The sequence below is a fragment of the Alosa sapidissima genome, chromosome 1 (genome assembly GCF_018492685.1).
Source record: "Alosa sapidissima isolate fAloSap1 chromosome 1, fAloSap1.pri, whole genome shotgun sequence".
NCBI classification, from domain to species: Eukaryota; Metazoa; Chordata; class Actinopteri; order Clupeiformes; family Clupeidae; genus Alosa; species Alosa sapidissima.
The window spans coordinates 8,085,757-8,229,031 of NC_055957.1; the positions used below are offsets into that span (position 1 = coordinate 8,085,757).

General features: G+C 42.0%; 8 protein-coding genes across 17 annotated transcripts in view; 6 read left to right on the forward strand and 2 right to left on the reverse strand.

Annotated features, from left to right (window-relative positions):
* Positions 1-3,543: 3,543 nt before the first annotated feature.
* Positions 3,544-6,849, reverse strand: LOC121720774 (beta-1,4-galactosyltransferase 1-like). Its single transcript, XM_042107192.1, is given in 7 exon segments — positions 3,544-3,819; positions 3,917-4,021; positions 4,156-4,278; positions 5,491-5,678; positions 6,141-6,271; positions 6,274-6,372; positions 6,768-6,849. Coding segments are annotated over 7 exon segments (858 nt in total). The 3' UTR covers positions 3,544-3,689.
* A 3,656-nt stretch (positions 6,850-10,505) lies between these two features.
* stra6l (STRA6-like) lies at positions 10,506-29,162 on the forward strand. 2 transcript variants are annotated; one of them, XM_042081539.1, is made up of 18 exons: positions 10,506-10,687; positions 11,054-11,117; positions 23,254-23,354; positions 23,627-23,757; positions 23,851-23,971; positions 24,182-24,227; positions 24,525-24,653; positions 24,740-24,810; positions 26,305-26,428; positions 26,624-26,780; positions 26,988-27,063; positions 27,226-27,307; positions 27,467-27,515; positions 27,698-27,815; positions 27,989-28,108; positions 28,219-28,382; positions 28,462-28,608; positions 28,726-29,162. In XM_042081539.1, coding segments are annotated over exons 1-18 (1,932 nt in total). In that variant the 5' UTR covers positions 10,506-10,685; the 3' UTR covers positions 28,956-29,162. The 2 variants fall into 2 exon arrangements, with proteins under 2 accessions (XP_041937473.1, XP_041937554.1); XM_042081620.1 differs by having other exon boundaries at positions 26,317-26,428.
* A 4,979-nt stretch (positions 29,163-34,141) lies between these two features.
* On the forward strand, positions 34,142-59,078 carry LOC121698244 (tudor domain-containing protein 7B-like). Its single transcript, XM_042080215.1, has 18 exons — positions 34,142-34,252; positions 35,141-35,345; positions 35,615-35,759; positions 36,990-37,143; positions 37,502-37,572; positions 37,962-38,170; positions 38,399-38,692; positions 39,384-39,664; positions 40,096-40,282; positions 40,787-40,898; positions 41,281-41,483; positions 41,595-41,729; positions 43,491-43,574; positions 43,762-43,896; positions 45,298-45,408; positions 47,387-47,802; positions 57,957-58,117; positions 58,391-59,078. The coding sequence occupies exons 2-18, from the start codon at positions 35,142-35,144 to the stop codon at positions 58,609-58,611; spliced, it is 3,123 nt and encodes a 1,040-aa protein (XP_041936149.1). The 5' UTR covers positions 34,142-34,252; position 35,141; the 3' UTR covers positions 58,612-59,078.
* A 96-nt stretch (positions 59,079-59,174) lies between these two features.
* tmod1 (tropomodulin 1) lies at positions 59,175-75,629 on the forward strand. 5 transcript variants are annotated; one of them, XM_042083364.1, is made up of 11 exons: positions 59,175-59,567; positions 60,422-60,707; positions 61,878-62,034; positions 62,988-63,107; positions 66,243-66,332; positions 66,943-67,073; positions 71,988-72,095; positions 72,440-72,583; positions 72,684-72,828; positions 73,141-73,240; positions 74,022-75,629. In XM_042083364.1, the coding sequence occupies exons 2-11, from the start codon at positions 60,588-60,590 to the stop codon at positions 74,038-74,040; spliced, it is 1,134 nt and encodes a 377-aa protein (XP_041939298.1). In that variant the 5' UTR covers positions 59,175-59,567; positions 60,422-60,587; the 3' UTR covers positions 74,041-75,629. The 5 variants fall into 5 exon arrangements, with proteins under 5 accessions (XP_041939298.1, XP_041939087.1, XP_041939226.1 ...); XM_042083153.1 differs by having other exon boundaries at positions 73,141-73,236; XM_042083292.1 differs by having other exon boundaries at positions 73,141-73,215.
* Positions 75,630-76,109: 480 nt separating this feature from the next.
* On the reverse strand, positions 76,110-85,245 carry LOC121701682 (complexin-1-like). Its single transcript, XM_042084148.1, has 4 exons — positions 81,386-85,245; positions 80,500-80,612; positions 78,284-78,465; positions 76,110-77,717 (listed from the first exon to the last, which is right to left on the reverse strand). Exons 2-4 carry the CDS (start codon positions 80,528-80,530, stop codon positions 77,523-77,525), a joined length of 408 nt encoding a protein of 135 aa, XP_041940082.1. The 5' UTR covers positions 80,531-80,612; positions 81,386-85,245; the 3' UTR covers positions 76,110-77,522.
* Positions 85,246-85,320: 75 nt separating this feature from the next.
* Positions 85,321-87,605, forward strand: tmem144a (transmembrane protein 144a). Of its 2 annotated transcripts, none has more exons than XM_042084131.1 (4): positions 85,321-85,635; positions 86,220-86,276; positions 86,411-86,575; positions 86,671-87,099. In XM_042084131.1, exons 1-4 carry the CDS (start codon positions 85,527-85,529, stop codon positions 86,841-86,843), a joined length of 504 nt encoding a protein of 167 aa, XP_041940065.1. In that variant the 5' UTR covers positions 85,321-85,526; the 3' UTR covers positions 86,844-87,099. The 2 variants fall into 2 exon arrangements, 1 of the variants encoding a protein (XP_041940065.1); XR_006028067.1 differs by lacking the exon at positions 85,321-85,635 and adding an exon at positions 87,106-87,605 and having other exon boundaries at positions 86,073-86,276; positions 86,671-86,845.
* Positions 87,606-90,618: 3,013 nt separating this feature from the next.
* Positions 90,619-112,392, forward strand: fnip2 (folliculin interacting protein 2). Of its 4 annotated transcripts, none has more exons than XM_042080704.1 (17): positions 90,619-90,852; positions 94,603-94,726; positions 95,729-95,818; positions 95,941-96,041; positions 101,539-101,613; positions 101,711-101,769; positions 102,399-102,470; positions 102,859-102,988; positions 103,189-103,390; positions 103,659-103,747; positions 103,999-104,145; positions 104,406-104,572; positions 105,720-106,488; positions 109,831-109,987; positions 110,298-110,498; positions 110,633-110,748; positions 111,267-112,392. In XM_042080704.1, the coding sequence occupies exons 1-17, from the start codon at positions 90,767-90,769 to the stop codon at positions 111,343-111,345; spliced, it is 2,664 nt and encodes an 887-aa protein (XP_041936638.1). In that variant the 5' UTR covers positions 90,619-90,766; the 3' UTR covers positions 111,346-112,392. The 4 variants fall into 4 exon arrangements, with proteins under 4 accessions (XP_041936638.1, XP_041936559.1, XP_041936716.1 ...); XM_042080625.1 differs by lacking the exon at positions 90,619-90,852 and adding an exon at positions 91,028-91,300; XM_042080782.1 differs by lacking the exon at positions 90,619-90,852 and adding an exon at positions 92,302-92,445.
* A 10,579-nt stretch (positions 112,393-122,971) lies between these two features.
* Positions 122,972-143,275, forward strand: part of rapgef2a (Rap guanine nucleotide exchange factor 2a) — a 37,021-nt gene continuing 16,717 nt past the window's right edge. Inside the window, exons 1-16 of the mRNA XM_042080090.1 lie at positions 122,972-123,658; positions 132,989-133,059; positions 133,234-133,290; positions 134,074-134,157; positions 134,272-134,347; positions 134,580-134,759; positions 134,964-134,981; positions 137,382-137,507; positions 138,179-138,365; positions 138,980-139,116; positions 139,521-139,679; positions 139,803-139,955; positions 140,276-140,440; positions 140,592-140,699; positions 140,915-141,118; positions 141,531-141,639. Coding sequence (XP_041936024.1) covers positions 123,590-123,658; positions 132,989-133,059; positions 133,234-133,290; positions 134,074-134,157; positions 134,272-134,347; positions 134,580-134,759; positions 134,964-134,981; positions 137,382-137,507; positions 138,179-138,365; positions 138,980-139,116; positions 139,521-139,679; positions 139,803-139,955; positions 140,276-140,440; positions 140,592-140,699; positions 140,915-141,118; positions 141,531-141,639 — 1,903 coding nt within the window. The 5' untranslated portion in view covers positions 122,972-123,589. The remainder of the gene's footprint in view (positions 123,659-132,988; positions 133,060-133,233; positions 133,291-134,073; positions 134,158-134,271; positions 134,348-134,579; positions 134,760-134,963; positions 134,982-137,381; positions 137,508-138,178; positions 138,366-138,979; positions 139,117-139,520; positions 139,680-139,802; positions 139,956-140,275; positions 140,441-140,591; positions 140,700-140,914; positions 141,119-141,530; positions 141,640-143,275) is intronic.

Consider the following 143,275-nt stretch of genomic DNA (forward strand, 5'->3'; position numbering starts at 1 on the left):
GTGAATGTGTGCAAAGTCAGTATAGTGTGAGTTCATAGTTCGGATGGCCTGGGGATAAAAACTTCTCCTGAGTCTCTCAGTTCTGGCTTTGTGACTACATAGGCGTCTTCTTGATTTCAGCGGTAGGAATAATCCATTGTTAGGATGAGAAGAGTCCTTCAGAATCTTTTGGGCTCTTAGGAGTACTCTTCTGGAATAGATATCTTGTAGAGCAGGGAGTTGAGTTCTTATAGTACGTTCAGCTGAGTGCACTACTCTCTGCAGAGTACTACAATCTCTAACTGTGGAGTTCCCATAACAGGTGATGATGCTACCAGTTAGAACACTCTCAACCGCTGAAGTGTAGAAGGCCTTTATGATGGATGTAGAAACTTTGAATTTCCTTAGCTGACGAAGGAAGTAGAGTCGTTGTCTGGACTTTTTCAGAACATATTGAGTGTTAACAGTCCATGTTAAGTCTTCAGTAATGTGGACACCAAGGTATTTAAAACTTGTGACTCTCTCTACAGGTTGCCCGCTGATCATTAGTGGGGTGTAACTGTAGTTCTGCTGCTGCCTTCTGTAATCCACTACCATTTCCTTGGTTTTATTGATATTCAGTGTCAAGCTGTTAGATTGACACCACTGTGCCACCTCATCAACCTGATCCAAGTACAGCTGTTCATTGTTGTTACTAATCAGGCCCAAGATCACTGTGTCATCTGCAAACTTGATGATGGAGGTATGACTACTGTTGGCTTTGCAGTCATGTGTGTATATGTTGTACAGCAGTGGACTCAAAACACAGCCTTGGGGAGCACCAGTGCTGATGGTTAATGAGTCAGATGTCAGACCCCCCACTCTAACCACTTGTGAACGGTTGGTGAGGAAGTCAAATATCCAGTGACACAGGGTGGTGTTCAGTCCTAAGGCCTTCATCTTTGTGACCAAGGTGAGAGGTACTATCGTGCTGAACTAAAGTCAATGAACAGCATCCTCACATAATTCCCATTCCCCTCCTCCAGGTGAGTTAAGGTGGTGTGCATAAGGTTTGAGATGGCATCCTCTGTAGACCTGTTGGCTCTGTAAGCAAATTGGAGGGGGTCGAAGGAGGCAGGGAGGGATGAGCAGATAATGTTTTTCACAAGCTTCTCAAAACACTTCATCACTGAAGACGTCAGGGCTACTGGGCGGTAGTCATTCAGACATGATGGACTTTTGTTTTTCGGTACTGGAACAATAACAGACTGCTTGAGGCAAGTAGGAACTGTCTCTTGAGCCAATGATGTGTTAAAGATATAAGTGAACACAAGAGCTAACTGAGCAGCGCAGGATTTCAAAACCCTGTTAGAAATTCCATGCGGTCCAGTAGCTTTTCTACAATTAACCCTCCTAAAGGCAGTAGTCAATCTGTATCTGTATCTGTACAATCAAAAACAGTAGTCAATCTGTCATATTGTCATATTCAGCTGATTAGGCTATCAAATGCATTTTGATACTACCTCTATTATGTCAATTGCTAGTTCACACCTATCATTGTTTCCACTTACACTTTCAACTTCCATAAAAATTTATCCATATGCTATTTACACACTGAGGGGCAGCTTTCAACTTCCATAAGCATTTATCCATATGCTGTTTACACACTGAGGGGCTGAATGAATCACATGCAGAATGTCTGAATGTAGCCTAGTCCACTCAAGTGTGCATTGTTGTTTGATAGCTTGTCAGCATAAGACAGGGATAATGATAATATATATTCTTTATTTTCTTTAAAAATAAGAACTATGCGCAGTATGAAAGTGTAACAGAGCTCAGACGTTAAACTGTTATCATTGATGTCCTAAAGGCACTATCAACACTGCATTTTTGGCATACAGCCTGCCAGTTTGATCACCTAGTTTTCACTAGACACAGCCAGTTTTGATAACACAAGAAGGTCAAATGAGCGCTGCCTCACCAGAGGCACATATCAGCATGGTTTAACCCTCCCACTGACCCATTGAGCGCTGCCTCACCAGAGGCACATATTAGCATGGTTTAACCCTTGTAAGGTCAAATGAGCGCTGCCTCACCAGAGGCACATATCAGCATGGTTTAACCCTTGTAAGGTGTCTGGGACCTCCACATTATTAGGCTTTTAAATCAATACAGCCATAACAATCTACTGTATATAAAAATACTTAACAGATGTTTACTTTAGCTCATTAGACATAATTTATGGTTCATATTTGCCGTTTACCCCTGTGAGATTACATTTAGGATCATCAATTTCATTTCTTTGTGAGAAAACAGGTGAAAGAGCTTGAAATGTAAAAATTTTGTAACTTTGTGTGGGAATAGAAGGTACAGAAAGACAACATTCCCGCACACAGACACCTACACTCAGACACACACACATACAGACGCACAGACTTATCTGGGTACCCAGAAGCTTGCATGCAACACAGACACACACAGATATGCACAGACACAGACACACACAGCAGACCCAGTTAGGAGGAGGACACAGTTAAGGTACATAGCAACTATTACACTCAGGTCCAATAGACTCAAACAACACATATAATAGGGAGTGTATTGTGTGCAGTCACTCAAAATAAGTATTTTTTTTAAGTTCTTTAGAGAAAATGAATTAAGGCCAATGAGTTTGAGTTAGAAGAAATAATAAATAGCCTATTGTGTCTTTTATCAAACATTGAAAATGGGTCCCACTGACCTGAACCACCTTACAAGGGTTAAATCAATAATTGAATGGTTGTAGGTATTCTAACTGTAAGAATGTTGAGGTATGATTTCAATAATTCACAAAATATAAATATTTGTCAATATTGGTGAAGGGAGAGAGGTGTCAAGTGTTCGGATCCAGCCTTGCAACTTCGCTCTTTGCTCACAAATTGTTCCGTGGCAATTGTGCAATAGGCTAGCCTATTTTGAATGAAATTGTGTAGGGTAATATTACCCACTTTTTTTGCTTGCTGTTTTTTTTTTTTTTTTTTTTTAAATCTGCATCTACGCTTACTGTATCCAGGGGGAAGGGTGCAAGCAATGAGTAACAGTTTAGTTGAATGACAGTTTAGTTGTGTAAAATACAAAATGCACCAAAATGTGCCCAGAAGATGACTTCAACACCTTGTTTTGCCTTGTGGGCAAACTAGAGTGGGTCCAATCTCTCTCCCAACAATTCAACGTCCAAGGTTAGTATGGCAGTTTGTAAAATGAGTTGAGACAAACAAGTAAATTAAATAGTTTAATACACATTTAGACAGGTGCTGAGATGCTATAGGCCTACTTGGTTGGTAGGCTACCAGAGAATAGTGAAATCGAATTTGATCCACATGGTAGGCTATCTGTGCAGAGACCTGACATTAGGTAGGCTACTCGTGTTTTCTAATATTTTTGTAATAGACTACGTGCATCACAGTTTCCATTTACTTGGTTTCCAACTTTATTGTTTTCATCACAGCTTTAGAGCTTCTGTTGTAGCCTAATGTAAACACATCATAAACAAAAGTCTGTGATGCAGACTGTGAATTTCACATATCCCAGAATTCATAATTAAGTTGTACATTTGTCACAAACTGAAGTAGTAGCTGTCTAGTTGCAAGATGCATCCTCAGCTATCCCCAGCAATGAAAATAACGGTCCAACGACTGCTTAAAGAGAAAATGTGGGGTTTGTGGAGTTTTTGTAGTTCTGTACTTTTTACATCATGGTGTCACAATATCCACAGTGATTTTAGTGAACAGCTGATCCTTTTCAATTCTCACTACTTGGTACTTCAAAGAATTGATGCCATCAGTTTCCATTGTTTGTCTTGTATGTGCTATATTATTAAACCTGTAACAAAATAGGTGCAAGTTATCAGGTGATCTAAATTGAGTAGTCTAATAGCACATTTGCTGTATGAGGAAAAAAATGGTGATTAGGCATTTACCTTTTGGGATTCGGTTGATTGTGCAAATCTCTTTTGTGACGGATCATTCGGCATCTCCCTATTTTTCCATTAGGTCTGGAGAGTGACATTCCCTTGATTCTCACCCTACAGTAATAGGTCTCAACAGTTTACATGTGTGTATTTTATGGAGATCATTTTCCACAGAGCACAAAAAGGTCCTTTTTATATGAAACAATGCAAATAATTTTGTAAAATGACTTAATTGTGTCCTTGCTCACCTGTGGTATATGTCGTCATCCTCTCCACCCCAGCCCCAATAATGATTGGGAAAGCCATTTATTTTCATGTACTGCTCTTTGCTAAGAGCTGAAACACCACCAAAGTTCTGATTATAGGGTAGCCTTTGGAGAAAAAAATGAAGTACATGACATGAACAAACCTATATGAAACATGTTCTGAAGAGTATGATGCAGGGACTGAAGAGTATGATGCAGGGACTGAAGCCATTGACACTTTACTAGAGCCACACACAGAGATGCACAGAGATGCACAGAGACTTACAGACACACACAGAGACACAGAGATGCACAGAGACATACAGACACACACAGAGATGCACAGAGACATACAGACACACACAGAGATGCACAGAGATGCACAGACACACAGAAATGCACAGAGACACAGAGATGCAGAGACATACAGACACACACAGAGATGCACAGACACACAGACACACACAGCAGACCCAGTTAGGAGGAGGACACAGTTAAGGTACAGTACATAGCAACTACAATTATTACACTCAGGTCCAATAGACTCGAACAACACATGTAATAGTTATATGTAGGGAGTGTATGGTGTGCAGTCACTCAAAATAAGTTATTTTTTCATGTTCTTCACGGACAATGAGCCAAGGCCAATGAGTTTGAGTTAGAAGAAATACTAAATAGCCTGTTTTTTCTTTTAGCTAACATTGAAAATGGGTCCCACAGACCCGATCCACCTTACAAGGGTTAAATCAATAAATCAAGAAACACTCTTTACATATCTGTTTTCTGATTTTCAAACAGCTTGATGATGTCTATAAGAGCTTTGTAAATATTTTCTCTGTTATTAGCAAAATGTTGATATGGAGATGCCCATGTCCCATGTCAGTGTGACCCAGCATAAGTGTTTCCATGTGGATAGCAGTAATGAATGGGGTTTATGTGAGTCAGAGGATGGGCCCAGCATGCCATCTGCCTGTCTTTAGGCTGTCTGTTTCTGCCTAAAACATGTAGTGTTCCGCATGCAATCGTCCTTGACTGTGAGGATTCATAGGTCACACAGTCAAGTATATTGGTTGAATTACATTCTTCAACCTGCAGTGCTGGATGTGAAACCCCTAAAACCCATTGGTTGGGTCAGGACTGATAATCTGTGAAGTCCACCTAATGAGCTTCAAGGCCAATGCAATACAACAAGTCTCTGTTGTGGCTCCATGTTGTAAAAGCTCATCTAACAATCCTAAATAGGGTATCTGTACTGTAAGGTGGGTGTAGGAAGTGCATTTCTTCCCCCCATCATTTCAAGTGAATTGATCTTATAATGTAATATTTCTTTTCACCTACCTAAAACCAAATTTGTCTATGGCGACAGCGAGATGCCTGGGCTGGCTATAGCACTTGTAGATGTTTCGGTCATCCATGGGGACAATGTCCACATCACTAAAGATGAAGCATTCATAGTCATACTCCTTCAGAGCTTCAGCAAACCCCACATTCAACAGCTTGGCTCTGTTAAACATGGTTTCTCCATCCTGCAGACAGACGTTGCATCAGGTTATACTCTGAACAGTGTGTAAGACAATAGTTTCAGAGCGTCACTTTATCCTCTGTCCTTCAATCATTCTATCCTTAAATGATTAGAAAAACTCTTAAGAATTCATACAGCACTGCATCAAACAAATCTGGCATTATCTGTGTTCTCTGATGTTATCCATTATTTGCACTTTAACAATTTCCCCCAACGACAAAAGGGATCTCCAGGCACAACGTGCATAGGCCCAAGAAAACAAACAACAACAAAAAAATGTAGTAAAGAAAAAAAAATATTAAAGTAAAAAATACTACATTCCTTTTCTAAAATATATATCTGAAGCCAATTAGAGGTTTAGAGCTTTAGAGAAGCTTTAGAGAAGTTTTTTTGCTTCGAAATGACCAATTTTATCACACCAATACAAGCTTTGTGAATTGTGACATTGTATTTTTGAAGGTTTCACCTGATTGATGACATAGACACCATAGTCCAGCTGCTGCCTCTGAAGAATGGGGTGGAGGTAGTGGAGCTAGAACTTCAAGTGTTCTTCTCTGTGTCTGAAGGGGATGATTATGGCCACTTTCTGTAGGGCACACAGTAGGGCTTCCAGCGGCCCCCTTCCTGAAGCTCAGGATTCTCCTCTCGTACCATTTCCAGAGTCACTGGGTTACTGAAATTCACTTGCAAAGGGCCCACTGACAGAGACAGAAAGTTCAAAATAAAATGACCCGTTTAAGGTCGTTCCTGTCTTGGTATTGTGCTCATATCTGTTCCTGCCATTTTATTCCAATCATTAAAAGTGCAATATCAGCACACAAACAGTTCCCCTAATAGACAATAAAAAAGGTGAATAGCCTTCATTGTCATGTAGTCTTTTTCTATTACAATCACTGTCAATATCAATGGAATATCAAACTGGGCCTACAAGATGGCATATTAACATCTACTTTTAAGCATAAATGTAATTTCTATAATCAAAGGTAAAGTACATCTTGAGGAATAACATCCTAAATAGCCTGACACACAGCACAACAAATGTGGCTCAGGAATGAGTTCATTTAAACGTGGCATGTAATTGTAGGAAACTCACCCAAAAGAGCTGTTTCGAGACACGTCGGCACTTCGTCGTTTCTAGATTCAGGGCTTTCAGACGCGTTCACTATCAGTGTCATTTTAGACATTAAAGCCACAGCTTCTCCTCTTGCTCTTGACAACAGTGGGCTTGGTAGTGATGTAGTACTCGAGTCCGGTCTCGGACTCGAGTCCGGTCTCGAGACCAATTTCTGCTTTCTCGGTCTCGTCTCGGACTCGTTCCTTCAAAGACTCTGTCTTGACTCGGTCTCGGACCACAGTGGGAGGAGAAGGACTCGTAATTTCAGACCGAGTCCTCGAGACCAACGCATTTTTTATGTTCATATAAAAAAACAGACAACACATAACAACAATAATAATAAAATGCAATGTTGATCGGCATTATTTGAAAATGACATCCCATGGTGCAATGCAAAGATACTGCCGTCAGAGCCGTTTATTTATCTCTATGGCTCTGCTGCCGGTGAGTGTCTGTAAGTCAGCATAGTCTATTAAGACGTTAAGACTGCTCCTCTAAACAATTCCCAATCTAGCTTAGTCTGTAGGCCTAACTGTTGATTATTAACTGGGGTGATATTAAATTATGAATATTAAAACTGACATTTTTTTATGGTCTTGGTCTCGACTCGGTCTCGACTCCTAAAGGACTCGGTCTCGACTCGGACTCGACCCTTCAAAGACTCGGTCTTGACTCGGACTCGGCATAGGCGGTCTCGTCCCCATCACTAGGGCTTGGCAAAAAAGTTGCAATGTCCTCAGATTGTAAGATGTAATATATCAAAGTGACGATGAAACGAATAGTGCAAAGTAAAACCACAATCATAGAGGGTTTACTGAAACCGGTGAAAATACTTGACTTCATTTCTAAAAGAATTACAAATAAGTCTCACTATAACTGCCTATTTCTCCACATGCAAAAAATCATCTTAGAAAAAGTAGCCTAGTTGTCTCACTCGTCCTAGCACGTCCTCTTGTTAATCTTATGGTGACAGTTTCCTCTGATACTTTTCCACTTCTATGAAGCTAGAGCCACAGGCATACCGTGTAGTCTACTGAATATTTCTGTTGTCGCTGAACTTTTTCAAGGATTTGTCAAGTTGGGTCAGGTTGTGTTGATACGATTCTGAATGTCTGCACTCCCTCTAAAGAGCCCTTCCTATGTCAGATCTGTCTGTACACTGACCTCTGTTTTCATTGTGTTGAGATAAGATTTAATTTGACTGAAATGAGATCATCTAGTTTTGAGACCACCTTGAATCTCAGACAGATTCTATGCCTCTGTAGATACTGGAAGCCATTAAGGTGCAGACGGTGCAGTATGGAATATCTTCGCCATGACGATCCAATAATGACACAATTCTGAAGGAACAGGATTTCCCAATGTTCCTGTGCACCCTCTCTATCCCTCTCTAAATCTTTGTGTTTATGGGTGGTTGACGTGGCATGGCCTTTTTGTGGTCCTGAGTGTCAAACATAAGTAAAGAAATGTCTAATTTGCAAATAAATGACGTTATATTGTTCAGAAAAGGCTGCTTTATATTAATATATAGATTAATATGCCATTCATGCCAGTCATATTCCTAAACCAGGAAAAGCTCATATGGTGTGACTGTCCCAAGCCCATTTCATAAAGTTTGATTAGGAATAAAACCAATAAAATTAATATATTTCACCTTATTTATTAATACCACATATGTCTACTTGTAAGTCTGCTGTTTAAAAAGTCTAGGCATAATATTTTGAACCAGCCCTGAACAAAAAGATATTGTCCCAAAAATCAATATCATATGGTGTGACCCTAAATAGGCCGATGGTAAGCGTGTTTTTATGCTGGCAACAAAACCAGAACGGTTCGCGAACGTTATTCTTTATTCTAAATGCCATGGCGATACAGAGAAAGAAGTCAGGAATTTAAGGTAAAGGAATTTACCTTAGACTAGGCTATATCAGAGCCCATCTACGGACATTCTCTGGCTATATACTGAAATAGGTTAATGATGTAAAGTCAAGTGCGCTTCTATGGGACTGGTGTGTGCACGCACAGTTTTTATTGATGAGTCGGAGTGGGAAATGCTGCGCATAGTTGAGGTGGAATGTGGCTGCCCAGGGCATTATAAAACTTCTCACTCTTAGACCTAGGCCTACTCATACACGGCGGTGAAATGGCGTATTTAGCTGTCTATATTCGAATCATATGCTGGGGGAGAAATCGTCGGACATCCATGATTATTTTGTTATTCAGCACCCCTGGTCAAAAATATGTTCCCGCGCGCCTGGAAGTATGATTTGAATGTAGACTGTTGTCAAATTTGGCAAATACAAAACGGGAGAAACAATATGGTTCATGCTCTCTCATGCTGTTTCATTCGTGCCGAAAAGGAGGGAGAATTAAACATTAAGCACGTTCCACTTTTGCATAAATAATTCCTGAACGGTTTTGGTCAGGGCTGATAATGCAACTGTATTTGACAAAGGACCGATATAGGCTATTTTCTAGTGACAAAATATGAGCTTTCAGTGTGATACGATCTCTTTGTAAATTACGTAATTAAAACGTGTTTCATCTGTTCTGGCTATCCCTGCTATTTGGATCTTACTGTATCTCACTCAATGAACAACATCTCAACACTAAATGAATGATGATCTGTAATTGTCATCAGATAGCCTAGTCATATAGGTAGACATTCAGTGTGTTTGAAATAATTAATTCGATAATATTTTCCATCTTTGCAGAGGAAAAGTTTTGTGTAAAGGGAATTAAAGGCCTGTCTCATATAGATGCCTGTCTCTAATACTAGCCGGTGCAGTTTGGCGATTTGGGAAAATAAAAGCCAGGGCTATTATTTGGAGTTTTACGGTATAAGTAATTGCAACAATTTAATCTGATTATAATGCAGGATGTGTTTTTAAATATCTGAATACATTGTTGAATTTGTCTTTTAACAAGTTAAAACGTTTTTCCAAAACTTTTTGGGCCTCCAACAAGAAATTTAACACCCAGGCAACTTACTGTGACCTCCCCTACCTGTGCAATGAAACATTCTCCAACAGTGTCATCTAGTGTTGAGTAGCCTAACTCCAGATGTATTATGGAGAATATATGAAAAAAAAAAAAAACATTGAAAAAAAAAATCAGTATTTATCAAACTTTATCAAACTAACAGTGTGTAAAGCAGTGTGTAAAACTCTTTTAAACACAATGACACATTGTCATGGATACCATCTGGTAAGTAATATTATGAGAGACTATACACTGTATGCACCGTTTATGTGTGTTTATGTGTGGAGAACAATGTGATATCACTTACAAAGTGGTAAGTATTTTTTTTATTTAATTGACTTATTATTATATATAGAACAAAGTATGTATATACTGTATAGTACATACTTTGTTATATTATTGTTATAATAATTATTATTATCAGTTATCCTACTTGATACAAAAGTATGTTTTTGTAGAACACTTTCTGTACACAAATGGAATTGAACTGACTGATGTGAGGTCCTTGTGATGGCTGTAGACATGGCTGTTACCAGGATCAATACATTCTAAAGGATAAAGGGGAGTGTTATCGTTGTTTGCTTTGACATCACACTGGAACCCATGGAGTCAATAGCACTCTGTTTGCTATCTTTCCACTTCCACTCTCACTTCTCATTGTGTGTGTGTGTGACAGTGTGTATAATTTGGGCAGATCAAAGGTTGATCACGTGGGTTTAGAAGCATAACTGTGCTATTCAGTAACGAAGTTATTCAGGAAGAGAGAAGTGGAAGTCCTTTGTCTCTGAGTGACACAAGTATATCACCACGATACAAACATGTGTAAGAGATGAGGTATATCTGAGTGCACTTGAGATACATATCTACTATTCCCTGCTGTGCAACCTGTCTGTCTATGTCATTAAGACAGGGAGAATGTAAGTATAGGTTTTTATGTTTAAATCCAGCATGAACTGTTATTTGCTACAATATGTGATTGACAAGATTTATATGAGTCTATAGGACCATTATAGTACAAAGGATAGGGACTTTGAGCCTGTATTATTCTATTAAAAAGCAATACTTAAAAACATGTACTCATAAATTCAGTGATACCAAAACAAAGAATTATGCCTACTTTTGCTTATCAGCATGAATTTAAACCATTGATTTGAACGTCAATATTTTGTCAGCTGACAGGTAACTAGCACTAAACAGAATTTCCCGCACATACTGTATGTGTTTGTTTTATTGATGAAATGATGAATGAGCTCAAATGTAATGCAATGCTTTCTCTTGGATAGGAATCAGACTTGTGAGAATGGGATTTCTTTTGACTTGTTTCTGCACTGCTCCCTGGTCCCTTCAGTAAGTAGCTTGTCCATTTCACTGGAAAAGTAAGAGGAGAACATGTATGGGCTTATATTAAGACTTTTGTATTTTTATACAAGTATAAGTATAAGGACTCATCTAAACCCTGGTCCCTGCCTTGCTAATTTATTTGTTGTATGTCCGGATATGGCATCGGATACCCCTGAAATCTGAATGGACATCACAAATTTATACCACTCCAAATGTAATTATTATTTCTGCCAGTTTACTTATGATTGACATTGGAGAGAACCTACGCTGAAAACATAATTTTGATGTACGTTTGCTTACATCAGGTTTCCTAATTGGTCACTGTTTGGACTTGAATGCTTGAATTCAAAAGAAATTGTTAACAATGCTTAAAGATTACTACAATGTGCAGGTAGCTTGTGTGCTGTTTATGACTAATTTATACTGCAAGGATAGCCGTTCTTTCTTGGAGCTATAATCATGCCTGAAAAGTTAGGCCCGACCCGGCCCAAGCCCGACAGAAATCAGCCCGAGCCCAAGACTGACTGCTTTTTAAAAACCCAAATCCGTTTCACCTCCATTTCACCTCCTCAGCATCCATTTTCACATCTTTCTTTCAGCACATTCTGCTGTTAAAGAATGTGTTTGTGTTGTATGTATGCTGCTGCTGAGACCTTGAATTTCCCCTGGGGATCAATAAAGTATCTATCTATCTATCTATCTATCTATCTTTCTCGCAGCTAATCGAAACGCATCACCTGACCGCTCATTTTGGCTATACCGCGCAAGGCCGAGCCCAGCCCGAGCTCATGTGAAATGATAGAAATTTAAGCCCAAACCCGACCAAACCCGTCATGTCCCATCGGTAAAAATCTTCAGCTCTAGAACTAGATGTTTATTAGCACATTTAGCACATTGGCTGGTAGTGGGCACTATCTCAGCAAGGTCCAGAGGAATAGATGGAAGATCCCATCTTGAGACTTGTGGAATACAGGCAGTGACTCAAGCAGGTTCTGGAAATCGCCAAGAGGGTCTGGCTGCAGACAACATAGGGTGCAGATAATTTCTCTATTTGTCCATTCTCCCTCCCTCCATGCCTTCCTTCCTCCTGTCCTAACCCTAATGTTGTGAAGGAAACGAGGACGGAACGCTTGGGAGGATGGAGGAATGAAAAAGAGGCAGACTCACGCATCACTTTTGAGAGACGTCAATTACTGATGGTGCATCACCTCTACAGCAAGAATAAACAGACCATTTTACACACAAATTGCAGAGAATGCAAGCTTATACTAAAGCCTGAAATATAATTTGAACATGGATTGACCCTGATAAAGAGTTAAAAGTTTTTGAGACATGAATTCATACTTACTAAAATAGCCTACAACACGTGAAGAAAACAGACATCAACTTTCCTTTAAAGGGGAACTATGCAGGGTTTTTTTTTGCTTCATTTACCTTAACTTTAAAGCTTTGGAGTCATCGGACTGGTTATATGACTTTTTCTGAGGTGAATGGTGACCGTCTCGCTTCACCCTGGCGGTGACCGTGATTTGTTTAAGTAAGAGTTGTTCCTGGACCAACATTCTAATGACGGTCCTGGACTTTTTAACCAATCACAGCCTTGTGATGTCATCAATGTGAGCCTTCTGCTTCTCCCATTGCCATTTTGAAATTTCCCTCCAGAAACAACCAGTGGATCACCAACTTGTATCTCAATACAGGTAGGTCCTTGCATATTTGTGTGTAAAATAGTTGTAAAATAAAGTAATTCTGAGTGGAATCTGAATATATGCACCTTAGATTTTTTTTTTTTTTTGTCTAATGTTAGCTGCCAGGCTAGGGACCATACATTTACTGTAATACATTAGCTTCCTAATAGGTAATTCAATGGCTATGCATTTTAACTTATTTCGAAGGGATACAGTAGTTAAAGTAGCTTTGAAGCTCATTTAGCAATCTTGGTGCCGCTGTTATTATGTTAGAGGCTAGGCTAGGGAACATAAATGTATGCTACCAAATTAGCTTGCTAATAGGTAGGTGCAGCATGCAACTATGTGAAGTGCCAAGCCGGTGTTATGTTAGTTCACTTGCTAAGGATGTTGGTCCAGGACCCACATTGTCATGTTTGTCCAGGACCGTCTTTACAATGTTTGTCCAGGACCGACATTGTCATGTTTGTCTAGGACTGTCATTACAATGTTGGTCCAGGACCGACTTTACAATGTTGTCTTTACAATGATGGTCCAGCACCACGATTACAATGTTAATCCTGGACCAACATTGTAAAGACGGTCCTGGACCAAAATGATGATGTCACTCCTGGAAGATGTACAACAAACAAAAGTGACTGCTTTAGCCTATTACCAAGAAGAGACCCAATAGTTGATATAGCTTTGAAGCTCATTTAGCAATTTTGTTGCCATGGTAATTCGTGCTAATGTTAGCTGCTAGGCTAAGTAAAATACAAAAAAATAGCTTGCTAATAGGCAATACAGATCTGTCAGTTGTCGTTAAACTGATTTTTTTCCTTCCTACATTTCTGAGAAACTTGCCATGTTTAAACCTTTATACAATAAGATGCAAAATATTTTTTCTGCTTCGTTTATTCCAGGTCCATCATAGGGAAGTTTGTCCAGGTACATCACAGGGAAGTTGGTTCAGGTCCATCACAGGGAAGCTGGTCCAGGTCCATCACAGTGAAGCTGGTTCAGGTCCATCATAAGGAAGCTGGTCCAGGTCAATCACAGGGAAGTTGGTCCAGGTCCATCATAAGGAAGTTGACCCAGGTCCATCACAGTGAAGCTGGTCCAGGTCCATCGCAGGGATGTTGGTCCAGGCTCATCATAAGAAAGTTAGTCCAGGTCCATCACAGGGAAGCTGGCCCAGGTCCATAATAAGAAATAGCACTCTGCAGTCTGCACACACTCTGCTCTGGTCTGGACCCAAAGGAATGGTCAATAGCCTTGTGCAATGGCAGCAACATCTGCTACACAAGCGATACATCACTGTGTCAATTCAATTTTCTCCTCATTAATCTGTTTATACTATAATTTAAGGGGGTGGGACATGGAACAGCAGTTTAAGAAAGATAAGATTAGTAGGGGATTGACTTTTGCCATGTTAAGCTATGGAGACTGACGGAGTGTGGGTCGGTAAGAGTACTTATTTGGAAAAATATATTGAATTATATTTTAAGTGTCAAAAATATATATTTTTGTCATATTTGTCAATATATATTTTGTCAATATATATTTTTTGTATATATTTTATTTTCTATTATATTTTTAATTATCTACAAGAGGCCAGACAACATCAGAGACTATGAAAACAGACTGCCCACCTGCACCAACACCGCAATATTTCCCGATGGAAATTATCCATGTGGGCACTGTGCACAGGACAATTTTACACACATGTCACTGCTTCAATCATCTTATAACAGGAAAAGAACTATGGGTTAAAGGAAAAATCTCATGCAGCACTACTAATTAGGTATATTTGATCAAATGTCCCTGTGGGAAAGCATATGTAGGAAAAACACGCAGGGCTCTGAAGACAAGAATGTGAACACAGAAGCAACATCAGAAACAATCATGATAAGAGTCCCCTGGCTGTTCATTTAAACAAATTTGGACACCCACTCTGAACTCTGAGGTTCATAGGGATAGAACAAGTCAAAAACCACTGAAGAGGAGGGGACATAGACAGTCACAGGGGCGGAGCTTGAGGGAGTGTGGGGGGGGGGGTGCGGCACACCCCCGGCCCGGGACCCGCAGGGTAAGGTGGGACGGGCCTCTCCCACGGCACAAGGCCGGAGGAGCTAAGATCATGCAAACGGTTTCTTTTCAATCATTTTCATCAGAGTGGGACGTATTAGGCTTATAGGTTGCCCCAGGACGAGTTATGACTCACGGTTGCTGAAAAGTTTTGAAATTTACTTTGATGATTTAGTAGGTGTAAAATATTGAATAAAATGTTCTGCTGTATGACTGACTTTATTTTAACTCTCATATTGAACTTTACGACGTGCAAATTTACAAAATTGGATCAACGATATTGTCTCCTACAGGCGTCAATGAGAGAACACTTAGCCTACACTTACATGATTTTGGTTTCGATTTTCTAATTGGAGTAAGTCTTTGAGACAACACGTCATGATACATTTGATAATGTTTGATCGTTGTTTTGGTATGAAGCATCTTTTACGTAGCCTAATGAATGCGCTCTAGAAAGTGAAAGTAGCCTAACCTAGGCCTATGCGCTGTGTCTGAGCTGTCTGTGCACGTCCACAATTGGTTCCTCAAATGGAGAACACATCAATCCCATGGTATTTTTGCTAAAATGCATGAAACATGCAAGTTCAAAATCCCGCCGGTAGCCACGTTACATCTCCGTTTCATATTTGCCTAGGCTACTAACCTACAATAAATGAATTGAACGAACTCAACTGACAACAGGTATATCTACTGATTCGGTCATTGAGACAGAATACAGTAGCCTACAACAAACTTTCGGTCTTTCTGAAGTTTATTTTTGTAATAAACTTGTTCCGGGGTACAGTAGCCTAATTGCCTAATGTCTTGACAATAGTTTTTCTTACCGGCTTGCTGTTTAAACTGACTGTGCCGCTCTGAACTTTCCTGCCAGGTTTATGACGTAAACCGATAGCCTACATCTCGGCTCTGGCATTTGCCTAAACTCATCGTGTGGGAAATCAGATTATCTGTCAATATTGGGCTTTGAAAGTAAGGGATATTTGCTCAGTAATAGTAGGCCTAGGCTACAGTTTGTAACATTTATAGAGAAACCGAGGGGAAGTTAAATTAGAAATCGTTGGAAATTGAAAACACATACAAAAGAAAATTCGGGGCTTTTAAAAAGAGATTCGGGGCTTGAGCCCCCGAAGCCACCCCCTCGCTCCGCCAATGCAACCACCCAGCAGTAACTTCTGCATTCAGTGAGATTTGCACCACCCTAATTTTATTTTTGACTCTTCCCGTCACCGTTGCAACCTCTGAGCGCTCATTCTCCAAGTTAAAGACCATTAAAAACCACTTGAGGAGCACAGTGGGACAGGAGAGACTGAATGGACTTGCCATGTTGTCCATAGAGAATGAGAGAGCAAAGAAAATGGACATACACAGAGCATCGTGGACGAGTTCGCGGAGCGCAAGGCTCGTCGTATGCCCTTCAAATAGTGCTGCGTATTATTGTTGTTTTATTATTAGGGGTCATGTAGCCTAATGTTTTTGTTGTTATCTTGGTTACACTTCATGTACGTTCGATGGACTTCAAAATTACATAGTTGCTCTCCGTGGCGCTGACGCTTGTAAGACCCGCTGTTGCGGGCATGTGTAGCCTATATGTTGTAAAATTATGTTATGATGAGTTTAATAAAGGGCCCGGTCATGTGCCCCGCCCCCGGCCCGGCTCTGACTTGTTCCGCCACTGGACAGTCAGCTTTTAAAAAGAGAGGCTTTTTAGATCTACCACCAGGAAACTTTGGCCCCAAGAGGGCTTAATAAAGATTTTGTAATCAGACCTTTTCTGTAATATGAACTTGTAATATGGACTGTGAACAGAAAGTCTAACGAATGATTGAACTCTATATTTTTTAAAAATCTGTATACACTAGAGATCTGTTTTGGTCTACTAATTCTACTAATGTTTCTAATAATGTTCTTATGCATTTGTTTGGCATTAGTCACGCCACAAGCTTGCCTGCCATATCTGTAAGGGTTAATGAGTTACTGTGCTGGCTCCCCCCTATACTGTTGGCCAGGTGATTTAGACCATGTGCAATGCCTGTGTTTGAAGTGAATCTGAGGAAGAACAATCAAGGTCATAACGTCTTGCCAAACTATGAGAAAATAAAATCAAAAAAAGAAAATACCAAGGAGTGTGTGGACTTTTTCCTTTTTCCACTTTTGCTTGTTTTTGCCCTGTATCTGGGATTGTGCACAAAGTCTCTTTACAAGTTGTTAGAGAATGGAGCCATACACTTTTCTAAGAATCTCTGAATTTACCACCTACCTTGAGGTGTCACCAAGCCATATATAATTATTTTACAATCTCAGAGAATCATGTTTATTGGTTGCAAAAGAGTTTGGGTAGATTGTGGAATGACAGTGGCAACATAGAATAGCATTCACAATTTATTGGAACATTGTAACATAATGTGTCACAAAAGAACAGTTAACATCGCTATAGAGTCAGGGACATCAGTATAACTTTACCCAATATAGCCTTTAACCTTTTCTTTCTGGGTAATCTTTGAACTGTTGTACAGTTGAGTCACATTTCCTATTTGGAAACAGTGGCTGACCTTGCATACATTATTTGGGGACTTGCTGACTGCAGATTTAGAAACCGATATACTGTGGTTTGTTTATGAGGCACTTTGAAGCTTGCCAAGCAATGTCCATCAAGGGGGAAGTGAGTGGACAGTGTGAGCCACATGGCAGTCCCATGTTTGAGGCGGGCTACACGCTTGACAATGACGGCAAAGAGTTGTTATCAAACATTCACTAAGACTTATTACCCAGCACCAATATATCTAATAAAACCTTTTGGAAGTACCATTAATGATATGTTATAAAATATTATAAATTATACAACAATTGGGTTCTATGGAACTATTTATTTGTTTCTGATTGGCCGAGAGACGTTCCATGAGTTGGAATATCCCTGGACATTTCAACTCAGACTTTGCACAGCTAATAATAAATCACTCCGCGATACAATGCGAAGATTTGACACAATGTTCTCATCCCAGCTCTCCACTATTTCAAGCAATGGGTTACTCCTTAGCAAACCATAACGAAACAGTGCTTCACCACATCTGTGGAAGAGTTAAAGTTTTTGAGACATGAATTCATAGGGGAGACCGGGTATGGTTGTAACACATTTTTCTTCAGCACCTAAAACTACCATTTCTTTTAAAGCTACAGTTCTGGAACTTTTTGGCAAAGTAACCACATTTGTCTACTACAAGTGGCAACCATTTAAATCTCTTCAACTATATTACAGAATTTGTGAGATTATGACAAATACAGTGTGTACCTTTGTTACAATTGTAACACCTATTGGGGTAGATTGTAACAGGTACAAAAAAATGCAGAAAAACAATGGAATTCCATTTGATATACTGATTTATTGCATAAACAGGGTACACAAGGTGTGAAAATAGATTCACCAACATATTGTATACCATACAATCCGTTCTTCACATAGAGAATGAAGATCATATTAACGTTTTAAACTAAATATAAAAACCACAGCATTTATACTTTTGTGTGTGTATGTATTTGTGTCTCTCATGGAAAGAGAGAGAGGGCTGAACAGTCACACACACAAAGATGAAATTAAACAGACATTAAATGGGTCTACTAGCCCCATTCCACAGGTTGTAACATATTCAAAAATTGTGTTACAACCTACCCCACCACTGTCATCCATTGTTTAGCTAGCTGTATTAGCATGGTGCTTTGACATTAGCAAGAGAGAGCTACACCATTCTTTACTAGAGAAACTATAGTTTGACCTGATGTAACTCATACAACTGTATCTACAATGGTAAAAGCACTAGAAAAAATAATTTAAAAAAAAAAAAAGTTACTTTCTTACCTCAGATGTTGATTTTTTCTCCTTACTCCGGGATAAATGGCACTAACAACTTGAAAATGTCCATGTGTGATCGTTAAGGAAGTCTGAGCAGTCAGAAACTGTCACATGGCTCATATCTTATCCCTGATTGGTGGAATTGGTGATGTTACAACTCTCCCCATGTTACAACCATACCCGGTCTCCCCTACTTACTAAAATAGCCTACAACACGTGAACAAAACAGACATCAACTTTCCTTTAAAGGGGAACTATGCAGGGTTTTTTTTAGCTTCATTTACCTTAACTTTAAAGCTTTGGAGTCATCGGACTGGTTATATGACTTTTTCTGAGGTGAATGGTGACCGTCTCGCTTCACCATACAGGCCAGGCAACGGCTAGAACAAGGTAACGATGGAGTTTCTCAGACATTCGTCATGGCAGAGCCAGCAAAAAGAAGCAGAAAAGTAAACTGCTGTCACTCCCCAATGTGAGTCGCTACCCGATGTGAGTCACGCATGCTCAGATTGATAGGTTTTACGGCATAACACCAAGGGATCCGACTGAAATCCATAAAATAATTCACTTTTCTGTTTCAAAAACGTTTTAGCTATGTAAGATTGTTTGATTGCTAACGTTAGCAAACGCCATTCAAGTGACAGCCTTTGTTGTGCTTGATTGCTTAGGCTACTTACTTGCCAGCAGTGAACAAACTTCGTTATGTAGGTCAATTTTTATTGATATTACAGAAGTCTCTCGCTAGGAGGCTACTTCAGCCTCTAATCTAGAACTGACATTAGAGAGCATGCCGTGAAAATGTAATGCCTTACGCTAAATAATACATTACTGTTGTGTAGGCTAATGTCATTATTCTGTGGCTAACAGCACTGGTAGCAAAGTAGCAAAGTGACGCATGCGTGACTCACATCCGGTAGCGACTCACATCGGGGAGTGACACCGCGGTACTGTAGGAGGAGCAGGGAAAGAGGAAACGGCAAACTGACCGAGTAAGGAGGGTTGTAATATATACTCTGAAGCTGTAGGGGGGGCTTTTTAGGCTAAAACATTTTATGTCACTTACTGCAAACAGCTAGCCTGGATACCAGACTCTCTGACTTTGCAAAGAGTCTGGCCTAGATCCATTGGCAAACGTTTATTTCCTGGTTGGTGGACGCTTGTCTGAAGTTTGAAATCATTGGAGTTCGTTGCCCAGCATCTCTTAGAGCACCTTTAAAATTTGCATGGTAGTTCATGATAACTCGAGCATATAAAAGTCTTTTCTTGGTCCATCTCATTTATTTTCTAAAACAAATCATTACGAACTTATTTGAAACTGAAAGTTGACAGACATGGGAGGAAACTTTTCAAATTGGCAGCTGTTTTTTTTTTCCGACTGAAACCGCTTCCGTGTAGGATGCTCTTTAGTTTCCTCATGCATCGGCCTGTCCACCTCTCTCCTCGTTCTCACCTCCTCTGGTTTCAATTAGACAAATGAGACTTCCTGGATGACGTCAAGCTTTGAACAATTTCCGGGTCATGAGCTGGAGGACCGAGGAGAGAAGCCACATGGTAATAGAGTTTGGGATGCTCCCATGGAGAGTGCCGCTCCACTCTAAAATAGACCTCTGAAGTTCGCCTACAAAAAAGAACCAAAACGGCCATCTTTGCCCATATAAAGAGATCCGGTTGTTAATTGAAGCTAACTACCTATGGCAAGTTGCATTGCAAGTTTAGCCTAGAAATCTAGACGCACCCTAGCGGCAGCAAATTACATTTGCTTCCAGGGCTAGTCTAGCAACTCTCTGTTGGCTTGTGAGCTCGAAAAATTAAACTTCTATCAGGCCAATCAAATCGGGTGTAAAGTCGTTAGGCGGGCTTAACATAATGATTGATGGCAGAGTTGCAACGGTTTGGCTTGAATTCCCTTCTACTTGAAAACAAATAAGATGGATGTTGCTGTTGGCGAACAGTGTGACACGAGTTAAGCTTTTATTAAGTTGGCAAAAGTTTGAACTAGCCAACTAGCTCCGCTGGTGGGAAACGCATGGAACTCATAGCGCTGTCCTATTGCGTGCAGAGGGGATTTGAAAGACAACCGATTATCCCGCCCCTCGGACTGGGCACTGCGAACGGTGAGTGCCCAGACCCTACATTTTAATGTGGGTCTGGCTCGTCAGGCTATTGCAAGTTAGCTCTGGGGTAGCAATAATCTAAGTGTGCCGCCTTCACGTACCGGAGATCACAGTATCCACTCGAAGGCAGAGGACAAAAGTGTGTTCAGGAAAACGTCTGCATTTCAGACTTTTTCATCCCCGCGATGCGATAATTCAAAATCCCCATGTTATTTTCCTATAGGAAAAATCGCCAGATACCAGATGTCAAAGATGGCTGCTTTTTTGTAGGCGAACTTCAGAGGTCTATAGAAACACATAGCCTCCACTCCAAGAACCTGCCCCCTACTCAGCGCAGCAAGATTGTACGCACCCACTGATTTGATGCTAATGGACCAGGAAGCAAGGAAGTAGGCCTACTATATAGGCCTACTTCGGTTTGTCTGTAGAGAACCTCAACACACTACCACAGAAGTGTAATTATATTTTGAGTATTGTCAGTGGTATAAAATAGCGTTAGTTTTTTTGACAAGCTAGCTGTCCTCTTAGCTTTCACTATAAGCCCATTCAGTAATAATGCAACAAACGATCTTGCTTAAAACTCCACCAATTCACATTATTTTGCTCTCAATCAAAAGTTTGAACTTGTTAACTACCGTACATAGACTCTATCTTGTTTTTACTCAGGAGTTGCGCTTTAAAGTTGAACGCTTGGAGTCTTGGGAGTTTTTTGTACTTTAAAATAATGTTTCCAAAATCGTTTCAGTGGTTCATCAACTCGTAACAGGGTGAACTTCTGCATTCGCTTCGCAGCCCTCTATCGGCTATAACCGCACTATGTAAGTTTGCCAGATCGGGTAGCGGATCTGTAGTTCGACGTAATGAGACATAAGAAACTACAAATTTGACTTGCATCTGATGTCGCAATACATCGTACTTTCATAAAATCATGCAACATATTCTACCTTGTCTGTGGACATCGTTATTTCCAAAGCCGATGCTGGATAAACAAATAGTGCGTGCGACAGAGGAAAAGTTCTTTGGTGTTGCTTTAATGTCCAGCGGGTCAGATAGTGCCTCTATTTTCCCACCCCCCAGATCCAGACCTGGATCTGAAGACCCATCAGGCTTAACGACTAGAACCACAGGCGCAGATCGAGACAGATGGCTCAATCACCCCATCTCTTAGCATCTTATCTAGGTGTTTATGATCTTTTATGATGTCTTTCTCCATAGATCTTTCAGCCATGGTCCTGCATGTAAAGTTGCATGTGGGTCCAAGGCTGTATGCTGGAGGAAAGGATGGAAAGTCACTCCATTAGATGTATTTACGCCATAGTTCTGATCACCCATGTTGATTTAAGTGGATATTTTGGCAAGAAAATCTAGACCCATAAGAGGGACAGCCAGGTTAATATCCCGCATAACATAAGTTCCTAAGGACCACAAGTTCCTAAGGACCACAGAACCATTCCAATCATACACCAGCACAACCTTTCCAAGAGCATCATAGGACTTTCCATCTGTAAGTAAAAACGTTTGTGCATCGCAAGTGAAAAGCTAATTTCTTCCATGTCCCTCATCAATAAGAACAGTCTGTGTCCACCACAGCATCCCCTTGTAAGCCCCATACTCCAACAGGCACAACTAACGGGGAAAGTGGAGTGATTTGTCATGTTGTGGATTCGGAAGTATTTTCTGACGAAGGACGGTTTTTTACTCTTATCCCAGCATTCTTTCTTGGAGGCCCAGCTTTTTCTACCATAAACCATTCATCAACAATTGATGACAATTCATCACTATTCTTAATATAGTGAACATAGTTAACAGATATAAGAATGAATGAAACCAGTTAATGTTGTTCTACGATTGTTTTAATGATCCTATAGTATTCTATGATCTATTCTATCAAACATGATCACACCTATGTAACTGGTCCCCAATATTTGCAACAATCAAATTCACAAAAAGGGCTCACTTCCCTCCCTGGAAGGTCTATACAGCTCCTGCTGCCTAAAAAAACCCATGGCATCCTCAAGGACTCATCCCACCCTAGTCACTGTCTGTTTGAACTACTGCCCTCAGGCAGACGTTACAGAATAATAAAATCACAGACAAACAGACCAAAAAACAGTTTTTTACCCCAGAGCCATCACTTTAAATGCTGCTTTACATATAAGAATGCCAGCAGAATGTGGAATGTATTGTGAGTGTGTGAGTGGTTGCATGTTTCTTTTAGACTTTTTAGTTTTATATTTACTATTATTTATTTATTTTGGAGGACTGTTTATTGGACTCTTTTTTGCTCAGAAAAACATTTCAAATTCTGTTGTACAATGGCAATAAAGATTCGATGCTATTCTATTCAAGTTAATACACAGTAACTGTGGAGAAAAGTGTCAAGTGTGTTCAACGAGAAACAACGAGCTTACTTTTCTGCATCTTTTCAGTTTTTCATCGTGGTCATTCTTTCCTTCGTTGAGAGGAGGGGAAAACAACAAGCAGTGGATGAGCGATTTCCTGTACTTAAAGGTCACTTTGGCATTGTTGTGTGAGTTGAATCTGATCTGTCCTTTTCACTGATGTGACACTAATGGATTTTATTTCCCCCATTTCTCACATATATAAATCCAATAGTCAGATTATCAGTGTTCAGCTTCATAACAGATAAAAGGAAACTTTATGATGTCTGGGATGTAAGATGTCTGGGATGTATGTCATTGGATGGAAGACAAGTGATAAATCTCAGTCTGTACATGTGTGAAACATGAATCTGTATGTGCAATGCACTCATTGTGTACGTGTGTGTTTCAATCATGTCAGCCCCCTAGACTTCATAGGCTGCCTCAGTAACCGCTGGTCGTATGGATTTGCATTTGGTGCTGTGTCGTCCAGTGTGCTACTGCTATTTTCTGAGACATATCTGCCATTTTATGTACCACCCTGGGCTCAAGGTAGGTTTTGTCTCTAATTAAAATAATTCAATAACAAACTTTGATTGATCACCCTGAAAAGTAAAGTTCCATAATGTAAATGTTGTCTCTCAGCAATAGTGTATCTGGTGGGGGCTATGGAAGTGGGTGTGGCCTATTACCCCTTCTTCATCTGCCTGTCCACCCCACATAGGATGTATGGAGGGGTTCTGGGCCTCCTCTACACTCTCACATGGTCAGTGTCACCCTGCCTTCTGTGCAGCATGTTGACTCAAAGGGAGCTATAATGTAACATGGTGCTTAATTGAACTGTTTATAACTTTATAACTTGGCATGTTTTGTTGACCAGTAGGCCTATACAGGTGTCCAATCTTATTTTGCACACGTTTTCAGTTCTGGTTCTATTTATGTTGATTCTTTTTTGATATCACCTTTGGTTTCTCAGGGTAATTGTGACTGTGTCGGACATTGCCTTTTGTCCAGGTGGAAAGGTACTGTACTGAGGTTTTATAGCATGCTCTTGTAGTTTCGGGAACTTTAAAGGAACACAGCAACCTTTTGGGAAATTGTCTTATTTGCTATCTAATCCAGAGGTAGATAAGAGGATAGGCACCCTTCTGTTCTCTGTGTGTGTAGAAGGCCTAACCCAGTTTGTCACCATAGCCTAGCTTAGCATAATTCACTTATATGCTTGTTAGGCTACCTGGAAGGCTAACTCTTGGGATGGCCGTTAAGCTCAGTTCCTTTAAATACCTGTACTAATAGCTGGTGTTGTGCTTCCTACACAGGTGCTTGGGCCTTGGCAGAAGCTGATCTTACAATGGCCTACCGTGCTGTGTTTGCTTTTCCTGCTGGGGCGCTATGTGTACATCATAGTGAAGTCTGTTCGCATCCATCTGAAACTACTGGCGGAGGAGGTATGGGACAAATAGTGTATTGATTGCTTGTAGGTGTGTGTGTGTGTGTGCGTTAGTACTTACATCATGTATCTTTGTCTCCACAGGAGGAGCAACAGCTAATGCAAAGTCACCAGGCCAGATATGTGAAAAATTTACTCCAGAGGCCCTCTGAAAGGTGCAGTCGATAGTAAAATGTGGTCTCGAAAAATTTAATATGGGCTTGAAATGACTGAAATGTTGCTCTCAAAGTGTATATTGCTACATTTCTCTTACAAGGAAGTATATTAACATTATTATTAATGCTCTAGCCTATTAATGATGGGAAAGACCTTGATATACTCAAGTTCTTATAGCTTAACAATATCATGACTTACTCGAGTTTCCAATGTTGTTTCTGGGTGTTGTCCTCAAACCGTACCATATCCTTATTATATCTGATCCATTATATTGCTAGTGATGTGCAGATTGACAGGATAAGGGAAATTACATTTAAAAATGGGAACCGTGGCACCTGAGTCATGCAGAACATAAGCTAGATTATGATTAAAACAATGCTCAACACATTAGAGAGTTTATTATGACCTATCCCCTAGCAATAGGCAGTCATATAGGAGTTGTCAAAGTTTTTTTTTTTTTCCCGTCAACTTTCTGAATTTTTTGATAAATGATTAATGGGACACCGAAACACCGGACCCCACTAGACTTTTACGGAAAATAGGCGTTTGGTCCCACTCCCCCTGCACTGGGCCCCCGAAAGCCGAAAAACACAGTTTTCGCTAAATAACTACCGGAACCGTTGCACCCAAGATGACAGAATTGTCTCAGTATGTTGGAACATGCCAACTTTTGGGGACTTTAGCTTATTCACCATACTGTCACAGTCATAGTCAAGTCTATTTATATAGCACAATTTAAAACAACCTGTGGTTGACCAAAGTGCTCAAAAATAGATAATAGAAGACAAAATGAATAAAGACACAAAAAAGCACAACAGGAAAATAAAACTAAAATAATATGTACATATATATAGCATATATAATTACATTACATACAAAGCCATTAATAGCATAATATGCTATGTTCTTTTAACTTGGCTTTAAAAGCACCAATAGTTGGTGTAGATCTAATGTGAAAAGGCAGGTTGTTCCACAACTTGGGCCCAGCTACTGAAAAAGCACGGTCACCTTTATTTTTTAGATGACTCTGAGGTACTGAGAGCAGTAGTTTATCTGTACACCGTATAGTTAGAAAAGTCGATACAGTGGCCGGCTTCAAAAGCCTACACCTCCCAATAGTGACAAAATAACTCTAACATGTTCCTATTTACATGCAGTGATTTGTATAGTTACAATATGTACAAATAACGTCAAATGAAATTGACAAGGACATTGACATGATGTACTTTCTACTTAGATAAAACAATCCCACTCTCCAATTGAGCTCATGATGCATTATATATATTATTAGGAGAGAGTGTCAGATAACCTCTCAGAGCCAGATATCTGTTTCAAGCTAAACAATAAAGAACCAGGCAAGTCTTTTATGCCTCTGAAGTTGTTCTAGTCAGTTGGATCATAAAAAACCGAGGGCCTGACAGCAGTTTACGGTGGAGACAAATTACTTAATGCCATTGCTTATGATCATTTACAGTATGATTGCTAAATTATAGGTTCTCTGACAGTTTATCAAGCAAAAGCTGGTTCAAGAGGAAAATATATGACTGGGATCCTTACTTCAAGTTTCCCAACCGAATGATTGGAACCTCCATCATATCTCTCATTGGACTGTATGTAGTGAGTATTCACCACCACACAATCAAGTGATATCTCTCATTGGTTTCTATTAATTTAGTAGTTCACAGAAAACTAAGCTAAAAACCAATTTTTTTTCAGAACATCTTGTGAAATGCAGAAAACACAGGTTCATGAGGTTCATATGCCAAAGCTGCATGTATTTACTCCCATTTTTCTCCCATTTTTCTGTTTTAGGTCACTCTGGCTGACTACAGCCTCAGTGATTACGCCTTTGACTATCTTGATGCACTGAAAGACTCAGTGGCAGAACTGGCAGCATCTTGCAATGCCACAGACAACTTGGTTGTTGCCTTAGTGCCACAAATTGAGAAGTTCAGCAATGCAGCTCGAAGTAAGAATACCCTTTGATAAACCAAGATGTACTGTAATTCAAATTAAGCAGCAAACTGACAACTGGCATGCAGAAACATAAACATTTAATAGCATGCAATATCTTTAAACAATACCGTTGACATTGCCAGGCAGTGAAAGCTTTTTGTGGGATGGTCCCCAATATTCATATCTCATATACTTTTTTATGTTTTCCTTGCTTTTGCAGAATCTTGGCTTGCCACAACCATCTTTGCCAGTTTGACATCTGTGTCCTACACTTTTCATGTGTTAGCATGTTACAGGTGCACTGTGCTTTTGATGACTTTTTTTATGATTTAACATGATATGAGTGATCATTATTTTACATGTATTCAACTTCATCTAACTAAATCTAGTAAAAAAAAAAAAAAAAACATAGCTTAACCAAACGTGACTTTAGAAATAGTCACAGTGTTATATTACAGGAAACATCTGCGAAGGCTTTGGGCTGGACAGAAAGGGTTTCTGCCCGAGAGGTTTCACAACCCAAGTCCTGCAGTGAGTGTGGTGAGTGCTGCTGCCCCCCACAGGCTCACAGCGTGAACTGAATCTGTTCAGCTCAGGGGGTTAGCCATGTTTGAGCTTGAATGGATTTGACATATTTTAAAACATTTTGTACTTTAATGTGTTAAGCACATTACATTTATCATATTGTATTGTTTGAAGGCTGCTATAACAAGATACTCCGGGTGGCAAATAGCTTTCACCTTGTGGGGTAAGAAATCTTTACATCTCAGACAGTGAACATTGAAATAACTATCCTATCCTATTATTTTGTGTAAGTTTTATGACAATTCCTGTATGTGTTTGCATCCAACCAAACCATGGAAAATGCAACATCTGGTTGAAGACCACTGACTGACTCGCCACTGAGACTTTTCTGTGTTATCACGGCAGGGTATTTTATTGTGCATTTTGTACAGTTCCTCTTTGTCCTACTGTTGGCTTATGGAGTGGTTATACCAATTCAGGAAGGCCGATTTGTGGAGTGGCTGACTAATTTTGCAATTGTCCTGTGAGTAGAAGACTGCCATATCAGTAAATTTAGTATACCGCCCTGAACTGATTAATAACCGTTGTATGCCTATAGAAACTTCATGGTAACCACATGCTGCTGAATTCAAGTTTCTTTTTAAATTCAAGTTATTTTGACTTTACACATGACATGTTTTTTTTTTCACCTTTCAGCTTGACCATCGGCATTGTAATAGCTCTGGTTATATTGCAGATTGTTATAGTTCAGATATTTTTCCTTCAGGAAAAAATAGATCCAAAGGACAAAGAGAAGCCCTTAGCACTCAATAATAGGTAAAGTCATTCATTTATAGTGCAGGCCTAGTGTATTTTAAATATTTACTGTATCAATTCTACAAGGCTGATATTCACACACACAATGATAATTCTCTGTCTTCCTACAGAAAGGCTTTCCATAACTTCAGTTACTTCTTCTTTTTTTACAATGTCATCATGGGTCTGAGTAACTGTATCCTGAGACTACTGACGAGCTTTGTCACTGGAACATGGCTTGTGTCACGCATTGACCGTACTGTCATGCAAAGAGGTTATGAGTCCATGGATCCAGGTGTGTTGCATTTCATTGCCACAATCAGACATTTTACTTATCTAATAAGTGTGTCAAACTGTAACTATTCTTTTTTTAGGGTACAGCACATGGATTGGTATGATTTTTGCAGACCATTACCATACTAATCCTGTAATGGTCTGCTTTTGCCATCTACTGCTTAGCAGAACAAGGGAAAAACAAAGAAGCATGTCTACATACTCCCAGTTCCAAAACACAGCACCTGGTAGGCTACAATGTCAATAAAATGTATGTGAGAACCATGATCATGCATGTTCATGTCTCAACTCTTCAGCTTCTCATTTTGTTCTACCTTTCTTTGCCAATCTCGGCTGTCCTGCAGACTCAGGAACAGGGAGCAGGGTAAGAGGTCGCTGGCTACTCATCTACACCCTACTGAGGAATCCAGCACTCATTTTACTGCGGAAGAACAGGTCTATGTCTCTCCAGGAGCACCACAAAGCCATTTCTGCTGCAGTGGCGGTGATGTCCTCACAAGCTGAACTATTGCCAGAGTCCATAACACAGCATACACAGGAACCTGATCAGAGCTCTTTGACTCCAAGTCTTTGAATAACCAATTGTAACGTTATTGCAGATTTATGATAGATTCCCTCACTTTAGAGTCAATGATCAACTGTGCTCAGCGAAAAGCAGAGATGTTGGCCTAGTCTAGTTTACAAATACTGAAATAAAAGTGTATGTGAATCTATCAGTAGGCCTATGTTTAAAAACTAAAGACAAAATAAAAGCCAAAATAAAACAATAATAAAAACATCAGTGATGTGGCAAATTATCTGTTTATTTTATCTTTAGGCTTATTTTCCTGTATGCCAGCCAGGCCTAAATAGGCTATAGACAACAAGTTAAGCTGACATGTGAAATGTTGGAGTAAGCTCTAGTGCCTGTATACCAGGCTATATTAGCCTACAGCCAGTGCATGTTTCTCGATGCCTCGTGAAATGTTTTCTGCTATGCCTCTGGCTGAACACCGAACACCGCGTGTGCTTTAATGACCAATCATACGAGGGTGATCCGTCTGTGGTAAACATGCTCGGAGCAAGAGGGAGGGCAGAGACCGTTTACATCAGGCAACTTTACACTGATGACAGCACGCAGGTAGGATACGTGGAATTGAAGTCTTGAAATTCGCATAACGTGAAAGTAACTTATACATGTGGATGTTAACCTGTGTGGATGTTATTTTTGGTTGCTCATATTCGGTCAATATCAGCCTCATCCTAAATAGTCTCGCTGTCATTGTTTAGCAGATTAATCTACTAGCCTACTCTTAGGCCTATTATAGTTTTCGTGGATCTGCATAAACTGGCTATCATGACATGATTATAGGCCTAATTAAGATAGGCCTAATATAATCAGAGCATAGTCGTAGAGAGGCTACAGCTCTGAAGATGCTAGAGGTTCTAGCAGAGCAGTAGGCCCTCTGGTGGTGGTTTTCAGAGTTCGGTTCACGATGCGAACTTTTCATCAAGAACACGAAAGTTTTTCTATGCTAAGGTAGCCTAAGGCCTATGTTTATAATTTAGCAGACGCTTTTGCCCAAAGCGACGTAATATAAATACCTACAATAATTAAAATGAACTTTAGTTTGTAGAATTTTAGTGTTAAAATTAACACGAATAGAAAGTTGGTGAGGCATTAAGGATCCGTGTTGGGAAGGCTACTTTGTAACGTTATTCCACTAGCCTACAGATTAGGATACATAATTCATGCCCTAAAAACCCGTCATAATTACGGAAAGTTAGGCTTTTTTCACCAATCTGCAAACAAAATTCTTACCAATAGCTTTTTTTACTATGTGTTCCTATAGGTGTCTAGTAACACCTCCCAATTTATCCACGGCCAAACCCTCGGGGAAACACCTGGAGAGCCCATCAAGTTTGGGGTGCCCAGCATGGGCGAAAATAATGAAAACATAAAAACATTTTTTTTTACCAATAGGCCAATTTGAGATGTCTATATAGGGGGTTTTAGGGGTGCTGAATCTATCCCAGCACTTAGTTTTGAGTAAAAATGACCATAAAAAATCCATAACAAATGGTTTTGAACAAACAAAACAAAACTTCCTTAATCGGTTTAACAAACCTCATCCAACTCCCTCTCTCGCACTCCTGTGATCATCTGCCTGGTTGATGTTCTGGCAAGAGTTACCATGACAGTTCCAACAAGCAGAAATACACTTGACTCCTTGCTTTTTACAGCAGCACCTGAGCGCGTCACACAGTCCCCTGCACAGTTGCAGCTGACAAACTTCAGAAGGCAGTCTGGGATCTGTTGTAGGGACTGGTGCATAACCGTGTTGTCTTTGTTTCCATCCATACTCAAGGGCATCCAGTGATGGACTTTGTAGGCCTAGCAGTAGCCAATCTCTGGTCTGAAGATATGCCCGCAAAGAGTGCTGTGCTGCAGCTCCTGTAGCCGGAGGCAGTTTCTCAGGCTTGATACTAGTTATAGTATCTCACAAAACTGAGTACACCCCTCACATTTTTGTACATTTTATTATATCTTTTCATGGGACAACACTGAAGAGATGACGCTTTGCTACTTGTAATGTAAAGTAGTCAGTGTACAGCTTGTATAACAGTGTAAATTTACCGTCGCCTCAAAATAACACAACACACAGCTATGTCTAAACCGCTGGCAACACAAGTGAGTACACCCCAGAAGTAAAAGTGAAAATGTCCAAATTGGGCCCAATTAGCCATTTTCCCTCCCCAGTGTCATGTGACTCGTTAGTGTTACAAGGTCTCAGGTGTGAATGGGGAGCAGGTATGTTAAATTTGGTGTTTTCGCTCTCACACTCTTTCATACTGGTCACTGGAAATTCAACATGGCATCTCCTGGCAAAGAACTCTCTGAGGTTGTGAAAAAAAGTCATTGTTGCTCCTCATAAAGATGGCTAGGCTATAATAGGATTGCCAACACCCTGAAACTGAGCTGCAGCATGGTGGCCAAGACCATACAGCGGTTTAACAGGACAGGTTCCACTCAGAACAGGCCTCGTCATGGTCGACCAAAGAAGTTGAGTGCACATGCTCAGCGTCATATCCAGATGTTTTCTTTGGAAAATACATATGAGTGCTGCCAGCATTGCTGCAGAGGTTAAGGGGTGGGGGTTCAGCCTGTCAGTGCTCAGACCATATGCTGCACCCTGCATCAAATTGGTCTGCATGGCTGTCGTCCCAAGGAAGCCTCCTTTAAAGATGATGCACAAGAAAGCCCGCAAACAGTTTGCTTAAGACAAGCAGACTACGAACATTGATAACTGGAACCGGAACCATGTCTGATGAGACCAAGATAAACTTATTTGGTTCAGATGGTGTCAAGCGTGTGTGGCGGGAACCAGGTGAGGAGTACAAAGACAAGTGTGTCTTGCCTACAGTCAAGCATGGTGGTGGGATGGTCATGTTCTGGGGCTGCATGAGTGCTGCACTAGGGAACTACAGTTCATTGAGGGAACCATAAATGCCAACATGTACTGTGACATACTGAAGCAGAGCATGATCCCCTCCCCTCGGAAACTGTGCCGCAGGGCAGTATTCCAACATGATAACGACCCCAAACACACCTCCAAGAGGACCACTGCCTTGCTAAAGAAGCTGAGGGTAAAGGTGATGGGCTGGCCAAGCATGTCTGCAGACCTAAACTCCTCTTTTTTTTTTTTTTTAAGCATCTGTGGGGCATCCTCAAACGGAAGGTGGAGGAGCGCAAGGTCTCTTAACATCCACCAGCTCCATGATGTCGTCATGGAGGAGTGTAAGGGGATTCCAGTGGCAACCTGTGAAGCTCTGGTGAACTCCATGCCCAAGACCGGTTAACTGAACTCCATGCCCAAGACCGTTTAACTGAACCCCATGCCCAAGACCGTTTAACTGAACTCCATGCCCAAGACCGATTAAGACAGTGCTGGAAAATACTGTAATGGTGGCCATACAAAATATTGACACTTTGGGCACAATTTTCATTTAGAGGTGTGCTCACTTTTGTTGCCAGCGGTTAAGACATTAATGGCTGTGTGTTGAGTTATTTTGAGGGGACAACAAATGTACATTGTTAAACTGTACACCCACTACTTTACATTGTAGCAAAGTGTAATTTCTTCAGTGTTTTCCCATGAAAAGATATAATAGAATATTTACAAAAATATTAACTCCGTTTTGTCCTCATGAGTTCTATTTTGTTGCTCACCGTCTACCCTCCGCATTGGACTCTCTTACACACACACACAAAGAAAGGCAGAAAAGAACAGAGCTCAGCTTGTCAAGTTTTGTTTGTGTGTTACACACTTGTACTATAATCACAGATAGTTTTGTCTCAACATGGTGTGTGAGAAAGGACATTTTGCATGTGTGTGTAGGCTATGTGTGAGTGTGAGGGAGAGAATCAGCGAAGGTGTGAACTTAAGTGTGTACATATGTGTTTGTGAGAGTCAATGTGCATATATGTGTGTGAGAGAGGAAAAAAAGTGTCCAACATGGAGCGTGGACAGTGAGCAACAAAATGTAAAACTCATGAGGACAACATAACTAGTATCAAGCCTTAACTCCGACTAGCCAATATCCGAAAAGCTAATATTGGTAAAAAAAAATGTTTTCATTATTTTCACCCAGACCCTCTGGGCACCCCAAACTTGATTGGCTCTCCAGGCGTTTCCCCAAGGATTTGGCTGTGAATAAGTGGGTAGTAAAAAAAGCTATTGGTAAGAATAGCCTACATTCCTTCAATTAGAAATGTCATTTAGGCCTACTTAGCTTACTTGATAGTGTTAAGATTGTAATGAAAAAGTTACTCCTGTCTAATTTTCATGATGAGATGGTTGGATTAAGTTTGACGGACCCCCTCTGAAAAAACAACAAATAAAAGAATGTCTGATTTTTTTTCTGCTTATTTCTTGGGTGCTACAGGCAGACATTATTTAAAATTGTCTATGATTTCAATTCAAGTAACAGGATGCTATTTACAGACAAAACAAGTTAATGTGACGTGGGTGGTAAGTCAACAAGGGATGCAAAAAGAAAACAAAACATGATTTTATTCTGAATAAATATGTCTAATGTAATCAGGAAAATATATTTAATTCTGAAAATAACAAAAGTTTGATAATATTTAACATTTATGTGGTGATGTAACTGTCATGTCAGTCAACATAGAAATACTTGTGAACAATGGTCAAAAATACTGTGATACTCTATAATACCATTTTCTTGTACATGTTAACAAGAACACTAGCATTATTATCTTAGGCTTAGAAACACACTTTGGCTGTAGTTTGTGCCTTATGCATCTCATCAAATCTTGTGGACGCAAATGGCACCCAGCCGTTTCATAGAATGACCCGTTTTAGGTGCCTTGCTCAAGGGCACTTCAGCCGTTTCTGGTTGGGGTTCGAACCAGCAACCCTCTGGTTACAAGTCTGAAGCGCTAATCAGTCCACACTGCTGATAGCTGGCATCCGTTACATGAGCAGCAAATGTTTATCTGGAGAAATCATCACCAGGCAATTTGTGGTGATCATTAGGAATAGTGCTGTGATGCAAGGCAAAAATGAAAGTTGTCCCATGTAGGCTATCGCTTTTAAGGGGGATAGGCCTACAGCCTACCTTTCCCCCTAAATTGGGTTAAATAAAAATAATGAAAATAAGAAATCAAATAAAATCAATTTTCGCATTTAGTAGAAATATTTGAAATTGTGCTTTAACGCTCCATCGCCAACTTTTCTGTAGACTTTTTTCAAGGCATGACATTTGAACTTGGCGCTAATAAGTAGTGACGTAGAGCCCAGTAACACATTGAATCTGGCAAGTGTGCACACGTTGTTGGCTTAGGCCTTGTCCTTTAACGTTTATCAGGTAACTAAATGCAATTAGTCGTGAAGTGTCTTGTCAGCTTTTATCATTATATACGTTAAAGTCTGAGGAAACTACACACAGTAATTAATCTAAAATACGCAGAGGAGAATGAAACGTTTAGAATTCCCTGAAAGGGTTATCTAGATGGCTAACATTAGCTAACGAGGATAGTTAGCTGAATGTTGCTAGCGTTAGTGTGTTCAAAAGAGAAGTTTAGTCTGGCTCAAAGGGAATACTCATTTGTTTAATAATCTATGTTCAGGAGAGGTTATTTTCTAGTGTTTCTGACTCGTGTTAATCAAGTGAGCATATAATTAATTGTCATGTAACGTTACTGTGGGTAATGGTACTAACCTCAATGCTAAGTCCTTGAGGTAATTAGGTCAGTGTTAGCAGACAGTAAAAGATGGCATTTGCTAACAAATTGAAATGTCGATCATTCCAACGCTTACAGCTTGTTCGGAGTCACCATAACGTTAGTTATTCTAACGTAACCTGACTCATAAAATGGAAGATCAGTCACACTGTTAAGTGAATTTGGTTAATTCATTTTCCTCTGAAATGTAAAAATTCAGTTCATTCTTCTGGCATCGTTGGTTAACATCAGCGTATCAGCGATAAAGTTAAGATAATCTAGATGCTTGCCCAACCTATGACACCTTTAGCTAAGTAACTTAACTAACAGTTTGCAGTTGCAAGAAAATTATAGCGTTGCCGTTAGAAAAATGTACAGCTGAATGCAGGACTTCTGACCCACGACCTAGCATATGTGATTGAATTGAGTGGGTTTGACTGTTGAACCAGATGATGGCACCGTTACAGTATGATGCAAGCTGAAGGAAATGGCTGTGGCGAAAATTCATTTTAGTACAATTAATTGCTTTTCAGGATGACTGACATAGAGTTGGTGAAAAAAATGCTCCGGGCTGTACTGCAGTCCAATAAAAATGGAGTGTCCGTATCGAGACTGCAGTCCGACTACAGGACCCTTACTGGGGAGTTTATCCAACATAAGCAGATGGGCTACCCAAGTTTAGTGGGATTCCTGAGGAGTATTCCTTCTGTGGTACGAATAGAGTATCGTCTTGGCGAGGTAAGAACTGGTGGAACTTTTTTTTTTTTTAAAGTTAAGGTCAAGCATCACGCATGAGAAGTCAGTCTATAGAGATGACTGAAGATGACTAGCATGAATAGTTGACTATTTTGACTGCATTAATTATTTTGCTTTGTAGTTTGGGAAGGATTAGTGTTGCACTCCCAGACTTTCACACAGGGGAGATGTCAAATCCTCTTCCAAAGTTAATAGCAGCTAAATGCATTAAAAATGTAGAGTTTCAGTCTTCAAGTTTGCTTGTCTTGCAGGAGGTATGCTTTGCTGCTGTGTGTCAGGAGACCGCACACATTGCCCAGTTGATTGCACGACAGCGTGCCCCTAAAAAAACTGGCCGTGCCAAAATGGTCAACTGCCATATGAGAGTGAAGCCAGCATCCCCATTTATGCTCCATGGTAAGAGTGATTCTGTTCAGTCATATATTTTCATGAATAAAAAGCCTAAGTTGGGTCAAGGAAAAATCACAGGAAACATGATTTAGCATTATATTTATTGCTGATATTGTATTTCCATGCATTCAAACCAGTTCTTATAGAGTTGCTGAGATCAGCTGTTGAAATATGCCAGGGCTGTTAGCTTGCAAAAGCACTAAGCACATTCTGCTGCTTGCCCAGCAGGGCAGTCAGCTGATTTCAGGATGTTCCAGAACATTGCATTGCATTATATTCTGTCCTTTCAGTGCACAGTGACTCTTTCACCTCAGTATGTTGGTGATTTTCACTAGACACTGTTGAGTCACCTATGCTATCCATGCCATTCATGTTTAGAACAAGTGTTTGTTTGATCTTGTTGCTTGTGTAGTGGTGTTTCATAATTAAGATGCAAAATAAAGATTAATATTTATAGAGGAGGTTGAATGTGAAACCTACAGTGTCACACTGCGCTCTGGTCTGGTGCAGTTCATTTGTAAGGAATCTGAGCTATGCCCATTTAATTAGCTGGTGATAGAATGAGGCGTCTCGTGGTGTGTGTGTGTGTGTGTGTGCGCTTGGCCTCTAAGCCTGGGCAGTGCCCTAGTAACCCACTTTCTGTTCATTTGTGTGAACCAAAGACAGGGTCTTGTAATAAACAGAACTATTCTGTTGAACTTTTTTCACAAACGATTGTTTGAATGTGACCATGAACTACCCTCTGTGTGGCATAACTAGTTGGCATAAAGAAGGACCAACCACAGACTACCGTTTTTGCATGCTGTTTTTTGTTGTGAGTTTATGAATTCACTGATTATGCCTTTATGTACTGTTCTGACTGCAGTTTTAATTTCCAATGTGCTGAAATGGCAAAGGTTTGTTTCTGGGGATGTCAATCAGAACCTGTGGTTCATGTGTATTTGAAGCTTCTTGGATAGTTCAGCATATAGCAGTGTTTCCCACAGAATTGAATTCCATTTTTGGTGGTTGGTTTGCAGAATTAACTTAATACAACAGTTTTTAACAATTATTACAGTGTGGTTATGATGCTAACCAGATTTAAGCACAATTTAGTACACCCTGGAAAATCATTGTGTGGTGGTCAAAGTTGATATTGTGGTGGGCCGCCACAAATAAGTCAATGTATGGGAAACACTGTATAGGATGAGTGTCTACAAAGGCTTTCCACCCTCACATTGGTGTCCCCCTCTACAGCAAAGCCCAGAACCTCCCTCAGGCAACCGGGGTACATGAGTCGCCCTGGTCGCGGAGGCTTCTCGAAGCCAGGGAACTACGGAATCCAGAGGCAGATGTTCAACAGCAACCAGCCGAGCGTGACCACTTTCAGACCCACCGCATATCCGGAAAGGTACAGCCAGAGTGCACTGATGAGCTGAGAGCTAACACCCAACCTCTGCTGGCTGTCCATAGATGATGCTAGTATGAGCATGGTTGTGCGTGGTGTCTGGGGAGCATATAAGGAGTGTTCTGCAAGCTTAGCCTTTATTGGTTGTTCCCCAAATGATAGATAGATAGATAGATAGATAGATAGATAGATAGATTCTTTCTTTCTTTCTTTCTTTCTTTCTTTCCTTCCTTCCTTCCTTCCTTCCAAGGGGAAATTCAAATGCTCAGGTGACTTGAGTCTGTGCAAGTGTATGTGTGGTGTTTCTCTGCTATTGTCCAGATGCATAAACAAGCCACACAAGCTCTGTATCTCGTTCTAGACCCAGACTCGCGCTGTCCTCACAGTTCCAGAGAGAGGTGTATGTGTCCAAGAACACCCATCAAAGCAGTGGTAGGTAGGGTGGGCAGCATCACTGTTTTTGTGAGTTGGGATTAATTCAGTTACATGTATATTGCCCTCTCCTCCAACTGACATGGCTTAGACATGGATAACCCCCCCTCCCCCCCAACTTAATCTAAATATTCTCAGTGTCAATATCTCCACCTCTTCATGGAGGGGCCCTCATTTATTTAGGGACATTTTTTCACACTATTGAATGTCAGTGGTTTCCTGTTTAAACAATATAGGCCATGTGTTAATCTGGACAAACATGCTTAGTCAGCTGTGAATTTTCAATTGGGTAAGGTTAAATGTGAACATGAATGTAAATAAAATAATACCTTGTATGTTTGATAATTATGCATGATTATATATCTAAAGCTCATCCCCCTCTGCTCCAGGTGTGTCCCCTGCAAGACCAGCTGCATTGGTCAAGGAGCTGACTGCTGCTCAGATCCCGCACCTCCAGGGGCAGATCAAGCAGCTCTTGACAAAGTACAGCAGTGGGGTGTGGCTGTCGAAGATTCCCCAACTTTACTGTGACCTTTTCAAACAGGAACTACATCCCACTGCGCTAAAGGACATGGAGAACTGGACCCACATCTGCTCTGTAAGCAGCCACACTTTACACATGACCTGGACACTTCTCCACATGGAAACATGTACTTTCCATTTTGAATGTTCTGAAGCCTCTTTCTTAGACTTCACTACTGATTAGTCTTGAAGTTGGAGGAAGAGCCCTTTTAGTTTGAAACTGGCAAATAACATAACTTAATGAGAGCTTTTTGTTTTGCAGTTTAATTTGTGTGACTTGAAATGTATCTAATGTATTCCAAAGGTTGAGAAGCCTGGAAGCAACAACATAGTGGATCGCCTTGTGTATCCCACCCTGAACATCCCCTCAAAGCCCACTCCAACGCCCACTGCTAAACCCACCTCCCCCAGCCCCAAGTACTCGCTCCTGCCCACCCCTCCTCAGAGTCCGGTGGCTCTGTTCCCGTCCTCCACGTGCATGTCCCCGCTGCCCTCTGGGCCGGTGGTGGTGAGTGCTGACGTGAAGCAGAAGCTACGGGAGCTGCTGGAGAAGTACAGTAACGGCCTGTGGGCTCATGCACTGCCCAAACTCTTCCAGGTAGGCCTGCATCCTAGCCTGGCCCGCCTTTCCCAAAACCATAGTTGCTATATAAGTTAGCAGTATTGTTGGTTGCAATGCAATTTCCCATTGCCAACCAACTAGGGTTGGGGCAGCCGTGGCCTACTGGTTAGCGCTTCGGACTTGTAACCGGAGGGTCGTCGGTTCGAATCCTCGACCAGTAGGCACGGCTGAAGTTCTCTTGAGCAAGGCAGCTTACTGCGCCAGGATTAGTGTGTGCTTCACCTCACTGTGTGTTCACTGTGTGTTAAGTGTGTTTCACTAATTCACGGATTGGGATAAATGCAGAGACCAAATTTCCCTCATGGGATCAAAAGAGTATATATACTTATACTTACTTATACTAAGTTGCTAACAGGTTAGCAACTATGGTTTTGGGAAATGCACCCCTGGTGTGAATTCCATACAGCTACACAAATGCCATGTTTATTATTCTTTCACTAAAGCAAAGGTAAACGGTTTGTCTAAAACCTCTGAAATAGCTAGTGCCAAGTCGGCAGATATGCCTTGCAAGCACCAACGGCAGCATTTTTGCAGTTTTAGTTGTGAATCATTGTGGTTATTCCATGGCAATCGAAATTGTTACTAAGTGCCAAATTGAGAAGATTCATGTTTTTTTGAACAAAGATTTAATTTTTTTTTAACTTAACGTTCAAACGTTCTCCTCCAGGAAGCCTATAGGACCTGCTTCCCAGTCCAGGTGCTGTCAGACCTCTCTGTCCTGAGTGACAGTTGTGTGATTGAGTACCCCATGCCTGACAATAAGAGAAAGGCCATACTCTACGCCCTGCCTCCTGTGGGTGAGGACAAGCACCAGAACTCTGGGGCCCCCCAGCGGAAGCTCTTCCATCCAGTCACCAACTCCCTGGTGCCCCCTCTCCTCCTGCCCAGAGAGGACTACCCATCAGTGCTGGTTGTGGAGGCTCTCTCTACTAACAGCCTGGTGATCAGGTAGCCCCTGCTCTCACTCATCAGTGCTGAGCCATTCTACTCATGTCCTGCTTATCCAGTGTGATTTAAAGCAACACCAAAGAACTTTCCCTCTGTCGCACGCACGCTATTTGTTTATCCAGCACCGGCTTTGCAAATAACGGATGTCCACAGACAAGGTAGAATATGTTGCAAGATTTATGAAAGTACGATGTATTGCGACATCAGATGCAAGTAAAATTTGTAGTTTCTTATAGCCGATAGAGGGCCGCAAAGCGAATGCAGAAGTGCCGTTCACCCTGTTCCAAGTTGATGAACCACTGAATCGATTTTGGAAACATTATTTTAAGGTACAAAAAACTCTTTGGTGTTGCTTTAAGCAAGTGCTCCTTCATAAATGTCAATGAAAATAAAAGTAAAGTTTTACAGGAAGTCTGTTTCTGGTGCTGCAGGTATATCGGCGAGTCGTACTCCCAGTCCCAGGAGGCCATGGAGGACTCCATGCGGGAGTTCTACAGTGTGATGGGCAGGAGCGTGGCACCCCCTGTGCTCCTGGCCAACCGCCTGTATGCAGTGCGCGTGGAGGAGGAGGAGGTGCTGAGGGCCCAGGTGTGCGAGGTCACTGCTGACAAGGTCAAGGTAAACAAGCGTTAGACCGATTACCCTCTGCTTGCTGGCATCCACTCTAGGAGTGTGTGGCGACCACGTTTTTATAGTTTAATTTCCCTTGCCAGAACCTCAGAGAGTGTGCATTCTTTATAGGCAGATTACCCTACATTAGACACTAATTGTTCAGATGAACAGAATGTCACTTTACCAGTAGTGGCTCTGGTGTTTTTAAATTCTAGAGAATTTCTGAATAGTATGACTCATGAATGATGTATTTATTATGTATTTGTAAGTGGCATCTGCCAAAGCCCATACTCATATGGGTTATCATCCATAATAATCCATAATCCATTTTCTGATATACCCCCGTCCTCTAATATTGATATTGCTCTGCTGTAGTTTATGGCCCCAGATATTCACTCACTCAATGTTCCTGAAACCTTGATTTCAGTCATGTTGATGGTTTTTACAGAAATGTTCATGAATTCCTATTTGAATGTAACATGGTCTCGTGTCTGGGCCGGTGTTTTGCAGGTGTATTTTGTGGATCATGGCTTCAGTGAGCTGGTGGGCAGAGATAAGATTCTTCGACTTGATGAACAGTTCCTCAAGCTTCCTTTTCAAGCTTCCACCTGCCGCCTCGCAGGCAAGCTCCTCCTCCCTACAGTCTGATGCACCTGCGACAATAAGTCGCAATGCCCTGTCCTAATGTTTTGTATTGTATTAAATCTAAACAGGGAAGTCTGTTTGTGTCTAATTTAGACTTTTGTGAGTTTAGTCTGTAAGTGATGAGATTCGAGCAGCCAGGCTATTCAGGAAAAAAAAAATTCAACGTAGACTGCTATTTTCTCTGTGTTCGACAGTTGATTGTGGTAGACAAGTTTGTGATCAATTATAGTAGGTTGAGCATGTGCATTGAGATACTTAATCTTGTCCCATTTTGAAAGCCATGTTGATGGGCCTTCTCAGTATTAGTATTGTGCGTATTGTGGAGTAAATGCATGACTTGTATTTGTGGTGTGCTACAGGGCTCAGTGACTTCCACACAGACGTGTCGGTGCTAAAGGTGCTTGAGTCGCAGGTCTGTGGCCATATCCTCCTGGCGGAGGTGGTGGACCGAGGAGAGGTTCCATTGGTGGTACTGTATGACACGTCACAGGAGGACGATGTCAACATCAACGCTCTCTGTCTCAAGTCTCTCCAGGACAGCGCTATGAGCCACCCTCTCCAGGTGAAACTTTCACCTGAGATCTGTCACATGGCTCCAGCCATCAATTTTATGTTACCCGTTTTTGTGATTTGAGACGTGACCCTTTCCTGATATGTTTTCTTGTGTTTGTAGGTGAACAGCACTTACCTGAACGTCTCGGTCACAAATGTGTGCTCGGATGGAACGATATTCTGCCAGGTTCCCTGCCAGGGTCTTGCCAAACTGAAAGCACTGTTTGAGAAGATTGAGTCCTTTATCTCATCCCAGGTAATACTAGGCCTTGATGAAGTAGTTGTTCAAACATGTTTTGCCAAAATCTGAAACATTTTTTTGTTGATTTCCTTTCTAAAAAAAGAACTCAAAGGCAGCATCATAAATCATATGAACATTTATTTTTTGTAAAATGCAAACAAAATGACAGTAGTCTTTGACCTCTATGTGCATGTCCGTAGAGCTATCAGCTGTGTTGGTATTTGACAAAAGGCCTCCATAATGGCAAACTAAATTGTTCCACTCCATCAGTTGAATCCTGTTCATATGGATCCAGTATGTCAGACGCCCTGCAAACACCGAATTCAAGCCACAGTACTCAGTGAAGGCAATTAAGCATGGTGGTGCAAGCATCATGATAGGGGGATGTTTCTCCTACTACGGTGTTGGTCCTATTTACCGCATACCAGGGATCATGGATCAGTTCGAGTACATCAGGATACTGGAAGAGGTCATGCTGCCATATGCTGAAGAGGAAATTTCTGATCCATGATCCCTGGTATGCGGTAAATAGGACCAACACCGTAGTACGTAATTGTCTTCACTGAGTACTGTGGCTTGAATTCGGTGTTTGCAGGGCGTCTGACATACTGGAAGAGGTCATGCTGAAGAGGAAATGCCTTTGAGGTGGACCTTTCAACAAGATAATGACCCGAAACACGCCAGCAAGCGAGCAAAAGCATGGTTCCATATGAACAGGATTCAACTGATGGAGTGGCCAGCACAATCCCCGGACCTTAATCCCATAGAAAACTTGTGGGCTGACATAAAAAGTGCAGTGCATGAGGCAAAACCAAGAAACAAAGAGGAATTGTGGAATACAGTACAATTAACCTGGGCTGCAATACCTGTTGAACGATGCCAGAAGTTGGTTGACTCCATGCACCACAGATGTGAAGCAGTTATCAGAAACCGTGGTTTTGCAACAAAATATTAGTTTAGGATACTCAGTCAAGTTCACTTATCAAGAATTTCTTAGTTTGTACAGTACATTTTTGAGTTTCCAAGGAAAGATGGCAACGCTGCTATTTCTTTGAACATGGCATTTCTGACTTTCTATGAAATCATTATTATTATTTAAGTTTTGATGACTTTGCCCAATTGTTTTGCTTTGGAATAGAATGTACTGTGTCCCCAATGCATCTGTGTTCATGAAAGTACAATTTGTTTGAAGAATTTTGACATTTACTCATTTTTCTAAAGGCACTGCTATTTTTTTTGAGCACAACTGTATGTCCATTCCTCGATTGCTTTCAGACTACAGGTATTTTGACACAGGTCTCATAATTCATGTTATATGTTCATAATCAATGTTATTGAATAGCTATTTTTTTACAAATATTTTTACTGTTTTCAATCAATTTTTGATTGTTTTTCCAATCTTTCCATATAGACGCCTGTTCCAAATATAAGCAGGTTGAGTTCGGTGATTGAAGTAAATAAAGCCTGTGCTATTAATCTAGTTTCCACCTCTATTATATGATTTTTTGTTTCCATTCTCAAAAGCTCATTTTGAGACCACTGAAGGAAATGTTCCTTTGAAGCTGCACATATACAGTAGTCTATGCAAATGAAAAAATACAATACTAAAATAGTCATTATGATGGGATTGTCATTTTGGTTATCTCTCAGGAGATTCAAGATTTTCTATCACACTTACTTTTTATGTGGTGCAGTCTGCTTTCACAGTGATCTAAAAACAAAGCAAAACGTAGGCCTTGACATCTGACGCTTGATCTTCTGTGTTTTGCAAACCAGGGAAGCTCAGAGCTGCTTGTGGCCAAGCCATTCTGTGGGAAGATTTGCCTGGCGCGCTACCAACGCAAATGGTCTCGGGTGGAGGTAGGGGGGGAAGAATCCCCACACCCTTCTGCCGATACGACATTGTCTTACCTATCTATCTGTTGTTTCTACCTCTCCATCAGTCACACAATAACAATCACGTGAACATTGATGTAGATACTGGGTGTTGTTTGCCAAATGTTTTGTTTCTGTATGTTCCTGGGATGTTGCGGTGATTGGTCCTCAGATCACTAACCTGCATGGCAGCCGTGTGCTCGACATCCTGTTTGTGGATATGGGCCTCCCTGCCTCGGTGGAGGTGATTGAGCTCCGAGAGATCCCGCCACCTTTCTTGCCAGACCTCATCACCATCCCATTCCAGGTCAGACTGAAGCGCGTGGACTCATCTGCTATATGCCACAACACTGGGGGCAGCCGTGGCCTACTGGTTAGCGCTTCGGACTTGTAACAGGAGGGTTGCCAGTTCGAACCCCGACCAGTAGGAAAGGCTGGAGTGCCCTCGAGCAAGGCACCTAACCCCTCACTGCTCCCCGAGCGCTGCTGTAGCAGGCAGCTCACTGCGCCGGGAGTAGTGTGTGCTTCACCTCACTGTGTGTTCACTGTGTGCTGAGTGTGTTTCACTAATTCACCGATTGGGATAAATGCAGAGACCAAATTTCCCTCACGGGATCAAAAGAGTATATATACTTATACTTATACTTACACTGGAGATCAGTGCCTCTCATATGCCTCCTGGTGGCCTGCTCAGGAATTGCAGAGAGGCTGCATGGAGTGCAGAGATTTGTTTTAGTTTGCTAATCCACTGTGCATGTCCAATTATTAGCCTCTGTATGTTGAATAATACCTATTATTCCACTGCTTGGTTGAATTTCCCATTGTCCTACGTAATTTAGAACGACCATTAACCGTATGTTATTTGCACACCTATGAAGTAGATCCATTTTTTTTTGGCCGTATCACACTTGTATATTAATTCGCCGAACTCGTTAAGTTTAAATGAACAGTCACGTTGCATCCAAGCTGTAAAATGCAGACGTTCAGAACATGGCAACATTGTAGCATATGATGGAGGTGGCTTTTAGCTAGATGGATGACAGCAGGCTAAGTAAAATAGCGATGTTTCAAAACTAAAGTTCATTAGAATCTTGGGGGATACGCCCGCTTGACAACGGGAGAGATAGAACTAACGACTGGCATTTGGCCGTAGCAACCATCCATTTAGAACTAGTAACGGCAGTTTGTCCTGTAAGTTGAGAAATTAGATATGTGTCGGAAGAAATTAGTTCTACAAACAAGACAGTTTTAGCGATTTAAAACATTAAAATTGTAACAGGAAATGAACACAACGCAAGTGGCAACAGTGGAATAAGCGGGATAATGGACTCCACGGTGGTCTGTTAACAGAAATTAATGCACTTACGAGGTTTAAACAGCCCTCCGCTTTGTGTCGGGGCCGTTTTACAGCCTCGACCGTGCATGAACTTCTGTGAACAAACCACCGTGTCGTCCATTATCCCTTACATATTACTTACTGTGAAATGAGGTAGACATTGACTGCATTAGCAGTCTATTTAGCATCTATTGTTGTCCTGGACAGGTGATGGACTCCCTAGAGGTGTTATCAGAACAATGCATGGGTGACCCGTTAGTGGGAGAGGAGGGACTAGAAAGGTGTCTCAAAGTCAAGGGAATTAAATGGACTGTGTTGGCGACATCATGTAGGTTTTGTCTTCATGCTTTTCCATGCTCTATCTCTTTGAAGGCCTTTAAGTGCGGATTAGAAGAGTTGTCTGTGGGCGAGGGAGTATGGAGTCCAAACTCGATCATGTGGCTCAGAGATACTGTACTCAACATGACTGACTGCAGTATGAGGGTGAGGTCCTTGCACACAAATGCACTCATACATGAGTGGGTGAACTCCATGTTTGCTTCCTACTCTTATGTCCATTGGTTCATGCAGAATTGGAATATGTCAACGTCAGAAGATGTAGATAGATAGATACTTTATTGATCCCCAAGGGGAATCAGTTAGTCAGAAGAATACGGCATTTCAGAATGTTTGTAAACAATAGGCTCCAAGATCCTTCCGGGTGGCAGAACGCAAGCGGCTTCCACTGACCTTACATAGTTAAAACATTGTTGTTGATCAAAGTTGAAACAATAACGAAAATGTGTTGTGTTTGAGGTTGTGCCGCCAGATATACAGCAAAAAGTTTAGGGTTTTTATCGATGTCCTTCAGAAAGAAAGAAAAATTATCCAGCGAAACCTGTGGGTGAAGTTTAAAGCTAGTGGACGTCGTCAAAAGTAATGCTGCAGAGTAGCTGGCAAGACTGCCTGGTGGCGGAGTAGCCACTTCTTACATCTGTATCCGATCCGAGCAACAAAAACCTGATCATAGCCTTTTTATTTAGATAGCAGGGAAATACAATCTGTTAGACGGTGTAAGTCAAACAGCAACAGTCACTAAAATAACCACTCAATGGCAGGCTGAGGTTCATTTACACATTAGGCTATAGTAGGCTAGCCTAGGCTACTATGCATTTCATTTAACGTTATTGCTATCTCCTTAGGGCCGTTTGCACAAAGCACCTTTAAGTTTTGTCCCTTTAGTATCAACCACGGAGATTGTTTGTTTGGTAATTTGTGCTTGCTTTTCTGAGGATGCAGATGTTGGTCAATACGGGACTGTCCAAAATAATAGCAAGCTGTGTGCACATATTGTTGATAAAATCGAATGACTCATTAGGGAATGACCCATTACAAATCTGAGTAGGCCTATAGCTAACTTTGACAAGTTTGACGGATGACAGCCAAACACGGCAGTGACAATTAATTTCACGATGTTAGCTATAGTTATTAATGCACCTACTCTAGGCCCATCAATAGCTAATGTTAGCAATGAATAACTCAACTGGTAGGCTACGTTTAACGGACATAGTTGTAACTAGCTTGCTAAAGTTATGCCGTAGTCTGCAACCCAAGCTTATGATCTTATCTTACCTTAATAATTTTTGGTGACATTTATCCATTCATCAGTAAAGCCATATATAGACATGAATTGAACAATACCAGCTAGTTAGATATTATCCTGACTGTCATCAGGGCACCAAAACCCTGGCGAACCGAACCTCGTGGTTATTTAGGCTGCTAAGGTCGTTTGTGCAACGGAAGGAGAAGGAAACCGAAGTAGAATACTTAAATGTGTTTGTGCAGCCGATTTTATTTTAAGGGAGCCTTAAATCAGATTTTAGGGGAACCTGAACAAGGTGTTTTGTTCAACCGGCCAGTCTCTCATGTTCACTATGTCTGAATATCCACCACGTCTGTTTTTGAATTAACTTACCTGTTGAAATGTATTAGGCCTAGACTACGGCCGACGGTGGGCTCCCCAAGCAATTTACCTCACGTAGCATTTTCATCATTCGCCTTTGATTTCAACTGACACTTCACTTCGTTCAAACTACGGGATGGAGTGGAGGCAGCATGGCTAGAGACACATATGACTCATTGCATATTAATGAGACTTCCCATAACCGTATGAATATGAATGAGAAGTCCCGTAGCACCCCGCAAGACGAAAATCATTCATTCAAGCCATTTACTCTGTTTTCTTGATCGCTCTGCCCTGGTCAAATGACATGGAAGGGTTTGTTTACTAGTAGTGCCAATGGAGAATGCTTCAGCTTTTGCCACCCGGAAGAATGTATATTGTTATTGTGACGTCATGGTAAATTCTCGTATAAGAAGTGATTTAGAAGTATACAGACATCACTCATTCCTCAATCAGTGTGCTAACCAACACAACACACATTGTGGAGGACATATCTCTAGCATCTGTTGTCCATTGCAGATCGCGCGGCTGGATGAGTCCAAGCTCGTGCACATCTACTTGTTCCCCTCCAACAGCTGCCAGGAGGTGGCCAGCAGCGTCAACCACCAGCTGCTGAACTCTGACCTCTGGAGCCCTGCCCCTCCACCCGCTCCGCCCCGTGTCCGCTCGCTGGCTGCCGGGGACGCTCCTCTGTGCGAGTCCTCCGACAGCTCCGTCATGCCGCCTGTGCTGGACATGCCGCAGGTCGGCCAGAACATAGACGTGTTTGTGTCCGTGGCCTGCCACCCGGGCCACTTTGTGGTGCAGCCATGGGAGGAGCTGTACAAGCTGATTGTGCTGATGGGTGAGATGATCCTCTACTACAACCGTGTGCAGGACAACAAGACCCTCGTCGTGGAGAAGAACCTCATATGTGCTGCCAAGGTGGAGAACAAGTACGTTGAAACAACTTTTGTGAGCAAGTTTAAAGGTCAAGGCATTTGCATGGCCCTTAGGTTGGGTAGCTCCCTAGTTTTAGACCAAAACTCCATCATGCTTCTTCACAAGGTATGTAGCAGGTTATGCCATTTCATTGTAGCAGCTTATACATTACTTGCATCATTGTGGGAAGTACCGTATTTTCCGGACTATAAGTCGCTCCGGAGTATAAGTTGCCTCAGTCAAAAAATGCATCATGAAGAGGAAAAAAAACATATATGTCGCACTGGACTATAAGTTTAGAAACTGTATTTCACGAAATCCAAGACCAAGAACAGACATTTATTCTGGAAAGGCAAGTTATTCAACTACACAATAGCACACAGAACAGGGTGAATAGGTGTCCGGTAGGTATGTTAACGTAACGCAGTTATTCAGCTACACTATATAGCCAGCTTGATGTTGGTTAGCTTGGTGACAAGGAAATTAAAATGTCAGTTCCTGGTTGCACAGTTTGTTGTGATGTCTCCTTTTTGCCAGATGTGGAATATTAACGATGACTAGACGTTTGTTTGCTTACCCTCGTTTGAACTGCCATTGTCCTTTGCTGTGTAATTTGTTAGCTAGATGCTAGTGATTAGCGACATGCTAGCGATTAGCGAAATGCTAGCGGATGGCAGTGTTGGAACATGTGAAGTGCCTGGGAAGCTGAATAGGCTAAATTAACATAACAAGCCAGCGAGTCACAAGCCTAGAGCGCCCTCTCGCGGCTGTATATGGTAATGTTACCTTGGTTAATGCAGAGATTCATACGGTGGCCCTGAGGTGCAAACCACAACCGCAAATCGAAAACCACAACCGCAAATCAAAAACCGCAACAGCAAATCGGGAATCACAATGACATTAACAAAACCAGAAATAGTCTCACGAACTCCCATGCTGTAGGTGGCAGTATACACTAAAAGTTGATAGCCACAGATGCACAGATTCACTTCGGGCACACCTGTAAATGTAATGTGTTTGACATCTCTTGAGAGACTTGTACAAATTATACAGATGTAAGTTCGTAATGTTTAGATAAAGGAGTTGAAGATTTATCCCGATGTCTGATTTTGTTTTCCTGTCAGTCTGTTAAGTCAGTAGGCTAGCTTGTAGGCTTACTTGTTTGCTATTAGCCCCTATTAGCCCGCTAGTAGCTCCAATGGGGGACTTTTACCAGCCAGTTTTAAGAAAAGCAGTAGGCTATTTAGTTTTTTTCCCCCCTAGCCTTCATGTCTTTCCCCAGATAGGCTACATATAAAACATCATTCCCTGATAGTATATGTCTGTATAGTTGTAGGATAAACAAGTGGCATTCTATGCAATTGGCCGATATGGATACTGGAGGCTCTCTTAACCTACAGAGAAGCACATCTGTAAAGATACTTGATTACTAATCAATCTAACCTATCGAATCTGAGGTGACCATAGTGGTGGCTTTCTTAATCTATTTAAATACTTTTACAACGTTTTTAAGACATTAGTACATTTTTTTTATTACACTGAATCACATACTACATATATAGTTTTGTTTTCGCATGGGCTTCCTCCGTAAAAGAGACTAGCATTTAACTTCACAGCCTGCAGTTAAAATCCTTAAATTAAAAGAGGCTAAAAACCCAATAAATCTGCCACACCTTAATAGCCTAATATAAGAAACCTTGTGCTATTTCCATTCAATTAGGCAGCACTAGGCTACACCACGAACAAGCTGTCATTAAGTTTTTGCGTTTGTACAACTTTTATGACGTGACATTTCTGGGGCATTTAGTTTTACTATCAAATGTCAACATAGCATTGTAGTATAGGCTATGCACAATGTTACTCTAGTAGGCTATGGCTTAAAGGAGAATTCCGGTGTGATACTGACCTAAAGTGTATTGAAACATGATACCGAGTGTGAACGTATGTCTCATAGCCCATCTCGGCTTGTCCCCTGCACTCCAAAATCTGGCGCTAGTTAGCCGATGCTACCAACAGCTTTTTCAATAGTGGTGCTTTGGCATCGGGCTAGCCATGCAAATAAATCACTGTTTTACACCCATTTACGAGGCTCAATGTATCTCCACACTTCATTGGTAGACTTCCGAGGGCCCTGACATTTAAAACGAGACATTGAGAACTTTGAAAAAGCACTGGTAGTTTACTTACAAGAAGATTTATACAGACAGTATCTTCACAAAGTTTAGAGTTTGCAGCCATCTTGAATTTAGTCACGATAAGTCGAGCAACGAGTAAGAATGAACAGGTATGATAAGGGATCAGATTCCAAAAATAATTCAGTGGAAATGCATGGATTCCAGTTTCTTCCAGTAGCGGCAACTGGAATCCATGCATTTCCACTGAATTATTACAAATTCTAATATTCTATAGTCTCCTGCTCAACATGACATTAGCTGTTATGTTTATTGATAACAAACTCAACTAGCCTACTGATCAACTCGTTTTCACTACTAGCCTAACTATAAAATACAAGTCTTTACCCAACGTTTTTGTTCTAAGACATTTATTTCAAACATAATTTCAAGACACAAATTGGATACGTCAGTTACCTTGGTGCCTACATCCCAGAGAGCAGGCTACCACACCTCAGAGTGATGGGCCTATAGCGTTCTTACGCGTTCAGTGTTGGGTATAAACAAGCTGAGAATTTAGCGGTGTCACGTCTGCCTGTCACAGACAGCTCTTTGACGCTTGGGATAATGTGGTACAGTTACTAGAGTAACAGTATTTTTTTTTAGGGCTGTCAATCGATTAAAAAAATTAATCGAATTAATTACATACTCTGTGATTAATTAATCTAAATTAATCGCATATATAATGTTTTGCTGTTTAAAGTATTTTAAATATTTAAATTCAAATGAATCATTGAATAATCAGCATTAGTGACATTAAAGTTCAAAAACTCTTTTATTATTATTTTCATTGTTCAAATAATGGCCATAATAATCTATACGACCTAATATGCTGAGGAAATAAATTCAAAATGGCAAAGGGAAGAAGTTTTATTTTACATACAAGGCATTTCATTCCACAGATATAACCTAGGGGACAGACATTGCAGAGGACTATTTTAATCAACACTTTATTTTTATCAACACCATCACCCATACAGAAAAATAATATATTCACATATATGCAGCTTGAACATATTCCAGTATAAGCACATCTATGTTAAATAAATATATTTACATCTATGTGAAATACATATATTTCCATGTATGTATCAATATATTTCAAAATATAAGTAAATATTCAATATTGGCCACTTTCTTGTATTTTATGCATATAATTAAATCTATTTAAATATATGGCAGTAAGAAGCATGATCACATGACCCTTGATGAAGATTCTGATCACATGATCTATATATTTCAGACATATATTTCTCTAATATAGTTCATATTCTACTATGGTTTGATATTTTCCACATTGATCATTAAATATTTCACTATTGTGTTTACTTAAAATTAACCATAGTATCAGTATAAAGAGGAAGAAACACACAACACTTCTGTTATCTTTTATTCTATTTTATTGAAAATCTTTGTTTTTGTTGTGGAACCTCAGTTCTGTCACTTTGGCATTTATTGCCTGGTCCAGCAATCTGGAGTGAGTGTCTGGTCTGGGAACTGCTTCAGGGTGGCCTCTGAATAAGACCGAACATATACAAATAGAACATGCAAAATATTAGTGACACAAATACAGATGCTGAAGTGCAGAAACACTGTTGTGTTATCACGATAATTGGAGATAAATACAAAGTGAGTTGGAAAGAAAGACATACAAATAAAATAAACTCACAAATTATCTAGTCCTCTCAGGGTCCAGGCATTCCCTCTAAGTGCCTCCTAAAAAATAGCACAATCAATTAGGACCTCAAATAGTTACAGTTTACTAACACAGAAAAGATCTATGATGGTGAGGCGAAAATGGGAAACAGTCCACACAGACAGCCTAACACTTTTAAATGAGACGACACAACTAATATATATTATATACACAGAAGAGAGAAGCACACAGATACACACTGAAAGGAAAAGTTAGTTTCATCCTCAAATTTTTACTAAACTTGTACAACCAAGAAGCTGCTATTTCATTAAAGTTAAACATGTACATTTCAATGTAAAAGTTCACATCTGTATGAAAACCCTCTACAAACCTTGTTGAATAAAAGCCTTCAGACTCACAACCTCCTCTTGAAGAGCCATTATCGCCACCTCTTCTGTAGGTGGTTGTCAGTTCTTGGTCATCTCCCACAGCTCACACTCATAGAGAGCTCTACCAACCTTCTCTGAAACCTGCAAGTGAACAGAATATACAGCATGAATGAGAGTGGCGTTGGTAAAGGGTATACTCGCGTAATATGTAATGTCCTGGGATATTCCCACTCATGAAGTGTCTCCCATCCGAGACTGCTATCTGAGACTGTAGGGAAGCTGTACCAACCATCATAGAAAGATATGGTTGGAAAGGTATATTTTCAGTTCACTTTGTGTCCCCAGTAGCTTGAAGCTAATTTCTTGTCATTCAAAAGATCAAAACTACTCAAACAAATGTATAAATTCTCAGAAACAAAAGGTTATGTTCTGCATTCGAAAATAGACCTTTAACAAAAAAGTTATATTGATAAGTAAACATTAATTTTTGATTGCCTTTGGTCTATGTAATCATGAAGCATCAACATTTGTCAGTGAAGCATACTATGGGTTGGGCTTGGGTCGTCTTGGTCTCGGGTCTTCTGGTCCATCCTCCGGTGTCCTTGATGTATCTTTCGAGTGTTGCCTCTCTAAAATTTAAAAAAAAAGGGGTGTCAGTGCTCAAATGCACTACATGACCATACATGGTCCTTTTCAATACAATTCAACTTTTACATTTCCATAATTTAGCATGGGTGTGAATGGTTTTGCAAGAATGTCAGTGCACAAAGCATGACAAAGTAGTTTGATAGTGCACAAAAACAAAACACATTACTTGCAATACCATTTCCATGAAATTAAGCACAGTACTTGTGTCTTCAATTTCTACACGTCCACTCTAATACTCTCCAGCACATAACGTTACCACATTACATCCTATCTAAAAAAAAAAAAAAGCTAATGTTAGCTCTAAGTGTTGTCCATGATGCAACAATAGCAGCTAGCTAGCTAAACCACAGTGCATAGAATGTCTACACCTTAGGCTAGTAATGTTAACCGTTACATTTTCTGTCTTGCATGACAAATCATAAGTTGGCTTCTATATGCCTATCAATCTACATGCCAGAGGCAAATATACTACCAAATATGGCCGGGAGACAGGTTAAATTGGTATTTCACTCTGTCATTACAAGTCGTTTTCATTAATTGTCCAAACGTTTGTCAATTTATTTTTCAAATCCCTTTCAGGTGTAAAAAAATAAAGCTAGCGCTGGCTAATTTATGCTAACGTTAATGTTGCAGAAAGTAGCAAAGGTTAGCTTCCAGCTTCCACCAATAATACCATTTTAATTCGGACATTAACTTCTGCAAATGTTTTATGAAAGCAATTTAGCATACAATGAAGATCTACTTACCAGCAATTTGGACCACCATGGCCTCGAAAACCGGCCAACTACCTCTTGGCTGCCTTTCTCCCCTCCACCACATAGTTTCTAGCAAGATGTTGTCCCATAACGTTACAGAGCCGTTGAAAAAGTCTTCCTCATTAACGTTAGGTTTACTAATGCAGTCAGTCGGCAAAATGCTGGTTTTTGCCCTCATACTCCCCGCCAATCCACTTAACCAGAGCAAACGTTTTACATTTGGACTAGTAGTAGCTATTAGTTATGCTTATGTAGTGAAAAAGCTGCAAACATTTTAACCGTTATTCCAACGACCTTAGAGTACGTTGGTAGTGACGTATTTTGAAGTTGAAGGTAGCCTTTTTTGTAAACCCCACCCATCACTGCCTGTGTGCAAATAAGTTAATTGAATATATTCACCATTATATGTTTATGTAAGAGATCCACATATATGTTACATTGCTGGGTCCCACATATACTTGCATATATACATTCTTGTATTAAATATAAGCTGGATGTAGCTGCATATATGTGAATATATTTTTTCCCTTGATTTTTCTGAATGGGCAGACCGTTTTTTAAAAGTAAATGTTCCAATCAATGATCTAGGCAGCACATTTTCTTCTCCTTGATTTTACTTTCTAATGGTTACTGACTAGAACGGCTCTGGGTCAAAGATCATACAGAATCGATTAATCTGCGTTATTTTTTTTAATCAGTTATATTTTCTCAAATTAATTAATCGAAATTCATCAGTTATTTTGACAGCCCTAATTTTTTTTACATTTTATAAATGCTTTGTTTATATGCTGTTGGAACAAATAGTAGTTGATTATAAAGTCAACTTTCTGTTGCAATTTTCTGTGTTCTGGACTGGTAACTTGTTAAGCCAACATGTTCTAACGTTCCATAAATATTAACTGCAAACACATACATAGTGGAGAGTTGATTTGGTTTATACCAGACAATTTAGGTATAGGCCTTAACTAGGCTATTTGATCACATAGTCTATGGTTGGATCATAGGCATGATGATTCCTTCATGGCTTCATAAAATATCAACATCCCATGTTGCTTTTAGAGTATTCTACCATTGGCCCAAATAGTGTGAAATAAATCTTAAATAAATACATAAAAGTAGAATTGCACATAGCAAGAAGCTGGTCTGAGGGCAGATCTGGCGTTGTGCTCATCTCACAGTTTTGACCATTTTTATCAAAAACATTTTTGAAAACAATTAATGGTATTATCTTAATATTCTGGCAAGTTTATGGTCGAAAGTGACAGCTTAGTAAATTCCACGCAATATGGCAAAGCACAGCGTTCGCTGCATAGAAAAACTCAATAGCCTATTAGTGCTTTCTGTGTAGCCCTACGTCCAGCCCTGAGTATTGGCCTGGTTGCTAGCAAACTTTGCAAACTCAGCTGGGTGTTGTTACAGTTGCAGCGGGCGAGTGCATTTGACCGGCATAAAATCGGATGTCTAAGACATGGTCATGGCCGATCACGTGAAAATCGGCCAATTCCGGTCACCAGCCAATCTATCGGTGCATCTCTAATTATGGGTTTGTGTTCACAATTTGGTCCCCCTCACTTTCAAAATATCTCCTGCGCCCCTGGTAAAATCCCTATCCCCAGAGTGTCAAACCAAGCTCGCACTGATGCATGATCACTTTTCAAATTGCTGTTTTCTGACATGATGAGCACAGCTATTCCCCGGTGCTTCTGTCTGTCTGAATATCATATTGAGGTCTTTAGCCTAGCATCTTAATGCTGTACTCACAGCATGGTGAATTACAACGATGACAAAATGCTGTTCATGTTTATGAGTTCATAAGCCTAGTTATTTATTGAAGGACTTACATGTCACGTTTTATATTTTATTATGATCACTCGCATTACCATGGGGTTACTGTGTAGGTAATGTTACGATTTAACTTACAAGCCCACTATGAGTTAGACTGGAGAGATGTTAGAAAACTTTCAAACTTTTTTATTCTCCCTGCGACGCATTACTAGGTAACTCACTAGCTCAGATCAGTGAACAATGGCTACTACCGAAAACGTTGGGGAGAAAACTCAAACAAATTAACGTTAGCTGTGCCATTTAAACGTGTTTACCTGCTAAGCAGCAGCATAGCCACATAACACAGATTCCCTGGCAGGTGTAATAGAAAGAAACAAAATTCCAGTGTATATTTCACGTCTTATCAAAGACTGGCGGCTGTTAAGAGTGACTGTTGACAAATAAAGCCAAGACGTCCGTGGATTTTAACCGCAGGCTGTGAGGTTAACAGCATAACTCTCAAAGAATTTCTTGCCTGAAATTGCACTGTGCCTATTTACAAGGGCATTGTTCCCACCTCTTCTGGGGCCTACCATCAAATGTTGGACCTCCTATAGAAAGCTGAGAACCTCTAGTTTAGGAAACAGTCAAAATAAATGTGTGATGTACTCACAAAGAGTTACAGAGGCTAGAATATAGTTTTTTTTTTTCTTTCTGCCGGATTACAAGCATCTCTGAACTGACCACATTTCAGCCCTCCAGGTCTCTTGATATCCCTTAGAAACACAACTGAGCCCTAGCAACAGGTCTTGTGAAGTTGTGTGCAAAAGTAGATCAATATAGAATGAAAATATGAGTGCTTTAGACTATTATTTGCCAAGGTATGCCCATGCGTTTTGTAAAATGCCTATGGTTACTCCCCATAGGACTTTTTGTTATCCAAAATGCATACTGACAATCAAATGCTTACTGCACATGAACCCCTTTGTGTAGAAGCATAATCCTGGTCTCAAATGAAAGGTAACACTTTGAGGTTTCATGCTTGTATTTGGATTATACTTCAGGGGTTCTGATATGGAATGACTACACTAAATATGGAATGATTACAAAAATGTCTCTGTTTTTGCATTTACTTTGTTGGTTCAATGAGTGTGTATAAGATGGCCTATAAATCTGTACAACTAATATTGGATAACACAACATGAAGATTCAATTTCTATGGATTCTTGTGAATAGTTCAGTACCCAATATGTTGCATCTACTTATTGTGCTGCAGCTACACTGCAGCCAGAAGTCAGGGTAGCACCAAAAGCGGAAGGGGGGGAGGGGGGCATTTTGGATCAAATTTAATTGAGACATAATAGGATTAATCTAAGAATGTAAAGCACTATACAGATTGTACATGAAAAAAGTTGTCATTTTTGGATTCCCAAGAGTCAAAGCTTTGAAATGGTGTATAACATTACTATGCTACATAGCAATATGGTGCATACAATTGATTTAGAATGTTGGGGGGAGGTGGGTAACCGTCCCGCCGGCGGGCACTGAAAGTTATGTGGTTTTAAATGCTAGTCTCTTTTACGGAGGAAGCCCATGCTAAAACAAAACTGTAGTCACAAATTTGATCGTGTTGGTATGTATGTGTTGTAGTATGTGATTCCTATAATAAATGTAAATTTTTATTACACTAATAGGAATCACATAGGCCTACTACAACGCATATGTATACTGCCACCTACCGTATGGGAGTTCGTGAGAATTTGTTAATGTTATTGTGATTCCCATTTGCGGTTGTGGCTTTCAATTTGCGGTTGTGGCTTTCAATTTGCGGTTGTGGCTTTCAATTTGCGGTTGTGGTTTTCGATTTGCGATTGTGTTTTGCACCTCGGGGCCACCGAAGATTCATGTCAGCCAGCAGGAATTAAACATTTAACAACATGTTAAATTATATGTATTTTGATATATAAGTCACACCTGACTATAAGTCACAGGACCAGCCAAACTATGAAAAACAGTGTGACTTATAGTCTGGAAAATACGGTAAATAAAACTAATTAACAAACTGCAAATGTAAGTTTAAAATGGAGGTCTGATTTTAGCTGCCTTACATTTCAAGCCCACATTATTGAATTTGACAGATTATGTTCATCATGCACATGACCTCTTGACTATAGAGATTTATGTGCAGGCCTTTTTAAGAAAGCCAAGTAATTTTCTTGAAAATAGCAGGAAGATTGGCAACAGATATAATCTAGAAACAAAGTGATAAACAACTATATTAAGAGAATTCATAATTCTGTTATGTATTGTGTATGAGTCAGGGATTTCCAAGTTTCGATGGTCTTGCCTTGTGGATTTACTATGATGCAGTTCATTCATTTGTTGGATTCTTTGCTCAGTCTTTGCTGGTCAGAACACTCAAATGAAAAGACACTAGGTTAAGCAAGCGAGAGAAGAGCGCATGTGAGTGGTATTCCATGGAGCGTGATCCCTGCCCTGTTGAGGAGGGTTGCCTGTTTAACCCCTGGCCTCTCAAGGTGATGATACGTGGGGCAACTTCTTGAGCAATGTTGCTGGGCAACCACATAACCAGTTCCATTTATTTTGATTGGATAATCATAACTTGCTTACTGATGATTAAAGTTCTCCAGAAAAGAAACTGTTGCACAATATCAATGAGAACATGCCAGAACCACAATAATGAGGAACATTGCCCAGCAACATTGCTCAAAAAGTTGCCCCATGTATCATCAGCTTCAGAGTTGGCAGGTTAGGCGATGACCTGTGGATGTTGTGTGTCTGCAGTTGGCATCGTGTGCTGGTCAAGGGGGTGTTGACCAATGGGCTGGTGTCTCTGTATGAGCTGGACTACGGCAAGCACGAGCTGGTGAGCAGCAGTCAGCTCCGACCGCTCATCAATGAGTTCAGACAGCTGCCTTTCCAGGCTATCACTGCTGAGCTGTCAGGTAGGAACAGCACAGATGCTTCTGTGGTCATCAAGGCTTTGGACATTTTGAGAATTAATGTAGTTAATGGATGCTCAGTTTTATTATGTGATTTATAAAGGATAAATTCAAGACCACAATAGCAACTTGATTTATTTAACATGTTGCTAGCATGTTCCAATATATATTTAGTTGAAGAGAACTTTTAGCTTCGCCTTTCTGTTGGTCACTCTTTGTTTTTATTTGTGTTTTGTCCTTATTCTTTGCTTTCCTGCCTACTTGTCCTGGTGTCAGGTGTGACCCAGAGCCCGTGGTCTGAGGAGGCTGCCATGGTGTTCCGTAACCATGTGGAGAAGAGGCCGCTGGTGGCCCGGGTGGAAGCCGTGCAGGATGCTGCCTGCCCCTGGGACAGGAAGATAACTGTCTACCTCGTAGACACGTCACAGGACCATAGGGACATCTGGGTGCACAACCTCATGACGGAGTTCCTGGATGAGCTCAGCAAAGCTGCATAAACCCTTAACCCCTGGAAGGCAGTGGCCAGGAACACTGCTACCATGAGGGCAACATGCATTATATGCACACCATTATGTTCAGATGTTGATGTTACAATTCTGTTGGTTTGTGATTCTTTGTTTGCCTGAAGTTTGGAACAGGTCATCATTTTGCGCAAAATTAACTTCAACTTTATTATTCTTTTTCTTTGTGTGTGTGTTTACTAAGTGAAGGAACTTGGTTCCATAAAATATTTGATTTTGGGTTTTATTTTTGTATCAAAACAGTAATTAAGTTGTTTAATGTGTGTCCTTATTTTTTAGCACTTTGTTTGCTCTCGTTTTGTCTGTATTTCACTTTCGCAATGTTGAGTTAGTGGTGAGAGATGATACCTGTTGACCATATCTGTTTTTAGTAAAATATTCCATGTTGCCCTCTTTGGTATTACAACATCCGTACTATCTGTATTAAATACCAAACCAACATATGCTGCAGAAATGTCATTCGTGTGTCGAGTTTTAAGGTGTAGCCTAGGTTGAATGTTAATGTTTTCTTTCTATCCAGAAGTCTTCAGATTTGCTAGTTATCCCCAACGTAGAGTAGCCTATCGTGAGTACGTATGAGATGGTGACATCACTTGACTGACGCGAGTACGAGGGGCAGTACACTTCTTCTCAGGGGTACTTTGTCGTTGTAGATACAACTTCCCGACTTGCCTGCCGCTGTATGGGACACTGCCAACTTGAGGGAAATCCTCTGTCGATAACGTTCTGACTGTGAATGTTTAGTACTTTTGCGTATTCTTTCAGTAGAACGGTTTCATTTGTGTGTCTAGAAAACTACTTGTTTGTTACATGAAGCGCTACATTTGTGTGACCTGCCGGCAACGAAAAGGAACCATATCTGGTCAAACTATTCAGCTGTCACTAAGCGGGACCCGCTATCTATAAATAGCCTGGAACAAGCAGCGGCGGTGGTAAGTGACTCCAATATAACCTTTGTTCGGCGGCAAACAGCGATATATTATTTGTTTCATAGTGATTTTGGACAAATAACGCCAGCGTTAAAGTTTACGCATAGAAACATTAGAAGTAAAATTAAGTTTTTGACTGAACTTTTACAGCCTAGATCAGGTTCTTAGTTTATATGTTAGACAGTTTGTTGGCGTTGAATCGCACTCACTGGTCGTAACTCAGTTTTAAATGGTAGTCTCAAGTACTGGATATCCTATGCCTTCACCTGGAGTAGACATACAACATAAATTGCAGCTCAATTTGGAAGGCATATGCATTCATAGGCCAGTGCGTCAAGTATTCTCTGCCACCTTTACTTTCTGAAATATAGGGGTTCTGACTGAGCTTGCCATTTTAAAATGTAGGCTATGCACGTTTGAAGTGAAAAGTAAATAGGAATATAGCTCAATGCTCAACAGTGGTCTTGAATGCATTCTGTAGATTTTCAATATTTCCTAAACTACTAATTTGACTAATTAATGCAGCAGTTTGGCTTAATGTATGGCATTAGGCTCTCCTTGCATTACATGGAGGGTAGCTCCCTCCCCATAAACTCACTCACTGTCTCTTATCTATTTCTAAAAAAGCCAGACAAACAAACCTTAATTTCAAAATAGAAAATAAAATGTGTGTGTGTAATGGGGTGTGAGTTAAGCAGGGACATATAGAATTACCAGTAAGTAAACACTAGTCCTACTGCCTGAAGGATGTATAAGACCTACTGTAACTTGCATTCATAATTCACATGTTGCAAGCATTAGACTTGCATAACTTCACAGCAAAGTTCCACGAACATCAAAACTTGTCTGTCAAACAGATTCAGACGTGTGATCCAAAACTGTGTGGGATCTCAGCGCTGCTCTCGGCACTCCCCAGGTTTCCCCCTCCCCTACTCAAGCTGGTCTGGGCAGTCTGCTGCCGGTGTTGTGCCAGAGGGTAGTCATTGGTTTTGTGCCCCTAACTGGCTCTACACTGCTCCAAGCATGGCCCTGCAGAAACAGATGGAGAAGTACCGGGATGTGGACGAGGATGAGCTGCTGCAGAAGCTGTCTGAGGAGGAGCTGCAGAGGCTGGAGGATGAGCTGGAGGAGCTGGACCCTGATGTGAGTACTAGCAGGGCCTCGGCTGGCCACCCAGCAGCTTGGAGCTCAGAGCTTTGCCCTCTTGTGCTTTCCCCCTGTGTCTCTTGCACTCTCTCACACACACTTATAGCATGCCTTGAGTGGACTGGGGGAAATGATATGCTTTGTAGTTGATGTCATTTATTTTTTACTTGTAACATTGCTATTCTATGTATTTTCTTTAATGCAAGGTTTTCAATTTGAGTGTTCACTTTCTTGGCTTGTGTGAGGTTTTAGATTAAGTTTGGCATTGCAAGTAAACTGGTCCTCTTGTCCTAGATCATTAACACCACGACACTTAGCCATGGTCTTATTGTTTGCTCTTTAGCCACGAGCAGCACTGCCAAATGACAGACCATGAAGTGTGAAACAAATGCAAACTGTTTTAAAGTGGGCTTGTGACTCCTCCACTGTTTGGGCTCTCATTTCTCAAAGGTTAATCTGGCAGGGATCTGCTTTCCCCAGTGCTGTGCACGGAGTGTCTGTTTTGGTTTGTGCGGGGGTGGGAAGTGACTAGGAAGTGATGAGGAGTAGAAGCCTAGTGTTAAAAGTTTTGTCAGCAGTGTACCAGCAGACCCAGCCCGCCACTTGCCTGTTTTCCATGCACACTGCACTGCTTCATGCCAGACCTTCACCCAAACTGAAACATGAACGTCATATATGTATGAATTTCTATTACTTTAATTTAGTTGTTGTTGTTTTTATTCTATTTGTTATACAGTATTTAGTTCTTTTATGCTGTGCAGTGGCCTACTGATAAGTCTTTTTTAAACTTCACATGAGGTCTGTCAGTGGACCGTGTTAATGGCATGGACTGTGTTACTGGCATGTCTTTATCATCTGCTGTAAACCTCTGTCATATGTCTGACTTTATCTGACTGTGCACTCTGACGGTATTCTTAGGAGCACTTATAGACTCCACTGGTGATATGGAGTTGACTGGAGACCTGTTTATTTTTAGCTTGCTTTACATCTCTCCTCTTCCATGTCTTTTTAAGTTTGTGGGGATGGGTTTTTATTTGGGGAATTACAGATATTTGACTAATGCCTCTATTAGAGTGTAAACTAACTGGATTTGATTAGATTAGAACTGTAACTGATAGTTTGTAACAGTTTTGGTCACTGGATTAAGCTGATATTGTTTGTCAACAGAATGCTTTGCTGCCTGCCGGCTACAGACAAAAGGACCAGACCAAGAAAGCTCCTACTGGAACCTTCCAGAGAGATGACTTACTGGCTCACTTAGAGAAGCAGGCCAAAGAGCACCCAGACAAGGAGGACCTGGTTCCCTTCACAGGAGAAAAGAGAGGTGAGCCTACTGTACATGAAAGCAATCACACTTACTGTATGTGCATTGCAAATCCAATGCATGACCCTAACTCTCACTGGTGACGGAGAGCACCACGCTTTCATACTGGAGTGAGTCATCCTGAAACGAACGTCTGCATCCCATCTCTGAACAGTAATGTCAGATGTAAGAGCCGTCCAGCCTCCTCCTCTGCTCACCTTCACATTTCTTACCTGCTGGCCATCCCTCCCTTGTCATGGCCAGTCGTGCTGATCTGCGTCCTCCATTGTCTCCCTCCCTCCTTGACCTTCCCACTGCCCGCCCTTCTCTATGTGCGCTCCATGACCTCACTCTCTCCGCCCACCTCTCTGTGGTCATCTGCATAATCCACAGCTATGAGAGTGGGACTGCATGACGCTGTTTGCTGGATGCCACAGATGTCTGTCTGTAACACTAGACGGCCTTCAGTCCATTTGTCCTGCAGGGCTGGACCTCTGTGGGGACCCCCCCCCCCCCCCCCCCCCCTCCAAAAAAAACCCCACCTGTGGGCCCTGCCAACTGACCAAACACCACCACTGCCCTCACATGGCCCACAAGCTCCACACTGGACCAGGCTGGTCTAATGGGTGGACATTGTGGGCCGTCTGGCCATTTCACACCATTTCTAGGCAATAATTGAGTGTTTCACAGTGCTAAGGAGTATGCGTTGATGCATGATGACACTGATATGTGATTGAGCAGCCCAAACACAATGTTAGACGGATCATGTTGTTTAGTCGAGACTGATTTGTATGCCTCTATGCTCTTGAACATTCCACTGCATTATTATATTTGACTTATTTGCTCTTTTTAAACAAAAGCATCAGGATGTGCTGACAGGCCTTAATTATGAAATATTATGAGTTCATTTAAATAAGAAGTTAAGTTCTGTGAATGTGCCTGAATGAAATCTGTCTATGTTGTGCATCCCTTAGGGAAAGCCTGGGTGCCTAAGAAGAAGGTGGTAGACCCCATCCTTGAGAACGTGACACTGGAACCAGAGCTGGAAGAAGCCTTAGCAAACGCCAGTGATGCTGAGCTGTGCGACATAGCTGGTAGGAAGAGTAAATCATTATAAAGAGTCCTGGTGTGCACAAGATGTAATGGCTGTATATCCTGATGACCAATCTTTCCACCATGATCCCTTTTCATCCTAACTCTATGCCCCCTGTGTGTGTATATATGTTCATGTGTTCCGTGTGTGTGTGTGGGGTGTGTATGTGTTTACCTTTTCAGTGCTCCTTTCCTTCTCATGTGCCCTTCATCCTTCCATCATCTCCACTCTTTCCATCTCCATCCTGTCCATCCCTCTCCGTCTCCCAGGCGGTCACCAGGCCGCGTCTAACCCACAGAGGACCCTCCGCCCTCCCACTGCAGTAATTAACATCTCCTCTAAAGTGCATAAAGGCACATAGTGGCGTTGGTGCTTGTGGAAGGTCCTAGGATTTGGTTTTGATGAGCACAAGATGACAAGGGGTGTGCGCCTGAAATTGTAGCAATATCAATGTTTGGCCTGCATTTGTATTACTCTTATGTGAACATTTGACAAAAAAAAATGCTAAGTGTGTACTACTGAAAATGGCAGCTTGAGCAGTGTTTATAATAGTCATGGTCATAGTTATTAGTAGTCATGTTGCCGTAATATTATTAATTAAAAGTCTCCTAAAGACTAACATAGTTTCTTATGATCCAGGGCAATCTCAAGTCTTCCTGTGCTCCTTGACAAACATTGGCAGAGCGGTAACTCTTCATTTGAAGTCTGTCTTTGGTGTTAGATATGGACACGTTACGCTTCCCTCTGACATAATGCGTATCAAATATTGCCATGCTTCTCGGCCTGCATGTTGGAGTGTGCCCTGATGTTCTCCTGGCTGCATGTCTTCTTGGCTAACGAGTATTTGTTTCCTGACTATGACTCACTGAAAAGTGAAAACACGGATACCAAAAAGGGTAAAATGGAAGAGAGGAGACTAAAAAAAGCTTTGTGTTTCAAATTGTTGGCGAGGTGGTTCTTAAACCCTCAGTGTCCAGTTGTACTGTATACTTTCAATGCCTCTCTGTGTGGCTGGCTTTTCATTGAGTCTCGAACATTTAAATGAAACTACATAGCCCCATAACTTTGGAGTTATAAATCCAACAGTTTACTCTCTGTGCTGAACACTGCCACACTGTTCCTTTGAAAATGGACTTTGTTACGGCAAGTCATGATTAAGAATGTTTACCTTCTTGCAATGTGAAGTACTACATTTGTTGCTCACTGTTTTGATGAGTTACCAGGAGAAGGAACTCGTAGTTCTGATTGCCTTCAACTTGATGTAATGCTGTTGCCATGGTTGTTTGCTTTGCATGTTGGTCTCTGGAAGCAACCTCTACAGTGTTCAAAAGGCACTGTAAAAACTGCTTATCTAACCTAGTGTTATTAGTCTTAAGATCAAAAGAGACTTACCTAGCACTTTCTCGTAAAATCATTTGACTTAGTTTAATAAGAGTTTGACTTAAGACATCTTCTCCAGAAAACAAGCATATTTGGCTGCCAGTGCGTTCAGCAACATCAAATTTGGCTGCTTGTACATTAAGACTTAAAATAAGTCAAATTCCTATTAAATTAAGTCAAAATGATCTTACGAGAGAGCGTTAAGTAAGTGTATTTATACTAAAAACAATACCATCTAGATTTTTTTTATCTTAATATAAGATTAGTAACACTTACATTTTATTTTTTGCAGTGTTAACCAAAACAGATGAAATCCAGCTATGATTTTTGCCTGTAAAAATGTATATAGATAGGATCCCACCACAGTGCAACACTGGCATAGAAAGCCAGAATGCAGAAAGACTAGAGGAACTGTGGTGCTATAGATATGATTCCAAAAGCAGAAAGACTAGAGGAACTGTTTGTTTCTATAGATATGATTCCAAAAGCAGAAAGACTAGAGGAACTGTTTGTTTCTATAGATATGATTCCAAAAGCAGAAAGACTAGAGGAACTATTTGGTGCTATAAATAGTCCTCAGGAACGTCCTTAACTCACTTTTGGGTAATTGAGGAGATTGATAGTCATACTATTTATCCCCCGGGGAGAAGAAATACTCTTTTCTGAATGGTGGGTAGGGGAGCCATTAATTCTGTATATTGGGACACCATACACTACAAATATACACCTAATATATGGAGGAACCGCCTCCACCTTAATCCATTAATTCCGTACATCAGGGCACCTCGGTGGCTGTTATCCCTCACACGACAGCCTGGACTTATTGTGTTATCATTTGAAATAAGATATGTAGTTTGTAAATATGACACAATCCTGCAATGAACCGTGTTTTTGTTAGCATTTATCTTTTCCACTTTCTAAATGTTGAACACAGATTGAGATGCTTATCTGTGTATGCTAACCTTGTGGTGACTGATCAGCAAGTTTGCACTGTCTGTGGCCAGATGATTTGTCTACATGCTTATGGCTGCTTTGATCTAGGTTTGCTTTATTGAATGTGTTGGGAAATGACATACTGTATGAGTACCTTCTGCCAACTTTTTAGAAAAACATTTACTTCAAAACTGTTTTCTCATCCTAGTTACTGGCTTTCCCTTTCCGCGTTTTTTCTTTTGCCCTCATTTTGTTTTCTACGGCGCTCAGGAGGTGTCATTGGCAGATATTTGTATAAATTGTGCGCTCATTTGTCTAAAGTGTGTGTGCACAATGTAGTGTATTGTGTGCCTGTTCTACTACATGGTGCTCTCATTTTATTAGATTGTGTGCTCAATTATAAAACAATAGTAAATAGTAGTTCTGGATATACACCAAAAACTATCTTGCAATGACGCCTCCAGGGTTCTGTTGTCGTCTTCTATTCCTTATTCCTTTTATTCTTGTAATTGTACTTTCTCTGTCTTTCTTTCTTTCTTTCTTTCTTTCTTTCTTTCTCTCTCTCTCTTCCTCTCTCTTTCTTTCTTTCTTTCTTTCTCTCTCTCTCCCTCTCTCTTTCTTTCTTTCTCTCTCTCTCTCTCTCTCTCTCTCTTCCTCTCTCTCTCTCTCTCTCTCTTCCTCTCTTTCTCTCTCTCTCTCTCTCTCTCTCTCTCTCTCTCTCTCTCTCTTTCTCTCTTAATCAGTGCCTGGTTGTGCTCTCCCTAATGAGTCTGTTTTTATCCCTTCCTCTCCCTCTTATCTTTTACTTCTTTTCTTCCCGCAGCCATTTTGGGAATGCACACTCTGATGAGTAACCAGCAGTACTACGAGGCTTTGGCTAGCAGCACCATTGTCAACAAACAGGGTCTAAACAGTAAGTTACGCACAAATAATCTCAGACAATCTGGTACCAATGGTCAGCCAATCATGAATAGATCATAACGTAAGTCAGAGCAAATCACAAACAAAGGCTCAATGGTTTGTTCCTCTGGGCCCATCACCATTAGCGTGTCACAAACAGGTCTTAAACAATCACAGATTACTCCAGTCCCTCTTAGCAATTACAAGACCAGAGCTCGTCCAAATTCCTTGGTTAAGAGAGATTGTGCTGCATATGACCCGCTGTGCATAGCAAACCCACTGCCTAGAGAAAGATCTGACCCCTAATGGCTTAGAGCTGTTATATCTGGCCATGTTAGGGACATGGGAAATGAGCGCCATAAATTCACATGCTGTGTTTATGAGCATTGTAGGCATACAAAGGCATTGGCTGTCCTGTGTACATTCGTTGTAATAAATGACACCCTTTGTAGTGTCAGCCTTTGAATTGTATCACACCCCTTGCTATTAAACAAGACAAAGATTATGTGCATGGGGGAGACAGGACTGGAGCAAGCCAGTCTGGAAAAATGAACTCCAGGGAACAACAGTTTTTCCCTGCAGTTGAAATTCTGTTTCAGTCTAAGTGTGTGTGTGTGTTACAGGTGTTATCCAATGTACCCAGTATAAACCAGTGCCTGATGAGCAGCCTAATGACACTAATGTAGAAGAAACCCTTCAGAGAATCCAGAGCAATGACCCTGACCTGCTAGAAGTCAACCTGAACAACATCAAGGTGCTTTACCACATAATTACAGTCTTTGTCAATGCAGATACAGTTAATCCCTCGAATGACTGAAGTTTGTCTGGCTCTTTTGTGGAGTGTCTTTCTCAGATGACCAAAGCTTTAGCAATGTTCAGCACAGAGCATCTCTGTGGCAGTCCAAGCCCAGATTACCACACTCCACAGTTGGTTATACTTTGAATAGAAAATGTGTTAAATCTGTAAGATGCAGTCACCATTACATACATTATGCAGGGTTTCCCGCAGGAAATGTGTGTCAAGGTGGTAGGTCGGGGGTCTGGTATCGGTTGCCGTCTGAGCATGGGGTGGGGTGGGAGGGTGTGCACGTTGGCGTCTTGTTTGTGCGATACACTACAGACTCTGTACATTTACCATTTATTATATAACACTACATATTAAATAAATAACCAGCTTCCCAAAATAAATAATTTTTAATTTAGAAGCCGGAGTGGCCGCTCTGTTCCGCTCCGATACCGCTCCGATACCGCTCACACCACGAGTCTGAGGCATGCCCAACTGTCTTCCTAATAAAACCAAGACCGTTACATTTCAAAGATATTGGCCATATAGCCTAAGTTCGTTGATGGAGTTAGCTAAATAATTTAGAAAGCATACGCGTAGGCACGGATGGGCCTGGACGGGCCTAGGCCCGTCTATTGTCAGTCTTGCGCGTCCGATTAGAGGGCTTTCCTTCGTTTACGCTCACCATCTTAAAAAGCAAGTCACCACTGCGCTGAGAGCAGGTGGCTGTATACTCAGCCGCTCCTCCGGTCAAATTAGCTCCCCGGTCCCAAAGAACTAAGAGCAACGGCAATATATTTCACTCAGAACATTTATTTTAAAAGACTGCAACACTGATAGTGCAACAACAAACAAGCTTGGCAACGTTAATACACATAAGCCTAAAACTAAAGGGATCAGTCGGGATTAATTGCCAAAAGAATACAGGCTTAGCATCCAAGTTTTACTTTAGCCTACTTGATATAAAGCATATTCAAATTGCTCAGGTTTTTCTTTGCTCTCCGTAGCACACCCTCATGTTTCCGCAAAATGTGTCCTCCAAAATGAATCTTTACTCACTGGAACAGTGTCACCACCACATGGTTATTCTTGCTCTACATTGTTAGTATCTAGTTGTTTTGTAGGAATAGTACGCTGACTTATCAGTTTCCTTTCTAACAGTAGCGTAGCCAGAAATGTTCAAATGGGTGGGCACAGAAAGAACGGGAGGGCAAAGCGAATCTGATTGAACATAAGAGAGGCTTAGATTAGATTAGATTAGATTAGATTAGATTAGATACACCATACAAGCATCAATCATAGGCATGTTATATTTATGACATAAAACAGGAATTTATTGAACGCATTTCACAGCTGACAAATTACGCAGAAACATTTTCAACTGGAGCAAAACAATGCATGAATGTATCGGATCATCACTTTATCAGATTCTCTGTGCGTCTCCTGGATAACCCAGCAGCTCCTCCTCCGATAATTTCGTTCCGGCGTAATCTCAGAAGCCTCTCAAGCGACCATTTTGCAACATTAGTAACATCTGCTTTACCTACTCCTAGCTCATTCTTGGCACTTGAGGTTAATGACGCTACAGAGACTCTCTGCTCTACACTGGCATCTTGTCTGAATGCAGCATGTCCTCTTTCCTCAAGACCTACTCGTTCTAAACCTCGCCATCCATGGCTGGCGAACAGTATAGTCTCAGTACGAAAGGAACTTAGAGCTGCTGAGAGGAAATGGCGTAAATCCAGAGATGGAAATGATCTTAGTAACTACCAGTCTTTGCTGTCATCCTTTTCATCCACTGTTACACTTGCAAAAAAGGCATTCTATCAAAGCAAGATTGAGAGCGCCACTGACAGTAGAAAACTTTTTTCTACTTTCAAATCTCTTCTCAATCCTCCACCACCACCATCAACTACTTCACTGTCAGCAAATGACTTTGCAACATTTTTCACTGAAAAAGTTGCTAAAATAAGTGCTCAGTTTGATGCTCCTATAAGGAGGGCTTTGCCTTGTGTTAGTATGACCGCATCATTTGACTCTTTCTCTCCTCTTGATGAGGAAGCAGTCTCTCAATTGCTTCAACGATGTCGTCCAACAACATGCCCATTAGATCCTGTCCCGTCCACTCTTCTACAGTCTATCTCACCCGCTGTTCTACCAGCAGTCACACATGTATTTAATGCTTCACTCAGTTCTGGAATAGTTCCTTATTCTTTTAAACAGGCTAGGGTTACACCTCTGCTAAAGAAAAGTACACTTAATCCAACTGAGGTGAAGAACTACAGACCTGTCTCCCTTCTTCCTTTCTTGTCAAAGGTTTTGGAGAAAGTGGTCTTCAAGCAAGTTTGTGACTTTCTTCATCAGAATAATCTACTAGACCCTATGCAGTCTGGTTTCAAGAGTGGTCATTCTACTGAAACTGCTCTTCTGTCTGTGACTGAAGCATTGAGAGTAGCTAAGTCCTCTGCTCAGTCATCAGTATTAATTCTACTAGATTTATCTGCAGCCTTTGACACTGTTAACCATGACATTCTCCTATCTATACTATCTGAACTGGGAATTTCTGGAAAAGCTCTTGACTGGTTTGAATCTTACCTTAAAGGGCGTTCTTTCAACGTGTCTTGGCAGGGACAGGTATCTAAGTCTCATGACCTCACCACAGGTGTGCCTCAGGGATCAGTATTAGGACCCTTGCTTTTCTCTATTTACACCACTTCCTTAGGTGATACCATTCGCTCCCATGGATTTGACTATCACTGTTATGCAGACGACACTCAACTTTACCTGTCTTTCCCACCTGATGACTCTAGTGTTTCCCACCGGATTTCTGCATGCCTTAAGGATATTTCAGCCTGGATGAAAGATCGGCACCTTCAGCTTAATCTCTCAAAAACAGAGTTTTTGGTGTTTCCAGCTAAAACAGCTATTCCCCAACAGATTAACATCCAGCTTGACTCAACTTCACTGACCCCAACTAGATCGGCACGAAACTTGGGCGTTGTAATTGATGACCGACTTAACTTCTCTGAGCATATAGCTTCTATTGCAAAATCATGTCTGTTTATGCTTTACAACATTAGGAAGATCAGACCTTATCTGACACAAGATTCCACACAACTTCTTGTTCAGACCATGGTCATCTCTAAGCTGGACTATTGTAATTCACTATTGGCTGGCTTACCCGCTTGTGTAACAAGATCATTACAGCTGATTCAAAATGCTGGAGCACGCCTGGTCTTCAATCAGCCAAAGAGGACACATGTAACTCCTCTCCTAGTTACTCTCCATTGGCTCCCTATAGTAGCCAGAATTAAATTTAAATCTCTCACTTTGGCCTATAGGACACTAACTAGATCTGCTCCTAGTTATTTTAATTCAATAATCAAGCCTTACATCCCCAACCGCCCACTGCGGTCTTCTGGTGAGCGTATGTTGTGTCGACCAGTCATGAAAACTGGGTCTAATTCCAGACTCTTTTCTTCAGTGTTTCCATGTTGGTGGAATGAACTGCCCAGTGCTCTCCGTTCCTGTGGTAGTTTTGGCTCGTTTAAGAGGGGTCTAAAGACATTCCTATTCAACATATACTTAGTTGTTTAAGCGCTTATGTGTTATGGTTTATATAATGTTGTTTTATTTTAATTGGGCTGTTAATTAATTTGACATTATTGTTATTATTGATATTCTCCTTAATGTAGTCTTAGCATGTCATTGTTTTTATATTATTGATTGAATTGACATTATTGTTTTATTATTGCCTTTCCCCTTTTTTACATTGCTTTTTATTAGGCTATTGCTTGAATTGATATTATTGTGTACTACAACTATTCTCCTTACTATATTTGACCTACATTTTAATCTGTTCCCTGTTCAATTTTAAATATTATTATGTTGTTTTGTATTTATGTGTCGCTTTGGACAAAGGCGTCTGCTAAATCCATAACCATAACCAATGTAGCTTCTGCGCGTCATAAAAAAAACACAATTGAGATAATAGATTGACCATATTGGATCATAGGCATGTTACATTCATGACATGAAAAGTGGAACTTGTAAAACGAAAATGACAAATTACGCAGTCGGCTAAACATTTTAAACTTGCGCCAAACGGATGAACCCAGCATCGGTGCGTCGCATAAATTAAAACACAAATTGAAGCAACAACTTGATCATTGGACAAACCTACCACAAAACCTTTCCATAGGCCTGCAACGTTTATGACATAAAAAGTGGAATATGAACGCATTTCATCCAGGCTTGTGCAAAATTCCAGAATTGAACTGAAACTGGCTCTTAAATTCCAATTCAATTCTTTAATTTCTCTTGCATTTCAATTGAGGTAGCAAACAGGGAGCAGAATTGTAATTCGAATTGTGCACAACCCTGATTTCATCACACCTGACAATTAAACGGAGCTGTGGATGTTCGCGATTTGACTGATTCTTGCGAGCGAGGAGCGAGATATTTGCACCGCTCAGCTCCGCTCACTAGCTCTGGTTCGGAGGCATATCACATGTAAAGATTATAAAATCTGATTATTTTTCGATTCATGACACGTTTCTTATTTTTTTTTAATGCGTTCTGCGGAGAAGGGGGATTGGCGTTGGTCACGGTTTGGAATGAAAGACAACAGGACAGAGTAAGTGGTTAAGGCGGCAGGCTTGTTTTGCCAAGGCGGCCGCCTTGACTGCAAAGTGCTGCGGGAAACCCTGACATTGGCTTACTTTGTCTTCCACTTGACATTAGTTTTTGACTTCTGATCTTTAGTTGTTAACAACTCTAATCAGTACTAAAATGTATTTGTTGTACATTGTAAAATAGTACTATGACTCTCTCTGTTAGTGTCCAGTGTTAAGTGGCTGGGCTCACCTGTCTGTTTGACTTTAGAACATTCCTGTGCCGGTACTGAAGGCGTATGCAGAGGCCCTGGCTGAGAACACCGTGGTGGAACGCTTCAGCATTGTGGGAACTAGGAGTAATGATCCTGTGGCCCATGTAAGTCCTCATCAGTCAGGATTACATGTTCATCCATCAGTCTGGGTTGAGACAGGAACTAAAAAAATGTTTTCAGGTTTAGATTTGATTTGATTTGACTGATTCATTTCATGTCCATTCAGTCAATTTCATATTCATTCAATTCATCATTCAGTTCGTTCAGTTAATTTTTTGCCCACATGGGGTTGAATGATCAAAACATGACTGCATTCAATTTTGGTGTGGATGTAGAATGTGTACACAGAATACATGTATTGGATGTACAGTAGCATGCATGTTGGAGTACAGAGACCTAGAGACGCAGACGTACTGTAATGGATGTCTCACTGGTCGCTGGTCCTCAGGCCTTGGCAGACATGCTGAAGGCGAACACCACACTGAAGAGTCTGAATGTGGAGTCCAACTTCATCACCGGTGCGGGCATCATGGCTCTCGTGGTATCTCTGCAGTCCAACTCGACATTACAGGAGCTCAAGATCGACAACCAGGTGCTGGTGCCAAAATGGAAATCATCCATCGTGTCACAAACTCAAGTGAACTAGTTATGTGTTGAACCGAGAAGTGAAAAGGAGCTCTTTTGTTCTGCAGAGTCAGCCGTTGGGCAATAAGGTGGAGATGGAGATCGCCAGCATGCTGGAGAAGAACACCACACTCTTGAAGTTTGGCTACCACTTCACCCAGCAGGGGCCCCGACTCAGAGGATCTAATGCGATGATGAACAACAACGATCTGGGTTAGCACCATACTCACACCTCCATCAACACATCTCTCTCCCCCACAGACACACACACACACACTAAGAATATGATCATAATCTGTTTATTTTCCTGCTACCATTGATGTGTGAGAACTGATGAAGGTGTGTGTGCACGTCTGTGTGTGTGTGTGTGTGTGTGTGTGTGTGTGTGTGTTCATGTGTTCATGCACAAGTGGGTTTGTGCGTGGGAAAAGTGAGCCTGTGTCATGCCAGTTGTCTGTCAGTGGATATGTTTGTATGTGTAAGAGAGAGTGTGTGTGGTATTTGACTGCTGCTGTTGTATTGCAGCGCGAGTCATCCGCTCAGACTCAGATGGCTCCTTTACCCTAACCCTGTCAGTGCCAGAGCTGGAGAGAGCCTTTGGTAAAACATTCAAGTCCAAGAGCAAGTAAAGAGCAGAGTTTCCATTCAAACATTCCTCTCAGTGCTCTCTGTTTCTCCTCCTCCTGCTCTGTGAGCCAAGCTTCTCTTGCCGAGTCTGAGCTTCTCTTGTCATTTCTGTTTGGGGTTCCTCACTGGGACAGGGGCTTCACACAGATGTTCTCTCCGTGTGTTCATGTGATGCCTGTGCTTGTCTGGTTACTGTGGGCTGTTTAAAAGTGCTTGCTGTGGAGAACAGCGGGCCCTGTCTTCTCGCATGTGACTCCCTATCAGGCTGCTCATTCACAGCGTGGGACTCCTGTCTGACTGGAATGGGTCATTCAGTCTTAGCCATGATGATGTGCCTCTTTTGCTGCTCATGGAAAACGCTGATCATATATCAGTTGGTTGCATGTTTAGGCTACAAACAATATTCGCCTTTATGCTTTTTATGCTCTATCTTTTTACCAAAATTTGATTAATTTTACCATCCATTTTCAGTATAAATGGTGTAAGTTAGCAATTATCAAGAGCTACAGAATGAATTGCATAGCTTCACTGAAAGCATCATAAAACATTATAAACTGCATGTATGAATATTTGTGGCATAAATAATCACAAGCCTCCCAGATATAAAATACAGAAAAATATTTGCAACATTATCTATAGTAAATGTAGTCTGTCTATACATACATACATACATACATACATACATACATACATACATACATACACACACATATACACATACACATACACACACACACATACATACATAGCTCTTACAGTTGTCTTTCTCGTCATTGCAGTAAGAAAGAAAAGGCTTGAAGAAGGCCCCATCTTCCCCAGATGTCGGACGAACGTGTAACATCACTGCCCTCAGATGGGACCCCCAGTCAGCCAACACCCCCAGCAGCACCCCTTCCTTCTAGGATCCAGACCCTCTGATTGGTCCAGCACCCCTTCCTTCTAGGATCCAGACCCTCTGATTGGCTCATAGTAGTCTCTTATTTGCTGTCGTCATGTTTGAGGTTGTGTCCCAGATGAATAGTTTCTATTGGGATGCTTTTTCTGTGTTATACCGAGTTGGCATGGCCTTTCCTGTGTGTTTTTCTAATATACAGGATTTACTGAGGGCTGATTTGCTATCTACAAGTGTTTGTCACATCTTCAATCCAATGTCTTAACTAACTCTCTCTGAATCAAATGCATTGCATTTAGGTTTTTGTGTAGAGACTCTATGGTAAATCCGGTATGGTAAATCTTCCCTGTCTTTACGTAGCCCTGCTTGAGCTCCACCATGCTGATTACAATCATTACACTCATCAGCAAAGGTCAAATCTTCAAGTGGGTTTCCCCCCCCAAGATTGCTCCTCATTAAACCTCCGCTGCAGTCATAGGGGTTGAGTTGGAGAGCCGGTCCCGAGTCCGGCCCGCTTCCCGGCAGCAGAGAGCCTGTCTGTCCTCTGAGCGTCCTCCACAGCCCCACTTTTAACAGCAGCATTAGAGATCAGAGACTCCGACATGACCATTTCAGGCAGCGTGTGTGAATCAACTTCATTGGGATATTGTGTGTACCTAACTGGTGTGTTGACAGCACTTCAGTCTTTGACTTCCTGTGTATCTGTAGGCATGTTGAAGTGATATTGCTCTGGGTGTTGATTGGTGTAAAAGGGGGAAAGGTTAGCTGTAGATTAAAGTGTGGATCTTGATGCATTTGTATAATTGCAACCATTTATATTATAACACCTGTATTGTAATTGAGACATTGGTCAGTTGTTGAGTTATTTCATTTTGTTTTATTTTGCACTAAAAAAGCAAAGGGAATTGTTTTGACACTGACAGATGGTTTATCTTTGCAACACTGTATTTATTTATCTATTTATTTTGGAACACAGATCAATGGCCAGATAGCCCCAATGAATGCTTCTCATCAGATAACTTTGGTGTGTGCATTGTGGTAGGGCTGTCCCATGCCGAGGCAGTTGATGTCCAATGTGAACTGAGGGCCCTGTCTGTATATTTACACCATGTCTTCTTATTTTTACTCTTCCTCCCAGAACAGTTCCGTTTTCAAAAAGAGCATCAAAAAATCAGATGGTCAATATGAATCATTCGATCGCTGAATCATTCAGTTGTTTTACAGGAAGGCAAGAGGCTCCTTGAGAGAACTAGGTCAGGCCGGAGGCCAAGTTGTGCTTTCAGGCCGCCCACGTTTCCCAGAGGACTGTGTAGCTGGGCGCCCTATATGGAGAGGGGCCGGAGCTCTGGTACAGCTCCAGTCAAGAGCATAAGTAGTGGACTTCAGGGACGCCAGCATTCCCTCTGTCAAAGCCAAGAGCTCCCAGTAGATGCACCGGTTTTTAATCTTTGATTTTGTTGAAAAAGGAATAAAGTTTCAATTTTTGCATGTTTAAGGTGGTGAGTCTTGTGTCATGCTGAGACTTGTCTGGTAACTTCACAAGGTTTAAGCAGGCAAAGTCTCTGGACTTTGTGATGTGATTAATGGCAAATACAACAAGAGAGATCTGCTGTGTCCATTGTGCTAAGGGTGACCATAACCTCACCTACAGGTTCAGAGAGTAGGCTAACTCCTGTCCTCATAAGTAAATTACTCTGGGCTGTCAGTTCTACCAATATACCATTTATTATTTTTCCCATCAGGACAGAGAGTGCATTTGAGATATAAAAACTACTGTTAACATTTACCAAAGAAAACACTTCCTCCAGTTTTAGGAAATAAAAGAAATAAGAAAATATTTGTATCTCATACAGGTTCCTCATTTATGGTTGAGTTGTAGTTCTACTACTTGCTGGAGTCAAACATACTTTTAAAAAAGGACATTTATTTAGTGTTATTCCACCTCACACAAAATGCATAGGCTCAGATCCTCCGGTTTAGTGTTGGTAAACATTTTATTTTCTTTCGCAAGCCAAGCATACAGCATGATCCTTTTATTGCTCATAACATTCAAATGACCAACCAAAAGATACATTAGTTAGGAACAGTGCGTTATCTTTGTCACTTTTGGTTCATACAAAGTGTTTTGCAAAGAAACAAAGAATAATTGAATCTTTCATCCTGCATGGTGAAATCTAAGTGAAGATCCAGCAGTTTTGCCATCTTGTTCAGCATTTATTACTGATTTTCTTTTATCAATTGCAACTATGTATTTAGACAAATGATTATGGACAAATGAACTGCGTTGAGGCTTGAAGATGTTTGAAATTGGTATTTCTGACTACGAAACTGAAGCTTAAAAAAATCTCAATTCTTGTCATATTACTTATGAGCACATTATTATAGAGTTGCACACAAAATGATGGAAATTATTGCCTTATACAACTGGTATTTTTTTACATGTTCCACAGAAAAAGTGAAGTTTAGGAGCAACGACACATATTCACAATGAAGTTTACAGTACCATGCAGGAACACATTTCCTTTGTTCTTTTCTCAATTGACTTATGAATAAAAAATTAAATTATAGTAGAAAACGGTAGGATTAAATACATGTAGGTATACTTTATGCTTACGCAGCATTTAGACATATTAAGAATAATGCAAAATTCCAGGGTAACATAAGAGTATGATGTTGAGACTTTCCTCAAAGATAAAATATGGCTTTTATTCTGATATTCTTTATTCTTTATGGATATTTTTAAAAACATAACTTAATATTGCAACCTAGAGATTATTTACAAATCTGTCAAGAGGAATGATTAAGATGGGGTACACTGTGTATGTGTGAGTGCACTTCAACTTGGGAAATAAAAGTGCCCTTTCATTTGCAGATTTAAAGTATCTAAAGCTTAATGTCACTATGGTGAAGTGCCCAAGGTAAACCTGACCGCTTAATTTCTGCTTCCACAGTTTGAGCTAGCAGTTTGATTGCTCACTATTTCAGCACAGTGTGATTACTAAGAGTGTTGACTAAGCAGGAATACAGCAGGCCATCAGGCTCTTCCATATTACTACTGGCTCTCAAACTAATAGGATGGCCAAACTGAACGAACAAACAGCAAAATGCCATGCTCAAAAACTTGAGTCATTGTGATGCCTCATCTTGAAGCCGACAATAGCCAGAAGGTTTTGGATAGCATACGGGGACAGAGATAGGTGTGTTTTATATCTCATCACTTTTGCCACTTAAACATGGGAGTGTAGCAAACATGACATCCTACTGCCAAACTGCCGTTCCCACCTGTTCTGCAGTGGGGGATGTGAGGGTGGAGCTGGCAGGATTGCTGATGTGGGGGTAGGGTTGAGGGACGGTACAGGTCAGGTCAGGCGCCACTGATTGGGTCTGGCTACTTCTTGAGCATGTCCTGCAGTGGACCAGGGAGGTACTTCATCACTGTGTCCATGATGCCCTCCTCCTCCTCCTCCTCATCCCCACAGCCTGCAGGCACGGCCTTCTTAGGACGGGTCAGGGAGCCCTCCGACGCCTGCTCCATGGCTGCCTCGGCCTCAGCCTCCACCACCTCACGCTTCTTAAGGCCATACTGCGCATACACACACACACACACAAACAAACAAATTCAGGGTGATGCACAGAGAAGGAAGATGTTCTAGTATACTGTAAGTATATATATACTCTTTTGATCCCGTGAGGGAAATTTGGTCTCTGCATTTATCCCAATCCGTGAATTAGTAAAACACACTCAGCACACAGTGAACACACAGTGAGGTGAAGCACACACTAATCCCAGCGCAGTGAGCTGCCTGCATCAACAGCGGCGCTCGGGGAGCAGTGAGGGGTTAGGTGCCTTGCTCAAGGGCACTTCAGCCGTGCCAACTGGTCGGGGTTCGAACCGGCAACCCTCCGGTTACAAGTCCGAAGTGCTAAACCAGTAGGCCACGGCTGCCCCAAATTCTGATTCTGTTCTGATAAAGATATCATCTTACTGTCATATACTTAAACAACCTGTATGTGTAACCACACATTAATTGATCTTAGTGATTATCAGGCAACTCTTATCACAACATGAGATCCTTTTTTAAACAGGTATGTACAATTTCATATCACAACCATTTGTATGGCGGGTTGAGGAAATGGAGTGTTTGTCACCTTGTCTCTGATACCCTGCCGCACTTTCTCCCTCTCGGCCTCCATCTTGTTATACTTGTCCTTCCTCTCCTCCTCCTGTTGCCTCAGAGCCTCCTGTCTCTCCTCTTCCTTCTCCTTCTCAGCTTCAGGGTCTTTCTCCTCCGCCTCCCCGCCCAGCATTTTACCCACATCCTTGCCGGCCCCTTTGCACATTACAAAACAGGGAGTTGGCATATCACATCACACACTGATATACAGTTGCAGTTACAAATACAATCACAATTTCCTGATTAGGTTTACATTTTCCAGAAGTTAAGCAAAAGAGAGCTAGAGTTATCAAAGCTTCAACAGCAAACCTTAACTGTACAACAAATATAAATTACAGTTTGTAAGTTTGTTTTTTGTAGATTTTACGGTTTGTTTTGTTTCTGTAAATAACAGTATTTTGCATTTACTTCTACAACAGCAGTTTGTTGTTATTAGAATATGTTTTATTGTAATTATATGCTCAGCTCACATTACTTGTACATGATGAGATTTTTTTCATATTCACATGTCCAAAAATGGTAACATTGGTAACAACGATCATTTGAAAAATGTATAGAATTGTTTATTATAAAAAAACATTTGTATTTTGAGTTCATAGAGACAGCTGGCATAACAGTCATGGTTCAGCAGATTATCAGTGTTCTGGCCATGACCTCTCCATGTTTAAAACATCCTCAAACACTCTGTGCATTTGTCATCAGACATACTGCAGTAGAAATGCTTTAGCACTGTATATGAGGAGAAATAGTTTGGCAGCTCTGCACAACAGCTGGGTCTAGGGCTTCATCAGAGTTCAGATACTGCAGAATGTGTATTGGAATGTGTTTTTGGGACAGGATTTGAGTGCGGTGGTGACTGTGTGTACGTGTACCCATGCGTACCAGAGATGTGTGTGTGTGTGTGTGTGTGTGTGTGTGTGTGGTAGTGTAATACACACAGGCAGGGAGGGGGAGGGGGATTCCACAGCACTTCCTCTGGTGCTTGAGGGATTCTCTGGTCAGCAAAAAAGCGCATTGCTGCAAAAATCTTAAGCCACTCAGAACCAGCACTCGGCAACAGCATCAATAGTGCCAGTGCTCACTCCAGTGCCACAAGTCAAGTAGACTCTATCAGAACACTCCCGTTAAAAAGCCCTGAGACAAGCCGATCCACGGTTAAGCCTGCAGTGACAGATGTGGACATGCAAACTCTCTAGCATAGGCAACATTTTTGCCACTGGAAGAATCTCAAAAGTTACTGTTTCACATACGCTCACCATTTAGATATACAAATTTGTATAAATCATTTCTGTACATTACAGTTTGTGTGCTTGTTTGATTATCTGAAAACACATGGCTACTTCCACTGCCATTTTTGTGCACATCATGCAAGACAACATTACTAATGTAGGACACTCTTTACAGATAACAAAACTATTTTGCAAGGCTATACTTAAACCAAACTGCTTTGTTTGTACGTCCTCTGCCAAAGACAGCACTTAATGTGCTCTTAGATAACATATTACACACTCAAAACCAAATGATCTTAAGTCAGATTGGGAGAGGCAACCCGATTGATCACATCATCCAATAGATCTTACTAAACGTTATACACATCCCATCCATCCATCAAAGCAACCCCCTGCTACCCCTCACCACTGCAGTCTCCTCTTCTTGGGCGGCATGCCAGAAATGACATCAGCTCTTTGACTTTCCATACGCTCAGCACTCCTGCGCTCAGCAGTCAACGCTGGGACGGCCATTAGCTTTATTACTGCGCGCCGTAAATACAGGCTTCTTTCTTCAAAATACACAGTTAACGTGATCTGTGTACTAAGAGAGTGGGGTTTCAAGTCAAGGAGACAGGCTACTTTACGCAGCTCTGTTGCACTCAGGTCGCGGGATATAATAAAAAGCCGTTTTATCAGTCTGCAGTGGGTTCAGAGAAAAATCATGATGCCATTTCCAACATTCTGTTTTTACCTGGTAGCCTAGTTCAAATGCTGAACAATATGTTGGGCCTTCTTCATAGGCTGCATCTCAATTGACGGCTCACATCAGCAGTAAACTTTTTTGAAACTAGGCTATTTCTAAATGAGACGGTAGGATATACTATTCTATGGGGTTGGGGGTTGGTCCATCATTTCTGAAAACATTTCATGAGTAGGCTCAAAATATAGGCTCCTTCAAAAAGTATTGTAAACCACTTACCTCCTAACGCAGCTTTCATTACAAAATTCATTGTGGTAGATTTAAATCCCCCTTTCACAGAACGGAGAACTTCTCATTCGGGGTGACTTGACCAAGTCACGTTGTAACCAGACCTGTAGATTTGAACGGAAACAGTTGAGGAGTAAAAGGACTTTTGTAGGGCCAACTTTGTTGTGAAATACACATATGTAGGCCCTAGGCTATTTGCGTTATTAGCTAGAAGCACATAAGGACCAACACGTCAGCTAAACAATTATTCCTAGTTGCTCAGTTGCCATGCATAGTTGCCCAGATCAGCCATTAACTCAAAACGTTACAGCAATTATTATGAGCATACAAGAAGCATCTTCACATTAGACTGTATGCAGTTCTATCAATCTTATCTCCCTTCGTCCCATCCCCTGCGCACACGCACCAAATAAGCATAGGCTGCTGTAGATTATGTAGGCTATGACAGGGTTAACCGTGATTCCCCTAACACCTGGAATGAGCGAGGACATCGTTGCCTCTAACAGATTATCCTATTCTATTGTAAATACGTTTTTCCAGCTCCTACAAATGGTCGATTTCATGTTCCAAGCAATGCTACTTATATAGCCTTTAAAACTTTATATTCTGAAACTACATTGAATCACTGTAGTCAAAGCAGTGTTTCGAATCATGCCACCTCACTGATATGACTCAAGTAGGCTAAATGAAGACGGGTTTGTATTCCATAGTTAATCATTTCGTTGAGCGTTACCTCAACTGAACCCCGACGCAATTGTGAAAAGGCTATCCCTACAGAACCAATTTCAGCACCAAATTACCGGTCAGCTCCCTATTCGCAATCCCAACGATTAGCCGACAAAAACTGGTCTCTTCTATGAAGCTCCAGTGAAATTACCTGTCCGTATGAACCGAGCAAGCTTTATCCTCTGGTTTAATTTTCGAGCAACCTTCGCAAAGTGGGTAGTGATGTTTATTTTTTCGCTGTGATAACCATCCCGTTTCCAACGAATAACTATGCCTCTTCCTGCTTGTAGAGTGCAGGGAGTGTTGGAGAGAGGAACTGCAGTCACTGATGGCGATGTTCACTGTGCGCATCACATGGACTTCTTGTTTTTCAAACGTCCCAGATCCTGGTGGGGAAATGCGTAGAATTGATCGCCTGAGTGTACAATGTCCATACAATTTCCCCTCAGTTCTCAATTTGTAGATCAATAGTTCAAACGGTAACTTTGTCCTGTCAGATTATCGGCACTATTCTGACCAACACATGCTCCGACACCGAGGGACCGGTGTACGTTCACTCTGCTGTCTGGTGTGACTGACTGCAAGCTGGTTTGCGCAGCGCTCTGGAACAGCTGAGTCAGCGTCAGTAGAGTGCGAGTTGGCTTCAACACTCGACAAGGGAAATTCAGGGTTCTTCAGATGTAGCTTTTTCGACTAGTAAGACTGCGTAGACTACGTCTCATGACCCATTTATTTCCGATCTGATGGTGCCAAAGGGGAATACAACTGTTACCATGCCAACGTTCCCACTACACAGTATCCTACCCACTTAGGACACGAGTGCTGCAAGATTTGTTCAGTCTCGCCTGATAAGTTGAATTGGTTTTGGTTGAGAAGGGGAGGGGTTAGGAGTAAATATTACAAAGTCGGGTCACGCAGTGTGCGTGCAATGCAGCATTTGAAAAACAAAGTGAAGAACAGAATTATGAAATATGCCTTGCTGACTGTAATATATTAAATATATGAAGTTGTGTCTAGAATCCACACAAGCAAGATAGCATAGGGAAGGCACAAATAATGTTGAGGTGTTTGTGTAGACCTATTTGTGTGTGATGCCTGCATGTGTTTTAACAGCCTAATTCCTATTTCTTTACAGCCTACAGCAGTTATCAAATGATTCTTGATAACTTTAGGCCTAGGATTAGCAGATATATGAATATGGCGTGCTACTTCTCTGAAATACTTTATTAAACTTTACACCAGATTCAGAACGTGACGTTTCGAGCCACACAACATGAATGGATCTAGGCTACTCAGTGAATGGATACAGTTTCCTTTGTTCAATATCAGCTGTGATTCTACTCAACATGTCATAGTTCACAGGTTAATATCCCAAATACCCATAGATGGCACATTCTGTCTGTGATTTCAGTTCCCATTATGTCTGCCATGATGTGTCTGTTGTTTCTCCCTATGAGTCCCATTGGGAAGAGTAGCCACATATTACTTCAGCGATAAGACTGGTAGCCTACTGGTCATCGTCTGACATTGACAGACTTGACACTGCCTGTCCATCAACTCTCTCCTCTTCTCAAGGGATCCAAATCTACTGCAATGCGGAAAGGTTCACCCTCGAGAGAGTGGCCTTGCAGCTATTGTAATGCTAAAAGCCTACCTGATGCTGCAGGGCTCCACTCAACCCTAAGTAATCAAAGTGGATAAAAGGCGGTTGGCGGCTCCGTGGCTGCCAGGCGGCTCCTACTGAAGCCTGAGATGGATCTCCGTTCCAGGAGACATGTCTGCACGGAGCCGCAGAGCTTTAGCAAACAGGGTCAGGCCTGAGGGACCCTGCTCCGCTAGTCAAATGAAAATGTGCACATCAGTTACAGTCAAGACTTAATGACCCTTGAAGAGGAAATGAAACTCAGAGCAAAGTCAGAGCAAATTATTCTGTAATGGGGTCAGTTATTAATGAGGAATTGTAACGAGACAGAGAGAATGGATTGGCTGGCAAATGAGAAGGCACAGACTGAAAGTGCCTCTACCTGCACATGTACAGTATATGTACTGATCTGGGGAATCAGAGATGGTGAGGTGTAGAACAGATGACCAATTCATCTCTAGTACTACATGACCAGGGTTTTATTTGGACTTCAACAGTATCAGAGAGAAAGTATACTTAAGTAGATGTATTCCAATGATATGGGGCTTAAAGATTTGTCATGGCAAAAAAGTAATTGAGTTAATAATATTTATGCTCATTAATCACTTTCTCAGTGCCTTTAAAGAAAGTTCTTTGTATCAGATTCCATCCAATATGAGAAGGATTGCATGCTGCACAGCTCAGCATTATGGCCTATTTGATGATGCCAGTGTAAGGACAGATTGTGCCAGTGTGCTGTAGACTGGGCCAGTACACAAAGGCTGGACTCAGCCCAACTGATTCCACCCACTCCACACCAGCTACCGCCCAGCAACTGAACCCTATAACCTCTCCCCTGCCCATCCACAGCACCCATTTGTCACCCTGCCCACGGTGAGACTTTTTGGCAGCTTATTCGAGGTGCTCTCTCTCTCTCTCTTTCTTTCTGTCTCTCTCTTTCTCTGTCTCTCTCTTTCTCTCTCTCTCTCTCTCTCTGCTGATGTCGGTGCATTTGGCCTCTACCTTGTGCCATCCACCCAAGCCTTTTAAAATGCTGCAGGACATGACTCTGCCTGTCCCTCCACATCTGTTGACAGTCTCTCTCTAGGTTTCCTCCCCCTTAGCTTCAGAAGAGCCTGGCCTACTTGCTTTCTCCATCTTTATCTATCAGCATCTGGCCTTTCACTTTCCCTATTGCCCTGTCATCCTCTCTGTGTCCTTATAGATTATTACTGGGTCTCTGGTGTTCTGCCTCAACCCCCACTTCCCATTAGTTTACGCTTTGCATCAATACCATGCTGCTGGGATGTGCATATTGCACTAAAATGTTTATACAATACTCTCTCTCACTCTCTCTGTCTGTCTGTCTGTCTATTACATTTGGTGTATTTTTATCTTTGAAAAGAAGAAGCAGTTGTTGGTTCAGTTCTTTTGAAATCTCTGGAGTTCTGCTTTGCGTTGAAAGAAAAGTCAGCTGCCTTCTCTACCCGTTCACCTGAATCAGTCACAATTCTGTCAGACGAATTACAATGACACACACTTGTCATAAGTCTTGAGGTTCGTTGAAATCATCGGGCACATCATTAATCTCTGCTTCATGATGGATGATTGGAACAAATGGATGATTTTTATCTATTTAGGCTATATGTTTGTGTCTGGGGGAGATTTAGCCTACATTTTATCACTACCTCTGCAGTTTCTTTTGCATTAAACAATAACACTTTCATCATGATCATGTTCATCATCATCATCATCATTAACATCAGCGTTTCCCTATTGCCCAGGACACAGGTCACTCCAACAGCTACACAATCATTACTGAATGAGATGAGTTCTAGTTTCTGTTTATCAACAGAAAGATATAAGGTAACAACGTTTGTTGTTAATAAATTAGAGAGAGAGAGAGAGAGAGAGAGAGAGAGAGAGAGAGAGAGAGAGAGAGAGAGAGAGGCATCACAATCCATTACAAAGTTGCCGATGTCAGCAGATAGCAGGGTGTGGGCAGCAGGGCTATTACTCTAAAGTGATCTACCACCAGTCGTTATATCATGAGTTGTGTTCATGATGAACATTTGAAATTACACACAGAAGCTTTAGATCAAGCTTTCACAAGGGGTAAGCTGTGAACTGAAAGATCACAAATGTTGTGATACAGTGGCTGAATTTTACCCAGTAAGGATGATCAAGCCACTCACCCAAATGTTGTTAATCCTCTACTATCAATTTATTTACTGTCTTCAAAGCACAAAGCATCTTAATTCATTATCTCTATCATGACGTTGTATAGGTGCACTGCCTGTCAGATGGATAGATCACAGAAAAGACATGGCAGTATGTTATATACATAGCCTAGGCTATATTATGAAAACATGCCGAAAGCCTACGCCCATCCTCTCTCTCTTGAGCACCTTATTGAGAAAGAAATGGCTAAACATTTCACATCGGATAGACAGATAGATACTTTCCTTTACTTCAACTGCCGGGTTGGAGGTGTGCCGACAAACTCTCCAAGCGTTTCACGTTTCGCTGCGTCACTGACAGCAACGCAGCAAAACGCACTCTCCTCACCACTGTCTCTCTCAGAAGCGTCCACCGCATTTCCCCAAGCCGAGCACCGGCAGACGACGTGCACTTATGCAACCCAGCTCGCGCTCTTAGAAATGGCTCCGCAATGCAGCACACTGCACTGCTGCAACTGCATTTGGCACGAGCTGTGTTTTTTTCAGCAAACGAGACAGCTCAATGCGGAAAGAAGTCTTGCACCGAGCTGAGCAGTGTGTGTAGGTCACTCTGGCATGCGTTTTGAACTTGTCTGATATTCACTGTTGTGACTGCAGCTGATAAATTCATCTATCACGATTTTGAACATATTAGTAGCTTAGGTTATTACTGACATAAGTAGTATAAAAAAACTATATATTCCATACAATTTCGAGGAAACATTTACACATCCCAATATATATATATATATATATATATATATATATATATATATATATATATATATATATATATATATATATATATATTCTGTAGGCTTGCTATGCTACGGGTGCTTTAGGATGACATGACACGAACTTAATATTAAAAGGAACCGTCGTCGTGCAGAGGGTATCTTGGTTGCCTTTTCTCGCCTCCAGTTTAACCTCCAATCCATTCGGTGGCACTAGGCTACTAATTTTATGAGAAGATGCTGATGTTTGTCAAGCATCAAATCCCAGTTGCCCAACACCTTTGTGTTCTACAGTCAGACATCTCTGGTTACAAGTCGGCGTTAGATGCAGATTATGCACGTTACAACTTGGATTTGACCACGATACCTGATAACCGCGGATGGGGATGACTCTGTATTTCTGTCTCATAGTTATAGTGACTGTGCTCTGCACTTCTGAAAGCGATGCTGTCCATCAGCTTGGTGGAGGTAGGTATACTTACTCTCTTAAGGACTAACACTCACACGTCAGACATAGACAGCAAACTGCCCAAAGTAAATGTTCTACGAGGGTAACCTTGTTGATAGCCTACGTGTCATGAAAAATATGCGATGTTTTTAAGAATATGCGAGCCACAATCCGGACTGGCACCATTCGTTTGGGGCTACGCGGGACTCTCACACCACAAATGCCACGGATGTAACTTACGATCTCTTCTCGTGTGCTGTGACTGTAATCTTCTATGGGAGCAACCTCGTTCCGGTTAAGAGAATTGGGAGTGGAGATGGTAGGTCATATCGTTATTTTGGGTTTGAACGGCTAGGTTTTGAATAACCCCAAGTAGAGCACATGGATAACTTTTTAACATTTGCTTGATTTCAGTCAATGCCACTGGAATGCCAATAGTGACAACAGGCAGTCTGAGCCTGGGACTCCTCTTGTGGGCCTCCTTCAACATGCTTATAGGCTGGGCCAGCACCAGGTGTGTCTGTGTGTACCAGCCCGTCTGCCCACTTAGATACTGTCTTGCCCACTGCCTGGCTGTCCGTCTGTAAAGGTAAACCGTTGTCTCTCCAACCCCCACACACACACAAACACACACACTGATATATAAGGCCCTGAAAGAGATTGGAAGAAATGTTGCATATGAGGGGCTTTATGCTTTCATTCTGGCTAAATGTCAGACATTGTTGTCCTCATCAAAGAGGCCCTGTATCAAAAATGTGTTTAACAGGACTGCTGATCAAATTGCAGTGATGTCAACGACCTGTTCTGTCAGATTAATAAATGTAGCCTGCTCTTTTTGTTCCATGAAAGGCTGCTAAAACACCGAAGACATTTTGCCAGTGTCAATGGAGACGGGAGCTTCCTTCAGCAGGCTAGGCTCTATTCCTGATTAGTAACATAGATTCTCCCACTAGCAAAATTAGATGTAGATGTGTTAAGGAACAGCAGGCTTTTCATGTCATGATATATCTAGATTCTTCAGTCTAGCATAATTAGAGTGGTTTATGTTTCCCCAATTACAAGAGGGATGTAAAATATCTTAAATATACTGAATGCAATATTTATTCAATTTGTAAATTGTTTCCTCAGTTAAATTATATGTGGAATGGTTGTTCTATTTTTCCACATTATGACACAAATAATTACTGCTTCGTTAAAGTTATAGGTGACCAACTTTTTTTTTTTTCAAATGAGGGAAACCCCCAATGGTGAATGTTATGCTCTTTGTATGTTCTTTTCAAAAAAAAAAATAAGGTTCCACTGAACTGATGTGTAGATTCCAATTTCACAAATATGTTTTCTCCAATGTATTGAAGCTAAGATTTAAATAAAGTAATTATGTTTTAAATGTTTGTGTGTTCTTATGTCCTCATGGTAAATCAGATACACCTCAGTCACTTGTCTGGTGAGGTTGGATTACAAGGCAAGGAAAGCAGAAAATATTTTTAAATTACAGATCAACATTTTCTACCATTCTTCCATGATTAAGTAAAACAAATAAAAAAACAAAGATTAAGTAAAAAATAAACAACAAACTTTGCATTGGGTGTCACTGCAATGTCATGTTTCACTATTTACCGGTAACTTAAAATGAGTGGCTGGGTGTTTTTGTGTGTGTGTGTGTGCATGTGTTTGGTGTTATTTTGCAGTATGTTCCTGGAAATAGACTGTAGGAAAATCAAAGATGATCAGTCGCCTATGGCTGCGGATGGCTTCTGGGATGTGTTGCCATGGATATTGGCTCTCTGTGGCAGAGAGTGCAAGTCTTGTGGGTGTGCTTCCCCCCCCCAGAGCACTGGGGCGTGATCAATCTGGAGTTCCCAGAGGAGAAACGCCTCTAAGGAGGATAAGCCAACCACTAATGGAACAATTGAAGATTCATGTGTTGTGCAGTTCTCTTTGAATTGTGTCAACATTTTCCAGGTGTTGATATATCTTGTTGTTCCAGGTCTTCAGAAGTTTTCTGGCGAACCATGGGAACAATGATGCTTTCCCTTCTCATTAGTCACCTCTGATCATGTCATTGTGTGTGTCATTCTTTTATTTAAGGTCATTAAATCCATTAAATTCAGATGTCTTTCTCTGTCCAGCACTGTTGATCAAAGGTAAACGAGTAGACTACTTTATTTGCACTCAATTGTCTCATTTCGATTTCTCTCAGTACTTCTGGCCTTTTGTTTGAGCCACCTAATCAGTGAAAAGTGTCATTGCTAGTTCTGCCCACTGTAATTATAAGGAGAACAGCTGCTGTAGCAGAATGAGTTCTTTGATAGCTATTGTGTCAGGATTAATAAGCTTAAAAAATAAAGAGAGAAACAAAACCGTTTTTGCTTCTGTAGGCCTATTATATGTATTATACGGACTCAATATAGCACATTGGGCAGCCAATTGTTTTGCAGTTATATCTGTCCCTAATGAAATAATCTGTCCCTAAATATATGCTGTTTTAATGGGTTTGATAAGATAGTATCTAACCATTAGTGTTTTGAGGCCAAGGGACCACTGTGGGAATATGTTTTAAGTTGTGGGTTGTGATAAATTGAAGGAAGGGCATTTTTTAGGAGGTAGGTTGTAACTGTTTACACACGTTTTCAAAACTCTATCAAAACGCCACACACAAAATCCACAATTGCTCACACAAAATGCAAAATGCCTCAAATCTCTGCAAAATGACACACAGCATTCAAAATGTCGTAAACACATCTTTAAAGAAAACATTCGCCTCACATTATAAACACTTTTGTCATAATATGACATTTTGGATACATCATGTACACACTGTAGCTCAAAACCCTAAAGCTCTTCTGTCTTCAATAGGCTTTATATGTGTACAAGAGTGAATGTTATGGTATCTACAAAGAGAAGTTGAAATACACAGTAAAAATACAAGCAAAAATAGTGATTTTTCCCAAACAATTTGCTGTTGCGAATACAGTATTTTACAGCCAACAAGAAAAAAGTGAAGCAAAATACAATGACCACCAGATGTACATGGAGTTCTGAAAACGCTAATTTTGCCTAAGACGGAAATGACTGACTACTATCAAATTGCTTTGCTTTTTCCAAAGAAGTGTGTACTGTATGTGTGTGTCTGTGTGTGTGTGTGTGTCTGTGTGGGGGTGGGGGGGGGGGGGGGGGGGTGGGGGGGGTTGAGTATGTATTCATAGGCCTATAGACCGTTTCAACTGCAGAAACAAGTAATTTTCCCTTTCAAAGTATCTGCAATGGTTCTGAATATTTCAACCGGAAATCCTCTAGGAGCAGATTGAAAGGGTCCATACCTATAGAGAGTATATCTATTCATAGGCCTATACTAAGGTAATGATTGGATGGTGTTCAGTAAAGTAAAGAGTGTTTACACATGTAAGGAGAGAGAGTGAAGCACTGGTGATTTAGTGTGGCATTTTGATGGGTTGTGTTTGAAAAACAAAATCAGGTTACTTCCTGTTATATTTTTGTGTGTTAGGTAGAAAATTGTGTGTGGTGTTTTGCAAAATGTGTTTTAGTAAATTGAAAACTGAGTTTGATTTGCGCCACCTAGTTGAAAATGAAAAAACAAAAACGAGGCATTGTAATTGCAGATATCTTTGGCTGACATGTTCAAAACTGCACGGAATTTGAAGTGTATCATTATGACTCCCTCTGAATGCATGGCAAGTTTCATGGAATTCCGTTCATGGGGGACCATACAATAAATGAATATATGTGTACATTTAGTGACTACACTACGCATGCACACATACACACACACTCATGAATACACGCAAACACACACATCAAGATTCATGCACACACACACATACACACACACACACACACATAAACGCACACACACACTCACGAAACAAACTAAAATACACACACAGAGAAGCACACATACACAAAAGCAAACACACACATGCACACACTCATTTGCATACACAAAAGTTGCAAGAGTAGGGGATGGAGTTAGGATGGAGTAGGAGATGGAGACAAATTGACAAGTGATTTATTTTTGAATAATATGCAGGACTGATCACTGGTCATCATTTGCTCCGCTTTGCGGTGCATCTATATCAATTTATCTGGCCACAGTGCCAATTCTGACCTATTAGCCTATCAGATCAGGGGACACCAAAGACATTGTGATGTTCCCACAGTGATCAGTCAACTAATTTGGGTTCAGAGGCAATTGTTCTTAGGTGAAGTATAAAAGCTTAGTAGGCTACTTAGCGAAGGGTAGGCCTATAGGAGGTAAAGCCTGGAATAAATGTTTGTCGGTAAGTGCACAATGCATGCGAGCCCATAAGAGGGCGCCCCTGATTCAATGTGTGGAGGCAGAGTCTCCGCTAACGCACGTCTATCATATGACCACGACATATCAAGCAATGGACGCCCTAAGGCCAGCGAGTTTAGCCAGCATGCTCCGGAATCACAGGAACTAGAAGACAAGCTGCCTCTGAGTTTGTGTTTTAGTGTGTTTTGGGGCATCATGGCTCCAACGCTCCTGCAGAAACTCTTCAGTAAAAAAGTCGGTAGGCCTACGTGCATTGATAGCGCCGGTGGACAGGAGCAACGGTAAGAGGTTTTTCAGAATTATTACAGTAGGCATAACGCCCCTGGTGTGACTGTTACCGTGGTGATGGATGATGTCAGACTACAGGAGATGTCGCCGGGATGTGACTGCACATCGTGGAGCGTAACATAGTAGCCTACTCAGGTGTTAGGCTGCACCTCTGATTGCGTGTCAAATAACCAACCCAACTCAAAGCTTTTCTATGACGAACTGTTCTGCCGTGCACACAGCTGGTCGCCAGAAGAAGGATCATTGTGGAGCACAATGTGATGCAAATTCGATAGCCTACTCTAAATTGCCAGAAGAATATATATTATTTTGCCATGTCTGGCTACAAATAGCCTACGACACTGACAATGTGTGGGTCGGACCAGATCACATGCGTATTAGCCGGTTTGGCAATGGCCATCATCAGTTCGAACCGGATTACGGACTGGGTGACTACCTATGGTGACTACGCGAGCAATAGCCCAGCTAGTCTAGTCAGTCTCGTGGATGAGTGGTCTGGATCTGTTTAATATTGCACGTTCAAGCGAAACGAGTGCGCGTCTTACTGCACGTTCTCCTCTCGAATCAATTATTTTACTGCCGAGCCATTACGTAACAGCCGTATTCAACACACTACATTGTCGGACAGTTGAGAATAGTCAACTGGTCAACAGTAGTTGCTTCTCGCAATAAATTATTTTGGCTTAGTTATTTCAGATAGATAACGTTGTTTTAGCCTACTTCGTACAGCCTACATGATTGCGCTCTGTGTTTTGCTAAAAGAGTGAATATATGATCGTGAAAGTGGTCGCATTCTGACCACATTGTCATCTAAAGGTATTTACTGAAATGAAAGTGTCAGTAAACGTGCCAGGCTAGCAGATGTCAAACTCCTCCCCGTCACCGCTAAAACAATCACATATATCACAGGGATCAATCAACTTGGGCACGTTGCCCACTACAGTAGCATAGGCTACCCAACACAATCGTATTTAACCTTATCACCTTCCGTCATGCCTTGGTAGCCTAATGATTCACAAGGTCTACAGTAGTTACTGTTGCAGTGAGCTTGAGAGGTAAATCCTTCAGAAGTCCCTTACAGTACTTCCATGTTCAATGGACCCAGTAGGCTACATTGGACTCAGTATCTATGGCATTTCGGTATTGAAATAAGAATGTTACATTATTACTGAATTATTGCGTGTGTCAGAGCTGTTGCCAGTGGTATGCTGAGGTGAGCAACTTTGGCTACTGAGAGTGTCCTATGACAGACAGATCACATGATTGTGTGTGTGTTTGTGTGTGTGTGTGTGTGTGTGTTGGGAGGACTGAAAGAGAGGGTGTGTGATAGTCATGTGAGTTTGTGTGATGTGAGACCGGCCGTCACTGTCATCAGGTCAAATGCGCCCCCCCCCCCCTCGTCCAGACAAGCTGTAGAAAAGTCTGTGTCTTTGGAACTAGAGACATTTATGTGTGCAGTGTGTTGAATACATTTGCTGGCATGTCGTTGTGGACAGTTAAGTCAGTCTATTGACAATGAAGATCAAATATAGCAGGAGATGTGGCACAATGTGTGGTCACTATCCGGTGGAGTTGTCACCCAGCAGGTACAGAATTTGTGTGTGTGTGTGTGTGTGTTTATAGAAGCCTAATGTCTGTTTAGTGCTTATGCTAACTTCTGGAGTGGATGAGAGGAGAGTAGGTAAGATAACAGTAGTTGGTATGATGTGCTAATCCTGTTAGCCTGATCCTCTCCACTCCTCTCCTGTGCTGTTTGTTGGGGATTGTGTGTGGCAATTATGTGTTTTTGCCTTGCCAGGTTAGCAGTCAGTGCCACAGCAGTTGTGGTGTTTCGACCTCTTTTGAGCACCTTTGTACAGAGCAGCTCATAAATGGACTGACACACACTGATTGTCAGCCCACTGCATCCAAATGGAAGTGTATTTTAGAGACCCATCATTAGGGAGGCACTTATTTACTTGCCATTAAAGCCTCAGAAGCTATGGGCAAGTCCTCAACCCTAAGGCTGAGTGAGTGAGTGAGTGAGTCATGCAAAAAGTCATGCGTTTTGGAAGCTCACTCAGAGCAGAGCTAATACAAAATACTCCCTAATTGATGCAGGCTTCTTCGTTGCCAAAGTATGATCATGTGACCGTCTCTTTCTTTTCTTTCTCTCTCTCTCTCTCTCTATCTTTCTCTCTCTCTACACACACACACACACACTCTGATTAGAGGGAGAGTGTCTGGAGGATGCTGGACTGTATTGTCTACAGATTTCACATAAGCCTAACTGTTGTGTGAGTGCTTGGGTGTGTGTCTGTGTCTTGTGTGCACTTTTTGTCTGTTATAGTGTCAACTCTGGACATGTGTGTATGAGAGTGTGTAGTGGCAGTACCAGTCCAAGCAAGCTCTTACAATAGCTCTCTCTCTCTCTCTCTCTCTCTCTCTCTCTCTCTCTCTCTTACACTCACACACTCTCTCTCTTTCTCTCTCTCTTACACTCACACACTCACTCACACACTCTCTCTTTCTCTTACACTCTCTCTCTCTCTCTCTCTCTCTCTCTCTCTCTTTTATACTCACACACTCTCTCTCTTTCTCTCTTACACTCACTCACTCTCTCTCTCTCTCTCTCTCTCTCTCTCTCTCTCTCTTACACTCACACACTCTCTCTCTTTCTCTCTCTCTTACACTCACTCACTCACTCACACACTCTCTCTCTTTCTCTTACACTCACTCACTCTCTCTCTCTCTCTCTCTCTCTCTCTCTCTCTTTCTCTCTCTCTCACACACACACACACACACACACACACACACATATACACACGTCACACACAGTACCAGTGTGAGAGGATAAAGAGGGCCTGTGCGGTGGGGCTTTGTACTTGAGTGTGTGTGTGTGTGTGAGAGAGAGAGAGGGAGAGAGAGTGTGTGTGTGAGAGAGAAAGAGGGAGAAAGAGAGAGAGAGAGTGAGTAAGAGAGTGTAAGAGAGAGAGAGAGAGAGAGAGAAGGAAAGAGGGAGGGAGAGAGAGAGAGAGAGAGAGAGAGCAGTATAAAGAGAGACTGTGCATAGCAACATGTATTGTTTTGCAGCTGGGGCAGAGAGTGCAGGAAGGAGCATTGGATTATTCCACACTCCAAACACCACACACACACACACACACACACACACACACACTCTGACCAAACACACACACTTTCTGGGTCTCATGAAATACACACACAGATGCTGGTACCTTGAACGATTCATACACACTCACACTCACAGTCGCCTGGCTGGAGATGTGGACTGCACGGAAAGGGGCGAGGGAGGGACGTTTGGGTCAAGCAGCGAGTCCTTGGAGCCAACAGGACGTTTGAGGGTGTCGGGGAGTGTGTGACCGATGGGCACTCTCGGCCCCTGCTCCACATGTACTTGTCAGGGTACCGCTATGGTCTTTACATGTGGCAGGCTGTTTGTGCTCTTCAAACATCTGATTGATGTTAGGATGGATTCCTGAGTGGCAGAGTCTCTTGATAGAATGGAGAGCAGGTATAGTAGGGCAAGTCCATATATACTGTGTGTGTGTGTGTGTGTGTGTGTGTGTGTGTAGTGGGGACCAATGTTTTTAAGTTTTATGTTTTTTTTATTTCCGCAATTGCATCACACTTTTTGACGAAATTAGTAATGAACTACTCAACAATGGTGTGCATCTCAAATGCTTGGCACAGTATAACCACGTATAAAAATGATTTTCTGTCTCTTGTCTGTCTCTCTTTTTCAGTTGGGCCTTGGCTGAGTTTGAGTTGGCCCAGATCAGACTAATTGTATACCAGGATTGTGAACGACGTGGGCGACAAGTTCTGTTTGACTCCAAAGCTATCAGAAAACTTGATGCTGTCGGACCAGTAAGATATAATATGCACACACACACATACATGCACACACCTATCTTTTTTATAACTTTAAATGGTCTGGGAATTTTTGAAGGTGGTGAGTGTCAGTGGTTTCACACTATACTTTTGACTGTGGCTTCAAGTCAAGTTGTACTTATCTGTTATGAATGAATGTTGATATCCTGAACGCTGTTTAGGTTGTTTTAGGTGTTCTACAGTATGTGCTTAGTTAGTACTGTGTGTGTGTGTGTGTGTGTGTGTGTGTGTGTGTGTGTGTTTCTGGGGGGGGGGGGGGGGTGGCGGGGGTCGGGCGTCACGCGTCACATGCCCCGTAATCTTGCCTGCTTGGATCCCATGACAGGTGGGACTGATCAGCTGCACAGGAGAAGTAGGTCAGCAAGTTTAACATCCCAGTGTGTGCGTGAGGTGCTTTCCTACGTGCAGAAATGAAGGCATTGCTTTTTTGTGTGTTTTTTTTGGGCAAATACAGAGTATTTAGAATTTTTGTCTCACTTAGAATAATTGTCTGTCTCTCTCTCACACACTCCCTCTCTCTTTCTTTCTCTCTCACTCTCTCTCTCTCTTTCTTTCTCTCTCCCTCTGTCTCTGAAGAACAGAGCTTGTGTTTCTGTCAACTGGGTTTGTGGTCACATGAGCTGCTCTGTTTATTCAGCTCGCCCACTGTGTTTGTGTGTGAGTGTGGGTGAGTGTGTGTGTGTGTGTGTGTATGTGTGTGCACGCACGCGTTGTACAGAGTAGATACAGAGTAGATTTATCAGTATTTTCATTTACTTTACATATTAGCCAGAGTTATCTAGTATGATTGGGTATGCACATATAATTTCACTGATAATCATTCCTATAGTGAATATAATGGTGTGAATTTACATTTTATCACTAAAAGGATATTGTGACATTGTGCTCTGTAGTCAAGCTGGTGCCCGTGTGTGATGTGATGTCTGTGTGTTCTTTTTTAGATATCTCTGATTCCTGACTGTCTTTCTCTTTCTCTAGCACAACACAGAGGAGACCAGCAGAAAACAAAGTGCAACATGTGACATTGGTCACCAGTCTGGTCAGAAAGATCCCCCCCCCTCCTACCAGGTGAACATCCAATCCCACCTCCAAACTCTAACAGGGTTCACCTGTTAACTTATTAACCCATATACCGTGATGCTTGCACTTGACAGTGAGAAAGTTGTGTGTGTGTGTGTGTGTGTTTGCAGTACACCAGGCCAGCGTCAGATGTGAACATGCTGGGTGAGATGATGTTTGGTTCTGTTGCCATGAGTTATAAAGGCTCCACTCTCAAGATCCATCACATCAGGTAAGTCAAGCAACTCAACCTCTTTACACACAGTCTTCCTTTATACTGCCTTCTCTCTCTCTCTCTCTCTCTGTGTGCACGTTCATGTGTAATTCTATAAGGAGATGATTTAAATATCATTACTGAAATGAAATGCACAATGCACACCTTCACCTCCTGTAGCACAATGAAAGCATGATTTATACATTTGCAAAAATCCAGATATCTGGAAACCATATTTATTTCTGTTGTTTCATTTGGCTAATGCTACTAAGGACCATTACATTTTTATTGAACTTTATTGGAGTTCATTTGATCAGCAGCCTTACTGCTGTAGGGTCCTTTGTCTCCCATTCACCTTAGGCCATGTCCACACAACAACCGTTTTCGTGAAGTTTGTAATCGCTTTGGCCTTGCTTCCACACGAATACGCCGTTTTAGGTGACCAAAAACGATAACTTTTGAAAACTGGTTCCAAGGTGGGAACTTTTGAAAACCCTATTTTCCTCATGCCGTGTGACCATGCAGAAACGGTGTTTCAGTGGCGACATAGGCCCACCCCTAACCTCTGATACTTAAACCCAGCTGCCGCACTCGACTTGACACTCATTATAGCCTAGTGTTGCCTAGCAATACTAGTTTTCATACACGCCATTACCTACGATTACACTCCGTAAACATCACAAACTGGTGCTGTGCAGCGCCAATAGCTTATCATGATAGCTTTAGCTTTAGCATTCTAGCTACTGTCAGTGACTGACGCGAGAGAACTAGTCAGAAGTTATTAGGGAAGTGCGGTTTAAGTTGAAATGAATTTGTGCGTAGTGCCGGTGTCAGTCATTTCTTTCACGTCTTACAAGATAAATAAATGCATTCACAGACTAGTGAAGTCAGATATGAGCCCCCAGATATAAGTCGCTTAGAAATCATGTTAAGCATACAGTAGATGGGCACTAAATGCGAATGCGCGATTTGATGCAGGCAAAAAGTGTCAACTATTAGTAGCCTAATGAAGGTAAATGGCATTATAGCAATATTACAAATGTGGCGACAGAATAGCCTAGAACTTGGGTATGCCTACTAGCGTTTAGTAGCTTTTGCACTTGTGGTGATAGCCAACAGCTAATATGAATCGCGGACTATAAGCAAAAGTAAGTAAAGGAGATTATTTGCACCTGCGTTCACCAAATAAAGGACTGGACTGCACCCTTCACAAACCGTAAAAATTTACTTTATTAGTTTTACAGTTGAAAACTGAATTGTGCTCAGGAATACTTTATGAGGTTTTCTAAACAAAGTTCAGGAGGAGCCTTAGGGATGATTGACAGCAACTCACCTGCCTGCAGCCGCCAGGGTATTTAAGCCTCCTTTCCTTACGTCACACGCTCCGGTGTTTGCAAAATTATCCCTCCTCCTCCCCTATTTCATTGATAGCCCAGTTACTCATCCTCCTTACACAGGGGGTTGCAAGCGGCCATCGCTCTATCGTGATCTCCGCTTCAGGCATTCCAGGACCACGGCCAGCTACCTTGCCAAATATGCGCTTAACTTCCACTCAAGCATAGCAATCATACCGACGGTGAACTAGTGAAACTCACGTGACTGCTTCAGAGAATGCATAGACTGTATAAAATAGAGAACTCTAAATTCTATAAAATAGTGAACCGTGAAGCATCTGCACCTCCACGGCGACATCTACTTGCCTGGCATATGCACTACAGCGTTTTCAAATAAGGCGAATTGGTGGTGTTGATAGATTCAAGTAGCTTATGGTGCTGTTTTCAGCCTCTGTCTTCAAATCTGAAGCTCAAATGATTTTTGAAGACATGCCGATACTAAGAATTCAGTGGACAAACGTAGGAGACCTGGACAAGCATAAACTCGACAAATGAGGTTCAGTTACAGTACATGAGTAGTTACTTGACTTTGGTATGAGCAGCCAAAGGGAGCTAGTGTAGGGTCAAGGGCAGTTGAATGGTATTTACCACCTTGGCTAGTCAAAGACTAGGGGCCTTGAGCTATGCCATTCTGGACCACTGGCTATGGTGTCACTACAGAAACAGAACTGTCCCCTGAAATAGCTTTAGAATGGTGAGGGGAAAAGATGATGAGATGTCATTGAGTAAGATAGGGTCTCAGATTCCCTGCAGCTTTTGTTGGGCTGAGACATTATGAGGCGAGATGGATGCTAATGTTGTGTTGGATGGCTTAATTGGAGGGGATTACCAGGAACTCTGTCTTCCACAGCCTTAGCTGAAGGTGGCATTCACTCATTTTGACTATCAAAGAGAAGGACACTGAATACATGATGATGTTCATGTGAAGGACACAGTTTTCCAAATGTGCTCAGAAGGAGAGTGTAGCATGGAAGAAGGTGGTCCAGTAGTCTAGTGCAAAGTGGTTGGAAGAGTAAATGTCCTTTGATTGGACACCATCACTTCCTGTCCGTAGTTTCTTTCTCTGAAATGAAGAGGCCTGCTTCCATGGGCTGCTCTGTTCATCTCTGGCTAGATCTAGTACCAGATTCTTAAACCCAAACATGTCAGAGCTGGACATTTGTATGAAGATCACACCAAGTAATGGTGGCAGACATTCATTAAATGAGACCTTCTAAAACAGTGGTCCCCAAACTTTTTCTTCCGAGGGCCAGCTCACTATGCCTGGCTCTAAGAGAGGGCCAGAGACTCGGAGTATATCAGTAACCATAAATAGCTTAACGCTGTGAACAAAGGCAGTCTACCTTAGTTGAATATTCCATTACATTTAATCTATAGGCTATTGCAATTTAATACCATTGTTATCTGTGTTTATATTGCCATCATGCCATATCAGTGTAAAATGTAGCTCAAATGAAATAATACTAATAATAGCATTCTCAAAACTATAAGCAGGGAGTCCCAAAAGTAGATTTTGAACTCTGAACTTTGCATACACAGCTCAAGTTGTGAACAAGCAATATCCTACAAATAATTTAAAGTTCTCAAACTATGAGTTTTATGAAGTGGTGGCAGAAACATCTGAAATGACCACCATTCTAACTTTCACTCACCTGATGAGAACTTTGTGAACTCTGTATGAACATTTGAATGAGTGAATAAAAAATATAAATAATTATACCAGAAAGTTCCAGAATTATGACTTGAATAGAAGTTAGTTAGTTATTAACAATTAATTGATACATTTTTAGAATACTTTGAGCACTGATGCAGTCAGCAGAGGCCTCTTACATTGTTTGCAGGTAGGCCTACTATACATTTCATTCCGTTTTCGATGGCAAACGCGAAACAGCGCCAAAACAACCACCAGTGGACAAAAAGAGTATTACATGTGTACTGTTAAGACCCGCCATAGAGAATGAATGGGGGAAATTACGGAGGTTATAGTTTGACGATGTCGTACTCCCGTGCAGGCCGGATCCTATATACCACGGACATGTTTTGGGGGGCCACCTAAAATGAGGTGGCGGGCCGTAGTTTGGGGACCACTGTTCTAAAATAAAGTCATAGTGGCAGACATTCATTAAATGAGACCTTCTAAAATATAGTCATAGTGGCAGACATTCATTATATGAGACCTTCTAAAATAAAGTCATAGAGGCAGACATTCATTATATGAGACCTTCTAAAATAAAGTCATAGAGGCAGACATTCATTAAATGAGACCTTTTAAAATAAAGTCATAGTGGCAGACATTCATTATGTGAGACCTTCTAAAATAAAGTCATAGTGGCAGACATTCATTATGTGAGACCTTCTAAAATAAAGTCATAGTGGCAGACATTCATTATGTGAGACCTTCTAACATTCCTAATCCGATACTCCATATCTGCATGCTGTTATGAAGAACAGAGTGAGCTAACCCTATCTCTAGCTAAGGCCTGAACCTCTTAAGACATAACAAAAATATAACATACAATTATGAAACAAAATAAATCATTAACAGAAGCAAGCTGAGATCTGATATGGTCATGTGTCATCAACATAGCGGTGAGAAGAGAATCCTTGTAAGGAGCTGGAGAACATGATGATGAACTGGGAAGATTCTCTACCGCCGCCTCAATAAGAGTGTCAGGAGGAGCATGACTTTGGTCCCTTAGATTAGTGGTTCCCAAAGTGGGGGTCGCGAGACAACATTTCCAAAATTAAACATTTTCAAGAATAAACAAAAATGTTAAAACTATTAGAAATAGCATATTTTAGCTATAATTGTAACAAAAGATACAAATAGTTATTACATTTCCAATAAAAGCCTTTCGATTTTCTTTGGCCCTTCTGACTCCTGATGTGATCACGACCGATTAACGGCATTGGCAACAGCATCAGTTTCAGCAGGTTAGCATTGTGCTAAACATTATGTACTGACATGTGCACATAGGCTTTAAACTCAGGATATTTTTGTGAAAATGAAATGGTTATGGTTGTTCGATTCTAAATAATATAATAGGCTGTTATGTTCTTTTGTGGTTTTACACTTGTGTTTTGATAGGCCTGTTGCGTGTGTGTGTGCGCTGTTGCACACAACGTTTGTATACTTCTACCACCTCTGGGGACAGTGGGGTTTGCAAGACACTGGCACCGTTATTTTGGGGGTCACGGGATGAAAAGTTTGGGAAGTCCTGCCCAGATGACGTGTAGTAGATGATCATGGTAGTGGAGTAGGGAAGTGGATGATAGTGGTGGTGTAGTGGAAGAGTTTTCTACCACACTTTGATGCCCTTTCTGAGGATGCAGTGAGTCAGTGGTTCACTTTTAAAGGATGCTGTCAGTGGTTCACTTTTAGAGGATGCTGTCAGTGGTTCACCTTTAGAGGATGCTGTCGGTGGTTCACCTTTAGAGGATGCCGTCAGTGGTTCACTTTTAAAGGATGCTGTCAGTGGTTCCCCTTTAGAGGATGCTGTCAGTGGTTCACTTTTAGAGGATGCTGTCAGTGGTTCACCTTTAGAGGATGCTGTCAGTGGTTCACCTTTAGAGGATGCCGTCAGTGGTTCACCTTTAGAGGATGCTGTCAGTGGTTCACCTTTAGAGGATGCTGTCAGAATGCTGACGGATAAAATCTTTCACATGTCCTCAGGAAGTAGAGCCTTCTGGGTGAGGATGGAATTTCAGAAGGACCAGGAGAGGTCCCCAGGCAAGTGGACACCCAGGGATTTGGGTGGGTCTGGCACAGTGTGTCTGCCACACTTGGAGGTTGATAGTGAGATCTCTGGTGTGGAGATCCACACTGTTGTTAGAGCAGCTGGCTGTGCTGGCTCTCCTCCCTGTGTGCTGTGGTGCTGTAGCTCAGAGCAGGACTGGATGCCTAACCTAACACACCACAAATAGGCACATCTGTTTCATAACTACCTTTTACCAAGTCTTTTGTTGTGGCATTGATAATCTAACCGGCATGTCTTATCGCTAATACCTACCCAGAGGCCGTAGATGGTGTGTATACTGTAGACCCATGCTTCAAGGATGTGAAAAAAGGCCGCTTACAAACTGAACATTGTTAATTATCATGTGTTTGTGTGTGTGTGTAGGTCTCCTCCCCAGCTGATGGTCAGTAAAGTTTTCTCTGCACGTGTGGGCAGCAGTAATACAGGAAGCACAAGCACGTAAGTGTCACCCTTTGGATGCGCTGTCTGACCTACTTGTTTGTATGTATGTGTATCAGTGTGATTTGCTAATCTGAACCCGTTCTTGGCTCCCTAGCTTGCAGGACAGTTTAGATTCAATCAGCCAGACGTGCCCAAGCTATAACAGCAGCATTGGTAAGTGTATTCCTATATTTTAATAATACTAAGTAAGTTGCATGTGTATTAGCTGCTTTTGAACTTGCATCGGATTAGACTAACACTGTGATAAACTGAAAGATACACTCAGAGGTAGTGATTGGGACGAGACCGCCTATGCCGAGTCCGAGTCAAGATCGAGTCTTTGAAGGGTCGAGACCAAGTCCGTTGGTTATCAAATAGAGTCGAGTCCGAGTCAAGACCGAGTCTTTGAGGAAGCAAGTCCGAGTCGAGACCAAGACCATAAAAACATGTCAGTTTTCATATTCATGATTTAATATCACCCCAGTTAATAATCAACAGTTAGGCCTACAGACGGCAGTATCTTTGCATTGCACCATGGGATGTCATTTTCAAATAATGCCCGTCAACATTGAATTTTATTATTATTGTTGTTATGTGTACATAAAAAAATGCGTTGGTCTCGAGGACTCGGTCTGAAATTACGAGTCCTTCTCCTCCCACTGTGGTCCGAGACGAGTCCGAGAAAGCAGAAATCAAGGAGACTGGACTCGAGTACTAACCACTTAATGAGTATTCTTGTTTCATGTAATATCATGAACATCAGGTTATGGGAACTTCTCTCTCTCTCTCTCTCTCTCTCTCAGCTCATAGCATGCCAGTTGACATGCCGGGTCGTGGTCGCAGTGAGGATGGAGACAGTGGCATTGCACACTCAGGTACACCCAAAATGAATACACGCACCTCACACTCCTACATACTCCACATACAGTGTACGCATCATACATACACACAAACACAGGCACATGTATGACTTTTAGACTGAATCTGAAAGACTTTTTGACCTTTGGCTCCCGCGTCCACATTACTCCATCATATTCAAGCTCTTGAAACGGAAAGATTCGAATCTGCCGGCGACCCTATATTCATTTGAAGCCGAAAGGAGTTGACTATTAGTGTGGACGATTGAACGCAGAAAAATCTGAAACAGATGACGTACAAGTCCATGCTCCCTGATTGGACTACCTGAACCCTGTAATGATTTGAGACCTTGTTCTGACTACGTGTGTGTGTGTGTGTGTGTGTGTGGGTGCGTTCTTTCTATAGCTTCTCTGAGTAGTCTGCTGGCCACACCCCTTCCTTCACCTGGCTCCCCCACCAGCAGTGGCAGTAGTTACCAACGGCGATGGCTTCGTAGCCAGGCAACCAGCCTTCAGCATGGACCAGTTCCACGTTGGTGAGGTTGTGTTATGCATGTGTGTGTATGTGTGCGCGCGTGTGTGTTTTGTTGTGACAAATGTATTTTTTATTAGTTAGTACACTGAGCACTATTGAGACAAAATCAAGTCATGTCAAAAGTTGTAATGTGGAAAACCACATCACACCAAAAGAAAGGCAAACATAAACATACACCTGTGTTGTTGTGTGTGTCCTCAGGAGCACAGATGAGATGTTTAACCTGTCAGATGACAGCTGTGGCTCCAACCCTGCGCTGGTTCGGAGGAAGAAGATTGCTGTGAGCATCATCTTCAGCTTGCCAGAGAGAGAAGAGGAGAACAAGGCGCTCCAGGAGTTCCTCTTCTCACACTTCCCACTGCTGGAGTCCCACATGAACAAGCTCAAGACCTCCATAGAGAGGGTAGCACATGTCTACTGGCTTCATGCAGGACTGACACTACTGACTTCATGCAGGACTGACTCTACTGACTTCATGCAGGACTGACTCTACTGACTTCATGCAGGACTGACACTACTGACTTCATGCAGGACTGACTCTACTGGCTTGATGCAGGACTGACACTACTGACTTCTTATAGCAGAGGCATTTATAACCCTATGAAATGCAACCATGAAGCACAAGCCAAATATAAAACAGCTGTGTGTGTGTGTGTGTGTGTGTTCTCCAGGCTATGATCCTTTGCAGGAGGATTGCAGAGTCTTCTCAGCGGGTTCAAGTGTACTTGTGTCGTGTTATGGAGGCTTTAGGAGACTTCAGGTAATTAGCAGTGATGAACACTGTCAGCTGATGTGCTTTTAGCAGTGATGAACACTGTCAGCTGATGTGCTTTTAGTCAAACAGAGGTGTTGGAATTCCGACTTCCCAAATCTTTCACGTTTTCAGCTGTTAAAGGGAGTGTGCAGAGTGTTTTTAAAAGCGAAGTAGTCTCTGGCTGGAATCTTTTGCTCTCCTGGGTATGTCAGGCAGATGTACCATGTTGACGCTGAGCTCTTGCTGTGGTTTGACAGGATGACTATCTGGAACCTCTACATGGCCCCACGCATCAGTGAGCCTGTATGGCTGACCATGGTATCCCAGAGTGCCGAGCGAAATGCACTGTGTCAACGTTTCCTCAAAGAGATGAGTCTCCTGATGGATCACAGTGGCAAAACCCAGTCAGTACATTTCAGCTTGAGCTTTGATACCTAAGCTTACATGCAAGACACATGGCTTGAGTTTGTGACATTTATTTTAGAATGGCTTTCTAAGAATGTTCAAATAGCCATTAAAGTCCACTCACTAACATTCTGCCAGCAGAATACTGACTTGTGTTTCCACATGGTTTCAGAATGTTCAACATTAGCTGTAAAATGTGATATGAGTGTTTTGCTGAAGTGAATAACAGTGATGGTACTGATTTTGTGTTTGTTTACAGGTTCCTCTCTGCTTTACTCACTGCTGTTCTCATGTATCACCTTGCTTGGGTCCCAACTGTAATGCCCAGCCACCCGCCAATCAAACCCATCTGTGAAAAACGTTCCTCCCATTCTCTTGATCTGCTGGCCAAATCCCATCCCTACAATCCACTATGGGCACAACTAGGTATTCAACACGGATACATTGAAATGTTCACTTAAGCAAGCTGCCTGTCTAATCATTTGGTGAATACAGTTTTTTGTGATTGCTTAAACACAAAATGTCAAGAAACTCACAGTTAGTGAAACCTTAAACTCAAGCAGGAAAACGTTCTCATCCTCATACATTCTCAGCCTCATACTTTTTGGGAAAAACTCTACACAATACTAGTTTGAAAAATACTAAACACACTTCTCTACTTTAGATATAGAAATCTAACATAATAGCACATCTTTTCCATTTCAATAAGAGGACTAAATTTACATATCAAAATATATTTTAGTTACATTGGTTGACTATGTTGTAAAGAATCAGTTGAGCCATTCGACAAAAATGATGCAAGGCCTTATAACTGCACTTTCACAGCTGTATATTCTATTAAGATATGTTCTGCTCTGATCCCCAGTGCAGTAGGAAATGGATAGATGTATTGACTGATTTCACAATAGACCTCTGAAGTTCGCCTACAGAAATCAGAGTCAGAACCAGAATCAGAATCCGCTTTACTGGCCAAGTTTGTGTATACAAACAAGGAATTTGACGCTTGTCAGCCCTTGCTCTCAATGTACAGACATCCAAAAACATCAACATTTTCTGACTGCACCATTTGACCAGTTGTTACACCCCCCCCCCTCTTTAGCGTCTCGTCACCGTCCTGGATTAAACCAATGACACCGTCATACTTTAACAATATCATATAAATCAGAAAAAGAAAAGCAGAAATGCCGAAAGTGTTTAGTATTGTGCACAGTATTGTGTAACTATTTCAAACAGAATCAGATCATATGATTTGTCTGTGCGATACAACATCAAAATAGTTTGTCTTAAAACATAATTATAGTTTTGACTAATTGTGTGTAGTGTTTGACATTTTTTTTTTCTCTAAATTGTGCTTAAGCAATTGGTTAATACTACCCTCTGGTGGCAGTAAAGGAAAATGTAGTCCACATTCACAAAATGATCGTATGCCTGTCCTCTGATGAAGTTATGTGAAGGTTTTTGACTATAACTGACTGTGATGATGCCTGTGTATATTTATATTTGTACAGATACAGTGTGTTATATAAATATGTATTGATATGTGCGGATGACTGGGTGTGTGTCTGTGTTGCAGGTGATTTGTATGGTGCGCTGGGCTGTCCTGTGCGCGTGTGTCGTACGGTGGTGGTGGGTCGGCGGAGGGAGTTGGTGCAGAGGGTGCTGTACGTTCTCTCCTACTTCATCCGCTGCTCTGACCTCCAGGAGAGTGATTCCAAAACGTTTGACGTGGTCAGCCCAAATCCTCCCACACCCCAGGACCAAACAGACAATCCTGTCAGACCAGCACCCCGGGAGGTGACTAAGGCCCCCCCCTGCCCAGACAACACCTGTGATCCTACGCAACCCCTCTTTCAAGCTGTCCCTAATCCAGAGCAGACGACCGATCGATCATCTCCCCCCTCTGAAGCCGCCCTGGGCCCAGAGGAGACCCGGGGGACGCCTGTCTCTCTGCCTGAGATCCCTGATCCCAGCCTATTCCCTGAAAAGACCAATGACAGCCTCTTATCACTGAGCACTCAGGACTCAGAAACTGCTCTTGAGTGTTTGAACGCAGGCTCAGACACTGTTGGCATAGAGACAGAATATGATGCGTCCAATCGGAGCCCTTTGCTTCACAGGGCTCACTTCCTCATTGGGGAGCAGGAGGAGGATGTGCAGTTCAAAGAGCCCACTGTTGCCTCAGGTGAGCTTGGCCTGAATAAAAAGTGGTCCCTCCGAGGTTTGATGGACATACGGCAGAATGAGAGCTTGGACAGTGCCCTTGGAGACAGTGATTCTGAAGAAACACCTACACGGCAGCCCTCTGAGACAACAGACAAATGTCATGAACTCCCCTTACCCAGGTAACATAACATTAAAACAAATACAGAACACGACTGCACCAGACATTAACATCGTTTCAGTTAAAATACTAGACATTTGGGTCATTCCATGTCAAATCAGATACGGTTGTTGGTGCACCATCTCAGATATTGTTCAAACCTTGCCTGTATCTAGAATGGGTCCCAAAACTAAGGCCTGCAAAATATTTCTGGGAAGCAATGTTTGGGCATTAATACAATGAAAAGTATTGTTCATAGGCAGCCCAAACTTCGTAGGGTGGAAGACAAACATGTTCTCAGTATGACTGAACCATTAAAAATGTATACGGCATCCACACTGATTTTCTACAAAGCCCTACATTTGGAAAAAAGTGCAAAAAGAGTGACATTAAGGGTACATTTGTTTTTGTATTATTTTTGGTATCAATCATCATCTTCTTCGTAAATATTATATTTTATTAATGTTAATTAATTAATTAATTAATTAATTAATTAATTTTAGCTCCACATATAATGGGCATGAAGATTTTAAGGATTAAACAAGGGAAGGTTGCATTTTTCTGCCATTTTCGAAGGATTAAAATGGTATTTGGTAGTAGCTCAGTGTATGAGCATTTAGTGTACAAAGCACCAATGTTATACCATAGATAAATAAATAGAGTCAACATCATTGTTTCACCTGAGGGACAAGAAGGAAAACACATAGGTTTACAATGTAACCAAGTAAGTGTATTTATCTATAAATAACACATGGTACATCATTGGCACTTTGTACATGAAATGACTAAACTGAGCTATTCCCACATTGTTTTTTTGTGTTCCTACAAGCTACCCCACCTGCCATTTTAGTCCTATTAAAAATATCAAAAAATGCAATCACACCACGTTTTATCCTTAATATTTTCATGTGCATTTGTTGCGGAGACCTCAAATATTGTCTCAACATTAATAAAGTATTGTATTTGCAGACAAGATACTGATTGATTCCATGTGGGTAAAGAAAATGAGTTTACAAGACCCCCAATATCACCAATTTTGCATTTGGTTCCAAATCTAGGGCCAGGAATAAAGCCTTTTAAGATATTAATGTCCAAACATGGCTGCCATGATTAGACATTTTTGGGAGTGTAAAATTTATGAAAAATTAAGGCTGGAAATGTATGAAACCCCCCCTCAAAATGTTTTGTGACTTAAACATTATGTAGACAAACTTTGAACAAAATCTGAGACAGTGCAGCAACAATTTTCCTGGATTATGTCTAATTTGACACAGAATTACCCATTTACTGTTATTTTAAAGTAGAAAGCCAAAGCATAAAACCAGCGATCTATAAGTAGCCTACCTCCTGAAGGCATGCAAAAACCACCAACAGCTGAGTTGGCCCTGCTAAAAGCTTTATTGTATGGTAATTGGTGTGCTTTAAGTTGGTGTATGTAACAAAGTTAATTTTGAAAATATCTCAAAACTAGTTGCCTATACAATAATGCATCAGAAAGTTTATTTTTGGGTTCAGAAAAAAGAAGAAAAAAATAAAAGTATAAAATGAATGAACACTGAAGTAGAATTTAGTATATTTGAATTAGAATACACATTGGACAGCAACATATATGATTTTTTTTGTAAGTAGCAATTACAGACATGTGAAGACTAAGAGGTGATAAACAAACCTGTCCTTCTCACCATCAGTCTGGGCTATTCACTAAATGTACTTCTGTGGTGTCCAAAAAAACTGTAAGCACAACTTGCACCATGTCCATGTCTAAGTACCTTAAAGGCATGCAAAAACCACCAACAGCTCAGTTAGCCCTGATAAAGCACACAGATTACCATACACATATCTTTTAAGTTGGTGTATAACATTAAAGATAATTTTGGAAATTATCTCAAAACTAGTTGTCTATACAGTAATGCATCAGTAAGTGGCACTTTGTAATTACATTTAGTTACTTTTAGGTTCAGGAAAAAGATAACAAAACAGGAAAAAGAAAACAAAAAAACAAAAAAATGAAGTAGAATGGAATCTAATTTAAGATGTAGAATGTAGCAAAATATTTTTTTGTAAGTAGCAATTACAGACATGTGAAGGCTAAGAGGTGATTAAACAACCTGTTGTTATCACCATTCAGTCAGGGCTATTCATTAAATTCTTATATGTATGTCCAATTTTGAGTTTTTTTGCCCGACATTGCACATCATCTACTTAGGAGGTCATTGCTCCTACATACTTTGGCCTATAATCAAATGCCTGACATCTTTGGAAAGCTGAGACACTGTAGTTTCTTGGAAAATAATGTGATGTACTGACACAGAGTTACAGAGGCTAGAATATTGTTTTCTCATTCTGCCGGATAACAAGCATCTCTGAACTGACCACATTTCAGCCCTCTAGGTCAGTTGACTTAACTATGACTTAGAAACACAACTGAGCTTAGCCTAGCATCAGGTCTGGTGAAGCTGTGTGCAAAATAGATCAATATAGAATGAAAACGACTTACTTTAGACTGTTATTTGCCAAGGTATGCTCATGCGTTTTGTAAAATGCCCTATGGAAAGACTCCATAGGAATTTTGGCTATCCAAAATGCATACTGGCAATCAAATGCTTACTGCACATGAACCCCTTTGTGTAGAAGCATAATCTTGGTCTCAAATGAAAGGTAACACTCAGGTTTCATGCTTGCATTTGGATTATACTTTAGGGGTTCTGATATGAAATGACTACACTAAATATGGAGTAATTACAAAAAATTAATCTGACAATGTAATTAACACTACACATATTTTACATTACAAAAAGTGCCATGTACTGTATTGATTCCCAAGAGTCCAAACTTTCAAATGATGTATAATATGACTATGCTACATAACAATCTGGGGTGCGTTTCCCAAACCTACCCCAGACCTTACCCTAACCTGTTAGCAACTTAGTTGGTTGTCAATGGAAATTGCATTGCAACCAACAAAGTTAACTTAGCTAAGCTAACTTAGTTAGCAACTATGGTTTTGGGAAACTCGCCCTAATGTATAAAAATGATTTAAAATGTTGGGGCGAGGTGGGGGCAGGGGGTAAATGTCAAGGGGCTGGAACATGTGCTGCATAACAGGTTTTAAATGTACTTCTGTGGTGTGCAAAAACTGTTAGCACAACTTGCACCATGTCCTTAAATACATAAGAAAAATGCACAAGTTAGCAAGTTAACTAGCTTTTATCAGTGCCCGCAATGTTGGTTTTTGCAAAGCACATCTGTTTAGCTGATAGCTTGCTAAAACTCTTTACGCTCTCCTAATATCTGTGATGCATACAATCTCATTCAGCTCATTGTTGTGTGTGTGTGTGTGTGTGCGTGCGTGTCTTTCCGATAGCTGTGAGATGAATAGAAAGCCCAGTGTGAACCACTTTGGCCGTTCCCTGTTGGGAGGTTACTGCCCCCAGTACATGCCGGACTTTGCCTTACATGGAATCTCTAGTGACCAGCGCCTCAAGCAGTGTCTAATGGCCGACCTGGAGCACACGGTATTGGTAAGGTCCCTCATCTACTGTGACATTAATGTGTGCCACTACACTACAGCCTGTCCAGTACTAGGCATTAATAACATCTAGGTTGAAGTACACACTAAGAGATAAGTTTTCAGTATACATAAGCATGAACGCTTTCCTTCAAGGACATCAACATTTCCCAGTACAAGGACACTGGACAGAGTTTGAAGTTCCTTGTGGTGTCAGCCTGTATATTATTGTGTAACATCCATACATCCATCCATACATCCATCCATCCATCCATCCATCCCAAGTGGAAATTCAAGATGTGTATACGTTTGTGTTACTCCAGCATCCAGCTTTGGATGAGCCTGTGGCAGAGGCCGTGTGTATCGTGGCAGACACAGACAGGCTATGTGTCCAGGTGGCCACGAGCCAGCGGCGTGTGTGTGAGGCAGGGCGCCTGGGGAGAGACGTGCTCGTGTCTGGACTGGTCTGCAACATCCTCACATCAGTCTTACAGCTACAGAAACTCAACCTCAGTGCAGAGTTTGTGAGTACAGCCCTAACCAAATGAACAGTTATTCACTCATATTTATATCTTCATGTCATTAACATTTCAGGAAGCGCTAATACATTTGTTTTCATGTGTGTGTGTGTGTGTGTGTGTCTGTGTCTGTTTCTCAGTGTGTGATGCACCTTGAAGATCGCTTACAAGAAGTATATTTTAAAAGCTGTACTCTAGCAGAGTATCTGAGAGGGCAGACCAGAGTGCACGTGAGGGAGTTGGGACTGGCCTTAGGGTAAGACTATATATGGAGAAGACCTTCTGTTTAACTTTTTAAAGGAAATGCAGAAATGTTCTTTTAATTGCTGAAGAGGCCACAGGAAGTGAATGTCCTGTCCTTACTGTCAACCACTGCATCATGTAGGCTACCTACATACACTGGCATTGTCAGATACTGAGTAGACGTAATACCATTCCTGTGTTTTAACACTATTCTCTGCTTCCGTATTCTCTTTTTATTTTTTTGGGGGGGACACAATGGATCTCTCGTGTCTGCTGTCTTCATCAATGGATCTCTCGTGTCTGCTGTCTTCATCAATGGATCTCTCGTGTCTGCTGTCTTCATCAATGGATCTCTCGTATTCATCAATGGATCTCTCGTGTCTGCTGTCTTCATCAATGGATCTCTCGTCTTCATCAATGGATCTCTTGTGTCTGCTGTCTTCATCAATGGATTGCTGTGGGTTTCTTCTGGTCCTTGTGGATTTCTTCTGAATATTTGGGATCTCCTCGGATCTCCCTGCGCTACAACAGGATTGAGTCAAGTGATCTGCCGTTGCTTGCAGCAGTGGCCAGCACACACTCCCCATACGTGGCGCAGATCCTGCTTTGAATATACCAACCAATCAGGACCCATTTAAAGGACTCCCTGTGTGTGTGTGTGTGTGTGTGTGTGTGTGTGTGTGTGTGTGTGTGTGTGTGTGTCTGTGTGGTCTCAGAAGACAGGAGATGGGCTGGATACATGCATTTCTGTGGCTGGAATACACACACACACACACACACACAGACTTATGGCCTCTTGTCTATGCTCCTGATTCCTTATTGTGTAAATAATTGATTTTCCTTTATTTTCTTTATTTTCCATATATGGAAGGGATGGGCATGTTGTGTTAAAGGGAAACTGGATTAGTACATGTTTACATGATGATGTAATGTCATTGAGAAGCTGTGTGGTAATCAGTGTTCAGTGAGTCTGTACAGAAATGAAGTGTGAATGTGAATACATGTGTGTTGTCATTGCTGAGTAGGTGTTGTCAGCTTAGTCTGTACTGAAGAGCTACTACTAATGCACACAATGCATACAAAATGTCTTTTTTATGGACTTTTTTACTTGTAGATCTCTAAGGAAACTAACTCTTGTCTTCAGGTTCACCACAGTAATGGAAATTGCAGCCTATTAAAACAGTTACAGGTTTTCATTCCAGTTTTTTTTTTTTTACTTTTTAGAAACTACCTCAGCTGATATGTGTAAAGTATTTCAGTCTTACATGACCATTTCCTGTGTCTGACAAGACACTGTGTTTAAGACAGTGATGATCATTTCCCTCAACAGTTTAGATCCTCAAGTCTTACTGTTTTAGTGCCACAAGATGTACCTGAACTGACCATATGATTGGCTGTTTTTGAAATGTTATTCCTTATTCCTTTCCAGGTCTTGGGGTATGAGTATTATGGTTTTGAATAAACCCCTCTGATGCATATCAACAGCTCAGACAACAACAGGGGTAGAAAAAAAAACAGTTCTCAGTGAATCAATATATTTGTACTGGCATGTGTTGTGTGTGAGAGTGTAATGTGTTTGTTATTGATAATGTGGGGGATGAATGTTCTTTCTAAGATGTCTTAAAGACTGTTGAATAAACTTCATTCTAGTAACAAAGCTAAGGGTGAGTGTGAGCTCAAGCTGCAAATACAGACATCCCAAGTCTCCCGGAAGTTCCGGGAGTCTCCCGCATATTGATAGGCTTCCTGACGCCCGAGAATTAGATAAAATCTCCCGGAATCTAGAGCGAGCGAGGAAGAGCGCGCACACGAGACCGAAACTTTAAATCGTGTGTGCATCTGAGTGTAGTGCGCACACAGGGCTGCCAACTTTTAAAAAAAACCTTGGAGTGAGATTTGATGGGGCCAACCAAAATTTTGCTGCGGAAATTTTTGTTTGGCTCATTTAGCATTATACCGTACAGTAAAAAAAAACGTACATCAGTGGTTCTCAGGTGTAGGGACCAGGCATGGACGGATTATGAACTTTCGGGCCCCTGGGCCCAGATGTATTAAGGGCTCCCCACTAATCGTCGCATATACTGTATGGAAGTGGGGTTTGGGGGTACTCCCCCAGAATTTTTTTAATTTGTTTAATGTGATTTCCTGTATTCTGGTGCATTTTGGGGATGGGCAATACTAAATTCAATCAGATTCATAGCCTACATCCTGATGTGTTGATATTGAGGCAATGATTCCATGCAAAGGCTTGGGCTTCAGGGGCCCCCTGACACCTTGGGCCCCTGGGCCTGGGCCCGGAAGGCCCGTGCAGTAATCCATCCCTGGACCCTGGGTCCCAGAGTTTAATTAACATTGGTATCAAAGGGATCTAGCCTACTACTAGCACTATGGGTGTTGGGGGCATTCTGAAAGTGGGTGGGACATTTCAGCGGGGGGTATGGGGGTCCTCCCCCAGAAATTGTTTTTGGACTAGATGTCATTTCCTGAATTCTGGTACATTTTAACAGGTTATTTAGATACTTCTATATAACAAAAAAAAGGCATCCTATGAAATTAATAAAAAGTAAATCATGCATAATTTAAAAATAACTCAATATATAAGGCAACTTGGCTATTCAATAAGGTTTCCATTACAGCACCGCGGACGTTCAATGAACGCATGAAAGCGGATGGTTTGTTTTAAATCCCGACACTCTTTCAACTACATGGAACGTAATAGTGATCATCAAATACCTCCCCAGATTTCAGTGCCCATCAGTCCCAACATTTAACAATATAATCAAACAGTCCAAAAGTAAATTAAATATCAAACTAAACCGAAAATGTCATGCTTTTGAAGGCCTACCAGTATGCCGCTCCAAGAAACGCATGTCTCAAAATAAAACTCGCTGTCTCGAATACAATCCTGCCCCTAAAGGCCTGTACTTTGTCTTAAGACCCCGGCCATAATTTGAGGAAAAGAATTGAAGAAATGTTTGTATATTTTAACTTTTAAATGCATCAATCAGGTAGCCTAGAAATCTAGACGCACCCTAGCGGTGGCACATTAATTTGCTCAGCCTGTACGTCTAGTAGCAAACCATAGGGATTTCTGTTGGCTGACGCCGTGGACGTCATCCAATCACAGCGCTCTATTTTGTTAGAGAGTCTTAAGGCGGGCTTAACAGGATGACGACAGTCCTGCGACGGTGAACAGCAAGGAAGGTGGCTATGGCGAACAAAGAGCAGTTGTTTGAATCGGCGTTGGCGTCAACTTTGGAGGAGTTGGACTTGTGCTTTTCTTTGAAAGTTGAGCAGCACAATGCACTTAAGTCATTCCTTTCAAAGAAGGATGTATTTGCTGTTTTGCTGACCGGATACGGATATGGTCGTAGCGCTGGCCTATTGCATGCCTAGGCAGTTTGAAAGACAATTCTCTGCCTGCCCCTTGGATTAAGTGAGGTGAATGGTTCGATTCCAGACTATACATTTCAATGATATAGGATGGCCCGCCAGGCTATCAATCAGGTGCACTTTCAAAATAAATTCAGAGGTCAGACTTGCTTATTTTTATGAAAATATTTGTGCTGTAGCCTAAGCTTTTTTGCACTTCAGAATTATAACCATGCACACACAGGTGGGATAGTTATGGTGATATTGCAATAAGTTCACAACCACAAAAACATATGCTACATTTCACAGTTCAGAAATGTTCGAAAATGTGTGTACATTTCAGCACTCCATGAAATTATGCAGAAGTGGTCACCTGTGTTATTCAGCTAGTTTATTTAAGATAATATATTGGTCATTGTAATGGCCATAGCCTATAGCCTACATGCTATTCCTTTTTCAGGATGTACCCATATCTGCATGATGTGAATGTTTGCATATGGCTTATGTCAGGCTTTATATCAATATGTGTGTCTCATTATTTGATTTTCTTCATACTTTTGCATTAATGTCACTAGGAAGCATGCCAATATAAATATATTCATGTATCTGTAATGGGATTGGCTGGAACCATGATAGTGGGATAATCTATGGCTGAGCAATTTACAAAAATGTATATAGGCCTACTGACAAATAGTTTACATTAGAATACATTATAATTTCGCCCCAATGAGGCAATGTAGAAATGTGTTGCAATTTCAAAACCGGATTACTCAGGAACCACTTATTGCACAGAGGCATGCTTTATATCCTCGTATTCGGTACGGTTTGCTGTTTATTGTGATATTGGGTTTGTCACGTGTTGTGTGAAGGGTTAGTGAAATATTAAACCGAGAGTAATGGGTGTGCACTGTGTGCAAAATGCAAATATGATTCGCCTAAATTGCACGTCGGTTCAATGTTAATTTTCTCGCGAACCATTTTTCACAGCAACTTTGCGCTAATATCACTGGAAAGCTTAGATTCCGCATGTTCACGTGATGTGTGATATCATCAGGTTTAGTTTAGTTGAACCTCATCTGCCAGGTATTTGACCTACCAGGTTGACACTTCAGCGTGAAAAATACTCAATAATACTTAAAGCATACCTGAAGCCGGGAAAATGCGGGGGGAATGCGCCTGGGATGGCTTCTGAAGTAGCATCGCAAATGAGAGAAAATTTAGAAAATTCCACAGACAGGGGGTGCTCTTGAACCCTCTCATCGTCTCTGAAAGCATAACCGTGGCTCAACAGGTAGATCTATAGATAGGCTAAACTCATTTTTCAGGCATCTGACCGACACTTGACACTTCAGCGTGTGTCAGAGTGTGTGAAACTAATCAAATGCGTGTGTCTCACGGCCAATGCGTGAGAGTTGGGGGATGGAGAGAGAGAGAGGTAGTGCGTGTGTGCCTGTTCAAGACAGAGAGCATCCTGATTGCCCTGTTTCAGTTCAGTTCAGTAGGAACAGGAGCGTCATGGCAGAGGCAGAGTGCCCCCCAAATAGGAACATTTAAGACCCATTTCACATCAGACTACAGGATGTGTACCCTTGTCTCATAAGAGTTCAAAATAACGATAGTCTTGCATGCCCAAAGTAACAGTGACTTTAGCATTGCCCATGGCGGGTTAAATGATTGCAAAAGACATGTTGAGGTGAGTTTAACAAGTGTCATTTCATGTGCATATTATTCAAGACTAGCCTACTAGATGGCTATTTGCCAAGGCTACATAAAGACCAAACTACCAAAATCTACATATTTTATTATCACAATTTCTAACTATAGGCCTTCTTTATTTGGTGTGCTGAGTAGAGACAATTAATTAACAAAAGCTATTCATCACTATTTCAGTATCTAAGAAGACTAAAGTATTTTTTTTTATATTTTTTTTATTTTATTTATTTATTTTATTTTATTTTTTTTTTTTTGGGGGGGGGGGGGGGGGGGCTCCCTGAAATGGCTTTTTGCAGGTTGGGATGTCTGCAAATACACACAAAACACAACAAACATGCACACTTCTGATAGGCCTACACTGCCTATCCAGAGGTGTTTCAGCTAATACCAATAGAAGTGCAGTTGTGTTGTTTTGGAGGATATGGCATTTTGGAGCCAAACTCTCCAAACCTACAGCCTACATGGCGCTATGACGAGAATGACAAAGGCGGACATTAATATATTCCCCTCCCGAAAAACATGAGGAAGTACACACTGCGGCGCAGATTACGACAATCAATAATTAATGTCTCAGACCTACACGCAATAAACAATGCTACGAGATTCTAATGTAAAGATAACGCTTTTTCAATCTCGTCACAAGCGCCGTTACGGGTCCGTAGGTTACGGGTGCGCAAAAGTCTCCACATGATCTAATATGATGTGCTGTTGTCATATGAGAGGAAAAGCTACAAAGAGTCCGCTGAGTTGCACCTGCCTTCAACTGGGACTGTGCAAAAATGGCCGAGACCGCGGCGATCGCGAACCATGAATATGGGGGGGGGGGGGGGGCACCACTGGCGTTGAAGCCTGTAGGGTTGAGCTACACCAGGCACGTAACTGAAGCGTCCCGTTCGTGTTGCGTCTGCTGCAACAATTAGCTTCCACTATAATCAATGGAAGTAGCTACACCAGACGTGATAGCGGCGCATACTTAAAAATAGACCATTCATCTAAAATGGATTTTACGCGTCGCGAACGGAACGCTTCAGTTATGCGCCTGGTGTAGCTTCGCTGTATCGCCGGTGATACACTAGCATGCGATGCAAACTCCCCAAATCGCAACGCTACCCTCCATGAAGACACTTCGATGGGCGTTCCCTTTTGTAGATGGGTGGAAACGGCAGGGCAAGAGCAGGTAGCCTAGTAAACAACCAACCATCTATATTAACAATCTCTCCAACTTTCCTCCACGCTTCATTTCGCATGAAGTTGTCCCTGTATGATTCTAGCGACACATCATACAAACACAGAAATGTACACACTGCTATGATTAATTTTTCGTCTGACATGTTTCTGTACGTTGGCGTTACACACACTACTGGAAAATTAGGTTTTGTTTAGGCTACGTGATGATGGACCCCCCCCCCGCGTATTGCTCTGCTATTGGATACTCGCCTCGCGATGGACGGATTCATTTGCATAAAGTTGGGGATTGCTGAACTTTTTGACGCGCCACAGCCACAGCTCTCGTCGCACTGCATACCCAGAATCCTATGCGGGTGCGGAATTCGCTTCTCATAGAAATGAATAGGGATACTGCGTTGCGGAGTTCGCATCGCATGCTAGTGGATCACCGGCTTAAGGTATGAGCTTAGGCGCGTAACTGAACCAGGCGCGTAACTGAACCGTTCCGTTCACGACGCGTAAAATCCATTTTAGATGAATGGACTATTTTTATCGAACGTACGCGCCGCTATCACGTCTGGTGTAGCTACTTCCATTGATTTTAGTGGCAGCTAATTGTTGCAGCAGACGCTACGTGAACGGAAACGCTTCAGTTACGCGCCTGGTGTAGCTCATACCTAAGACTGCTGGTTTGAATCCCGTGTAAAGCTTCAACGCTGGTGGCGGCCCGGTTTCCCCCCCTTTTATTCGCATTTGTATGCAGACAGGCGCACAAACTCAGCGCCCGCTCGTGTCAGACTCTTTGTAGCTTCTCCTCTCATCAGAGATGGGAAGTAACGAAGTACAAATACTTCGTTACTGTACTCAAGTAGATTTTTCAGATATTTTTACTTTACTATTTATTTTTGAGGCGACTTTTTACTTTTACTCCTTACATTTTAACACGAATATTGGTACTTTCTACTCCTTACATTTCAGACAGATTTGGGCGGCATTTGCGGCAAATCATTGCAGCTTGATGGCAGTAACGTTAGCACGTAGTATGTCTCAATTAAATTTAGTCCAAAATGCCCTCCTCCTCTCCTCGCCTTTGGTGCTTCCCTAACTTCTAGCTGCAGTGTAGCCTATATCCTTAGCAATAAGAAGATGCAGCACTGGGTCTTGAACAGCAGTGGAGGCTAAACGCAGCCCACCTCTGAAATTTCAGAAATAGTTTATCCACCCCTTATTAGAGTTTATCCACCTCTCAAAGGATTTTATTCACCAATTACAACTGTTAACATTTAAAAAATCACACTGTATTATCCACAATAACAATATGTACTGTAGGCTACACTCAACACTCTATGAACCACTTAATGCCACTTTTGTATTGTTAACATTGGACAATAACCTCCACCATCATCAAACATGTTCTGAATGCCTTTTCTAAAACTCTAATAAAGCATGGCGCAGTCCACCTTACCGTGATCACAGAATTCATAGTTTACCCACCTCTTATTTTACCACTACATTCCTGGTCTTGAAATATTCACAGGAATCCATAGGAATTAAATATTCATGTTGTTTTATCCAATATTAGTTGTGCACATGTATAGTCCATCTTACTGTATACACACCCATGAAGCCAACAAAGAAAATGCAAAAATAGAGACTTTGTGTAATTATTCCATTTTGTGTAGTCATTCTATATCAGAACCTGACATAATCTGCAAGAAACCTCAGAAATGCATACTTTTATTGTCAGTATGCATTTTGGGTAACCAAAAGTCCTATGGGGAGTTTCCATAGGGCATTACAAAATGCATGAGCATACCTTGGCAAATAATGGTCTAAAGTATTCATTTTTCATTCTATATTGATCTACTTTTGCACACAGCTTTGCAAGACCTGGTGCTAAGACTCAGGTGTGTTTCTAAAATCATATCAAGTGACCTAGAGGGCTGAAATGTGCACAGTTCAGAGATGCTTGTTATCCGGCAGAAAGAGAAAACAATATTCCAGGCTCTGTAACTCCGTGCCAGTGCTCCTAAGAAACTACAGATCTTAGCTTTCTAAGGATGTCCAGCATTTGATGGTAGGTCAAAAGAACACACTGCCCTCTTAAGTAGCCTAGGCAGTGCAATGTTGGGGGGAAAGCCTAGAAATGGCCCAACAGGTTATGGGAAGATTTAAAAAGAGAGACTCATCCAGGTAGGCTACCGTTGCGTACACAGTAAAATGGTCATTCACAAGACTACTTTTACTTTTATACTTTAAGTAAATTTCTAGTAGGGGAGGCCACCAAGGCACCTATAACAACTCTGAAGGAGTTAAAAGCTTCAGCAGCTGAGATGGGAGAAACTGCAGTCAAAGCTCTATGGGTGAGTGGCAAAGCTTTTATTAAATCTTGACTAAATTTCACCCAAAGACACGTGGGAGACTCCAAGGTCAAATGGAAGAATTTCTTTGGTCTGATGAGACCACAAATTAGCTTTTTGGCTATCAGACTAGATGCCATGTTTGGCAGACACCAAATATTGAAGCCTGGTGGTGGTATAGCATCATGCTGTGGGTGGGTATACTTCTTGACAGCAGGCCCTGGAAGGCTTGTAAAGGTGAAGGTAAAATGAATTCAGCAAAATATATGGAAATCCCGAGGGACAATCTGATTCAGTCTGCAAGAAAACTATGACTTGGGAGAAAGACATCGAAAAATTGATTTACCGGCCTCCAAGACCAAGCACCAGTTTCATCCAAGACTTTTCTGACTTCCTTGGTATGATTATGGCAAACTGGGAAAGGGTTCTAATTGTGGGAGATTTTAATATACATGTGTGTTGTCCTGATAAACCTATGGTGTCGGACTTCAATAATTTAATTGAAGCCTTTGATTTGATCCAGTCAGTCTCCGGTCCAACTCACATACGTGGGCACACACTTGACCTGGTTCTATCGTATGGTTTTGACGTTAATGATCTGAACATTTTCTCCACCTGTTTTTCTGATCATATGCCAATTGTCTATCGCGTGAATATCCCAGGTCTTATTAAGAAAAGGCGTCCTCCACCATGTTATTCACGTGTTATTAACAACATGACGGTAAACAATTTTGCTAGTGTTTTCAAGTCTGCCCCTTCTACCATCAATCTTGAGAACCCTCTAAATGATCCCAGCCCAGATTGGCTTGTAAATGTTTTCAACACCTCCTGTCAGTTGATTCTTGATTCTTTAGCCCCACTTAAATGCATTAGACCTAGAGCCAAACCACAACCTTGGTTTAATGACACCACCAGAATGCTCAGAAGAGCTTGTAGAAGGGCTGAGAGAAAATGGAAGAAAGATAAGATGCAAATATCTTATGACTGTTTTAAACACTCCCTAACTGTGTTTTAGAAGGCTGTTAAATCTGCTAGAGAGAAATATTTTGCTGATCTTATAGCTAAACATAGTCACCAGCCTAAGGTTCTTTTCAGCACTTTAAAATCCTTAATCAGTCCCACGGAAACTGCAAATACTGCTCCTTCTTTGAACTGTGGTAATTTTCTTTGATTTCTTTGTTAACAAAATGCTTTGTACCCATTTCCTTGTCACACCTGAAACAAGTTGTATTTAATCTAAAACCCTCCTCTTATCCACTCAATTCTATTCCACCAAGGGTGGTGAAAGAGGCATTTGAGAGTGTGGGTTCCTCCATCCTCTCTATTATCAATTCATCACTTATCTCTGGCCAAGTACCAACTCATTTTAAACATGCAATAGTGCAGCCCCTGCTTAAAAAGCCAGAGCTTGATGACACTGACTTAAACAATTATAGACCCATCTCAAAATTGCCCTTTCTTTCTAAAATCCTAGAAAAGGTTGTCTTTCAACAAATCCAATCCTTTCTATCAGAGAATGAGATGTTGGTCTGGATTCAGTCGGAATCCAGTCTGGATTCCGACCTAAACACAGCACGGAATCTGCTTTAATTAAAGTCACTAACGACTTGTTACTATCTGTGGATGCAAAGAACTGTACATTACTTATGCTGCTAGATCTTAGCGCCACCTTTGGCACTGTAGATCACTGCATTCTTTTAGAGCGCCTTGAGCACTGGGTTGGAATTTCAGGTACTGCACTGAAATGGTTTGGTTCCTTCTTAGAGGGAAGAACCTTTTCAGTTTCTTTCAATGATACTTCATCTTCATCTGCCCCCTTATCGTATGGTGTTCCACAGGGATCAGTGCTTAGTTGTATTTTATTCTCACTGTACATGTTGCCACTCAGTCAAATTATGAAAAAGCACGGTATATCCTATCATTGCTATGCGGATGATACACAACTGTATCTCCCATTTAAATGTGGTTCCTCTGGTGCTCTAAACCCATTGCTTGATTGCCTAAAAGAGATTAAACAATGGATGTTGACCATTTTTTTTAAAACTGAATGAATCCAAAACAGAAATTCTATTTTTTGGTTCACATGAAGCTACAAATAATGCAATTAGTGAACTAGGGTCTTTTGCCAGATATGTAAAACCTTATGCAAGAAATCTTGGCTTTCTACTTGACCCTGATTTTAAATTGTAGAAACAGATTAATGCTGTTGTCAAGTCATCTTTTTACCACCTTAGAATCTTAAGTAAAGCCAAAACTATGTTTTCTTTCAAAGACTTTGAGATATTGATGCATGCCTTTATTTCATCCCGCCTGGACTACTGTAACTCTTTATTTTGGTGTCACTCAGTCCACTCTATCCCGACTTCAGATGGTGCAAAATGCAGCTGCAAGGCTGCTCACCAAGTCTAGAAAGACACAACATATTTCTCCAGTTTTGAAATCTCTGCAATGGTTACCAGTGAAATTTAGAGTAGATTACAAAATTCTTCTTTTTGTCTTTAAAGCTTTAAATGGACAAGCTCCCCAATACCTAAGTGAGCTTGCTTTCACTGCCCTCCCAGAACTCTGAGGTCATCAGATAAACTACTGCTCTCAGTACCTCAGAGTCATCTAAAAAATAAAGGTAGATAGATAGATAGATAGATACTTTATTGATCCCCAGGGGAAATTCAAGGTCTCAGCAGCAGGTCTACATACAACACAAACACATTCTTTAACATCAGAAAGAGTAATTAAAGTATATAATATAAAAACACAACTAAGCAGTAAGGACAGTAGAAGATAAAGAATATGCTAAAATACAGGTGACCGTGCTTTTTCAGTAGCTGGGCTTGTGGAACAGTTGTGGAACAACCTCCCTTTTCACATTAGATTTACACCAACTATTGGTGCTTTTAAAGCCAAGTTAAAAGAACATATGCTATTAATGGCTTTTAAATGAATTGTGGAATGCAATTATTGCCTATTTATATATGTATTATTTTAGTTTTATTTTCCTGTTGTGCTTTTTTTGTGTGTCTTGATTCATTTTGTCTTATATTATCTATTTATTTATCTGTTTTTATTTTTTTGAGCACTTTGGTCAACCACAGGTTGTTTTAAATTGTGCTATATAAATAAACTTGACTATGACTATGACTATGAAAGATTTACTTTACAACAATACAATGAGCCAAAACATATAGTGAAAACTACACAGAAATGGTTTAAAGACAGCAAAGGAGTGGCCGAGTCAAAGCTCAGACCTCAATCCAATAGAAAATCTGAGGCTGGACTTGAAAAGGGCTGTTCACACTCGATCCACTTCCAAACTGACAGAGCTTGAGCAGTTTTGCAAAGGAAAAATTTCTTATTTAACACATTTATGAAAGTGGGGGATTTGGCATAATTTCTGCTTACAATTAAATGGAGAGGGACATCAAGCTCAGATTGTCTCACACATTTATATAAATAGAGAATAAATTAACTCATCTGATATTTCTAGCATTACGCACACGTTTGATTGTCTTTTTCACACCCACCTTGGGTCACCAAAAGGGGGAGACAGAGGGCCAATCACTTGGCTCATAGTTTGGCTTTTGTTATTTCAGTAGCTCTCCTCCCTCTCTTTCCGTTTCATGAATCACCTCGCCCCTCCCGTTAGTCACCATGGACGCTCAAAAGGGGGTAGCTGGTGTGGATTTCTAAACTAAGTTATCGGACAGTTCTGTGACGAACCACGTCTAGAGGCGGTCGCCAGTCTTAACCTGTACACAACTGTTATGAGTTAGCCTTGTTCAGGCTGAAATGCAAGTTATGTACGCCAATGGATTGTCGTCACACCGTGGATTTTATTTCCAATACCTCAGCAGCTTGGATTTACAACACTGTAGGACGATGGGAGTACTAGCCTGTTAGCCCGCTAACAAGGCAGAGCAGCTACAACAAGAAATTTGCGAGCAGCTGGCATTTGTTTCATTTGATCACCGAAGAGTTCTGTCTTAATTCAAGTGTATCGTGTGATCGCTGATCGAACTGTGTAAACTTTCGACGGAGAATAGACTTACCGACCGCTTGGCATTTCTTCTGTCGCGGAAAAGTGGGAGTCAATCCAGACCGTGGTCGCGAGAGTGGCCTGGAAATCTGTCGGGAATTTGAGTTCGCAAATGAAAGTGTGGGGAACTTTAAAAGACAGAGTAACGTCGCAAGAGACGTTTTCCTTTCTGAAGGCGGCCGCGTCCTTGATCTAAGTGATAATCTATCATGGCATCTTTTGTAGACAATAGTTTTCGTCATGCAGTAATAAAAATCCCGGCGGAGAGGACGCAACAGGTAAGGAATCAACTTCTCTTTACTTATTTATTTATTTTACATTACCCCGCCTATCCACTGAGTAAGTCTGCAAATAATACTTAGGCTACTGTCTTTAATTTCTTATAGTTGACGTGTAGGCATGCGTGGAAATGTTCGATAATGGTAGCACATTTGTAACATTATGGAATTAATATACAACCCTTTTGCTACTGTGCTAACACGTAGCCTATATGGTCTAATTTCGTGCTAGATTATGAGGATGGTATATCTGGTGGTCGGAAAGAAACAATGTTGCATATTCGTTTGTGGCATGTTGCCAATTAGTAACCGTTATGACCTACACAGTTAATATAACGGACTCATACGGTATCGCTGTTCTGCGATCAGCTTGAAACTGCTCAGAGTTGGACAAGCAAGTCAGTCCCCTCGGCTCCATGCCATTATTGCTCAGAGGACTTAGTGTGTAGGCTATGGCTAACCCATTATGTCGCCGGCCGGACCTCTGGGCAGGCGAATTTTGTGCAATTCCACATCCTCACCAGTTTCAGAGAGTATCATGTGCTGTGTCTGGACTAAGGAGAAGAGAGTGTTCGATGAGTATCACATAGCCTACACAGAAAAAACTCCTCTATTGCTCAATGATCACATTTTATTGTCATTAGAGGTAGTGTTGTTGGGATGTGGAACTAAATTCCCCTTATTTGTGGGCTGTCTGGCTTAGTATAGGCGAGAAGAGCCAGACTAAGAAAAGGCACACATGGATACCTTCACCAACAGAGTATAAGTATAACAGTACACACAGATATATGATGAGTTATTTATTACTGCTGTTCTGTGGTATTCAGACAGCTTGTATCATCATGGTATATCCTGCAGTATTTTAGAGTGGACATATTGCACCATAAGCATCCAAAGGAATCAAATAACATGCCCACCACAACTCTGTTTGATTCCAATAACATCACCACCAGGCTACTCAGAGTTGGAAAGACAACTGTGTTATTCAATAAGTATACAGCGGGGCGATTGCTGCTAGTGTGAAATGGGAGCTGTGTGTGGGTATGAGAGGAGGATGGAGTGAGAGAAAGGTGGATTGTTTTGGGTTTCACAGAATCACACTGTGGTGAGTTCTCCATCACATTATCTCCATAATCTCGCTCTGTGTTACACAGACATGGCTGGCAGGATGTTATGTTGTTTGTGACTGCAGAGGTAATGAGTGCAGTTCAGTGAGAACGGAAACCCGCACAAAGGCTCAGAACAGCTTTGTGTGTGTGTGTGTGTGTGTGTGTGTGAGTGAGCGAGGGAGAGAGGGTTTTGTATTGTACTGTGTATTTCTGTGCACTGGCCAGTTTGGAGGATTTCCGTCAGACTCCTGCCCTGGCGTGGCCGTCTCTGGGAGCAACAGGAAGGAGCAAGGGAAGGAGATGTCCTGGAGATATGGAGGAGCTGTGGTCAGCACAATGCATTAGACCAGAATCCACTGTGGCATCATATGCACAGGTTTACTTTATCGGCCTGGTTTCATTCGTTTCTATTTCTACCTCAGTGTGTCGGAAGGCCAACAGTTTGCACCAACAGTTATCTGTCCCCTCACTGATTGCAGGATGAGGCATGTAGAGGAGAGCATTTAGAAATGAACTGCTGAAGCAGACAGACCAGACCAGAGTCTCCCCCCAATACCACAGGCAGCCATGGACTGAGGGGGGGGGGGGGGGGGGGGGGGGGGGGTTCTGTGGCCAGCTCAGGGCCCGTGAGAAAGTGTGTTAAAAGTGGTTTCTGGTCAAACTGTATAAGGACTTGAAAGTGTGTAGCCTACTGGGGAAGTGCCACACGCTGTTTCTGTTCCTGCCCAAGCACAGGGCCGAGCTTGTGTTTTGGTATGACTCGTCTGTCTGTTTGGTAGGAGAGCTGCCACATTATTTGGAGATGATCTAAGGTGTTTGTAGTCAGCTCGTGTCGCTGCCTCCGCGTCTCAACTGCTGCTGTTAATGTGACTCACTTCTTAATTTAGCTTTTGTGTCTTTTTTTACTCGTCTTCCACTCCCTCTGTCCCGCGGCCTCATTCTTCCACTCTCTCTTTCCCCTTTTTTTTTACTTTGACTTGCATTTTCACTGTCTCCATGTTTTTTCCTGTTTTCTATATCAGTCTTTCTTCCTCTCTCTCTCTCTCACGCGGACACACACTGAGTAAGTCTACACCCAGAGGAGAAGACTTCCATACTGGCCTCTGGCTGATTGCTAAAGAGGAACCAACCCTGAGAGTTCTCATTGTCTGACCCTAGGATCATGAGTGATCTCCCCCAGCGATCAGACCCAGCCGGCTGGCCCCAGCCCTCTCGGCAGCCTCTCACTGAATCCTGTGTGGGTTTCACAGGTCTTAATATGTCTGCAGTCCCCCCCCCCCCCCCATCCCCTCCACTGTCACTGTGCATCTATACTTTGCACTTCAGTTGTGAGTCAGAAAGTAGCAGGTGGCAGAGTCTTGGTGTGACCTTTCTGTTCCTCAGCAAAAGCTGCAAGGGCACAGATCCCTTTTCACTTTTCACAAGACTAGCGGCGTTCACACCTGGTCTTCACACACATGGTAGCCTGGCTAACGTCAGACCTCATCTCATTGAGATGGGGTCTGGGAACTAGACATTCATTTTCTCGTATTTGAAACGTGGCAGATGCTTTTGTGCAAAGTGACTTTATGTGTAATATGTCTGAAAGTATTAGTTAATAAGCCCACTGTTGTGTGAAATATAACTCATGATCCACGAGGCAAAGAATATTCTGCATTGCTGTAGTCATTCATCTTCTAGGCCATAGAGGCTCCTGGTAGTTGTCGGCTTTCAAAGGCAAGAACGGATGTTTGCTAGTGTAACCTGCGTTGTGTTGAACCTGCACAATTCAGCCCTGCACACGCCCGGACTCGAACCCGCGAACAGCAGCACCTCGGATCGGGAGGCGAGCGCGCTAACAATTGATCCAATAGCCCAGGCTACTGGCTCGCATGCCAGCAGCACTCTTGAGGCGTCGGGGAGTGAGGTTTACCAACGTTCCACAAGCACAGCTAAGCTAGCTGGCATCCGTTACACTAGTAGCCTATATATCCATCTCAAACAATGCAATCTGTCAGCCTTTCATTTTTGGTCAATATGGTCTGCAGTGGCAAAGCCATGAAGAAATGGTATGGTGAGTGAGTGACGCAGAACAGAAGGCCAGTGGTGACCTTCCAGGCAAGTGGGTGTCTATGGAGTTGACCTGTCCTTGTTAACACAGGACTCTGTCCCTCATTGTTGATGGAAAACAAGCATACAACACCAAGCAGCTACCAGCCTGTCTGTACACAACATATTGGCTATTGATCATGGGTTTGGACTGTTGTGCACTTGAAGACTTTTTCCATCCCAGATATGTTTCAACTGTGAAGTGCACCATGAGGCTAGCCCTGTTGGTTAAAAAGGTGTGGACACATTTGATAGTAACAGTAATAGATGTTGCCTGACACGGATGTGTAGTCAGATCAGATGGCGAGATATGGATCACCCACAGGCAAATATTGATGGCTTGTCTGCACGGGTGGCCTGGTTACTGTATACTAGACCCCCATTCAATGTTTTACAGCTCCACTGTGAGAGAGAGAGAGAGAGAGAGAGAGATTGTGTGCCACATGTGAAGAGAAGTGTGAATGTGTAAAATTCAGGGCCAAAGTTCAGATGGCCCACTTGCCCATCTGCTAAACTTACTCCGACAGCAGCATGCACTCTGTCACACACCATGGTGGAGGTGCTGCTTGGTTTTCAAACGGAATGTGGGTTGTTCAGATATAAAGACATGCTGGAAGAGATCCACATAAAACCCATGAATAGTCCCACCAATGCAAAACTTGTGTGTGTGGTGAAGAAGTGAATAGTCCCACCCATCATATTCCTCAGCACCGGAGCTAAGCAGTTTCTCTGGTCACTGGAATCTGTTGCACCCAGCTGCCACCAGCTAGATAGAAAAGTAGTCACATGCAAGAACTTCCCTGAAACCCCACGCGCAGCCACAAATGTAGCCACTGGCTTCTCTCACATTCAGCACTTTGAGTCTCGGTCCCTGTCATCATTTTCCTAATGTCACGCAGGCTAATCCGCTGAGTTGCAGAAGACGTGATGCACCAACATTTGTTCATTTTTACATTAACGTCAATTGATCCTGTTATTTAAAAAAAAAATATATAGGCCTCATTAAAAACAATAAAAAACGATATATAGGCCTCATTCACCAATAGCTTCCTAAGAATTTTCTTAACTGTGTTCTTAAGAAGGTCCTATGAAAACTCTTAAGCAGATTCATGAAGGTGTTCTTAAACCTCAGAATCGTTCACAGTTTAGTTCTTATCAAGCTGAATCTCATTTCTTCTTAAGTGGACAGGGCGTGCCAATTGTTCTTAATTAGCATAGGTAAATGCACTGTCAATCCCCATAAAAGGGCATTCTTTGAAGTGAAAGCACTGCTGCAGGAATTGAACAGTAAATGAGTCATTATATTTAGTAGCTAGTATGGACCCTTTCAAGAGAGTTGCATTATCAGCATCATAGTTGGCCCCACAAGACTTCCTTTTCAACATTCCATATGTTATCTTAATGCAGAGGAAGTAGATTGGGGCCCAAATAGAACGTTCAAGCATTGTTTTTGTTTTTATTGTTGAAAGGGTCTATAAAAAGTAGCTAAGTTTTAAAACAATAATTATAATATTTGTATTCAAAAATATCATAAATGATTAAATATATATATATATATATATTCAAATTATATTACCGGTATATGTTACACCTGATAATGCAATAACCATTTATTTTGCACAAACAAGTCAGTTCTCGTAGATTCTGTTCTTACCTAAGAACAAGAAAACATTGTTGAATGGCAGAATCCTTGTAAAATGAGAGTGGTTGGTGAATGAGGCCCAAAGACATTGCTTGAAGTCTTGGTATGGTATAGGTATGGTATAGGCCAGTGGAGGTGATTTAATGGTTTAGTAGCAATGAATTGTTCAGCTCTTTTTCAAGTTCTAGAACCATCCAAACCAAAAGAACCGTTTTTTCGGAGTCACTAATGTTTATCGGCTATGCATTCTTTATTTTTTGTGTGTAATCTTTTGGCCTGTTTTAAGAATGTCCATCATTTTAATGAAAGTTTATTGATATTTGATTTGAGCAGCTAATCTGATTTCATGCCTCTGCTCTGTGCTCTTGAAGCAGTGTGTTGATTGACTGAAATTGTTTATGGCTCAGTCTAAACCACTGAGTTTGTTTCTGGCATGTAGAGCCAGGACTGTGTATGAACTTCAGATTGTTTTGGAGTGAGCACACACTGAATGGATAGCTCGTGGAATGTGAGGTGCCGATGACTGAACTTGTATTGGATTGGAATAAATTGCGAACTTAACCTATAACTTTGCAGTGGCTTTAAAGTAGATGCTAATTATTTAGTCTCACCTGTCTGACAGATTTGGCAAGTGATTTAAGACGATTTTTTTTTAACGATGGGCATGGCTTCTTAACTTTTAGGGCCACACCCAACAACCATCTGGGGAAAGACTAGCCAAGAGTGGAGAAAAATGTACCCAAATGTTTTGTCAAATTTACAAACTACATCTAACTTTATCTGTTATCTATTGATCCATTTCTGCATAAATAGATAGATAATAGACAAGGCCAGCTACTCTTCCCATCTAAAAAAATGTTTTTCCACCCGTGGGCTTATCTTTAAAAAAGCACTCTTAATAATTAACTGAGGGATGTTTTGTTTTTACTGATTGATCCATTCATATAATTCATTCAACAGCCTTAGCCACACAAAACTACAAAGCGGTTGATTATTTGTGATAACACATGCTGCTAACCTTAATTTCCACAGACAGATTTTTCAATATGCGCTGACATGTTGCAATAGCTTATGTGATCTGCCATACTTGACTAATTCAGACATGAATCACTGGCATGTGAGGGTCGGTTTTTAAGTCACCAAGTAATGCTTTGGAATGTGTTCACTCTGAGCCTTCCAGTTCAGTGAGCCATTAGAGCCACAGAGATGCTAGTAGTGGATCAGCAGACCAGGAGATCGCAAGAGTGAAAACACCAGACAACCAAAACTACTTGTTGAATGTGTTTTTCCACCATATTTTCCCACTATTTTCAAATATGCATATTTCGATTTTTAGAAATCTGCTTAATGTCCCATGTGGATAACATTGAATGTTGATCAACTGACAAAACATTTTAATTAATTTATGGGGGCAAGCTAATTCAATTGGCACAGTATAAAACCCAGTTCAAAACAGTGGCTGGACAGTCACTGAACAGTCAGTCAAGACTGTAGTTTAGTTCATATATGATTACTGAGATGGCAGCAAATAGCCTATACTAAGTTTGAAATGTGCTAAATTTGTCAATCTTTCTGACCGTCTTTCTGGCGCCATGCTTATAGACCAGTTTCTAACAGATGAATTAGTTTGTGGTCTTAGAACTGTATGGATGCCCACAAACGTTTGATTTCGATGAAGAAAAATATTTGTTGAAGGTACATTTTGAACAGTGGATTCAAATGTCAGAGGGAAAAAAATCAAGATCTGTCACAATGTACCTATTTCCATTTTTGAGGGGCTGTATTTTACACAAATTCCAATGAAATGTACCAAATGTGAACAACCATGTACACCAAGCAAAATGATAGGTACACATCATTTTTAAGCAGCCTCATAAACCTTTCAATTTTCCACATCATTTAGGCAACCGCTGTAAATGGCCCCTATAACAGTGGCTGTGACTAAATAGAGAATTCCCCCATTCCACTAATATTTGGAATTTCTTCCACCATTCCACTAATATTTGGGATTTCTTCCACCATACATAAATAAGTAAATCGGTACGTGTGGAGGGAACCCCTGGTTGAGTTGGCACAGGCTGACCCTAATTAATTTGTGTTTGTGACTTTAAACACCAGCAACACAGCAAAGTTTGACACTTACAGTGCAACCGGGAAGTGATCAGACACTTTCAAGTTTTCCACATTTTGATGCACTGATGTTTGTCCTTCTTTACGCTTCTGTCATCCTCTCAAAGGAACTCTGGATCTCATTCATAGTGACCATTGGGTCCTTGGTTACCTGTCTGACCAAGGTCCTTCGTCCCGGATTACTCAGTTTGGTTGAGCGGCCAGATCTAGGAAGACTGTTGGTTGTTCCAAACTTTTCCATTTGAGAATGATGGAGGCTACTGTGCTCTTGGGCACTTTCAATGCTGCAGAAATGTTCTTGTATCCTTCCCCCAGATCTGTGTTTTCACACAACCCTGTCTCACAGGTCTATGGACAATTCTTTCAACCTCGTGGCTTGGTTTTCACTCTGACATACACCATCAACTGTGAGACCTTATATACAGAGATGTGTGCCTCTCTTAATAATATCCAGTGAATTAATTTAGGTACAGGTGGACTCCAATCAAGTTGTAGAAGCATCTTAAGGTCCATTTATAGAAGTAGGATGCATCAGATCTCAATTGCAAGCATCATAACAAAGAGTCTGAATACTTATGTAAATTGAATATAAACCAACCCTGCTGTCCTGCTGCACGCTAGCCCACTCTCACTCCCACATAGCTCTCCTAGTTATGTATTGAATGTTGACGGGCAAGACCCAGGCCAACCTGGACCACACAGAGCATTACAGTTACATACACACACACACACACACACACACACACACACACACCCTTAAAAGAAATGATTGGAATTTGTATTCTGTATCCTTCAGTGTTGACACAGATTCATCATTTACAGAATCCCTCTCTCTCAAGCGAATACACACACTCTCACACTGAGTGTCTCTCCAAAGACAAACAAATGCGGAGAGCCCAGAGAGCACAAACAGCGCTGGGGCTGTCTCTTCACTCGCTTTATTTGGGCCTGCCTGCCCATAGGTGACATTCCATTTTGTCTCCTTTAGTAAGGGGGTGTGTTTGTGTGTATGTTTAGCGCCTTGGCTCTCATCTCTAGCCCTTAACCTCTCACCCTGAGCCCGGGCCTCTGGAAGGCATCAGTCACTGCCCGCAGTGGTGACTCCGGTCCAGAGTTACCCAAGAGCAGGAATGCGAGGAATGCAGAGGGGGTTTGTGGGTGTGAGCCGGCGAGCGTGTGTGGGAGCGCGTGTGTGTCTGTGGCCTGAACTCTGGGGAGGAAATGCCACAGTATAAGAATAAACAGGACTGCTACCACTGAAACCCACCAATCACAGGGCCCCGCAACTCTCACAGCACTCTCCCTCTGGATTGGTGGATTTGAACGTGGGCTGAGTGACAGTTGAAGGCGCTGTCAGTGAAGTTAGCATCCGCAGGGAAATGCGCTAACTGTCGGCAAAACACCACCCAGTGTTCCCAGGGCAGTAGCGTGGCGTGATGGGAAAGAATGGAATGTCCTGTTAGGGTGGCACAGACACACCACAGCAGCAGCAGCACAGCCACATAGTACTGAGCAGGCACTGGAATGGGCCGCACGCTTGTGTACTTTACCATAGATAGATAGATAGATAGATAGATAGATAGATAGATAGATAGATAGATAGATAGATACTTTATTGATTGGGAAATTCAAGGTCTCAGTAGCATACAGACATCACACACAACATGCACTTACAGCAGAAATGGTAAATATAAGTATAAACATATAACAAAACTCCACTGTACAAAGGGCTGATTGTCAAGCGGCGTACCCATCTGAAATCTGTAATCGTGTACACCCTTTCTACAACTGTTGACTGCAGAGTGAGGGATGAGAGCGAGAGAGAGAGAGAGAGGGATGCGGTGAAGGACGAAGAACCAGACACATGAGTGGAGAGCAGAGAGTGGTACAACCTGTCCATTTTCTCAGTGTTAAACATTGACTGCGAGGATTGCGCAATCTGCATATCTGAGGCACAGAGGTGTCCATGAGCTCACACAGGTGCCTTTGTTGTGTGTGTGTGTGTGTGTGTGTGTGTGTGTGTGTCTGTGTCTCAGGTGTTAACACAGGTGGTGGTGATGTCATCCTACCCATAGTTTTGGCAGTGTCATTCTGGGCTCATTCCATGAGGCAACTATGTCCACCTAGTGGTCAAAATAAGGAAACACACTAGTCACACCACCAGTTGGGCCACTGCCATAAACGACACCCAGTCAGTTGGAGTAGCCTGGTTTGAGCATGTGGCCATTGACAAGAGAGCAGGAGAACAGACATAGATTTAGCACTGGAGGCTTCCACCACACACACACACACAAACACACACACACACACACAGATTTAGCACTGGAGGCTTCATGTGTGCAACTCTGTCTCTGTGTGTAGGATCTCCAGATTGTGTACTCTTATCTGCATGGGATGGAAGCACTGTCCAACCTGAGAGAACACCAGCTCAGGTAACAGAACTCTCTCTCTCACACACACACACACCACACACCACACACACACACACACACACACACACACCACACACCACACACCACACACACAAACACACAGACTCTCTCTCCAACTTTCACATACATCCAAACGTGTGCATGCTCAGTGACGTTTCTCTCTGTCTCTCTCAGGTTAATGTGTGAAACAGTCCGATATGAGCAGCATGAGGCCAATGAAGTTCTCTACTAGTAAGTGACATTTTACACACACATCACAAAGCCCACTGAAATGATCCAGTCATGACTTTAGCTGATCCAAGTCATTACACTAAGCTGATGTTTTGAGATCTATTCATGCGACTCTTCACTCGCAGACAGAATTGGCAAAAACAGACACGCACTTGTTCACACACAACGGCACTGCACACACACTTGCTGTCGGCCCCAGCTGTGGCCCAGGCCCACTCCCACACCCCCTCAGCTGGAGCGGCGCAGCTCAGCGCAGCGCGGGGAGAGAGGAGAGGGAGGGAGAAGAGCTTTCCTCTCGGCTTGGACATAATCCGTTGAAAGTGTCTTTGCATAAATCCCATCTGTGAGAGTTTGATGGATGAAACATAAAAACGATGCCCAAGTTTACACTGACCCAACAACAAGCCCTGCCTTCTTCTAGTCACTTGCTACTTAAACAGGGTCAGCATTATTGACATGGCAGTGTGTGTGTGTGTGTGTGTGTGTGTGTGTGTGTGTGTGTGTGTGTGTGTGTGTGTGTGTGTGTGTGTGTGTGTGTGTGTGTGTGTGTGTGTGTGTGTGTGTGTGTGTGTGTGTGTGTAGAACTGGGAAAGGGAAAGTATACACATGACTGTAGGTTGTATTAACAGGTGTGAGTGTGATCTTTCTCTTTTCTCTCTTCTCTCTCTTTCTCTCTTCTCTCTCTCTCTCCTCTCTCTTCTCTCTTTTCTCTCTTCTGTCTCTTTCTCTCTCTTCTATCTTCTCTCCTCTCTCTCTCTCTCTCTCTCTGTTTGTTTCCTCCAGTCCTGATGACATTGGGAGCTGCTGGTACATTTTGCTGTCTGGATCGGTCTTCATCAAAGAATCCATGTTTCTTCCACGCAGCAGGTGTGTGTGTTATTCCATATGTGCCCATGTATGCGTGTGTGTGTGCGCTGCTGTGTTTTAAGATGGCATTCTCTAACCCTCTACCCCCCCACACTGCACACAACACACCTCCAGCTTCGGGAAGCGCTCTGCGGGCAGTGCAAGGAGAGGCTGTGAGTGCATCGTTCTGGAGCCATCTGAGATGCTAGTGGTAAGTATGGGCAGATGTGAGAGAGAGAGAGAGAGAGATGCTCTTAGAGACAGATATGCTCTTAGAGACAGATATGCTCTTAGAGACAGCTTTCCTGAATGTTGTCCTGTCCTCGTGTCCTGTCCCCGTGTCCTGTCCCCGTGTCCTGTCCTCGTGTCATGTCCTCGTGTCCTGTCCTCGTGTCCTGTCCCCGTGTCCTGTCCCCGTGTCCTGTCCTCGTGTCCTGTCCCAGGTGGACTACGTGGACGAGAGTGAAGTGTACTTCCAGCGCCAGGCGTCCCATCGCCAGTCCCGCCGCAGGTTCCGTAAAATCAACCAGAGTGGGGAACGAGAGACCATCATCGACACTGTGGAGCACGATGACTACCCCCTCAGCAGCAGCAAGCCCCCCCTACCCCCCACCTACCACTCAGTAAGTCCTGTTGTCTTTGAACTGAACTGCAAAACACACACACACACACACACACACACACTAAATCATACAACACACAACCATAAAATACACACACTCCTGTAAGCCAGTAAGGCAACTGTACTCTAAGCTGTCAGTGGCTTCAAAACTTCTCTGTGATGCGGGAGTAATGGTGCAACGTTGTTCTTTTCCTTGTGTTTGCAGGAGAGCCCCAAACAACAGGTGAGTCACACACCCATATAGCCATCTACTGAGTTGACCTCTGCGTGCCGCTGGGCTTTAATGAACCCTTTAGTTGAATAGAGCAGTGGAGCTGACGTCTGGCTTGAAAACAGCTCTGTTTTGGGATTGGATCTGGTTTCCTGCTGCTCTCTGGGTGTCTATACATGCATACTAGTAGATTGAGAGTTATGGGGTAATTGCCACCTCATTTCATCTATTGTTCTCTGTCTCTGACTGTCTGTCTCTCGCTCCCTCCCACACACACACACACACAGACAGACACTCTCTTTTTTTCCTCTCTCTTTCTCTCTTGCTCTGATTCTCTCTCTCTGTCTCTCTCTCTCTCTCTCTAGCCGGAACACTGCTGTTCAGGTCTTTCCTTTGAGCATCATTTGAGTGTGTGGAGCCGTTGGGGGGTGATGGCCGCGGGGCGGGGCGGGGCGGGGGGAGGGATGGTGGCAGGGGAGGGGTCTAATTGTTCACTAATCAGTCAGTGTGGGGTCGCGCCGGAGATGGGTTTGTAGGACAGTGGGCGTCAACCCCAGCCCCTAGCAACAGCACCCCTCCCAACCCCCCCACCCCCACCAGCCGCTCTGTAATCCCACCCGCAGTGTGTGTGTGTGTGTGTGTGTCTGTTGAAAAGAGCCGACCCTGTCTGTGTGAGTTTTGTTCATGTGGTGATGGTTGGGAGGCCACATGCCTGGGGCATAAGAGATCGGCTTTGGCTGATAGTGTGTGTGAGAGAAAGTGTGTGTGCCCGTGTTTTTTGAAAGAGTGTGTGTGTGAGAGGGAGAGAATGATAATGGTTTAGTTTAGAGAGGACCCTGATCTGTTCAACATTATGAAGCCGTTAGTTATCTCAAGCACCTATGGAGACAGGAACCAGACAAAAATGGCTGTGAGTATATTTATACCCACTTACTCCAACACATAGAGATTATCTTAGAAACACTTTTAAACATCGGCATCTACGCTCTCATATGTGTAAACACAGCAGTCCTAGCCAACACTGACGTGTGTGCAGTTACTTTAAGCGTGTTTTGTGTCTTTATGCAGTCCGCTGTAGCTGCCTACGCTACATCACACGCGAGTATTTTAGTATTAGACTATTTCAATAGAGGCAAGGCGCAGTCCTATTTGACTAACAGTGACATAAAAGTCTGAGATGTGGTATTTGAGGGTGTTCTTTTAGTAGCAATTGTCTCTACTTTAGCCACATCTTTTTGAAAAGGCTGCAGGGCTTTAACCGGTGAGGTAGTTTCAGTTGTTCTCTCCACTCCTGTGTGTTGGTGTGTTGTTGTGTTGTCAACATTGCCTGCCTCTACATGAGTTGAGATATTTGTATTAGTTTTTAATTTGCAGACTTAATGCTTCATTATCTACATGCGGTTGAACAGTGGTGTTTATCAGAGTTAGTGACCACTAGCATCGGTCTCCGCTATATCATTAGATTAGAGACGGCTGACATTGTGTGGGACTGTGTGTATGGCTGGGTATTTAGGCCAGTAGAAGTAGGCCAGTGCTTTAAACACACGACTAGCATCCATTTTCATAATCTGTCAGAGGGACATTTAAACCTGCGGATTGTAGATGAAGCAGAAGGTGTTTGTCTCTCTCTGTCTCTCTGTCTCTCTCTCTCTCTCTCTCTCTTTCTCTCTGTGTGTGTGCGTGCATGCATGTGCAGATGTGTTTACAGATGTGGGTGGTTTTCAGAGGTTGTTCTGAAATTCATTTGCTAATGTCCTGATGAGTCATTAGTGTATCAGTCAGACCTAATGCTTGATGCACTCTCTAATCTGTGATTTGACTCCAGAGGTGTGATGAAATGTACAGTAGATGGTTTCATGGTGTGTCTTGCTGTGTGTGTGTGTGTGTGTGTGTGTGTGTGTGTGTGTGTGTGTGTGTGTGTGTGTGTGTGTGCGTGCACGTGTGTGGGTGTTTGAGTAGTATTGTTTCTCATGGTTTCTTGATTAAGCATCCTTGCACTCCTCCCCCAGCACACTGTGGTGTAATTGTGTGCTTAGCAGGGACAGATTAGGGGGGTTAATCTTTTGATCCATCGGGAGCTGTTGGGTGAAAGGAAAAACACTGTCTTCAAGTGATCTCTCTCTCTCTCTCTCTCTCTCTCTCTCTCTCTCTCTCTCTCTCTCTCTCTCTCTCTCTCTCTCTCTCTCTCTCTCTCTCTCTCTCACACTCACACACACACCCTGTAGTTCAACAGATGATGTTGGTTTGTGCAGCTATAAGCCATAATGCATGTGAGCAGGTGTATGTATGGTTGCACTATATGTGTGTGTGTGTGTATATTTGTGTGTGTGTGTCTTCATGTAGCTGCACTGTGTGTGTGTGTGTGTGTGTGTAAGTGTATATGTTTCATGGTGTGTGTTTTGCTCTCTTCAGCTGGCAGTGGATTTCTCTAAGCTCCACCTCTCCGAGAGTCTCCACCCCCATCTCACCCGCTCCAGCCAATCAGCATGCAGCTTCACCAGCGAGTCTGGCAGCAGCAGCCTGTCAGACATTTACCAGGTACCACACACACACACACACACACACACACACACACACACACACACACACAGCCTGCCAGATGAACTCTTCTGTACATACGCAAACAGTACAAATTTAATTAAACAATGAACACATGTGGAAAGCAGAATCAAAACCTAGCTTTAGCGAGGGGTTGTTTGTAATGTTTCATGTATACACACACACACACACACTTGACACACGGTGTCCATTCTCTGAGCCCATGTGCAGCAGTCGTGTCTGTCCCTGTGACACAGTAGTCCCAACGACAAGCACAGGCAGCCCTCAGCAAGCTGCCCTGCAGCGCACAGTGTGTGTGTGAGTGTGTGTGAGTGTGAGTGTGTGTGTGTGTGTGAAAGAGAGAGTGTGAACACCTCACTCCCATGTCCCAGTGCTTATGCTCTGGCTGGCTGCTGCTCTAAGCTTTGCCAAGTAATCACAAATATTTTTTCCATCAGCCCTTTGTTTGACGCTCCACATAAATAAATAGTGCAGAAGGTCTGTAGAAAGCCTGAAGGCTAATCCACTACAATGGTAACAAATGCATTGAATTATAAACTACGTCACTCAGGGAAATGTTCAACTGAGTTTGAGGCAACTTCAATTCAATGCCTTTGTCAAGTAATTGGTAATTAATTGCAATGGTTCTGTGTGTGTGTGTGTGTGTGTAGTCGACAGAGAGCGAGTGTGGAGAGTTGGACCTGAGTGGGCTGCCGGAGACAGCAGTGGACTCGGATGAGGAAGAGGAGGACGACGAAGAGGAAGACGTCAGTCGCTCAGCCGATCCGCTCATGAGCAGAGATGTAGTGAGGGACTGTCTAGAGAAGGACCCCATGGATCGCACAGATGACGACATCGGTAAGCACTGCACTGCACTGCACTGCACCCACACACACATGCAAACCAACCCAAAGAACATTTTGTTTTCTTTATTAATTCCAGTTTTTATGAAGTAGGACTGTTAAGGCAAAGAAGAGTCCAACAGAAAGTCCTAAGGATAGAAGAGAAGTCTATGCATGATTAGAAATACTCCTGCTATGATGCTGATAAGTATAGTATAAGTATATATACTCTTTTGATCCCGTGAGGGAAATTTGGTCTCTGCATTTATCCCAATCCGTGAATTAGTGAAACACAAACAGCACACAGTGAACACACAGTGAGGTGAAGCACACACTAATCCCGGCGCAGTGAGCTACCTGCAACAACAGTGGCGCTCGGGGAGCAGTGAGGGGTTAGGTGCCTTGCTCAAGGGCACTTCAGCAGTGCCTACTGGTCGGGGTTCAAACCGGCAACCCTCCTGTTACAAGTCCGAAGTGCTAACCAGTAGGCCATGGCTGCCCCAAGTGATGTCTGTGAGCGAGTGACCATTGCAGTGAAAATGTAAAATAGGTGTTTTGCACTGATGTTTAAATGCTAACAGCTGTGAGTCTGTGTCTGTGTGTGTGTGTGTGTGTGTTTGTGCATTACAGAGCAATTACTGGAGTTTATGCAGCAGCTGCCAGCCTTTGCCAACTTGAGTGTGTGGGTGCGCAGAGAGCTGTGTGCCGTCATGGTGTTTGCAGTGGTGGAGCGCGCGGGCACAGTGGTGCTGAACCATGGAGAAGAGGTGAGCTCTCGCCTCCCCCTCTCCCACGAGACACGCAGCTCTCGCCTCCCCCTCTCCCACGAGACACGCAGCTCTCCCCTCCCCCTCTCCCACGAGACACGCAGCTCTCCCCTCCTCCTCCCCCTCTCCCACGAGACACGCAGCTCTCCCCTCCTCCTCTCCCACCCCTCGTTTGACCTACCTCTGTCTGTTTGGACAGTATGGTTTGGACAGTGTGCGTCACTGCATGCCTGTCCCAAGCCAAGTCTATTAGCAGATCATTTAGGGAATATAGATAGATAGATAGATAGATAGATAGATAGATAGATAGATAGATAGATAGATAGATACTTTATTGATCCTCAAGGGGAAATTCAAGAAGCCTTAATGTGTATGTGTAATATGTGTCTGTATACATGTTACAGCTGGACTCGTGGTCAGTTATTCTGAATGGGTCAGTGGAGATTCTGTACCCTGATGGCCAGAATGAGGCTTTGTGCATGGGAAGCAGCTTTGGTGTGACTCCCTCCATGGAGAAGGAGCTCATGGTGGGAGTGATGAAGACCAAGGTGGACGATTGTCAGGTGCGTGCCGTGCGTCCTCTTTGTTTGTGTGTTGTGCCTGTGATTCCACATCTACTCCATCTGTCCAGATGATGTGCTTGGAGCTCAGTGTAAACTCTTAGCTGCTCTTTTGTGTGTGTTTAGTTTGTGTGCATCGCTCAGCAAGAGTACTGCCACATTCTCAACCGTGTTGAGCTGAACACGCAACGTGTGGAAGAGGAGGGGGAGATCGTCATGGTCAAGGAACACCGCGATCTCGACCGGACAGGAACCCGAAAAGGGCACATTGTCGTCAAGGTACAAAGAGAATTCCTAAATGCTTGAAGTGTTTCTCAGATGGTTAACTCGCATTCTATCGCAATGACCTGCACGCCACACACAAGCTCAACTTCAACAGTGTTGACTTCTGTATTAAAAACACAATGACATGGTTCTCTGGCTCTCTCTGCCTTTATGTTAAGGACACATCCTCACAAGGACCCAGCATTCAACTTCACACAAAAGAAATGCCAATACAGTACAATGCAATGCATGAATCCAGTCCAGCAAATAAACACTTTCCTAACAATGACCGCTCCGTCCTCTCGTCTTTGTCCTGCTGCCTCTCCCTCTCCCAGGGCACGTGTGAGCGCCTGATGCAGCATCTGGTGGAAGACCACTCGGTGGTGGACCCCACCTATATCGAGGACTTCCTGTTGACCTACCGCACCTTCCTGCCACGCCCCCTCAGCCTTGGACACAGACTCCTGGAGTGGTTTAAAGAGCCCAGCCTGCGAGACAAGGTACACACACCTCCCTCTAAAACACGCAGTGCAGCCAGGCTGCCTTTACACCCACTAGAACCGGCTCACACGTGCACAGTACACGTTGGACAGTGCACACACACACACACACACACTAAAAGACACTTGTCTCTGCGTGTCTGTACTGCAGGTCACCCGCGTGGTGCTCATGTGGGTTAATAATCACTTCAGCGACTTTGAGGAGGATGACGCCATGAGCGGCTTCCTGGAAGAGTTTCAGAGCTGTTTGGAAAAAGAGGTGAGGAACGCACACGCACACGCATACACACACGCCCACACACACACACACACACACACACACACACACACACACACACACACACACACACACATATATACACACACACACACACACACACATATATATACACACACACACACACACACAGTTCAGTAGAAGTGTTCTCTTGGCGCTTCATGCCTCTGTGCTCTCCCCCTCTGTCCTCGGAGCAGAAGATGACGGGCCACCTGCGGCTGTTGAACATCGCGTGTGCGGCTCAGGCCAAGCCTCGCGTGGTGTGTGTGTCCCGCGCCGCGCGCGACTGCCCCCTGCCCTTCAGCCTGCTGGGCGGAGCCGAGAGAGGAACGCGCCTCTTCATCAGCGCCGTGGAGGTGGGCAGCAATGCCGAGGAGGCGGGCCTTAAACGAGGAGACCAGGTATGTGTCAGAGGATCACATGACCTCTGTGGTCAGGGAGTGTCGTCTTTGCAGCATGGCTAATGTTGTGTCTTCTCTGTGAGTCTCCATGCTGTGTGTATGGAACCTGTTAGTAGCATCGGTAACACTTTACTTGACAGTATCGTCATAAGAGTGACATGACACTGTCATGAACACATGACGCTGTCATGACACATAAACCCTAATCCTAATCCTAACCCTAACTTGTTATGACAAAAACCGAATGACACTCAATGACAGAAGTGTTATGTCATGAACCTTTATGACTTGTTCATGACACGTTCATGACAGTGTCATGTCACTCTTATGACGATATTGTCAAGTAAAGTGTAACCGTAGCATCTCCTCATGTTGCTGATCTCTCCTCTGCTCTGCTCTGCTCCTTCTGCAGATTCTGGAGGTGAATGGCCAGAGTTTTGAGAACCTGCTGCTGTCGAAAGCCATGGAGATCCTCAAAGGCCAGCTGCAGCTCACAATGAGTGTCAAGACCAACCTGCTAGGTGTGCTAAGTCACCCCCTTACACACACACACACACACACACACACACACACACACACACACACACACACACACACACACACACACACACACACACACACACCTACACACACATTCCGCTATGTGTAGCATTCAAGCATCACCAACAAGTGAATGCACAAAGTTAATCAGAATCAGAATTAGGTTTATTGCCAAGTAGGTTTTCACATACAAGGAATTTGCTTTGGTCTCAATGTGCATGACATCCAATAAGTAAAATACATACAATACAATAGCACAATAAATAGACAACATGTTAGGACAAGACAGACAACCAGATAGATATATAGATAGATAGATAGATACTTTATTGATCCCCAAGGGGAAATTCAACCATAAGTAAGTTTAGCAAAGTTAGGACGAGACAGACAAGCATAAGTAAGTTTAGCAAGACACTGAGTTTACAAACAAACAAAAACAAAACAGAGCGCACACAGACACTGAGGCAGCCATTTGTGGTGCCATAGCAACCACATAAATGACACACAAGACAAAAGATGCCGGACGGAGCGGCGTCATAGCCAGCGTACCCGTGCCGCCAAGACATACAAGACAGACAAAAAAGTTGGTTGCATCTAAAATATTATTCAGTCGATCACTCTCACTGTGTCGTGGTTGCGGAGAGTCGATGCGCTGCATTGTCAGATGCAGGGCATCGAGCGTCGTGGGCCAGGGTGTTGATGTGGCATTATCAGCAGCTCGATGGATGTCGTCCAGGGAGCATCCAAGGTCGAAGGCAGTGTTTAGCTGTGTTGTTGGCTGTTGTGATGGATGAGCACCATGCAAGGCAGGCCATAGTGCATTTGACCTGGTAAGCCCAGCGTCCAGGAAAGCGTCCAGAGCCTCGGTACGCATAGCATCTCCGGCGCAGTATCCCCGCTGACCGGCAGTGATGGAGACCCTCGTTGCTGAGAATAGCACAGATGGAGCATACGTTCAGCTCAGTTCAGCTGTCGTGTAGCGAACAACCCGCATTTATGAGCAGATCTCTGCACACAGTGGCCAAGTGGGGGTCAGACTTTCAACACCAGATGCGCACCTCTCAGATACGGCAGGTAGTCAACCGACTATCAACAGTCGACAGTTCGAGTCCAGCCAGCGGCAGCAAAGTTACAGCCAGTAACATCAGCAGGGCAGACCAGTCACCAGATGCCTCGCCGGTGGCAGTCGGCAGAAAAAAACAGCTGATGACCAGGTGAAAATCAGCTGAAAATCACCAGGTGATCACCAGGTGAAAAACAGCACAGGTAGAACGCAGAGGCAGACGTCAGGTGAAAACGCAGTAAAAGTATGGACCAACGAAATAAACAATCGAGATAAAAAAAGCTATCTATAATTGTACGGCTAAACTAAACCAATGTACAGGAATTAAGGAAAATAAAACAGTCTGGAATAAAATAGTAAATATAAAAGTAATAGTAAATATATCGGGAATAAAATAGTCAATATAAAAGATCATGTATCTTTGTTTTGGTGGTCATGATGCATCATCTGGGTTGGCTGAACTGTAGTGCCATCAATGGGTCAGAAGGAGCCACTGCAACACCAGGGGACATTTGGCAGCCAGACAGCGTGCTGCTCCCGTATGAGTCCAGTCA

Excerpts from the sequence above, each read along its gene's own strand:
- tmem144a (XM_042084131.1), top strand. The coding sequence starts at position 85,527 with ATGCAGCACACTGCACTGCTGCAACTGCATTTGGCACGAGCTGTGTTT. Across the intron at positions 86,277-86,410 it reads TGTCCATCAGCTTGGTGGAG|AATATGCGAGCCACAATCCG; the intron begins GTAGGTATACTT and ends GATGTTTTTAAG. Across the intron at positions 86,576-86,670 it reads GAGAATTGGGAGTGGAGATG|TCAATGCCACTGGAATGCCA; the intron begins GTAGGTCATATC and ends GCTTGATTTCAG.
- LOC121701682 (XM_042084148.1), bottom strand. The coding sequence starts at position 80,530 with ATGAATTTTGTAATGAAAGCTGCGTTAGGAG. Across the intron at positions 78,466-80,499 it reads AATGAAAGCTGCGTTAGGAG|GGGCCGGCAAGGATGTGGGT; the intron begins GTAAGTGGTTTA and ends TAATGTGCAAAG. Across the intron at positions 77,718-78,283 it reads GGCAGGGTATCAGAGACAAG|TATGGCCTTAAGAAGCGTGA; the intron begins GTGACAAACACT and ends GTGTATGCGCAG.
- LOC121698244 (XM_042080215.1), top strand. The coding sequence starts at position 35,142 with ATGACTGACATAGAGTTGGTGAAAAAAATGCTCCGGGCTGTACTGCAG. Across the intron at positions 40,899-41,280 it reads TTCCACCTGCCGCCTCGCAG|GGCTCAGTGACTTCCACACA; the intron begins GCAAGCTCCTCC and ends GGTGTGCTACAG. Across the intron at positions 43,897-45,297 it reads TCATCACCATCCCATTCCAG|GCCTTTAAGTGCGGATTAGA; the intron begins GTCAGACTGAAG and ends ATCTCTTTGAAG.
- fnip2 (XM_042080625.1), top strand. The coding sequence starts at position 91,053 with ATGACGAACTGTTCTGCCGTGCACACAGCTGGTCGCCAGAAGAAGGAT. Across the intron at positions 102,471-102,858 it reads CAGTGGCATTGCACACTCAG|CTTCTCTGAGTAGTCTGCTG; the intron begins GTACACCCAAAA and ends TTCTTTCTATAG. Across the intron at positions 104,573-105,719 it reads TCCACTATGGGCACAACTAG|GTGATTTGTATGGTGCGCTG; the intron begins GTATTCAACACG and ends TCTGTGTTGCAG.
- tmod1 (XM_042083153.1), top strand. The coding sequence starts at position 60,588 with ATGGCCCTGCAGAAACAGATGGAGAAGTACCGGGATGTGGACGAGGAT. Across the intron at positions 72,096-72,439 it reads GTAATGATCCTGTGGCCCAT|GCCTTGGCAGACATGCTGAA; the intron begins GTAAGTCCTCAT and ends GCTGGTCCTCAG. Across the intron at positions 73,237-74,021 it reads TAAAACATTCAAGTCCAAGA|TAAGAAAGAAAAGGCTTGAA; the intron begins GCAAGTAAAGAG and ends TCGTCATTGCAG.
- stra6l (XM_042081539.1), top strand. Across the intron at positions 24,811-26,304 it reads CTCCAGAGGCCCTCTGAAAG|GTTCTCTGACAGTTTATCAA; the intron begins GTGCAGTCGATA and ends GCTAAATTATAG. Across the intron at positions 28,383-28,461 it reads TTATGAGTCCATGGATCCAG|GGTACAGCACATGGATTGGT; the intron begins GTGTGTTGCATT and ends TTCTTTTTTTAG.